This window comes from Jaculus jaculus, chromosome 13 (assembly GCF_020740685.1).
Source record: "Jaculus jaculus isolate mJacJac1 chromosome 13, mJacJac1.mat.Y.cur, whole genome shotgun sequence".
Taxonomy (NCBI): Eukaryota; Metazoa; Chordata; class Mammalia; order Rodentia; family Dipodidae; genus Jaculus; species Jaculus jaculus.
The window spans coordinates 37,750,925-37,895,103 of NC_059114.1; the positions used below are offsets into that span (position 1 = coordinate 37,750,925).

The 144,179-nt window shown below is 40.6% G+C and overlaps 2 protein-coding genes across 3 annotated transcripts; one reads left to right on the forward strand and one right to left on the reverse strand.

The window, feature by feature from the left end:
- Window positions 1-7,532: 7,532 nt before the first annotated feature.
- Gpr151 (G protein-coupled receptor 151) lies at window positions 7,533-8,798 on the forward strand. The gene has a single exon (XM_004664667.2). It carries the CDS (start codon window positions 7,533-7,535, stop codon window positions 8,796-8,798), a length of 1,266 nt encoding a protein of 421 aa, XP_004664724.2.
- Window positions 8,799-12,313: 3,515 nt separating this feature from the next.
- Window positions 12,314-78,390, reverse strand: Tcerg1 (transcription elongation regulator 1). Of its 2 annotated transcripts, XM_004664726.3 has the most exons (23): window positions 78,304-78,390; window positions 71,531-71,756; window positions 66,514-66,666; window positions 64,969-65,076; window positions 64,569-64,914; window positions 59,750-59,992; window positions 54,019-54,081; window positions 52,725-52,925; window positions 52,124-52,236; window positions 49,014-49,102; window positions 39,235-39,395; window positions 37,824-37,880; window positions 36,935-37,001; window positions 34,168-34,303; window positions 33,332-33,421; window positions 29,198-29,316; window positions 28,298-28,448; window positions 22,425-22,589; window positions 21,787-21,969; window positions 17,366-17,545; window positions 16,620-16,703; window positions 14,535-14,635; window positions 12,314-13,371 (listed from the first exon to the last, which is right to left on the reverse strand). In XM_004664726.3, exons 1-23 carry the CDS (start codon window positions 78,360-78,362, stop codon window positions 13,170-13,172), a joined length of 3,297 nt encoding a protein of 1,098 aa, XP_004664783.2. In that variant the 5' UTR covers window positions 78,363-78,390; the 3' UTR covers window positions 12,314-13,169. The 2 variants fall into 2 exon arrangements, with proteins under 2 accessions (XP_004664783.2, XP_004664786.2); XM_004664729.3 differs by lacking the exon at window positions 54,019-54,081 and having other exon boundaries at window positions 78,304-78,368.
- Window positions 78,391-144,179: the final 65,789 nt, after the last annotated feature.

Consider the following 144,179-nt stretch of genomic DNA (forward strand, 5'->3'; position numbering starts at 1 on the left):
ATAAATATAAAATATTTTTTTTAGGGGGCTGGAGAGATGGCTTAGTGGTTAAGCACTTGCCTGTGAAGCCTAAGGACCCCGGTTCGAGGCTCGGTTCCCCAGGTCCCACGTTAGCCAGATGCACAAGGGGGCGCATGCGTCTGGAGTTCGTTTGCAGAGGCTGGAAGCCCTCATGCGCCCATTCTCTCTCTCTCCCTCTATCTGTCTTTCTCTCTGTGTCTGTCCCTCTCAAATAAATAAATAAATAAATAAATTTTTTTTAAAATATTTTTTTTAAAAAAAGATCCTGTGGGCTGGAGAGATAACTTGGCAGTTAAGCACTTGCCTGTGAAGCCTAAGGACCCCGGTTCAAGGCTTGATTCCCCAGGACCCATGTTAGCCAGATGCTCAAAGCACACACATCTGGAGTTCATTTGCAGTGGCTGGAAGCCCTGGCTCACCCATTCTTTCTCTCTCTCTCTCTCTCTCTCTCTCTCTCTATCTCTATCTCTATCTCTCTCCCTACTTCTCTCTGTCTGTTGCTCTCAAATAAATAAATAAAAATAAACAACAACAACAAAAAGATCCTGTGAATGATTCAGTAGATTCTATTGTCCGTGGAATCCCACATTGATGATGTTGGTCTTCCCTGTCTTATGCTGAAATAAAGAAGACTCAGATTGGTCAATCACATTTCCTACCCCTAAAACTGGAGTTAAACTTTCATATCAATTTTTATTTATTTTTTGTTTTGTTTTTTGTTTTTCAAGGTAAGGTTTCACTCTAGCTCAGGCTGACCTGAAATTTACTATGTAATCTCAGGATGGCCTCAAACTCATGGTGATTCTTCTACCTCTGCCTCCCAAGTGCTGGAATTAAAGGCATGTGCCACCACACCTGGCTCTAATATCAATTTTTAAAAGCAAATTGTACTCAAATTTATATATCATATTGGGGCGTTCTTATTCACTTATTTATTTTATTTTGACACAGAGCTCACCATGAATCTCAGACTGGTCTTCAACTCAGAAAGGGTCATTGATATTTTACACCCAATACTCAGGTTAAAACATTTAAGAGTAAGTTCTATAGCTTCTCTCCTCCTCCATGAAAACAGCTGCTCTTGAGCTGGGTGTGGTGGCATACCTTTAATTCCAGCACTTGGGAGGCAGGATCATCATGAGTTCAAGGCCACCCTGAGACTATAATAGTGAATTCTAGGTCAGCCTGGGCTAGAATGAGACCCTAACCTTGAAAAAAAAAAATGCTTTTCTTTTAAAGATTTCTAGTGTGTTTTGAAATGCTAGCAAAACAATGCTATCTGTGCAGCAGATATGCTCAGTACTAAAGAGAGTTTTTCAAAAAAAGAAAGAACTTATCATGAGGTGCCACATGTAGCAATAGCAGAGCTGGTCTCATAGCTGCCTCCTTGATAGTTTGGCTGAGGAATGGATCAAGCTTCATCAACTGATGTCTGCTGACACATGTCACAGGTGACATCTATAGCCACCTAAAAAATAATAACAGGAGCTGAACACTCCTGAAGAGCACATGAATCTAGAGGGTTTATTCAGGATCTCCCCTAGTTTGGTTCATAATAAAACTTGTTTTCCCAAGAGTAGAGAGGAAGGGTAATTCCTATAGATCCCAAGAGTGGCCTCTGGCCTTCAAAAAAAGAAAGAAGAGTCAGAACTCAAGATGTACTTTCCCTTCTCATGCCACCAAGAAATCAAGTCAGTGTTGGCTCTCGTAACACTTCCCCGGATAATCTAAGATGCAGAAAATGTGTGTGAAGATGCCATGAGCCCTGCTGAGTTTGGTAGTCATGGAAACAGCTCTAGTCTGCTGAAGAAACCATCACACAGGCTGGCTACTCCAGGTGGGCAGGATAGGAAATGTAACAGCACAAAAACCTTGAATTGTACAATTTAATAAGTGATTTGTATAATATGCAAAGTCTAACCTAATGAGACATTTAAAATGTGGTGGGAAAAGGGGCTAGAGAGATGTCTTAGTGGTTAAAGTGCTTGCCTGCAAAACCAAAGGACACAGGTTCTATTCTCCTAGGACAGCAAACCTAAAAAGGGATTCATGTTTTCTTCATTATGTATAAATCAGTCCCCAGTGCACTTCCCCCAGGGGCCTTTTGTTGACTACCACCCTTCATTACATTGTAACAAAGTCATGGCTGCAAGTATAATTTGCATTATAACAATATAACAACAAAACAAATTTGAGAAGTAAAAAAAGAAGGGGAGTATATACCTCAACATATCAGCCAAAGTCGTGCTTGAATAGGACTATGAATTATTTTTATTTATTTTATTTGATTTGAGAGAGAAAGAATGAGTGTGCCAGGGCCTCCAGCCACTGCAATCGAACTCCAGACATATGAGCCATCTTGTGCATCTGGCTTATGTGAGTACTGAGGAATCAAACCTGGGTCCTCAGGCTTCATAGGTAAGCACCTTAACCACTAAGCAATCTCCCCAGCCTCTTTTTAAAAATTGTTTTGGGAGAGAAAGGGTGAGCGGGGAGAGAGAGAGAGAGAGAGAATGGGTGGGTCAGGGCCTTTCAGCCACTGCGAAAGAATGCTAGACACAGGTGCCCCCTTGTGGCGCATGTGCAACATTGCGCCCTTGCATCACTGTGTCTGGCGAAATGATACCTGGAGATTCAAACTTGCGTTCTTGGGCTTCACAGGCAAACACCTTAACCACTAAGCCATCTCTCCAGCCCTGATTTTTTTTTTTTTTAAGAGAAGAAAATTTGAAGCACTACCTAGGCTGTCACAAATATTTTCCTGCATAAGGTTCAAAATGGAAGATTATTAACAAAAGTAAACAAGCCTGGAAGGAAAAAAACAAGACCATGGGGAGTGGGGGAGTGTGTCCACACAGCCTTAAGATTCTGGGATGCTAGCTTTGTGCCTTGCCAATGTGGACAGGATAAGTCACTCACCTGTTCAGACCATCGTTCTCCACATCTGAAAAAGCAAGGCTTGATCAATGATCCAGAAAGGTCCCCTTCTGATAATCTCATTTTCAGGTCTCCTAACTTCTAGGCTGTGGTTCTCAAAGATATAGTTATGTGTAACTTGAAATATAGAAAGTCTGGAAGCAGAAATGAACGGACAATGGCTTCTTAGACAATACAATAATCTTCCACACGTGACAGAAAACCACTTATAACTAACAGCACAATTGATTTCCTCTCAAGAGGACTGTGGTGGTTTGATTCAGGTGTCCCCCATAAACTTAGGTGTTCTGAATGCTAGGTTCCCACCTGATGGAGATTTGGGAATTAATGCCTCCTGGAGGGAGTGTATTGTTGGAGGTGGGCTTATGGGTGTTATAGCCAGTTTCCCCATGCCAGTGTTTGGCACACTCTCCTGTTGCTATTGTCCACCTGATATTGGCCAAGGGATGATGTCCTGCCACTGTGGAGCTTCCCCTTAAGCCTGTAAAAATATCTTTTTCCCAGAAGTTGCTCTTGGTTGTGTGATTTCTACCAGCAATACGAACCTCACTGCAACAGTAAAGTGGTACCAAGGAATAGGATTGCTGCTAGACACCTGACTGTGTGGCTTTGGCCTTTTGGAGCTGATTTTCAAGAGGAGTGTAGAAGGATTTGAAACCTTGGCCTAAGAGATGTCTTGCAGTGCTGTAAGTACAGCTTGATGGACTATTCTGGTCAGAGTTGAAAGGCCTGAATGCAATAAGAACTATGGACTGTGAGGTTTGGCTTATGAGGGTGAGAAAGAGCTTTGCTTGTACTGGGCTGGCAGTTTGTGTGAAAAGCTTGCTGTTATGCTCATGTCCTGAGAAGTTGTGCAGGGTTGCTTTGCATAGAAATGAACTGGTGTGAACAGAGGGATATGGCACAGAAAGAAAAATCTTTGGGTGAACTGTTGCCCGTTCAGCTGCAACTGAGAGATTACAACCTTTGAGATTGAGCTAGCTGACCTGTACTGGGACAACAGGAAGAATGTAGACTCTTTTGAAGGGGCCTAAGTGCTCAAGGAGTGAGTGTCCTGTTCTTCAAAGTCTGCTTTATTCCCCTCCCGGATTAACAAATTGGCACTCTGGTATTGTGAAGTATAAGAAATGCAGGAAAGAGAGGGTCATTGAGTTTGCGAACCAGTCTTGTATTTTGGAAATGGCCATGGGTAGGTTTGCTAGATGCCTGCATGGAGACCACATGGGACCATGAGGATGAACCATGGAATGCAGTGGAGACCCAGTGGAGATGCCGGGACCATGAGATGGCTGCTAAGGAAAGCTGCCGACCCCAGGTGAAGGTTTCCAGGACTGTGAGTAGCCTAGCTGGAGGGGTGGAATTGGAATGCCAGATACTTGTTGCTGGTTAGAATTATTGGACTTGGAGATTTGTCACTGACTAGAGTTGTTGGACTTGGAATTTAAGTTTGATGTTTGCCCTGGCTGTTTTAAATCTTGTATTTGTTGAATGTTTCTTTGCTATGCCCAAAGCCGTCTTTTTCAGTGTGAATGTTTATTCTGTGCCATTATAGGTTTGGGGGAGATTTTTTTGGTATTGGGGCTCAGTTACAAGATCTTGGACTATGGGGATGTTTGAACATCATTGAGATTGATAAAGACTTTGGGGACTTTTTTTTTTTTTTTTTTTTTTTTGGTTTTTTAAGGTAGGGTCTCACTCTAGCCCAGGCTGACCTGGAATTCACTATGGAGTCTCAGGGTGGCCTCGAACTCATGGCAATCCTCCTACCGTTGCCTCCCAAGTGCTGGGATTAAAGGCGTGTGCCACCACGCCCGTCTTGATTTTTTTTTTTCCCTTTGGTATTTTTTTTTTTTTTGGTTTTAAAAGTGTGGGTTTTTTTTGTTTTTTTTTTTGTTTTTTTTTTAGAAGAGGGGCTGGCCTTTTAAACATTTATTTATTTGGGTGGGTGGCACAAGAATGGGCACGCCAGGGCCTCTTGTCACTATAAATGAATTACAGATGCATGTGCCACTTTGTGTATCTGGCTTTATGTGGGTACTAGAGAATCAAACTCAGGTTTTTGGCATTGCAGGCAGGTGCCTTAACCATTGAGCCAGCTCCCCCCACTACTATGGGGACTTTTAAAGTTGGACTGAATGCATTGTATTTTACATCATGTATGGATATCAGTTTATGGGGGTCAGGGGCAGAATGTGGTGGTTTGATTCAGGTGTCCTCCATAAACGTAGGTGTTCTGAATGTTAGGTTACCAGTTGATGGAGATTTGGGAATTAACACCTTCTGGAGGCAGTGTATTGTTGGCGGTGGGCTTACGGGTGTTAGAGCCAGTTTCCCCTTGCCAGTGTTTGGCATACTCTCTTGTTGCTATTGTCCACCTGATGTTGGCCAGGGGATGATGTCCACCTTCTTCTCATGCCATCATTTTCCCCTGCCATGGTGGAGCTTCCCCTCAAGCCAGTAAGCCAAAATAAATGTCTTTTTCCCAGAAGTTGTTTTTGGTTGGGTGATTTCTACCAGCAATGTGAACCAGACCGCAACATTCCATAGGACGGGAGACAGCACTATTAAGAACCAATGCGTGTGGTCCCAGCACCTCTGGGGTTAAGAGCCTTCCTCTCACACCGCCCTCACTGCCACGGCAAGTTCCACGAGTGCCCGGCTGATATCAACTGCAGCTTGATAATGAAAATGTTGGAATGAAGTCTTACTAAATCTAATTATGGGTGACAAGTTTAGTCTATTGTGAGTTTTCTATTTTGCAGCTCTGAACTACCGCTGATTTACATGCTAATAAGACCTTAACAAGTAGTGGTAATGAAGGCAAATGTGATGAATTAATTCTTCAGAGAGAATTCCTAATGGATTGACAGAGATGAGATATAAAAGGAAAATCAACAATTAACTATATTGAAGACATTTTGAAGTTTCAAAACAAAGTGGCAAAGTTGGGGAAAGAAAAACAATGCTCAGATAAGATGATTTTAGAACCAGCCTAAAAATTAGATTTTTCACCAGGCAATATATACTGAAGGGGATTAGAAGAGTCAAAATCATTCAGCATGCCCAGCCTCCAGAGAACATGCTGTCCCGTGTGCGATGGAGTGAGCTCCATGAGTGTAGTGAGTGTGCTGGGCCGGGCAGACAGTCCTTAGGAAAGGAGAAGACGGCACCTAGAAGACTTTCACAGCCCCAGAGCTTCGTAAGTTTCCCCAGTACCACTTATTTCTGTCTGGGAGTTGGAACTGTTGTTTCTTAGAAGTGATGGTGAAAAATGGCACACAGGATCCTCATGGAGTGATGAGATGCTCTGAAGTTGGATTGCGAGGATTTCTGAGCAGCTGCAAATTTACTAAGACCTTAAGTGTATACTAAACTGTGTGAATTTACTGATGCATAAATTTATACATCAATAAAGTTACCCCCCCCTCCCAAGAAAAGTTACTTGGGATAGAGAAAAGAGTGGATTTCCTTGTTCTTATAATGTAGACTAGTCCTCAGTAGAAAGCATATTTTCTGCTGGTTTATGGAGAATGTGTGGTCTAGATACCACCAACACAAAGGACATTCTAAAGAGGTAGCAGGGAGAAAGGAGACCCAGAAGGCGGGGAGTGAGGCACCCATGCCTGGTTTGGGGTTGGAAGTGGGCTTCAGCAAACTGTCTGCTTCCATCCACACTCATGCCAAGGTTTCAGCATGAGAGCAGTTGCCCCTCCTAGATAGTCCTCAGCTGCATCCGTGTGACTTCTGTTGAAATCAGCCATTTGGACGCTGCATACTGAGATGCAATGGAACAATGAGGAGAATGTGAGCTGTTGCCATCATTTTTAAAAAAAATTCTACTTTATATTCAAAGTAGAATCTATACTTGCAAGAGATTTTGGACAGTTTGTTCTTCAAATGGACCCAAAGCAAATTTGTAGCCCAGGATTTAACTGGCTTCAGAGAAGTGCGGAGTTCAGTGTGGCCTCTTAGCAATGCTGGGCGAAGTATGTTAACCTGGCATTCAGAACACCTAAGTTTATGGGAGACACATGACTCAAAGCACCACAGGGAACTTGCTAGGTAATCAAATCATCAGGCCATAATCCAGACCAACTAGATGAGATTCTGTGCATGTTTAACTCTAAGGGGCTTGATTTAGATGTAGTGTTTATTAAATTTAGAGACTTTAGAAATCCAGTGAAGATTGTTAAAAAATAATTGCTTTGTCAGTAATCACCCCCCTTCATACCACCCAGGAACACACCCCGGTTACATGTACATTCTATTCATTTATCATTTATGAGGATATTTTTATCTCTCTACAAAGCTGGTCTTTAGTATCAGACTTGCTAATGAGCAGCAACCACACACTCCTGGCCTGTCATTCAGTAGTCACAGGTATACTGCACACAGAACTCAGCAGTCAATCTTCTTCCATTCTGTTCTCAAGGAAACAAGCAAGGGAGGGCCCAGAGGTGTCATTTGACACTGGCGATAGTTGTTCTCCCGCCTCCCTCTCCCATGGAAGAGTCAAGGTACAGACAAGGCTAAGTAAGCTAACTTCCATCAGGAGGTATTGGACAGAAAAAGTGATGCTGGCAGCTGCCTCTGCTGACTCCAACTCCAGCATCATGAACATGTCCTCTGCTCACTTGCATTTTGCAGGAGGGTACCTGCCCTCAGACTCCAAGGACTGGAGGACTATCATCCCAGCTCTATTGGTGGCTGTCTGCCTGGTGGGTTTCATGGGGAACTTGTGTGTGATTGGTGTCCTCCTCCACACTGCTTGGAAAGGAACGTCGTCCACGATCCACTCCCTGATTCTTAACCTCAGTCTGACTGACCTCTCTCTCCTGCTGTTTTCTGCACCTGTCCGAGCCACTGCGTACTCCAAGGGAGTCTGGGACCTAGGCTGGTTTGTCTGCAAGTCTTCTGACTGGTTCACCCACACATGCATGGCAGCCAAGAGCCTGACAATTGTTGCAGTAGCCAAAGTATGCTTCATGTATGCAAGTGATCCAGCCAAGCAAGTAAGCATCCACAACTGCACCATCTGGTCAGTGCTGGTGGCCATCTGGGTTGTGGCAAGCCTGCTGCCCCTTCCGGAATGGTTCTTCAGCTCCACCAGGCATCTTGCAGGGGTGGAAATGTGTCTCATGGATGTACCAGCTGTGGCCGAAGTGTTCACGTCAATGTTTGGTAAGCTCTACCCGCTCCTAGTATTTTGCTTTCCCTCACTTCTGGCCAGCTTTTATCTCTGGAGAGCTTATGACCAATGTAAAAAACGAGGTGCTAAGACTCAGAATCTCAGAAATCAGATGCGCTCAAAGCAACTCACAGTGATGCTGCTGAGCATTGCTGTCACCTCTGCTCTGCTATGGCTCCCCGAGTGGATAGCCTGGCTGTGGATGTGGCACCTGAAGGCTGGAAGCCCAGCTCCACCACACGGTTTCATAGCCCTCTCTCAAGTCCTAATGTTTTCCATCTCTTCAGCAAACCCTCTCATTTTTCTAGTGATGTCTGAAGAGTTCAAGGAAGGCTTAAAAGGCATATGGAAATGGATGATAAACAAAAAACCTCCAAATGTCTCACAGTCTCATGGAACACCAGCTGGCAACTTAGAGGTCCTTCCTGGCAAAGTCTCATCTCCAGAGTCCCCAACATCCATTCCAGAGAACAAACTTGGCTCTTCTAACTGTGGCAAAGAGAAAACTGAGAAGGCATGGGGGATTCCCATCCTCCCTGATGTAGAGCAGTTCTGGCATGACAGGGACACTGTGCCCTCAGCACAGGACAATGACCCTATCCCCTGGGAACATGAGGACCAAGAGACAGGAGATTGTGATAAACATGTTTAATTTCAAAGAAAAAAAACCTGATTATTTATGTGCTTGTACTGCTGCCTTACAATGAAATTCCCGTAAGAATCCCCCTCCTTTCTGCATTTTCAACATGTATAGTCTGGTAAGTAGGAAGCCATATAATAATCATGTTTGAGGATTTTAACTTCTGTCCAAGAACTCATTTCAAGTGTTTTCTAAAGATACAACTGCCTGGGTAACCTCAGCTGTTTTGTCCCTGGTCACCATGGCTTTTTCAGCAGGTGAGCCCTGGGACCAGCCCTCCCCCTGCGCTGTACTGCTGGTAGAGAGCTCGTCTACCAAACACTGAGCCCAGCTATCGTTAGCTTATTCCTGAGCTTTCTGGTCCCAGTAACTCAAAACTTACTCCCCCCCCCCCAAGCTTTTTAACAGTATTAACTTTATTTCAAGTTATCTTCATTTGCTTAATGTTAATTTCCTGTTGAAAGTTCAAATAATTTTCCTGACCAAAGTCTACAAAAAAAGAATTCTACCTTCCTCCGACTTTGAGATAGTTTCAAAACATAGCTATTTTTTAGCCCAAGTTTGATAAATTCAAGCTATTTACTATAGAAGCTGTTTCAATGATTTTTTTTAAAGCTGCTAGAATAAGATTTCAATTTTAGTAGCCTAAGATGACACTCTATACTATAATAGAGAACAAATTTAAAACTACCATTCTTTCTCTTCCAAAGTGGATCATTCCTCTACAAGCTAAAATTTCTTCCCCTCGATCTCTTTTTCTCCCAAGATAAAGTATAAGTTACAGTTAATGACCTAGGAATTAGCTACTGATTAAACACAGCCTCAAATATGAAGGAAGAATGTAGGTGGCAATTCTTCTTGCTCAAAGATGTTAAATTTACCTATAACAAACTGTGGATTAAACCATGGTTCAGCTCTTTAAAATATTGTATGGCTTTTTTGTTGTAGTTGTTGTTCATTTTTATTTGAGAGTGACACAGACAGAAAGAGTGAGAGAGAGAGAGAGAGAGAGAGAGAGAGGGAGAGAGGGAGAGAATGGGTGCGCCAGGGCTTCCAGCACTGCCAACGAACTCCAGACGCATGCACCCCCTTGTGCATCTGGCTAACGTGGGTCCTGGAGAATTGAGCCTCGAACCGGGGTCTTTAAGCTTCACAGGCAAGCGTTTAACCGCTAAGCCATCTCTCCAGCCCTATTGTATGGCTTTTAAGGCATACAGATATCAAGAGAAAGAAAAAAATAATCCACAGTCCTAACCACGGAAAAGCAAAACGGAGGCAAAAACCCAACCAACATGAAGACAGAATTTAGCTTAGAAAATAATAATCATCAGGGTGATGGCGCAAAAAGAAAAAAAAAAAGTTCCTAGAAATAAGGTAAAAATTGAATGACTGGAAATAACTCCATTCTCTATCAAAATAAAGCATATCAATAAAATACATTTCTTCCCCTTTTGAGTTTCTCTTGATTCTAACTACTTTCCTAAAAGAACTGCTGAGTTCCTGAGGAAGAGAACTACCTCTAAAGCAACAGTCAAGCTAGAAGAAAATGCTGTGCAAAGAACTGCTGTCTTTATGTGTAGTCTGGGTGTAGGGTAGGAGTGTCTTCCACAAAAGATCATGGTTTGCTTTAGAATACAAGCTACAGCTGCTTTCTTTACTTGGTTATAAATTTAATTTGAAACTCATATTCAAATGAAGTATAATTTAACTTAAGAATCTAACATAATTGCTGATTTCATAGGTACACAAGAAATTACCATTGAAATTATTTGTGATAAACCATTTCCCTTTGACTTTTATGTGTAAGCCTCTAGTATTAGGAATTGTAACATATAAAGAAATAAAAGCAATACTCTACTTCAGAGATTGAAAGCTACATGTGTCCTGTCATCATTTCAAAATCATTACTTGAAACAGTGGGGCTTGATGGGGTTGTCTGACCTTAACACTGCCACAGATCCTGTGGAAAACTGTAGATATGCAGATTCAGTGTGATTAAGTCCTGATCTGATCCCTACAGAACTCTTTTATGAGTGAGTAAACTCAAATCGTTTTCTGAGACAAAATTAGGAAATAGGAAGTATCAAGCCATTTTCTTTACTGAGAATAAGAGTTCAGTGAGTGGGTAAACACTACTATGAGGAATTTGGAAAAGGTGGCTTGTAGGGTGGCTATATTTTGTGTTAGTTTATTCCTTTTACCAAGAACTTCAACCTTACTCCTTATAAAGTTAACTTGTCCGCAAAGCCTATTGACACGGTTCAGTTCCCCAGTAACCCCATAAAGATAGATGGACAAAGTGACACATGCAACTGCAATTTGTCTGTAATGGCTAGAGGCCCTTGTACACCCATTCTCTCTCTCTCTCCTTGCAAATAAGTAAAAATATCTTTAATTACTTGGTAAGCTTATAAATTTTAAAAATAGAAAAAAAAATATCTTGTTCATCAATTTGACAGGTTTAGACCTCAGTCTCATTCATCAGTACCAGATTTCAACAGTTCATAGAATGTGGCAGCACTTGATAGATTTAAACTGAGTACTAAGTAATATAGATGTAACACACAGGTACAGATCAGAAGGTCTTCATTCCTTCTGGGATTTGTTATGATCATGTCAGTTTTGAGGTGACATAAAACAAACTATCTGGTTAACATTTATAGTGTACTTTTTTCTTTTTTTAAAATCCTACAAACCTGACTGATCTTCACATAGCCACGCTCCATAAGCTGACTCTTTTTTAAAAATTTATTTATATTTTATTTACTTGAGAGAAAGAGGCAGAGAAAGAATGGGCACGCCAGGGCCTCAAGCCACTACACATGAACTCCAGATGCATGAGACCCTTTGTGCATCTGGCTTATGTGGGTCCTGGAGAATCGAATCAAGATCCTTTGGCTTTGCAGGAAAATGCCATAACTGCTAAGCCATCTTTCCAGCCCCTCTCTTAAAAAACAAAACAAAACAAAAAAAAACTTTATTTTTATTTATTTGAGACAGAGAGAAAAAGAGAGAGGATGGAGAGCATGGGCGCACCAGGACCTCTAGCCACTGCAAAGGAACTCCAGACACATGCACCACCATGTGCATCTGGCTTACGTGGGACCTGGAGAGTCAAACTGGGGTCCTTAGGCTTCACAGGCATGCACCTAATTGCTAAGCCATCTCCCCCACCCTATGGTGTATTTTCTTACACATCTTATTTATATGGCACTCTGAAACTTGCAGCCTATGAGACAAAATACAATGTTTTTTGTTTGTGGTGACAAAGACAAATCTTTGACATGACACACTGAAAAGATGCCAAAAGGGCAAAAACCTTTAACATGTTAATATCAAAGAAGCAACTGGTATTACTGAAAACTGATTCTCTAAACTTTATTCCCTCTTATAGTGGAAATGCTGTATTAAAACTATGTGATGCTGAGGATTTAGTTAACTTTCTTTGTATCATGACTCATGTGCTTTCTTCAAAAATAGGTCAAGTTTTTTTTTATAAATGTTGTAACAATCATATACAATTCACATATATAAAAAGGATTGGTTTATTGTAGTTCAAATACATAAACTGACATTCAAACATTTTAAAATTAACCTTTAGAAACAAAATTCCAACATTCAAACAGGAGTAGAATTTATAGGGATCACCCAGAAAAGTAATTTGTTGTCTAATCCAGAATATTGATAAAGATCATTTAATGGAAAATAAAATATGTTTAGCCAGCAGTTCTACTCTGGCCAACATGTTAGTTATGAATGTGGCTCCATACCTGAGAAGAAATTTCTAAATAAATCTTCTCTTAGGCTAAACAACAAGACCTGGCCTATAATTCAAAGGGGATAATCAGAGCACATCAGTGAACAAATACAACTAAGTTGTTCTTTAGAAACAAAGGTAAAAGCACGTCCATTATAATAGTCTTAGTCTCTGGAAGAATTCAATTTTCAGTGTTTTCTCTTTTACCCGCTTTAGGAAACAAAATCAGAACAAAGCAAACCCCAACTTCGGTTTTCTTTAGGAGTCTGTGGTATTTGTGTCTTGCAAGTTCAAACCACAAATATTCCTATGTCTTGCATGTATAACACTGTTAGAAAGAACATCACCATGTCATTGACTTCCACACCTCATAAATGGATGATCTTTAGCTTCAAGATTTTAAATGTACTAGATAGCCTATACTTGAGTATGTATGTCAGTCATGCCACAGAAAGAAAAGCATCAGTATTTTCCAAGTGTCTGTTCAGAGACTGCTCACAAATGCTTCTCCTGCTCCTCGGATGGTTTTGCAATAGGTTGACTAATACGCATATATGTAAAACCTTGAATAGAGGCTCATGCAAGCTCTTCGAATTAACAGATACCCTAGGGAAGAGTACTAAGAATTATTTTGTTGATCGTCTAGTGGGCTCTGATGCTGTGGGAGGTGGAGGTGGACCCCGGCGATCCAAGTCGTCAACATATGCCACAATCAGTTTACGCCTTTCCTCTGGTACACAGTCCAATACTAGATATCGTTTGTCATTTTGCAATATTTTTTCTACATCCTTCAGGTGCTGATCAGATTCTTGGATTAGCTTTTTAGATCTGAAATAAGAAAAAAAAAAAGTACAAGAATTACTGACTGCTGTTCACTGGTCTTTCAGAAATGAGCTGGAAATGTCCATCTAGTTTCCTAATTGTGTTTCCATTTTTTTTTTTTTTTTAGAAAAATTTCACTGCAGCAGTAACCTTTGTAAGTCACCTCAGTAAAGACACCAAGGAGTGAAAGGGCCTCAGAAACTGAATTACCCTCCCACCCCTACTGGTGGTCCCTCCAGATCAGGGCTGAGGGTGGGTGGGTAAATCTTGCCCGTGCTGTACCTGTTCTGTGGATGAACAGAGGACTTCAGTCTGCGGGGCTGCCAATCCCAGCATCTTTCACAAGCTTTCACTTTCACATCTTTCACTAAATTAACTATAAAAATGTAGAAAGAAGTCTTACTTCACATCTAGTTTAAAAGCCCAAGCTGATGCAAAACATTAAGGATCCTGACAAAAAATCCAAATGCAAAATACCTAAAAACCACACCCTCAGCACTAACTATCCTCCCGTGCACAGACCCTTCACTAAGATGTTTCCAATTTGTCTTTTAAAGGAAGAAATGCTGGAGCATAAAACAAAAATGGTTGCCTGCATACTGACTGGTAAGCAGTGCAAAATGGTTTTCCTGATGATAAATTACTGACCGACAGGCAACTTGGGGTATGCTACACCAAAATCTTTTAAGGGCTCTGATTTTATAAAGATATTTTTAATCCAAGTGCACCCAGCAAGCTGCTTTTCTCTGAGAAAAAGTTTCTGCTGCACTTAAGTAGATGATTTTAAGCACTGAAATGAGCTAACCACACTAGTCTTCAGAGGAGGCAAAAATAATGACAATAAGAGATTCTATTAAGTCTCTGTGAAATAAAATTCTTAAAGAGTTGGGGATCCTCAAAAAAAAAAGCAGTGAAATAAAAACCAAAGTGTATTTTAAAAACTAGATGTTGGATCACACAAAGTAAGAACTGACATCTGGGCCCTTTCTTTAAGAAAAAAAATTACTGTAAATATGGGCTATATTTGCCCTTGGATAAAAGTTGGCATCTTCTTATTCCTAAAAATTAATAATGTTAACATGTGTGTGAATGCAAAGTATGCTCTGGCCATCAGAGTACAGGCTAGTGAAGACAGTGACTGTTGACATAAAACATTTCATTGCACACACCTATATGTGATAAATTTTGTCTCTTTCAAAAGCGTCCTGAAGTCAGCTTTGGCTGTGATGTATTTGTCTCTGATGTATTCTTCAAATTCTCTCTGTTTTTTCTGCAAGAAAAAAAAATTAGAATGGAGGTAGGATCCACAAATTCTAAAACATATAATAAATAATATGTTAAACCAGTAATTTGTAAGCCATGTAATAAAATTTAAAATAGGCAGTAAAATATACTGTTCTTTTTAAAAAAATATATATCAAAGTGAATTATCTGCAATGCTTTTTATTTTATTTTATTTTAATTTTTTTTTTTTTGTTTTTGTTTTTGTTTTTGTTTTTGTTTTTCGAGGTAGGGTCTCACTTTAGCTCAGGCTGACCTGGAATTCACTATGTAGTCTCAGGGTGGCCTTGAACTCCTTGTGATTCTCCTACCTCTTTCTCCCGAGTTACCCTCCCGAGCTGGGATTAAAGGCGTGCACCACCACACCTGGCTTGTAATGCATATTTTAAGCCCCCCCCCCCAAATAAATAAAGAACATCAAGAATGAGGGTATGACAACTGAAACTAAGGACAATTGGTGAAACAAGCAAGGGTGATGTTTTCCTGTGAACCGGATACCAGCACAAAGGGGAAGGAGATCAACGCGGAGAAAAATCAACTCCTACCAAATCAGAGAGCCAGAGCCTCAGAGCCCCCAACACCTCAGCACTGAAGCAGACCAAAAATGAACCCAACATGGCTCAGGGAAATTTTGCGGAAGAGGGGGCGGAAAGAATGTCAGAGTCACATGTTGGGTCATGATTTGCAGAGACATTTAGCATACCAATAACTGGGGACTAACTCCACAATGCACGACCCATTTACATCAACAAGGAGGGTCTAATGGGAGGGGGTAGATCATAGATGAGCCTAAACAATGGTACCAAACTGCCTGTATTTGATGAAAAGAAAACTAATAAATCAAATTAAAAAAAAAAAAAAGAAAAAGAATGAGGGTATGATGAACCACCCATAGCTAAAATAAGGTCTCACTCTATGCTCTATACTGCTAAATGTTTTACAAGAAGCATCTCCCTAAAAAAGGAAACTAGGGATTGTTTTCATCCCCTACAGGCTGTATCTTCAAGAACAAAACACTAATGGGGCCTAATTTATATATTACACCAAGTATTCCCTTAATACTCAGAATTTATGTAATATGCTAAGCACTTAGCTTTCTAGTGATAAAATTATTAGTGAGAGGTGTGTTCTTTGGTTTTAAAAAAGACCTTACTAAATAACTAAGTAGTTAGGTAAGTCAGAAATTAACAGTGGGTTTCCCAGCTATCAGTCTATCACTCTTTCTCAGTTATACATAGTTTGTGGCCCACAACCCAGTAATACAATTTTTTTCTTTTTCATTTTTTTTATTACAGCTAAAGGATTTGAGAAATGGGGTCTATGAATCTGTGGGGTTTTAAAGGCCAAACCTAGAGAACGAGTAAAGAAGTAACAAAAGGTCAAGGGACAAAATGGATACTAAGCAACTTTTCTTGGTATCATTCCTGACTTTGGACAGTAATTAAATTCGATTCCTACACGGGAATCAGTCTGTAGGAACAGGCTCAGCTTTTAAAACCCCAGGCATCTGCTATTTCTCTACTATGAAGATTTCATGGTATGTTTCAAGAGTTGGGTCTTTTGATGACTTATTACTAAGTGCCCAGCTTGAATATGTCTGCCTGGGGGAAACTGCAAGATTATTAAATTACAGCTTCATTAAATCTTTAAATCCCCTGAACACAAACTCAATACCAAAAATTAAGCTTTAGATAATGCTTTCATATTAATATATTGAGAACATTTTTTTAAAAAAAGAACTTAAAACTCCAGATTCACATAAATTCATCAGCTACTAAGCATCCAGTTAGTACTTATAATCTGTAAGGGGTAGGAGTTGCACACCTATAATCCCAGCACTCTGGAGGCAGACAGGGTATTACAAGCTGAAGACCAGACTAGACTACAGTGAGTTCCACACCAGCCTGTTCTACAGAAGGAGATCTTATTTGAAAAAGAAAACAGACAGTAAACCTGTCATAAAATTCCCTTACCCTGTCACTGGAGGAGAACTTAATGCACCGAGGATCTTCCTTAATGATTTTTTTTACTTCTTTCCAAGTGGACGTTAAGGTAATCTTTGAAAAGACAAATGAAGAGAAAACATAAATACAATTCCCTTTTATTCAGGGGGTCAAACGACAGCACATATGGTACATAATATTACACACTGACCTGCAATCTCTCGTAATGCCCAAGCGTAACTGGACTAGTTAGGGACAGGGAAGCAGCTTTAATGCAATTTCTTTTTGCTGGCTTGCCACAAGAGTAATTTTCATGGCCATACTTTCAAGGTGGCCTAAGACAATCACCTGCAAACCCTGTATTTACATGGCAAACATCGTAACTTCTGAAGAAACCATCACCAAAAAGAGAGCAGATAAACAGGAACAAAATCTAGATGACAAAGGGTACAAACTGCCAAATAAGGGGCCACAGTACCAAACTAAGAATGGAGAAATGAAGGTATTTACTAACCCTATCATCTGGAGAGATCACTGATCACCCACTGCTAAGGGCATTATCAATTACCAAAGGAGCAGTTATTAATTTGAAAACTGCAAAAAGAACTAATTTCTCAATAAGAAGAATGTTAGAAAGAAGGGAAAGTCAGTAAAGCCCTAGAATTCTATTAATAGGTATAAAGACCATGAGACACTAGAAATCACATCAGTATTGCTTGATGAATTATGAGCACAGCTTCACCCAGGTGAGAAACAGGAAAGGAGGAGGCTCTTACCGCAGAAGTCTCATCCAGAAGCTGCCGAAAGTGTTCCCTTTTCTTTTTGGTAAGTGCTTCAATGTGCTCATTAAAAAGCTTCTCTTTCTCCTCTCTTTCCAGTAAGGACCCAGATTCCCAGCGGTGGTCTTTTCTGAGTGTCCTCCGAGTATCGGACCATGACACATCTGATGAGCGTACCTAAACAAGGAAAACAATATATATCACCAAATATATGTCTTGTATTTAAACAATAAGAAGCTGAGGGCTGGAAGGATGGCTTAGAGGTTAAGGTGTTTGCCTGCAAAGCCTAAGGACCCAGGTTCAATTCCCCAGGACCCACGTTGGCCAGATAGATGCACAAGGGAGCACATGCATCTGGAGTTTGTTTGCAATGGCTGGAGGCCTGGGAGCACTTGTTCTTTCTCTCTCTCCCCCTCCCTCTTTCTCTGTCAAATAAATAAAAATAAAAATATTTTTTAAAAAATAAGAAGCTCAATAATCCAGTTCAGGAATGATGAAATGAATTACTTAGGTAATCACATTAAGAACTAAAAGCGGGGCTGGAGAGATGGCTTAGTGGTTAAGCGCTTGCCTGTGAAGCCTAAGGACCCTGGTTCGAGGCTCGGTTCCCCAGGACCCACGTTAGCCAGATGCACAAGGGGGCGCACGCGTCTGGAGTTCATTTGCAGAGGCTGGAAGCCCTGGCGCGCCCATTCTCTCTCTCTCCCTCTGTCTTTCTCTCTGTGTCTGTCGCTCTCAAATAAATAAATAAAAATAAAAATTAAAAAAAAAGAAAAGAAAAAAAGAACTAAAAGCGGGCTGGAGAGATGGCTTAGCGGTTAAGCGCTTGCCTGTGAAGCCTAAGGACCCCGGTTCGAGGCTCGGTTCCCCAGGTCCCACGTTAGCCAGATGCACAAGGGGGCGCACGCGTCTGGAGTTCGTTAGCAGAGGCTGGAAGCCCTGGCGCGCCCATTCTCTCTCTCTCCCTCTGTCTTTCTCTCTGTGTCTGTCACTCTCAAATTAAAAAAAAAATTAAAAAAAAAAAGAACTAAAAGCACTTCCTAAAAAAGTTATAGCCATCTAACTAGATCATGTTACAAATGAAGTTTATGTTAAAAGGCCTTTTTTTTAAAAAAATTTTATTTATTTATTTGAGAGCAACAGACACAGAGAGAAAGACAGATAGAGGGAGAGGGAGAGAATGGGCGCGCCAGGGCTTCCAGCCTCTGCAAACGAACTCCAGACGCGTGCGCCCCCTTGTGCATCTGGCTAATGTGGGACCTGGGGAACCGAGCCTCGAACCGGGGTCCTTAGGCTTCACAGGCAAGCGCTTAACCGCTAAGCCATCTCTCCAGCCCTTTTTTTTTTTTTTCTGACAGAGAGAAAGAGGCAGAGGATGGAGGAGCCAGAGCCTCCAGCCACTGCAAACAAGCTCCAAAAACATGCACCACCTTGTGCATATAGCTAACATGGGTCCTGGGGAATGGAACCTAGGTCCTTTGCTTTGCAGGCAAATGCCTTAACCGCTAAGCCATCCCTCCAGCCCTAAAAGGCCATTTTAAAAAGAATTTTCAGCAAGTTATATTAGTTCTGGGCACTAATGTAGCATTAACTCAATCAGCAATTAAGCAATGTAAGTTTCCCCTCACCCAGGTAAAAATCCTACTTTAGGGGCTGGAGAGATGACTTAGCAGTAAAGGCACATGCCTGTGAAGCATAAGGATCCAGGTTCAATTCTCCAGGTCCCATGTAAGCAGATGGACATGGTGGCGCATATATCTGGAGTTCGTTTGAGTGGCTAGAGGTCCTAGTGCACCCACTCCCTCTCTCTCTCATAAATAAATAAAAATAAATCTTTAAAAGAAAATAATACTTTATTTTAAACTAGAAACCTCAACTCCCAATGTTCAATGAAGCTATGAAATACATTAGAAAGAATGGTGATTGGAAAAGATGAAGAGAAGGTATCGTCTATCAACCAAACTACCTAATTATGTTAATTAGCTTGATTTAATTATTCCACATTGTGGTGCATACATATTGCATAAGATATATTGGACCCAAAAATACATACATTTATGATTTGTCTTAATTTTTGAACAAAGACAAAGTAACAAAAGATATAACAGAAGCTGGGTGTGGTGGTGCAAGCCTTTAATCCCAACACTAGGGAGACAGAGGTAGGACTGCCATGAGTTCACGGCCACCCTGAGATTAGAGTGAATTCCAAGTCAGCCTGGGCTAGAGTGAGACCCTACCTCAAAAAACCAAAGAATGAAGACATAACAGAGCTGGATGGCTTACCAAGACCATCAATGGTACCAGTACTAACAGTTTGGTCATATTGCTGGCAATGCAAGGAACTATGGGCCAGAAAAGATAAACAGATAGGAAATTAAAACATATATTCACCAAACACTGAAGTATGTGTAAGGTAAATACCATGTTTGGCACTATGTAAAGTAAGATGTTGTCTGTTCTTTCAGAGCACTTTTATTTTCTACAGAACTGACATAATAAGTGATGTAGAAGAGTATGATGAGCCCAAGGGTGATAACAAAGAACAATGAGATTACATCTGCCTACACAAGACAAAGCAGATCAAATAGAATGGCATGCACTCAGTAGCAACAGCTTCAAAGCATTCTAGGTGGAAGGCTGCAATACAGAGATGATGGATGGGACGATTTGAGTCATTCAATATGTGCAATTTCAACAAGACTGGAGCTCAAGAGGAAGTGAGGAAAGTAAAGGTAATAAATAATCAGGTAGAAGAGTCAACAAATAGTTTTTCTGTTATGCTAATGTGTTGAGCTGGGTATGGTAGAACATACTTGTAAGACAATGAGTAGGTTGAAGTCAGCCTGGGCTACACACAGCAAGAGCCTTACTCAGAACAAACAGAGCCAGAGAAATAGTTCAGCCATTTGCTTACTAGGCCAAGGACCACAATATGATCCTCCTTGGTGCACACATAAAGCTAGATGTGAAGTGATGCATACATCTGTAACCTATAACACAACACACCTATGGCAATGGGAGACAGAGCCAGGAGGATTTAGAAGCAAGAGTGGCAAGAGAGATTCTGTCTCAAGGTAGAAAAATACCCCAAGGTTCTCCTCTGACCTCCATGCAAGTGCTGAGTGCACCCATACACACATACATACACACACACGCACAAGTAGATTAAAAAAAGAAATTAAGGGCTGGAGAGATGGCTTAGTGGTTAAGGCACATGCCTACAAAGGCTAAGAACCCAGGTTCACATCTCCAGGTCCCATGTAAGCTAGATGCACATGGTGGTGCATGTGTCTGGAGTTTGTTTGCAGTGGCTAGAGGCCCTGGTGTGCCCATTCTCTCTCTCCCCCTCCCTCTCTGTCTCTAATAAATAAAAACAAATCTTTAAAAAAAAGGAATTAAAAAATAAATATCAAAATAGCCCAAAAGAGTTTATTTTAAAATAAACAAACTTGCCAATAAAGGAGTCGAATTTGTCATATAGGCAATTGGAAAACCTTCTTCACCAAGACAAACACAAAAAACAGGTATTCTTTCAAAGATTTCTATGACTGTAATGAAAGAAGGTTGATTCATTTGGGAGAATATAAGGGGAAAAAATTTCAGTATGACTGGATATTCCTGTGACATTAAAAAAAAAGGAGTATAGGCAAGGGAGAAATCAGAAATGACAGCAGCAGCTGTAAGAGTCCCGTGAAATGAAAAGTGAAGGAAACATGATGGCAGAGAGAGGTTATAACAAATAACAAGAGGCGCAGCACAGCAGCTCCAACTCTGAGGGGTAGAGGATTTTTGAAGAAATTTTCAGGGTATCTCCTGGGGTCCGTACCCAACTAATCTGATATCTCGTACTATCTATACATATAATTGATCGTCACAATGATAACCCTAGATAATCAAGAAAAAAGTGCAATCATGATCAGCATACTTTATTACTATGAAAGGTTAAGTGTGTAGTACTTTAAGATGACTTTCATGGGCTGGAGGAATGGCTAAATGGTTAAGGCATTTGCCTGCAAAGCCAAAGGACCCAGGTTCAGTTCCCTAGGACCCACATTAGCCTGATGCAAAAGGGGGTGCGTGTGTCTGGAGTTTGTTTGCAATGGCTAGAGGCCTTGGCATGCCCATTCTTTCTCTCTCTCTCTCTGCCAAATAAATAAACAAATAAATAAAAATATTTTTTAAATAACTTTCACCAAAAACAATAAAAAATAAAGATTGCATATTAGAATAAATATAAAGAATTTCCCTTCTAAATTTGTTAAGCAAGTACTTTTCCTATTTCAACAATGTTAATATCATGAATGCAAATTAAGGTCTATAAATGACAAGTTATCACACAATTTAAAGAATATTAAAATGTTCATAATAAGGCAGTATTTTGAATACCCAATACTTCAAAAAGAAATGTTGACTTGTACCATGTCAGACAGAAGGGCTTTGAAATTCTGAATAGCTTCTTCTCGTTTGTGTTGCTCTCTTTCTCGATCGATTTCCTTGGTTTGTTCAGATCGAGCTTTTTGGACCTCTCTCTCCCGTTCACGAAGGCTTGCCTCGATGCGAGCTTGCCTTTCAAGCTCTTTTTCTTTTTCTGAGTCTAAATTCTATAAAATTAAAATTACATTACTCTTCCAACCAACTCCTTCAAGATATATTTCCAACTTGACAAATGAAATACTTAAAAGCCTTACTAACAATATAGTGCCTCATCCCAAATCAATTATAAGAGATATTATGTTAAGAATGTCAACAATAGGCTGGGGAGATGGCTCAGTGGTTAAATGTGCTTTTTAGCAAAGCCTGACATACCAGGTTTGATTCTCCAAGTACCTATGTAAAGTCAAATGCACAAAGTGGTGCATAAGGCTGAAGTTTGCAGTGGTAGATGCTCTGGTACACCCATACTCCCACCCAAAAATAAGTAATAAGTAAAAAATAAGTAAATAAGTAAGTATATTTTTAAAAAAGAATGTCAACAAGAAAAATCTCTCCCTGGCCCCCACCAAAGCCACACAGTTAGTTAGGCATCTGAACTTAGAGGTTAAAAGTAACAAGTTACCTTGGCTATCTTCTCTATGTATTGTTTGAAAAGGTCTTCTCTCATTGATGAACTATCCACTGCTTTGTAACGTGGATCACTTTCTACTTTGTCTTTTACTTTACTCCATCGAGACTGACTGTCCAAGTGATGATTAGACAACAGTTCAAAGAAGTCCGATTTAATCTACATTTTAAAACAGGTGGGAGATAGCATACCATGAGAAATTCTTCAAATCTGAATATTTGCATCTAAGCAAATCAGACATTTCTTATCTTAAATACAAGAATAGCAATTCTGAAAAGGCACTTTGAGTAGAAACCCAGTAACTATTCTGTTCACATAGTAAAGCAGTAATTATACCTATGTTAAAAATAAATTCAGTGGATAATAAAGATGTGGTATATCTACACAATGGGATTCTATTCAGGAGCAAAGAAAAATGAAATTTGTAGGGAAATGGATGGATCTGGAATAGATTATATTAAGTGAGGCAACCCAGGCCCAGAAAGCCAAGCATCACATGTTCTCTCTCATAGGTGGATCTTACCTAAAAATGTATAGACTTTTATGTGAGCTAGAACCAAAAGCCAGTAGCAGAGGCCCATAAGCTAGAAAAAGGCTATAAGGGAGGAAGGAGAGGCACAGTTTTATGGGGATGGTATTGTATATATGTAAGTAGAAGAACAGATTACTGAGAGGGGAAAGACCTAAGTGAGGTCAGGGGAAGAGATCGTATAAAAGGAGGACAAGGGGGAGGGTCAATCAAAATTCAAGATATTCTGAATAAGACATATCCAGAAGCTATAGATTGTTACTAAAAAATTTTCTGGGCCAGGGATAGGATACCTTCCAGTGAGTTGTTGGCTAGGGAGAGCCCTGTGGCCTCCAAAACATTATAGGTTATTGCCAAGTACCTTGGTTTCCCACAAGAGATGGAAAGACCCTACTGCATTGCCAAAGACATCACATGCCTGAGCAGCAAAGTCACTGAGAAATCAAGCTGGTGCCGAGCAGAAAACCTTCTCCATGTAGCCCAGCCAACTGAAAGTTTAAAAAAGCTGTACTATATGCAGTCTTATGGGAGACAGAAATCATCAGTGGTGAAAACAGTGGACACTGGAAACCTCAAGTTTGGCCATATAGGCCAAATGACTCAACAAGTGCAATAGTGGCATGTCTGCTCTGGGGAAAACCAACTGCTCTGTAATTGGACTGAAGGCCTACTCTGTGGGAGGGAATACATGCCTGGTAACGAAAACCTAATCAAAAGCTGATTGCAGGGGAGGTCATGAGCCTTAGGGGTATAAAGCCTGCTCTTGTCTGGATAGATACTCATGTTACTCTCACCAAATTGCCTTGAAAGCACTACACTTAGTGTTCATATTCATATGTTAATGCAACTCTCACTTCTGGTTAGAGAAGCTTCTCTTTTCAGATGGCGATGATCACTGGGATGACCTAAAAGGCAATATAGTGCTGAGAAGAAGGGACGGAGAAGTCTCCAGCATTGAAACATCTCACTACCTCCAAGTCTCAGGGTCCATTGAGGGAGAGGTGGTGGAAAGAATATAAGAGCCAAAGGAAGGGTACCACTCCTTCCCTACAACTGTCCAGATAGAATTTAGCCTCGATATCCATGACCTCATAGTGACAAGTAATACCTACACAAGACCCTCATAATAGGAGAAAAAGATGATGACATCAAATGAATAGAGACTAATGGAGAGAGGTAAGAAGTTAAGAAGGGGAAAGTGAGGGAGGGGAGGGGAATACCACAGTTTGTTGTCTGTATGTATAGAAACTGTCAATAATATATATATAAATGAATAAAATAAGATAAATTCAGGCTGGAGAGATGGCTTAATGGTTAAGGCACTTGTCTACAAAGCCTAATAACTCATATTCAAATCTCCAGGTCCCACAGAAGCCAGACACACAGTGATGCAAGTGCACAATGTCACACATAAACACAAGGGGGCGTCCACATCTGGAGTTTGTTTGCAACAGCTAAAAGCCTTGGCACACCCATTCTCTCTCTCAAATACATTTTTTTAAAAAATTCAAGAAGCATATAAGCTCTTCTCTCTGGATTAAATTCTGCCAGATCCAACACTTCTTATTTTAAAGAGAAAACCTATTTTAGGTTGTTATAACTTATCTCAGGACTTCCATGCTTTCATAGGGAATATGAATTTGTACTGAGCTATATTCAATTTCAGCTAAGACTTAGACACATGAATTGACAGTAAACTACTATCAATACAGAGTAACTTATTTTTAAAACTAGATGAGGGCTGGAGAGATGGCTTAGTGGTTAAGGCACTTATCTGTGAAGTTTAAGGACCTGGGTTCAATCCCCCAGTACCCACATAAGACAGATGCAAAAGGTGGCACATACATCTGGAGTTCATTTACAGTGGCTAGAGGCCCTGGCATGCCTATTGTCTCTATCTGCCCCCCCCCCCCACCTCATAAATGTATACTATTTAAAACTAGATGAATAACTTCATTAAAAAGAACTGGGCTGGAGAGATGGCTTAGCAGTTAAGACATTTGCCTGCAAAGCCAAAGGACCCCGGTTCGATTACCCAGGACCCACATAAGCCAGATGCACAAGGGGGCGCATGTGTCTGGAGTTCGTTTGGAATGGCTGGAGGGCCTGGCACACCCATTCTTTCTCTCCCTCTCTTTGCCTCTTTACCTCTTTTCTCTCTCTCAAATAAATAAATAAAATTAAAGTTTAAAAAATCAAATGAATTTAGGGCTGGAGAGATAATTTAGCAGTTAAGGCTCTTGCCTGCAAAGCCTAACAACCCATATTCAACTCTTCAGGTCCTATGTAGGCCAGACACACAAGGTGACACAAATGCACAAGGCTGCACATGTGCACAAGGTGGCACACACATGTGGAGTTTAATTTCAGTGGCTGGAGGCCTTGGTATGTCAATTCTCTCTCTATCATAAAAAAATTTACAAAAAAATAAAGAACTTAGAAATCATTTAATGCAAATTGCAATCCTTATAATATGCTACCAAATATCTAAAATCAAAATAAGGTAAAAACTCTATTCTACTTTAAAAAGACAATGTTTACACCTACACTCATATATAAGAAAAATACATAATTTCTGATGGTTATAATCATTGCTAAAAAAAAAATAAAATTCAAAGACAGACATGATGATGCACACCTTCAGTCCTAGGACTCCAGAGGCTGAGGTAGGAGGATCACTGTGAGTTCTAGGTCAATGTAGGCTACTATGTTAGTACCAGGTCAGCCAGGGCTGGAGTGAGACCCTCTCTCAAAAGAAATAAACAAACAACAACAAAAAAATCAAATTGTATACATTTGTAATCATTAAACATGAATGCCTTCACTGGTATTGAACTTGAAATGTTTGTGAAATACATCAACATATTAAGTACCAAAGATATTCAAGAACACTAATCCTTAGAACTCCACTGCAATTCTTTTTTAGCTAGAGGAAAAAAAGGTACAGTACAGCACTTGTTTTAATGATCTCTACAAACCTGCTTACAATTAAATGCCATTTAAATGACTGCAGTGTAATTACCACAGAAGGTACCCAGGGTAGCCAAAGTCACCACAACGAAGGATTCCACCCACGCCAAGAAACCTCCCCCTCCACTGAGACTAAACACTGCTTTCTTGCTTGTCCAAAGGAACAAAAAATTATGAATGGAATTAGAATTAAGATGTGAGGGCACAATAGAAAATCCTTTTGCCTCTTCACACCCTATAAGTTCCCCTCATTTCTTCCATGAGAGGATTAAAACTCAAGTTGATATTCTTTCTGGAAAGCATAAAGCTTTATGAAATAGAATCTCTGCACCAGAAGAATTTTTTAAAATCCAGGAGCTATTTATGTGTGAAAATTCTCCACTATTAAACTTTGGGTTAATAAGAAAGGACTCATAAAAGCAATATTGGGAAGAAATCACTTGATGTAACAGCATTTTTCTGTTCATCCTGTCAACTTTGTAATTAACATGAACCTCAATTTCCTAGATGTGTTCATAACTAGCAGAAAAAAATTACATTAAATAAAACATCTAATTTGTATCAAATACTAATTTTTCTAAGACATGGGGAATTTATATTGGCTTAAACAATCAAATATTAGACATAAAACCTATAAAAGGTTACAGTTACTGTATGAGACATAAATAAATCAGATATGAATAAAATTAAATTTTAGCTTCTTTCTACTGTGGGTATAAGCTGTAAGCTTTACTAAAGCCAAAAATTACTGTTGTCTGAATAAATGTCAATAAATGTCATTTACCATTAATTTAAACCAACACCAAATTCTCTTGCTTTCTTCCTTTACCATACCAAAAAAAAAAAAAAAAAAGAAAGAAAGAAAAATACTTGTTCCGCAAAAAAACCCAAAACAGTTTAAAAAGAGAAAATTAGTAACAAATACAAAGAGGAAAATGCATTCAATTTGAGTAAGAGCAATCTTATCTTAACAAATGTTTTGGTATTCTTTAATCCAACAAGTTATTCTCAAAGTCAATGGTAACAAATCATTAACATGATTCCAACTGAACATCTGAAACATTTATGAGTTTATACATTTCCCCTAAGAAACATAACCATTTTAAGTTATTAGTAATAAAAAAGAAAATTCAGAAAGCCAGGCGTGGTGGCACATGCCCTTAATCCCAACACCCAATAGGCAGAGGTAGGAGGATTGCTGTGAGTTCAAGGCCAGCCTGGGACTAGAGTAAATTCCAAGTCATCCAGAGCTGGAGTGAGACCCTACCTCAAAAAAAAAAAAAAAAAAACAGCCGGGTGTGGTGGCGCACACCTTTAATCCCAGCACTCAGGAGGCAGAGGTAGGAGGATCACCGTGAGTTCGAGGCCACCCTGAGACTCCATAGTGAATTCCAGGTCAGCCTGGGCTAGAGTGAGACCCTACCTTGAAAAACCACCAAAATATATATACATATACATATATATAGATAGATAGATATATAGATATATATCTAGGAAGTTTTTTTCTTTTGTTCCTGACTTATAAAACAAACTTTTTATCAACACTCTCCATACATAAACAACATGCCATGATCATAACCCCTCCCACCAGTCTCCTAGAAAGTTACTTGTAAGCCCCGTCTGTAAGAAAACCATGGAGGTTCAGTATTTCTGCCAAAAGTTGTTTCACCCAATACTATTTTAAATCAAGAGGCTTCTTAACAGTAAGATAAGCATTACTTCCCTAACATCTAATAGAATTTCTAACACTGTAACTTTCCAGAATAAGTAGCAATTTTAAATGTCAAGAATGATTAAGCTCCAGGTCTTCCCCCTATTCATAAAGCACCCTTGGGACCCTATTGAGAGTGGCTGCATGTTTAGTTCACATCACTGATGCACCTCCCTATCAGTCTGCCTCCACAGTGGTAAGCTCCTTTCTACTATCAAATGACATTTGGAATTCATTAATATTTAACAGCTAACCTTTAATTCTGCGAAGGCAATAATTTATATGTGAGATGTTTACTGAAAGATTAGAAAGTCACTAAAATCCTATTTTAGAGGGTAAAAAAAAGATAAAGAATCTCTTTGAAATTCAAATACTACTTATGAAGAATCTTGACAGATACTTCACAGTTACTACTGAGTATGTAGTCTTAAAACCCAGTTCTAGGTTAACCAAGTATCTTAATTAATAGAATTTAAAGCAATCCTGTATTTAGTGAAGCTATAATGAACACTATGGAAAAGTGATAGAGTACATATGTAAACAACTGTATAGTAAATACAGATTCAATTACTTATGCTTAAGAATAAGGCTAGAACAACACATCAGTCCTTTGCAGTCATACTTCAACCAACCACAACACTAGAATTTCCATCTTACCTTCTCACCTCTGGTCTTCGAATCTTCTTTCTCTTTCTTCCTTGCAGCTGCCACAAATTCATTAAACAATGCTTCTCGGTCTTTCATCTTTTCAATGGCTTTGAATCTCGAATCTTTAGCATGCTTGGCAGCAAATTCACTAAAAGTAGCTCTGCAAGAAAACAGTAAGAGTGCTAAGTCTGGTTGTGCTACATCTAGTTGTAAAAGTAGAAAAGATAGAGCCAGGTATGGTGGCACACTCCTTTAATCCCAGCACTCAGAAGGCTGAGGTAAGACCAAGTTTCAGGTCAGCCATTCCTTAGTTTCTGGAGAAGAAATTAGTCCCATGAGGAAGCATTCAGGTCAAAGGTACTCAGGGCACCTGAGGGGTTCCTCTAAAAGGAAACAGTTAGGACTAGAGAGATGGCTTAGCAGTTAAGGTGCTTGCCTGCAAAGCCTAAGGATCCAGGTTCAATACCCAGCACCCACACTGAGTTTGTTTGCAGTGGCTAGAGGCCCTGGCGTGCCCCCATTCTCTACCTGCCAAATTCTCTATTAAATAAATAAACAAATTTAAAAAAATAATTTAATAACAATGACCAGAAGAAAAGGGGTCTGGAAAAGTGGCTCAGCAATTATAGGCACTTGCTTGCAAAGCTCGCTGGCCCAGGTTCAATTCCCCAGTCATTCACATATAAAGTCACTAACACATAACGCCACTCGTTGGCAGCAACAAGAGACCTTGGCATGCCCATATACACATGTATACACACACAACTAAATAGGCAGAAACCAATAATTAAGTAATTAGCTTTTGATGTCCAAATATTCACAAGACAAACACAACTACCCCCCCCACACACACCTTGATCCCAAGGGTAAGATGCATACTTTCATACTTGCCTATTAAAAAACACATACCTTGGATTAAATTTTGCTTCTTCCATCATTTTCTTGAAATCTTCCTTGGCTTGCATTATTTTGTTTTTCTTTTCCCTGCGTTCTTCCTCTGCTCTGGTCTTGACATACTGATCAAACACCTAACCCAAAAAAATATATATACCAATATGGCAATTCAGTCTTTCATATGGGAATTTTACCTCCACCGCACAAAAAAGTCTTTGTCCAAATTGTAATAGAAAACATACAGGTCATTAAAAGCAGTTTATTGGCTAGTTAAAGGTGCTTACTTGCAAAGACTGTTGGCCCAGGTTCAATTCCCCAGTTCCCACAAAAAGCCAGATGCACAAATTGCCACATGCAACTGGAGCTCATGTGCAGTAAGAGGTCTGTGCCCATTCTCATCCTCTCTCTCCTCACAAATAAATAAAAATATTTTAAAAATAAATAAAAGCAATTATCTATAGCAAGTGTCCTTCAAAGTTTCCCTGAAGTATTAGGCAAACATGGCTTGTCACTCAGCCCTCCAGAACAACAAAAGTAAAAGCCTTTACTTTGCAATTTTCCCAATTATAAAATCCATGATAATTATTTCAAATAATTCAGATACATGTAAGCTAAATCATAATCCCCTCAAATCCATACTAGAAAAAAGATCAAATATATAGAATCTAGTTTATTTTTACTTCAATGCTTAAGACATATTTTTACCAATGTACAATTATCCTTTCCATCTACATTATGCTATTTTCCCTTACTACTGTACAATCAGACAATGAACAACAAAAGCATATAATTCCTACCCTTCTTCAAACCTTAATAAAATAGCAGTAGAACTTTTCTTTTTTAAGACATAAACCAGGACTGGATAGATGAGTCAGCGGTTAAGGCGCTTGCCTACAAAGCCAGAGGACCTCTTTGATTCCCCAGTATCCACGTAAGCCAGATGCACAAGGTGGCACAAGCATCTGGATTTCGTTTGCAGTGGTAGGAAGCCCTGGTGTGCCCATTCCCCCACCCCCGCTTCTTTCCCTCTCACAAATAAATAAATAAATAAATAAATAAAAATAAAATATTGCTAAAAAAGAAAAAGACATAAACCACCAAGGGAAGGTTAATGAGAAAAAATCATGTGGGAAGCTGCAAAGGAGCTGGGCAAGCAGTAAATGATGTAACAGACATGAAACATCATCAAGAAAACAAATTAGCAACTTGCTTATTTGTTTTTAACCACTGAATCTTCAAATCACAGCACCAGACACCAAAGCTCAGGTGTGGCACAGTAATAAGTGATAAACACTACTTAAGCAGCTAAAGTCAATGTTCTGCCACTGTTAACAATAAAAGGCAAATAGCTGTTTTCCAGAGGAGAGTTTTCAACAATAGCCTATAAACTAGTTTAGTACAATTCAAGAATAATTTTTACATCTTTTTAATTAGTTAATTCATATATCTGAGTACAGGTGATAGAGCACAAGTATCATGGTATATTATCATAGGCTACACGTGTAATTCAGAGGACAACTCTAGGCTATCTGTGCTCTACCTTGTTTTTAATATATTTCTATTTATTGGGGGGGCCAGAAACCAGGGTGTCCTACTGCTACAAATGAACTCCAGACACATGTACTACTTCATACATCTGACTTAACATGGGTGCTGGAAAATCAAGCCTGGGCTAGCTGGTTTTGCAAGTTACCTTTAACTGCTTTGCCATAGTTCCAGTTTTTTCGTGATAGGGTCTCACTCACCACGCCTGGCTTTTCCAGGCTTTTTAAAAATTAAAAACTGGGAATATGGGCCAGACATGGTGACACACGCCTTTAATCTCAGCACTTGAGAAGGTAGGAGGATCACCGTGAGTTTGAGGCCACCCTGAAACTACATACTGAATTCCAGGTCAGCCTGGGCTAGAGTGAGACCCTACCTCAAAAAAACAAAATAAAAATAAAAAGCCTGGAAAAAATGGCAAATTTTATGAAACATAAATTCCAAATTTCAGGGTCCATAAATAAAGCTTTATTTGAGCAACAGATATACTCATTCCTTTACATATGGTATAATAGCAGGTACACAGTTGCAAATGACAGCATATGGACCACAAAGCCCAAAGTATCAGTTATATGACCCTTAGAAATTTGTTAATCCCTGGTCTAGAAGGCAACAAAATACCTTTTATATTAGAAGAACACTAGGAATGAAGCTGACCAGAGGACGGATACTATTCTCAGAACTGAGATACAGGGTTTCCTCCGAGAACCAATTCAGCAAGACACGTGTCCTTCTACCAGGTGATTAGAAGTCCTTATCAGAATCTGACCAGCCAAGTCACATACACAGTTTCTCAACATTCTGGGTTGAATGTGAAGTAATGAAGACTCTATCCACTGTAAGTCAGCAACATCCCTTCAGTTGTAACAATCAAAAATGTCTCCCTGCTGGGAGGGTTGGTGCATGCCTGTAATACAAGCACTTGGGAGGCAGAAGTAGGAGGATCATCATGAGTTTGAGGCCAGTCTACTGTTGCAAAACTGTTGTGGGTTGTGAACTAGCATCTTGTAGTAAAGGCCCACTGGGACAATAGAGTGAGCTATAGGTCAGCCTAGGTTAGAGCAAGACCTTATCTAAAAAGAAAAAGGGGGGGGGGGTGAAAGCTTGACTGAATGTTTCCTATTTTAGGTAAGTATTTTCTTAAGACAGTGAATAGGTTTTATATATACTTTCTAACTCCTTTTATAATAAGCAAAAATATATATTAAAGGCTATACTCTAGGTCTTCAAGGTATCTTCTTGGGTGCTGGTAATAAATTTCTTGATCTATAACTTACACAGTATATTCATTTTATAAAATTTCATCTATTTGCAGATTTTTCAGAAGATATATTTATCTTCAAGAATTATTTTCCTAAAGTATAATTCCATTATTTAATTATTGTAAGAATTTTCGTTTACAATCTGACAATTATTTAGCAGACACAGACCCATAATTAAGTACTCAGATACAAAACTGATTTTTGAAGTGCTGTGTTAAGAGAAAAGGTTAAAGATAAATTCTTGCCAAGTGCAGTGTACATGCTTATAATTCCACTACTGGGAGGCAAAAGCTGGAGTTCAAAGCCAGCCTGCCCCATTCCTTTTTCAAAAAATAAAAACTTGTACTTGAGAGGCCCCTAAAATCTCATGTATGGCTACTGCTAAAACACTTATGGCTCCTCTTAAGAAGCCTACACTCAGGCTGGAGAGATGGCTTAGCGGTTAAGCGCTTGCCTGTGAAGCCTAAGAACCCTGGTTCGAGGCCCAATTCCCCAGGACCCACGTTAGCCAGATGCACAAGGGGGCGCACGCGTCTGGAGTTCATTTGCAGTGGCTAGAGGCCCTGGCGCGCCCATCCTCTCTCTCTCTGTCGCTCTCAAATAAATAAATAAAAATTTTAAAAAGGCCTACACTCACATTTTAGCATGTGTCTTACACTTTCCCACAGCACTCCTCTTTCTCTAGTAAACCCCCATGTTTAAATTTAAAGAAAATAAAAATAAAAAATAAAATAAAAACATGGGCTGGGGAGGAGGCTCAGTCATTAAAGGCACTTGCCTGCAAAGCCTACCAGTCTAAATTTGATTCCCAGTACCACATAATGCCAGATGTCATAAGGTGGCACATGTCTGGAGTACATTTTAAGAGGCTAGAAGCACTGGTGCAACCATTCTTTCAAAAGAAAGAAGGAAGGGAGGAAGGGAGGGAGGAAGGAAGGCAGGGAGAGAGAGAAAAGAAAAAGAAGCCGGGCATAATCCCAACACTCGGGAGGCAAAGGTAGTAGGAATACCATAAGTTTGAGGTCATGCTGAGACTACATAGTGAATTACAGGTCAGCCTGGACTGGAGTAAAACCCTACCTCGAAGGGAAAAAAAAAAAAGGCTGGACATATGGCTTAGCAGTAGCAGTTAAGCATTTAAGACACTTACTTGCCTATGAAGCCCAGGGACCCAAATTAACTTACCAGTACCCACACAAGCCAAATGCACAAGGTGGCACATACACCTGGAATTCATTTACAGTGGCTAAAGTCCTGATTCTCTTTCTCTCTCATAAATAAAAATTAAAAAAAAAAAAAATACTGTCAAGAGACAGACAATTCAGTGTTATTTTCCTTTTACCTGTTTTCTTTCTTTAGGATTAAGAAGTAAGTACCGAGGATCAAAAACTATCTTGTGCAACTCCTTCTCCCATGTTGAAAAAGCAGACACCTTTAAGATAAAAAAAAAAAAAGTATTGCCTCATAATTAAGTTTATTCTAAAAACATAAAGGTCACAATTTTGCTTGAAATCTACAGGCCATCTGTTTACAAAAGAGACACTGAAACCATACTGGGGTCTCCATCACTAATAAATGAAAAGCAGTGGGAAGTAGGAGGGGAGCAATAGCAAATTTCCACACTAATTGGCTCTGACCATGTCTACGTTACATAGGATAATACACACTTAATCACTCATTAAAATAACCACCACTGTGTGACATTTTTAAAATTAGTACATCAGAAAAAGCCTTGAAGATTTACATTCTGATTTCTCACACCAGGTCCAACTTTGTGAACAATGTTATGATTTAAAATTGAACAGTTTTATTTATTCAAATAAACTTCTGAATACTACCCCATAGTTAATTTCCTCAATTAAGCTTGTAACAATTAAATTATCAGTTATCTTTAGCCAAAATCCTCTCTGAAGATATTAAAGAACCTTACCTATCTGAAGTAGTCTGCAATTCTGTAATGCTAATGTTATTTGTACTTTAACGGACAGTAAAGTGGCATCAAGTTAAACATGATAAGCCAAGAAAAAGGCCATTTCAAAAACCATACAGTAATCTAATAGGGTTCCCTTATCCTCCCCCCACAACATGAGCACTAACCTTAGATTTGACCTTTTAGCAAGACACATTTATATTACTTATACAAAACAGAAATATCTCCCCCAAAGATTGTTTTCTGACCCCTCTTTCTAGCAGCATGTCCTTGAACTGCTTCATTCGGGCCTCCAGAGGGACAATAGCCCTTTCTCGGGCAGCTTTAATTTCAGCTTCCATGGCAGCTTCTTTCTCTGAATCAATGTCTTTATTATCATCTCTCCTATAAAAAAAAAAAAGACATCAACTGACAATATTAATAACAAACCTCACTAAAATAGGAATCAATGGAATCTTCAAGGCTCACTAGTAAGCAGCTATTTTTGGCAAAAACAAATTATGCTGATGGCTTCAAATAAATTCTAAGGGAAAAACAGTCTTCATTCTAACAATAAAATTACAGTGTGTTTCTAGTGATGTTAGAATGGCTACAATGTTAAGTACATATTGCATTAATGTGCTTTCTCTCCCAGACACTAGTTGATATTAAAAAGAAAGAAAGCTTATTTATTTTTAGCATTGCCTGTAAAATTGTTAGACTGGAAGAGCAAAGAATATTTTTTATTCTTGAAATGATATACCAAATTTACTTATAAATTCATAAATTTTCAAAATCTAATAGAAATTATTAAGTCTTAGTGCCTTTCAAGCAATCATGTTGAAAATAAAATTGCAGTATCTTTTAATCTGGCCAAATGAGTATGTGAAATATATGCCTTACGTACCTGACAATTTTATTACTCACTTTCTGGATGCTAAGTTGAAATTTAAGTTTGAAGGACTGGTCCCAGAGACAATATGGGTACAGCAGTAGTTAGGTAGTGGTAGGAATATCAAATATTCAGGAATAACTAACCTACATTCTCATTTTTCCAAAACTATACCCCAGGGCTAGGGACATGCTTATTAATTGTATGTATGAAAGTGAGATTATAAAAATGAAATCAAGTTGCCTCTCAAAACATAAACACTGTGTGTGTGGGGGGGGGGCTGGAAGGATGGCTTAGCAATTAAGACATTTGCCTGCAAAGCCAAAGGGCCCAGGTTCGATTCCCCAGGACCCATGTTAGCCAGATGCACAAGGGGGCACATGTGTCTGGAGTTTGTTTGCGGTGGCTGGAAACCCTGGCACGCCCATCCCCCCCCCGCCCGTCTCTGTCAAATAAATAAAATAAAATAAATATATATATAAAAACACTGTGAAAACCTGTTCATGTAAATAACCCCAAAACTAAATCAATTAATCTTCTAATGTATTTGAACAAATCTACCTTCTTAAATATGATCTTAAATGAGTTTTAATTCCTTACGCAAACAGGAAACTCAGAAGCATGGTATGTAAGGAAGTGTAGGTAGCACAAGAGATCTAAATGAAACTAAGGTTAACCCGTAGGGTGAGAAGTCATTAGCAACTTAGGGAATGACTCAAAAGAAATAGAAGACACAGTCCATGACCTGCAGGAACTTAGCCAGATAGTCAGTGACCTAAGATATGCACAAAACAAACAGGTAAAAGCAAAAATTTGCCAAACAATATACCTCTTAAAATAATTTACTTAATTTGTTTAAATAGTTAAGATATGAAGAAATATAATTACCAATGAGTTATACTAAATGCAACATCACAATATAAACTAGCACTAGCTATCTTTATAAAGTAAATATAAGAAAAACTAAGCCAAAAAAATAATAGGCTTTTAGCTTTGTACCTAAATAGAGAAGCTCTGGCAATCCACATAAGGGACTTCTTTGACATTCTCCTGATAAAAGCAGTTAAAAAACCTTACATAAACAGAATGAATAGTCATTTATAATAATTAAGAAAACTAATGTTTGATTCTACAAATTTTAAAAACAACACAAAATTGGCTAATCATATCTAATAAAAATGCATACAAGAGCTAAAGGGCCAACTATAAGGATGAGCATGGTAGTGCCAAGAGCATAGTGACTCTAATATTGAGTTACCACTGTTGTCAATAAAGTTTAAAACACACTTCTTAAAATAGGGATTGTCATAGTAATTTCCTTGTCATAATTTGGTTACATTGACTCTATACCTTCCAATTAAGACTATTATAAACCAGTCCCCAATTCCTTCCTCAACCCTCCCCCTTTTTTTCCCCATGGTAGGGTCTCACTCTAGCTCAGGCTGACCTGGAATTCACTATGTAATCTCAGGTTGGCCTCAAACTCATGGCAATCCTCCTACCTCTGCCTCCCAAGTGCTGGGATTAAAGGCATGCACCACTACACCCAGCTCTCAAACTTCCTGTTTTGCTGAGAAAGAATTGTCTCATTCCCACACCCACCATCTACCTTTGCCACCCATCTTAAGTAACATTTACATTTTATCCAATTCTAGACTACTGGCCACACTAATGCTTCTAATCCTCACAGTATCTTCCTCTCCTAGTACTTTCTAAGCTAATAGATCTATTCCTCACTGAATAATAATGATCAGACTATACAGACTTAGGTTAAGCAAAGCACATACATAGACAGGTTTTTATGAAATCTCTCGAACAGTGTCTAGGGGAAGGGGAGAGTCTATATTAGGGAGAAAACTTGTTGTTTAGTAATACTTAGACCTACTGAAGTCTGTAAAGAATCAATGAATTCCTAAAATGTCACGTGCTTTCCTAATAATAGAAATTAACGAATTAAGTCTCATAAGAGAAAGGAAGGACATCTACATTATAAAACAAAGCTAATTAATACTGGATCAAGAAAGCAATTCTGATTTCTGATTCCTAATTACATACATACTATGTGTCCCTTCCAATCACATATTGATATTCTATCAACTCTACATGGTAAGTCTACCAGGAAGCAGACAAACTCTACATCTTACTTTCGTTTTTTTGCTTTAACAGGCTCATCTTCATTCATTTCTTCCATTAACTCTTGTTCTTCTTTAACTATAAGGCAAAATTTAAAACTGGGTGAATAACAATAAGCAGGTAACCAACAAACTTTTTAGATATCAATTCTGCCAATCACTACTAGACTTCCTTGCTTTTATTTTTATGTATGTATGTATGTATGTATGTATGTATGTATGTATGTATGTACATATGTACGTACGTATGTATGTGAGGAAGAGTGGGAGGGAGGCAGGCAGGGAGGGAGAATGAATGAGAATGGGCGTGCCAGGGCTCCTAGCCACTGCAAACAAATTCCAGACACATGTACCACCTTGTGCATCCGGCAAACATGGGTATTGGGGAAGTGAGCCTGGGTCATTAGGCTTTGCAGGCAAGTACCTTAAGCACTAAGCCATCTATCCAGCCCAAGAACACTTGCTTTAACAGTATAAAATAGCTTGCAGTTGCTGGGCAAGGTCAGGCATGTTATAACCCAGAAGGAGGGGGTGCAGGCTAGAGAATCACTGGGACTCAGTGACTGGTAGCTCCACATTGAAGCAGAGACCAGGTCTAAGAAAGTGTGCAGTACAGTAATAGAAAAAACCACCCAGCTGGGTGTGGTGGCACATGCCTTTAATCCCAGCACTCAGGAGGATCACTGTCACTTTGAGGCCAGCCTGAGACTACATACTGAATTCCAGGGCAGCCTGGGCTAAAGTGAGATCCTATCTCAAAAAAAAGAAGAAAAAGACAAGACCACCCAAAGTTCTCCTCAGGTTGCTACACACACATGTATATACACCAGCATGTATGCTCTATACACATACTTGCCAAAAGAGTAGGGAGGGTTCTGCCATTTATAGTTATTTCACTCACTTGCACTCATAGAGAATTGCCATTTTTGGATGGACAGCATTGTTGGGGTCGGGTGTCCTGGCAAAGACAATGCAAACATTGTTATCATAGATACGCACATATTTCAGTTATACATGCTATAAATAAACCTCTGAATTACCAATTTTATAAAACATTGAACAAGACATTACCATTCTACACTTTACTCATCAGCACTTTACATTAAGTTTTCAAATTTCTTGGCACTATTCACTACCACAGCTATAAACTAGTATCAACAACCCCAAAAAATAAATATTGCAGAAAGGAAAAAACATATAAGTAGTGTGAATGTATGGACCCATAGACTCAGGTGTTTTATTAAAACTGAAGTTTGCAGCTTCAGCCACTAGCAAGCAGACTACTGCTAGAAGACGTTAGGGTGAATCTGTATTCCAGCCCAAAGGTATGCAGAGAGAACGGGGCTCAGGCAGGGTCCCTGTTTGCTGCTGTTTTGGTTTGCTGGCTGGTAGTGGTTTCTCTCTCTCTGCTGATTTATAAATGGGAGCCCACTTCTTCCACCCTTCATGAAACTTAACCTGGGTCTGTAAGCTTGAATAAATCCCTTCCTCCATAAAAACAGCATCTGCAGTACTAGAAAGGCTAAGTTGAACTGACCTGGATTACTTACAGGGAGAAAATGCCAGTGTCTCACATAAATTTCATGTAAAAGTTTCCATCACTTTAAATGACATATAATAAGTTGTTACACTGGAAGTATTAACGATTTATCATGTTTCTACATTACAGAAGTAGAGATTCTATAAAAACAAAATAATATCAAGAGCCGGGCATGGTAGCACATGCCTTTAACCCCAGCACTTGGGAGGCAGAAATAGGATTGTGTGAGTTCCAGGCCAGTCTGAGAGTTCCAGGTCAGCCTGGGCTACAGTGAGCCCCTACCTCAAAATAAAAAATAAATAATTCTAGGAAGGGAGGAGGGTACTTATAGGTTGATATTGTATATATGTAAGTACAATGATTGAGATGGGGAGGTAATATGATGGAGAATGGAATTTCAAAGGGGAAAGTGTCGGGGGGGGGGAAGGAATTACCATGGGATTTTTTTTATAATCATGGAAAATGTTAATAAAATTTTTAAAAAAATAAATAAAATAAAAATAAAAAGTAAATAAATAAGTAAGTAATTCTAAGGCTGGGTGTGGTGGCACACGCCTTTAATCCCAGCACTCAGGAGGCAGAGGTAGGAGGATTACGTGAGTTCAAAGCTACCTTAGAGGCTACATAGTGACTTCTAGGTCAGCCTGGGCTAGAGTGAGATCCTACCTTAAAAAACCAAAATAAAAATAAATAAATAAATCCTAAATGGCTTTCCATAAAACAGTAAAATAATATTAAAATTAAAAAAATAAATTCCTAATTTAAAACTTACTTAATTTCTTCATGTCTTCCAATCCTTTCTTGTGAGGAGGCTCCTGAATAATTTTGTCAACATCTGCCCTTCCAATCAAATCATCAGGTCGGTCCCACATAGAAAGACGAGTGGTAGGATTGTAAAAGAAGACTCGTTCATCACCAGTCCAAACAACACACCTAAAAATTGGTACAAAATATTACGTTGCCATGTTACAGGACATCCTGTTATAGAAAGGATTTCTTGATTGTGTATGAGGACAGCAAGCGAGAGACCAAGAAAGAGAGAGGAGAATGTGTATGCTAGGGCCACTGAAAACCAACAGATGCATGTACCACTTTGTACATCTAGCTGGACATGGATACTAGGGGGTCAAACAGACCAGCAGGCTCTGCAAACAAGCACCTTTGACCAATAAGGTATCTTCCCCACCCTATAACATTTTTACTTTCAATATTAAATTGTTAACAAAGGTAAGGAGAGTCAGAAGGGAACTTTTCTATTAGCAATAGTTACTTATAGAGAACAGAAGAAAGCTGAGGCTAAGGTAAAAAGAACAGTTCAATATGTTGAGTAAACCAGCAAATATAAAGCAATTTGTGATCAGAGCTAAAGGTGTTTAGGAACTTAATTCAACACAGTCAATTTCACAGTATTAAACTTTACTTTTTAAAAAAATGAATCTATTTATTTGAAAGGAGGGAGAATATGAACAAGAATGGTTGGAACAGGGCCTAGTGCCACTGCAAACAAACTCCAGACACATGTGCCACTTTGTACATCTGCCTTTTTGTGGTACTGAGGAATCAAACCTGGGCTTTCAGTTTTGGCAAGCCTTTGACCACTGAGCCATCTCCCCACCCCAATAATACTAAATTTTAAACTATCACAACAAATGGGTTTAAAGGCAAAAAATCCCATTAAGTAGTTCTCAAGCTCTCAAGCTTAAAGAATGAATAGCCCTTCACCTATCACATAATAGTTCTCACTATTTTCAGTTTGGTTTGATTGCTTTTTTAGAAAGTCTCACTCTAGTCCAGGCTAGCCTCGAATTCATGGTAATCCTTCTACCTTAGCCTCCAAAGTGCTGGGATTAAAGGCATGGGCCAACGCCCTGGACTCTAGTACTTAGAAGTCACTTTTGAAAAAAGATGTATTTATTTACTTATTTATTTATTTGCAAACAGAGAGAGACAGACCAAGAGGGGAGAGGGAAGGAAGGAGGGAGGGAGGAAAAGAGGAAGGGAAGGAGCATGAATGGACATGCCAAGGCCTCTATCCACTGCAAATGAACTCCAGATGCATGCACCACTTTGTGCATCTGGCTTTACGTGGGTACTGGGGAATCAAACCTGGGTACTTAAGCTTTAAAGTAAGCATCTTAATTAAGAGTAATACCAGCTGTACTAGTACACCAGACCACTAGATCTTGTGTTTTTCACAACTAGAAAACTCAAGAGAATACTAAAGAACAGAGAACTCAGTGTTTAAAGGCACTTGCTTGTGGGCTGGAGAGATGGCTTAGCGGTTAAGTGCTTGCCTATGAAGCCTAAGGACCCCGGTTCGAGGCTCGGTTCCCCAGGTCCCACGTTAGCCAGATGCACAAGGGGGCGCACGCGTCTGGAGTTCGTTTGCAGAGGCTGGAAGCCCTGGCACGCCCATTCTCTCTCCCCCTCTATCTGTCTTTCTCTCTGTGTCTGTCGCCCTCAAATAAATAAATAAATAAATAATTTAAAAGCACTTGCTTGTAAAAACCTGCTGGCCCAGGTTTGGCCTAGGTTCAAATCCCAATATCCATGTAAAGGGAGATGCACAAAACAACACACGCATCTGGAGTGGCATGCATCAACAAGAGGCCCTGGTGTGCCCATTCTTTCAGTCTCTTTCTCTCACCCTGCCTCTCTCCTTGCAAATACAATAATCAAAAAAAAAAAAAAAAAAAAAAAAACCAACAACAACAACAAAAAAAACGGCCAGGCATGGTGGTGCAAGCCTTTAATCCCAGCACTCAGGAGACAACAGTACAAAAACTAAACAAGAACTAAGTGGACAAAAACATGACACTACTATTAGCTATCTAAAAGAAGCATACTTTTTTCTTTTTGGTTTTTCAAGGTAGGGTCTCACTCTAGCCCAGGCTGACCTGGAATTCACTCTATAGTCTCAGGGTGGCCTTGAACTCATAGCAATTCACCTACCTCTACCTCCCGAGTGCTGGGATTAAAGGTGTACATCACCATGCCCGGCAAAGCACACTTTCAATATAAAGCCTTGGTAAGGTTAAACATAAAGGAATAGAAAAATACACACCATGCAAACACATCATACAGGACAAGACTGGCTGTTTATAAGATTTAAGACAAAAAAATATAATGAAGAGGTTCATTTCATAAAAGATAAATGAAACAAGATGTAAAAGCCCATTAATAGAGCCTCAAAAGAGGTCAAGAAAGAATGAATCAGAGCTGGAGAGATGGCTTAGCGGTTAATGTGCATGCCTGCGAAGCCCAAGGACCCAGGTTCGATTTTCCAGGTCCCACATAAGCCAGGTACACATGGTGGCACATGCATCTGAAGTTCATTTGCAATGGCTAGAGGCCCTAGCATGCCCATTTGTGTGTGCGATCTCTCTCTCTTTAATAAATAAATAAATTATTTTTTTTAAAAAAGAATGAATCAAAGTAAAGCTGTGTGTGGTGGTACACACTGGTAACGTAACACATGGGAAGCTGAAGCAGGATGGCAAACCCAGGTTACACAGGGATAATTGTGATCTGAATGGAAAATGCCTCTATCCATTGGCTCATATGTGCGAACATTTGTTCCCCAGCTGGTGGCCCTATTTGAGGAAGTTAATAAACCGTATAGGAGGAAAAAGTAAGTCACTGGCGGATGGGCCTTGAGGCTTTATAGCCAATGACAGATGCCCAATGCAATGCAGGCTTCTCACTCCTGCATCCATGCCTTTCTTACCATGGACCTTCCCTTTGAAACTATAAACCAAAAAGTAACCTCTACTTCCTTAATTCTCTGACCAGGAATTCATTCACAGCAAGGAGAAAGTAACTGATACAGAGACCCTGTCTCAAAGGAGGAGGGGGACAGGGAAGGAGAAATGAACCAAATTAAAGAGAACCAACAATTCTACAACTACAGCAGACAAATACCACAATCAGCAACTGGCAAACCAGACCCAAAACAAAGAATACTAAAACAAAATTAACACTAAGGAAAAAATACAATTCTACATGAATTTAAAAGAATCAAAATTAGGCCATGCATGGTGGCACACACCTTTAATCCCAGCACTTGGGAGACAGAGGTAGCAAGAGCGCCCTGAGTTCAAGACCATCCTGAGACTACATAGTGAATTCCAGGTCAGCCTGAGCTAGAGTGAAACCCTACCTCAAACAATTTAAAAAAATAAAAATAAAAATCAGAAAATGCATTCTCTAATTGCAAGGTAATTAAATAAATGAAAATATAAGAGAAAAACCCTTAATACCTAGAAATAAAACAATAGACTTAGGCTGGAGAGATGGTTCTGTGGTTAAGACTCTTGCCTGCAAGGCCTATGAACCTGAATTTGATTATTCCCCAGTACCCACAAAAGCTATATGCACAGGGCCGGAGTTCATCTGCCCTGAGTAGCTACAGGCCTTGGCACACCCATTCTCTTCCCACCCCCAGATACATCCGCCTTTTTCTCTCTCTCAAATAAATATTTTTAAAAATAGACTTCTAAATATTTCAAAAGTCAGATACAAAGCAAAAAATAAAAATTTAAATATGAGCTGAATGATAAAATATAAAATATCAAAATTTGCAGAATGCCACCAGAGCAGTGTTGCAAAGGAAGCTTAGCTTTAAATGCTTCCATTAGAAGAGAACTTTACTAATAACCTAAGAACTCAACATAGGAAAACACAAAAAGCAGCAAACCCAAAAGTTCACTACATTAAAAGGTTACCATACCAAGAAAAAGAACATTAATACTAGAACTGCAAAGCTAAGCTAGCATGCAAACTTCCATGCAATTCACCATATTAAAAGAACAAGGTGGCACATCTGTCATGGTAGAAACTAACTGCCCTCTAACTAGACTAGAGGCCCACTCCATGGGAGGGAATACATCCCTGATACTGAAAACTTAAAACGGGTAGTCATAAGCCCCAGGGATGTAACGTCTGCTGCTGTCTGGCTAAATGTATATACTATGCTCATCAAACTGTTTAGTAAGCACTTCTCTTAATGTTCATGCCCTCATATTAATGCTACTCTCACTTTTGGTAGAGAATCTTCTCTTTTCAGATGGAAGTGACTTTGGGATGACTCAGAAGGCATCATGGTCCTGGCAAGAAGTGGCAGGAGTGCTCAGTACTGCAATATCTCTAACACACCTTCCAAGACTCAGGGTCTATTACAGAAGAGGTGGCAGAAAGAATGTAAGAGCCAAAGGAAGAGTAGGACTCCTTACAACATGCTCCCCCCCAATACAAAATGGCCTGGATATCCATGACTTCACAGTCCCAGGCACTGCCTACACAAGACCATCATAATAGGAGGAAAACATCATGACATCAAAATAAGAGAGAATGATTGAGAGGGGGAGAGAATATGATGGAGAATGGAGATTCAAAGTGGGAAAGTGGGGGGAGGGAGGGTATTACCATGGGATTTTTTTTTATAGTCATGTAAGTTGTTAATTGGAAAAAAAAAAAAAAGAACAAGGAAGGACTGCAGAGTAGAGCTGGCTCAGTGGGGAAAGTGCTCACTGAACAAGCATGAGAAACCAAGTTCAAATCCATAGCACCCATGGTGGTGTGTGCCTATAATCCCCACACTGGGGACATGGACACAGGAACATCTTCCTCAGGGCTTGCTAGCTAACTTGTCTAGCTGAGTCAGTGAGACCAGGTTTGTTGAAAGATCCTGTCTCTAAATAAATAAATAAGGGGCTGGAGAGATGGCTTAGCGATTGAGGCGTTTGCCTGCAAAGCCAAAGGATCTCAGTTTTGATTCCCCAGGACCCACGTAAGCAGATGCACAAGGGGGCACATGGGTCTGGAGTTCATTTGCAGTGGCTAGAGGCCCTAATGCACCCATTCTCTCTCCCTCCCTCCCTCTCCCTCTCTCTCAAATAAAGTTAAAAAATCATAATAGAAGGAAAAGATCATGACATCAAAATAAAAGAGAGACTGATTGAGAGGGGGAGGGGATATGATGGAGAATAGAGTTTCAAGGGGGAAAATGATAAGAGGGAGGGCATTACCATGGGATACTGTTTACAATCATGGAACTTGTTAATAGAAATAAATTAGAAAATGTAGCTGTAATTCAGCTATAAGAGATAGCATTAAAACTAAATAAATAGGGCTGGAGAGATGGCTCAGTAGTTAAAGGCACTTGTATGCAAGCCTGCCCATTTGGGTTCAATTCGCCAGTACCCATGGTAAAGCCAAATACACAAAGTGGCACATGTGTCTGGAATTCATTTGCAGTGGCAGGAGGCCCTAGCATGCAAATGCTGTGTGTGTGTGTGTGTGTGTGTGTGTGTGTGTGTGTGTGTGTGTGTGTTTGCCTCTTAGATAAATTTTTAAATAAATACTAATAATGTAGAGAATCATAAAGGAAGATGGCTGACATCAATCTCTGTCCCCCACATTGGTGTCCAACACATTCCTATATACATACCAAGATACATAGACATGAAAAAGAAAATATGAAAGAAAAAACATTGTTAGATTCTGACTTTAAAAAAAACAACACACTAGTAAAAAATGGAATAGCCAGTAACTTAACAAGGCTAAAGGGATCTACAACACACCCACAGCTAATATTATATTGACAGTAAATGGCTCAACTGCTTACTAGTAATATCAGAACAAATTCCTACTTAGCACTGTACTGGTCAATAAAAGAAAAAAAATGAAGTACGTAAAAGCTCAGAAAAAAGATATAAAGGAGGCTGAGCAGAAGGATCATGTTAAAGGCCAGCCTAGATTACAGACCTTGTCTCAAAAAAGTGTATATAAGCCAGGCATGGTGGCACACACCTTTAATCCCAGCACTTGGGAGGCAGAGGTAGGAGGATCACTGTGAGTTCAAGACCACCCTGAGATTACATAGTGAATTCCAGGTCAGCTTGGGCTAGAATGAAATCCTACCTAGAAAAACTGGAAAAAAAAGTGTGTGTGTACCTACATACATACACACACATATATAAGCTTTTATCATGCTACCAAAGATTTAAAATAAGTATTAGTTACAACACTGGTATGAGGGACAACTAATAAATTCAGACTGCTACTGGTAAAAGCAACTGGCAGAGTTCTCCAACTGCCACAAAAGCCTTTTAGCTCTGTTTACCAATAGCCACCAAAATTTTAAATAGGTATTACCACTTGATTATGCAAATTCATTTCTAAGAATCAAGCCAAGCTGGGTGTGGTGGCACATGCCTTTAATCCCAGCACTTGGGAGGCAGAGGTAGGAAGATCACCGTGAGTTCAAGGCCACCCTGAGACTACATAGTGAATTCCAGGTCAGCCTGAGCTAGAGTGAGACCCTACCTCAAAAAACAAACAAACAAACAAAAAAAAAAAAGAATCAAGCCAACCGGAACCGTCAAATATATTCACAAATATCCATAAGCACAGCCCAAAATACAACTTTTATAATGCCACTGGAAACAAATGGAAAGACAACAAAAAGGGAACTCCACCTCCACCATCCAACACTCTTCCTATGCATTTTCATACAACAAATCTATTACACGAACTCCATAAGACTTCTGAGACATATAACAGAAAATAAAGGAATCTACATTTGAGATATTATATCATATTACACACCCATAAACATGTACATAAAACACAGGAAAAGTCTAGAAGTCATGTCAAGCAATGAAGAGGTTTAATGAAAGTTCTGTAATTTTTAAGTTCACATACACTTTTTCATATCATATGCTCTTTTTAAATTCAGCTATCCTTTGCTAACAGTATTATAGGCTACTATATCTAATTATGAAACATACCAATCTTGCCCCATCACTCTCCATTTTACATTAACTGCCTCCTCCAAGCCAAACAGCTACTAAAATCTAGTAATAACTAACTCTAACCTGGGGCACTACATGGATTCCAATACAGAAAATAGATGCAGAATATCTCTCTGAGCTGGGCAAGCAATGACAGAGAACAGATCTCATGAAAATAATTTAACATACAAGGATAAATAGATGCTGTCTCCCCAACCCCACAATTATTCTTTATTCTTAATTTTTAATTATATGAGAGACAGGGGAAGACAGAATGGGCAAACCAGAGCCTCTAGCCATTGCACACAAATTCCAGGTGCATGTGCCATTTTGTGCATCTGGCTTCTGTGGGTCCTGAGGAATTAAACCTGGGTCTTTTGGCTTGGCAGGTAAACACCTTAACTGCTAAGCCATCTATCCAACCTTTATTTCAGTTTTTTTAAGGTCAGGTCTCACTCTGGCCCAGGCTGACCTGCAGTTCACTATGTAGTCTCAGGGTGGCCTTGAACTCACAGTGATCCTCCTACTTCTGCTTCCTGAGTTGCTGGGGTTAAAGGCATGTGCCATCACACCTGGCTTTAAGGTCATTTTGGTAGAGATAGGTGAAATATATACATATTTAAAGATACAACCTAAACTGGTGTGGTACACACCTTTATTTATTTTTGTTTTGTTTTGTTTTTAGAGATAATGAAACTTTATTTAAAAACCAAACCACTAGGAAAATAGACTACAGCTTTGACATAGCAAATCCACTGGCTGTATCGCCATTTCAAGTAAGAAGTTGGTTAAGGAAAAAAAAAAAAAAAAGACAACATGGTGCTCATTCAAAAGATAACGTGCCATGCTGGGGGCAGGAACACTGCATGTTGCAATGACCCCAGGCAAAAATGGCACTTGGCAGGGGGATTTGTGTGCCTCCTTTTGGTTTTATAGCAGTCCCAGCTTTTCGTAGCTTAAGGTGGTACACACCTTTAATACCAGCACTTAGGAGGCAGGAATAGCAGGATGACTGAATTTGAGGCCAGCCTAGGACTGTAGAATGAGTTCCAGGTCAGCTTGGGCCAGAGTGAGACCCTACCTCAAAACAAAACAAAACAAAACAAAACAAAACAAAAAAATAAAAACAGGGATGGAGAAACTGCTTAGTGGTTAAGGCTCTTGCCTACAAAGCCAAGGGACCCAGGTTCAATTCCCCAGGACTCACATAAACCAGATAGATGCACAAGGGGGTGCATACATCTCAAGTTCATTTGCAGTGACTGGAGGCTACCTAGCATGCCCATTTTCTCTCCCTCTCGCCCTCCTTACCTATTTCTCTCTCTCAAATAAAGAAAAAACATTTAATTTAATTTAATTTAAATTTCAAAAACAAACAAAAAAAATAAGAATTCAATAGTAGCACTGTCCCTAAATCCTATACTATGGGACCTATAAATGTCACTTCTAATGAAAAGAACTAAGGATCCTTGGAGAAATAATTTTACTGAGTTTAGGCCTAAAACAGGAAACACAAAAGACAAGGCTCAACATCTTCTCATGAGATAAAAGAAAATATAATCAACTTCAAATGAGAGAGATGAAAGCGAACAATAATAAAGATAATAATTATAACGCATGGGAAAAAAGTATCCAAATTTGAATACTTAAGTCAACTCTGAATTCTGAACACTGGTTAATTCCTCTCTTTTTTTCAAAGTAAGGTCTCGCTCTAGCCCAGGCTACCTGGAACTCACTTATGTAGTCTCTGGGTGGTTTCAAACTCTCCTACCTCTGCCTCCCAAGGGCTGGGATTAAAGGCATGCAACATTATGCCAGGCTACTTTCTTTCTAATACAACCTACATCTTTTTGCTTGCCTGCCTGCCTGCCTGCCTTCCTTCCTTTTCTTTCTTTCTCTCTTTCTTGGAGAGAGCGAAAAAGAGGCAGAGAGAGAATGGGTGTGCCAGGGCCTCCAGCCACTGCAAACAAAACTCCAGACACATGCTCTACCTTGTACATCTGGCTTCCGTGGGCTCTGGGGAATCGAACAGAAGTCCTTTGGCTTTGCAGGCAAACATCTTAACCACTAAGCCATCTCCCCAGCCTGCAATACAACCTGTATCTTTAAGTGAACAATACTGCTGAAAGTCATCCGTCTACACATATTTTAGTTAATAAATTTAAAAATAATAATACACTATTACTTACTTCTTTGACCTAGTCCAGGGATTTTTCAACCTGACACTATTGACATTTGAGCCACATAGTTCTGTGTATGTGAGGATGTTCAGAATCACCCTAGTAAGTATTTACTGCGATTAACACCTTCCATGTTCAAACAAACAACAATGTCTCTAGATATTGCAATACCCAACGGGGAACAAAATTACTAGATAACAATCATTATCAATGGCTGTTCATATCACAAAAAAAAAGATAGTAAGATCAGATCTACATCTGATCATACATTTGCTGGGTAATTTGTGGGGAAAATCACGAATACTACTGAACAGTATCCCAAAGACATAGTTTAAAAAGTCCAGGCTTGGTGGAGGCTCATACCTTTAATCCCAGCTCTCAGGAGGCCAATGTAGGAGGACTGTTGTGAGTTTGAAGCCAACCTAAGACTACATAGTGAATTCCAGGTCAGCCAGGGCTAAAGCAAGACCCTAACTCAACCCCCCAAAATTAGATAAACAGATAAGAACATCTGATATTCACTTTACACATCAAGTATGACTGATAAACAGAAGCTAGTAGTTAAGCTAAGTACGTACCACGGAGTACCAGGAATAGGAGTAGTAGCTACTGGCTTTGCCTTCTGGGCAGCCTTTTCTTCTTCAGTCATCTCCTCTTCTTTGGGCTCCTGAGAGAAATAGTACTATTTAATTAGCAGCAAAACAAAGTTATACTTAAAAATATCTCAAAGTGAATTCAATACAAGATCTGTTATTAAAAATGAGAAGGTAGGGGCTGAAGGGATGGCTTAGAGGTTAAGGTGTTTGCCTGCAAAGCCAAAGGACCCAGGTTCGATTTCCCCAGGACCCACGTAGCCAGATGCGTAAGGGGTGCACACATCTGGAGTTCGTTTGCTGTGGCTAGAGGCCCTGGTTTGCCCATTCTCTGTTTCCCTCTCTTTCAAATAAAAAATATTTGTTTTTAAATGAGAAGGTAGATTCTAAGTAACAATTACTAAGAAAGTTCCAAATCCCACAGTAGCATATCACGTAGCAGCACCTGACCCTACCACATAAATTTACCAGCCATGTACCTAGAAACAAAATGGAGAGCTACAACACAGAAAAATGGAGGAAACTATGGGGTTTATTTCTGCTAACTTTTGTATTACTCAAACACAACTATCATTGTGCCCTACAAAAACCGGAACTCTTAATGTTTCTATTCTATGGTGTATTCCATACCAGGACACAACTGGGAAGACGAATAAAGTATATTCAAACATACTCCAAATAGTAAGTCATACTTGTAATTTTAACATGAGCCAGTCTCCAAGTCAGAAGGTTAGAGATCAGGCCTGTGGTAGTTTAAATGGATGCCCCCACCCCCCGAATAGATACACTTTTATTCAACCTTGTACCTTGGACAACAAAATAAGAGACTGATTGAGGGGGGAGGGACTACAATAGAGACTGGAGTTGTGAAGGGGAAGGTGGGAGGGGATTATCATGGTTGTCTATAATTATGTAAGTTGTCAATAATTTTTTTTTAAAAAGCTTGTGTGGTTGTGAATCAATTAAAGAGTATAACTGAGGTTAGTTTAAATATATGCAATGTTTACCTGAATTTTAATTATTTTAGAAAGAAAATTTTGACTATGTTTATAAGAGTGTTTAAGGTGGAGAGCTCATTTCGAAAGGAAATCTATGGAAGGGCTTAGTGTTAGTACTGAGCACACAGTAACTTAAAATATACTCCACTTAACATTTTGTTCTATAAATCAGTACATCATCAATGGAGAAATTTTTTAATCGGTTACTTAAAACAGCAATCATATTTTTGCATTTCAGTCAAACTAAAGGGCATCTCTAAAATCTCTTCAATACAGATATGTCAATCTGAAATCACATTTTGTATGTTCTAAATGTGTTCATATGTATTTTTAAATTTGATTACAATATAGATCCACGAAGGCCCATATTTTTCTAATCGCTTTATTTATTTATTTTTTGGTTACATACAGAAGCAAGAAATAGTTTGTATAAGGGAGTAAAAAAAGCTGTTTATTATATTTATACATGATTACATGTGTCTACCAATTCAAAAGAAAAAGGGTACTTTTAAAGTGATATTTAATATGCTTTCCTATAAATAATTTGAAAATACTATCTTGGTTGTTATTACTCATCATGTAGCATAGCCTAGTATTTGTTTCTTCTTTGTGTGGTGCTGGACCATGACTGGTTGTTGACTCTTTGCTATATCTTTTTGGATGGCCTAACCTACATTAACATGTGCACATTTCACATTTTTCAAAAATCACAATTTCATTATTAATAAGTGTAAAGATACAAAAAAAATGCTTCTAACTTGGTGTCACTGTTGGTGGAACCTAACCTAGGATGCAACCCTATCGTGTGCGGGTAAACCCGGCATTCCAACCTAAGATATGCAAAGTACCTGAGTTCTGCCTGGGTTCTCTGAGGCCTGTCCCCCCTCCACACTCCTTTGGTTTTGGTGATGGGTTTTCTCTTTTTCCATCATTACGGAATTTCCTTTGGATCTGTAAACTTCAAATAAATGCTATTCCTCCCATAAATTGTGCCTGGTTTGGAGGTTTATCCCAGCAACATGAGGCTATTGCAAGGCCTAAGCTCTGGTCTAGACCCTTTCTTTCTATGGTCCTCAGCATTTAGACAGTATTAATTTTCCTCTCCTAATTATACAATCAATGTTTTATGACTATTATAAAAGAAGGCAAAAGCACTCCATCCTAGTTCTTTTGAGATTTTAGAAGATAAACCTGGGTTAGCGAGATGGTTTAGCAGTTAAGGCACTTGCCTATGTGTCTAAGGACCCACGTTTGATTCTCTAATACCCATGTAAGCCTCATACGTCTGGAGTTCCTTTGCAGTGGCTAGAAAGCCTCTTTCCCTCTCACCCCTCAAAATAAAATAATCGGCATTTGTTGACATTTTATAAACAAAGACATGCACCATCCCAACGCTCAATATCTCTCTTTTTTTGTTTGTTTGTTTGATGTTTTTTAAATGGGTTCTTTTTTTTTTTTTTTTTTTTTTGAGGTAGAGTCTCACTCTAGCCCAGGCTGACCTGGAATTCACTATGCTATGGAGTCTCAAGGTGGCCTCGAACTCACAGCAATCCTCCTACCTCTGCCTCCGGAATGCTGGGATTAAAGTTGTGCGCCACCACGCCCAACATTGTTTGATGTTTTTTGAGGTAGGGTTTCACCCAGGCTGACCTGGAATTCACTCTGTACTCTCAGGGTGGCCTCGAACTTAAAACAATGCTACCTATGCCTCCTGAGTGCTGGGATTAAAGGCATGCATCACCACGCCCAGCTCCAATGCTCTCTTCTTATCATGATGGCTTATATGACTCTGTAACTGTTGTCTTCTCAGGATGACCTTCTACTTATGATATAAGGGACTCTTGACTTGTAGAATTTTTTTTTTTTTTCATTTTTCGAGATAGGGTCTCATTCTAGCCCAGGCTGACCTGGAATTCACTATGTAGTCTCAGGGTGGCCTTGTACTCACGGTGATCCTCCCCAGTGCTGGGAGTAAAGCCATGTGCCATCATGCCCGGAGACTTGCTGAATTATTTTTGGTGTGTGTGTGTGTGTGTGTGCGCGCGCGCACATATATAATATCCACAGGCTCCTGAGTTAGACGCCATGGCTCTTTACCTCCTTTATCTCCTTCAGAGGCTCTTCCTTAGCATCTTCTTCCTCCGTTTCCATTGGCAAAGGCTCTTCTGAGGGCTCTTTAATTGCTTCTTTAATCTTCTCATCTAATTTTTCTGTTAAAAAAACTAAGATAATGTCACTTAAAGGTTTTGATGTAATTTTTAACAAACTTACAGAGAATGTATAGGCTGATATTCTATATCTAGTTGTTAACTATGTAAAGGACAATTGCCACTGATTTGAAGCAAACTAACTAGGAAATTGCAACCTATGGACATCAAAGGAACATCAAGCTTTGCAGGTCAGGAAGAAGTAGGGACTTACGAGAAAGAAAAGTTATGACTCTTCTATATCCAACACTCCAACGGCCTAAATTCTCCATTTATAGCACATACTATACATATAAGTCCCGCTTATTGGTCATTGCCAACCATAATAAGGACAATAATTATACAATGTCTCCCAAATTTAAAAGATGTGTGTAATATACATATAATCATAATTTTTAAAATTATTTTGGTTAGCATACAAAGTAGAATTTCAAATAGTACTCTACTTATTATAGTCCACACCATGTTCCAAAGTTACCAAACAACTATACCTTTTTCCTTTAGTTCTTGGGGTTTCTCCCACGTTGATTCTAATGTTCTATTATTATAATAATAGATCTTCCCATCTGCTGTTTTATATTCAGTCCACTCAGAAACTGCTGTTGCTCCAGCTAAGGTAGCAGGTGAAGCTGCAATAGCAACCTGAGGATGTATCATGGGGACGATAGGAGGGGCCATTCCTGGTAATACACCTAAAAAAAGAATAATTAGAAAATCAGATCCAAGTATTAAGTTGTAATAGAAAATAAATCTCTAAGCGATGAGCTAAATCATTCTATTAAACATTAATAAATGGCTGGAACAAAATGAGTATATATAGTGACTGAGATACTACTTAAAATTTTATTTCCTTGGACCTTAAATCCTAATGACAAAAATTCAGTAAATGTAGAAATTCAACTCTAGTACCTTAAGAGTACTAAATTCAGAAATTTGGGTATTCTCTAGGATAATATCTAAATGTAAATTATAAAATTCATATATTCTCTAAGAACAGAAATATTTTTGTGATTTCTTAAAGTCTAATGATAAAATTTTATCATTCACTAAGCAAAATTCCTAAGGGAAAATCATTTCTTTCTTCTAAAATAGTTGTCTGAATAAGAATTCTTTTAATGTAAAAATAACTGAATTTATCAAATCTAAATGATAAAATCAGTTAACCCTGAAGACTGTCAGTTTGTTCTTTTCCTTAAAAAGGCGAAGAGGCTTCTAGTTTTAAAAGATAAGCCAAGATTTATATTTTTATAATACTCTTAAGCTGACACTACATAAAATACCATTAGCATAAAGACACATGAACCAAAATTGAAAACAAAACCCTGAATCTAAATTCCAGGTAGTTGTATTATTTTAACAGTAACTTTGAAATGTAAACAAATACTATACACACAAATATTCACACACATATACTCACTAGCATGCAAGCATAATCACATCATTTTACACATGGAAATGATTTAATATTTAACTTAAAAACATACATCAAAAATAAAGTTAAATGTTATGAGTATGAGAATGAAGTTGTTTACACTTATTACATAAATTAAGATATAAAGTGAGCTGACCTTATTTGCTTTTGTGAACCAAAGAAGCTAATACTACAGGCAATTGGGAAAATTAAGTGTTGGCCAAATATGACAACTGGATTTAAACTGCTCATTAAAAAGAAAAATTAAAAAAACCCACTTACTAGGGCAAAAAGATAAATAAAAGGATAAACAACAACATTCACTACCATGCCAACTTACAGACAATACAAACTAAGATGGTTTTAAAAATTACCGGTCTTGGTGGTAGCGACTGTCTTTACATACGGGCAGCTGACTATTTGCATCATTGCTACACCTGTAAAATGGATAAGCAAGCATTGGTTGGAAAGCTGCCATTGTATGTCGGCTACCACTGGGATTTGGGGACTAATTTACCACTACAATTTAGAATGCTATTTCCAATGGAATAAAGTTTGTCATTTTGTGGGAAGTGGTGTCAAATCCAATGATATTAATTCTAAGCTATAACAACAATTATCTACCAACCCTGATATTTGAAGGAGTCTCAAAAGTTTAAATTCAACAAAAGAAAGCCCCTTCATTTATATACATAGCAAATTCTCATGTGAGACATTTTCCCACAGGACATGGAAGCCATGCTGCTGTTTCTAAGCGGCCAGTGAGAGGCAGATACAGCAGGCCACTGACAGACACTTCCAAGGTTGTTCCTAAGGGGAGGCTGCGAGCTCGAGCCAAGAATTAGGCTCAACTATGCAAAAGTAGACCAAGGAAAGGACAGCACAAGAGGGAGATAGGAACAGGAGAAGGTATGAAATGAATGCAAATATTCCACTGCAAGTAATACTTAAAAAGAATAGCAAAAATGGAGAAAGTATCATCCTACTAGTGCTAAAATATCCATTACTGCCTAGTCTACAAACTTGGAATACTGGAGACAGAATGAAACTAAGAAACATCTTGCCATCTTTAATACTGTTAATCAGTATATACACTGACAACTGGAAAAAACATCTATCATTTTAGGTTTGTTAAAAAAAGCACATGTATTAAAGAATGAATACTACATGCAATTATGAGAAGAATGAAGACTAATCATGATGCATTACAACAGTAGTAAATTGAAAAAAAAGTTAGAAAACAAAGGAAATCCAAAATTGAATGTTAATTTTAACAAGTTTTAAGGAAAAGGTTAAAGAATATAGGGAAAATAATTTTTACTATTTTACAGTTGAAAAACAAACTAACCTTAGTTTGGAAGCCATAAAAATTAAAAATATGGGCCAGGAATGGTGACACATGCCTTTAATCCCAGCACTCAGGAGGCAGAGATCGGCAGATCACCCTGAGTTTAAGGCCACCCTGAGACTACATGGTGAATTCCAGGTCAGCCTGAGCTAGAGTGAGACCCTACCTTGAGGGGAAAAAAAATTAAAAATATGGAGCTGGGCATGGTGGTACACACCTTTAATCCCAGCACTTGGGAGGCAGAGGTAGGAGGATTGCCAAGTTTGAGGCTACCCTGAGACTTCATAGTAAAATCCAGGTCAGCCTGGGATAGAGTGAGACCCTGCCTTGAAAAACAAAAAAAAAAAAACAAAAAAAAAAATTTTAAATAAAAATATGAACAATAAACTTTCTCCCCATTAAAGGACAGTAAAAGAAATCTCTTCCAATCATTAGACTAAAGTTAAACCCTAGGCTTGTTAACAATGTAACTATGTTCACACACACACACACACAAAAACTGCCAATTTTTGAAATGTCTTAATTTCTTAATAAATTTTTGATATAAAGAACATTGAGCCCCTCGTGGTAGTACACGCCTTTAATCCCAGGACTGATTAGGAGGACCGCCATGAGTTTGAGGCCACCCTAGACTACACAGTCAATTCCAGATCAGCCTGAGCTACAGTGAAACCCTACCTCAAAATGCATATATATATTTATATATATATGTATATATATAACTTCCTATTAACTTTCTTTTTAAACAAGATTAAAACCCTGGAGCATGAAAGCACTGTGTGTAAAATAAAGTAGTATCATTATTTTTTCCCTAATGTTGGAATAAATAGAAACAATTTACTTGATTAAGAAAATGTAGCATGTATTAAGTTAGTATAAACACCGCCATCTGCAGGATCACCAAGCCTATTATTAAGCCACCACTAGAAACTCATCCTTAGTATAAATGAACCTTATTTCTCAAAGACTATTCTCTAAAACCATCCTCCAGAAAATAATTTTCACTACATAGCTTAGAACAAAATCAAATATACTCATAGTTCAACATAAGTGCCACTGTTATAAAAAAAAAAAAAATCAATGGAGCCAACACAGGTCTCTTGCATTTGACTATCCATTGACTATTTGACTATGCCAAAAGGTCATGTGTATTTCTTCTCATGCTAAATAAACGAGTCTTTCTCTCAAGATATTACATTTATATCATGAATACTCACAAAACAATCACATATCTAAATTACTAACCTTTTTAAAAAGGGGAGCTTTTGCCCAATTTTCCTATAAATTATGCTGTCCTCAAATTATGCACTATTAGGAAATTAGAAAATTCCATGTAGCATTTTGGGTAATTCTAATGTCAATGACAGTTAGGTTTCTTAAAATTACAGTAAGATTTTAGTTTTTAAAATAAGATATCCTAGTCCAATTTGCTACCCTCAAATCCTACCCCTTATTCCTTTATTTCTTCTAATTCTTCCACTGCTTTCCCTTCAACTTATCATTCTCATTAGAGATACATAACACTAATCATCCTCATTAGAGATAGGTAACACTATTTCAAATAGCCTGCTATTTCAAATAGAATAAATAACATAAAGTAAATTCTTTCCTACTAACCTTAATGCCGGGTTAGAATAAAAGGAAAAATTGAGAGATCTCATAAGATTAGATTTGGGGAGGAGAAATACAAAGCACTTTGGTCCTTTCACTAAAACACCTTGTAAAACGAAATTAAACGGGAAAGTAAGAAGAAAAATGAATACCAAGTCAGAAATAACCTAATATCAACAAATATTACATCACTTTCTATAAGAACCCTCCAACAATCTTGGTGTTTTATAACACATCTTAAAAGCATATAAGTGAAGTTTTCTTGAGGAGGCCATATAGCTATGTGGTAGAACTCTTACCTACCATGCACAAAAGCCTGGATTCAATTTCTAGAACAACCAAAAAAGGAAATTTAAAAAAAAGTGTTCTTCTAATTAACTTGTCATAAGTGACTGCCACTTATTTATTAAACGTTTTGCTGTCAAATTTCACAAATGTGCCGGGCATGATGGCGCATGCCTTTAATCCCAGCACTCGGGAGGCAGAGGTAGAGGCTGTGAGTTGGAGGCCACCATGAGACTCCATAGTGAATTCCAGGTCAGCCTGGGCTAGAGTGAGACCCTACCTCAAAAAACAAACAAACAAACAAAAAAAAAAATCACAAATGCCACCTTGATTTGATTATTAACACCTGTCCTACATTTTTAAAATATGGGGAAATGGTCAGAGAAGAAATGTTAGATGGGAATACACTGCAACTGGAGATATTTTGACAAAGTTCACTTCCCACAGAAAGGAATTTTGCTAATATGTACCTTTCCCCTCTCTCTGTGGTTCTACTGAGAAGGTACAGAACAAAACAAAGTCCTTTGAGATGATTGCCTTTCAAAATCTATCAACATCTTTACCAGCTCTTAGTCTGTTCACAGAATTAACAACTCCTGCTTAAGATCACTCAAAACTAAGTGGTCTTGACATCATCCTCAACTCTAAAGAAGAGCAAGATTTTCATTTCTTTTTTTGGCATATGTGTGGTACATACACATGTATGTATATGTGTGGGTGCACTTGTGTGCCTGTGAAGGCCAGGTTTGATGTCACGTGTCTACCTCAATCCCTCCACTTCATTTTCTTGAGACAGTCTCTCATTGAATCCTGAGTTCAAGGATTCAAGTAGACTGACTAGCCATCAAGTCCTGGGGCTCCTTCAGTCTCCCCCTTCCCAGTGCTGGGATCACAGGTACAACCACCACATCTTGCATTTCACATGAGTACTGGAGCTCCTTATGCTTACAAAAGAAGTACTTCACCCACTGAGCCATCTCTCCAACCCTCAAGACCAAGATTTAAAGAAGTTATATTCAAGGCTAGCCTGGGCTACAAGACTATTCCATCCACACCATCCTGGACTACACAGCAAGACAGACCCAAAGTCAGAATGAAGAGGCAGGATAGCTGGCTCAGCAGTTTTTTTTGTTTTTTTTTTTTTGCTTGCAAAGCCTAAAGGCCCAGGTTCAATTTCCCAATACCCATATAAAGCCAAATGTATACTGGTGCATGCACCTGGAGTTCTACTGCAGTGGCAGGAGGCCCTGGTGCACACCCCTTCTCTTCTATTCACTCTCATTGCAAATAAATAAAAACAATTTAAAAAAGAAAAAAGGCTTACTAACTATCAATTCAAGTTATTCTTCATTACTTCTTTACTTTCCTATGAAAATGATATCCACAGGTAAACATGCAACTTGTTTCACATTTAACTTAGGAAAAAGGTAATCCCTACTATTAGAGAAAAGTAAACGATATGGGCATCTTAAACTTCACATAGAATATAGGTCAATTACTTATCCAAGACTATATCAATGTGGAAGAGGTCTTTCTATCAAATTAGGAACAGAAACACAACCAGGCATTATGGCTCACACCTATAATCCCAACATTTGAGGGCTGAGGTAGAAGAATCATTGTCAGTTCAAAGCCAGCATTAGCTATAGAATGAAATCTAGGTCAGCAAGAGCTAAGACCCTGCTTCAAATAAGTAAATAAATAAATACAAATATACTAAAGGTTTAATATTTAGAAGTAGCTATATCATGCAGAATCTAGTTTTGTTGTTGTTATTTTGTTTTGTTTTGGGTTTGTATAGGTAGGGTCAAACTCCAGCTCAGGCTGACCTGGAATTCATTATGTAGCTTCACGGTGGCTTCAAACTCACAGTGATCCTCCTACCTTCCCATTGCTGGATTTAAGGTGTGTGCCATCATGCCCGGCTCTAGTATACTATTTTTATTTTTGCACATAACCTAGGTACAATGAACTAGCAATAATAGTAAGAGAAATTTGAAATCAGGACAGAGTCCAAGGTACTTTGCTATTAAGTAAGCTTTGCAAGCCTATCCTGGGTAAATTACCAGTATTTTCAACTATAATACAAGTAGAATGAATCATGGACCAAGGATTAAATAAATCCGTCTGCAACAGCAAGAGCACTCAGGTTAGAATATCTAACACTATTACTATATAATCCCTAATCACAAGAATCTACTCTTCAATCTTTCAATTACTTCTCTTTTCTTTATAATTTCCTACAGGATGATAAAATTCAAATTTGCCATTAACAATTAAACTGCGAAATATTACTTTCTGGTTTCTGTTTTACATGAACCTTTTAAATGGCTACATTTTCCTCCCAGAAGAACACAAGTAAGAGCTCAGTATCTGGAACTGCAGTGAACGGGGTCAAATCCCAACACCAACACTTTGCCACATGACCTTTAACCTGTCTATGTACCTACCTCATAAGACGGTGGTAAATACTGAAGGAGTGCATGCATGTGAAGTGTACTGTATATAAATTCTTCAGGTTGTATTAGCTATTACAGCTTTTAGTTTATCAACTTCACAGGCTTAATCCCTTCAAGTTTCATTTAGAACATATACAAAAAGAATCATTTTTATTCACTGAGGGTATTATCCAAAGTAAGTGTAGTTTTAAATGTGACTCTTAATTTTAAGACATGTAAACAACAACAAAAAAGGACATTTACCAAAACTTAAAGAGAAAATATTGCAGTTAGCCATGAATCTTTCAAAAACATTTCAAACAAGTGAGATTCAAGGCAAATTTCAAATGCAACAGACACATGAGAACAAACTGACAAAATGAAAACAAAGCTAGAAAGACTTATTATCATCTGTTAGTTTACCTGGAAGTGGAATTGGCATGCCAGGAAGGGGAACACGAAATGGAGGTACCATTACTGGTGGAAAAGCAGGGATTGCTGCTGCTGGCTGAGGTACTGAGTGCGGAACAGCAGGAGGTAGCGTCTGGGGGTGCGGCTGGGGAACAGTTTGCACAGGTGTGGCTGTAGGAGCAGGAGTTGAAACACTAACTGTAGGCGAGGCAACTGAAACAGCAGAACTTGGGGTCTGATCTTGTGTTGTGGGTGCTGATAAAAGATAAAACAAATACATGTATCATTTCTTCATAAATCATTTTATTACATTCACTCATCAGTCATTCATTACCTAATGGCCCATTCCATGCACTGTAAGAAATTTGTCAAAAGGTCTTTCTTCAAGAAGATTGAAAACAGCGAAATAAAATATAGAAAAACAATGAAAACACAAAGTGAAATGGGATATATGTGTAGGGGTTTAAAATTAAGATCCAAAGACCACATCTAGCTGTGGAAGGGTACAGACATTTTATAGTGGAACAATGAGCCTCAAAAGAATCAAGCTTTCAACAAGGAAAAAGGGAAATTAAGAGAAACTAAGGAAGTGGTGGAACAAACCTGAGTAAAGGCAAAGGGTAGAGAGAGCAGTAAGCATTTAGAAAACTGAAGGCAAGCAGTCACCTGTGAAACATCAGGTATACCAACAAAACGAGTGAGTTATGTCTAGAAAGGCAGGCCAAAGGCAGAATGTGGAGAGCCTTGAGCAGAAGGCTAGAATGTCTGCACTTGATATGCTAGGTAGGAAAAGGAGAATGCTTATGTAGGGAAAAAAAATGATATTGAAAAATATGCACCAACGTATCCTAATAGTAGTTATTTCTGTGTATGGCTTTCCTTTTTTACCACACATGCTTTGTTACAATTTGAAATTTTTACAAGAGTACATTCATGCTACTTGCATGGATTCAATAATGTAAATGAAGAAGGCAGACTAAAGTACTGTATATGGAAAACTAGTATTAGTGTCCACTTGATGAATTGACAAGGCAGATGCATAGGAAGAAGTGATGGGAAAACCAATCACAACATTACTGGAATTACCCAGGGAAGAAGAGAGGGAAAGGAACTAATGCCCAGGTATGAGTGAATGGAGTCAAAACATCTCTCTAATTATTTCAGAATTTAAGAAATAACTTTAAGTGCAAGTTTTCACTGTGGGACCAGGTGAATGTAAAATTCAGGCTAAGTTAGGTTCTAGTAACACATTTTTAGGCACCAAAACTAAAATACGTCATCCCTCATAAATCACATTTAAAATAAGATTATGGAAATAAAATCATCATTCATACTACCTAGAAGGTTTTTAATAGTTCTCACATCTACAACACATTTGTATTTATTCATAATTGATCTAGTTCCAAAAAATTTCATTTTGATAATTCATTGGTAATAAATAATTTGGATCTTCATTAATATAAAGGAAAAGTAACAAATTTTACCTGTATTACACTATGAGTAAATTTACCAAATTAATAGTAGTGCTCTCCTAGTCTTTAAGTGACTTCAATGCAAAGTGAAAGCACAGTTTAATACAAACCACCCAACTGTGCCGTCCACATGCTAACACAACGTGTCAGCACCGTCTTCCAGCTTCTAAAATGAAAACCTCACTTGGGCTGGGAAGATGTGAGCAATTTCATACTTGTTAATGAGAAACTCACCTTGGCTAAATAGACAGCAGGGCCAAACAAGTATCTTCAGGGGCCCAGGAATGAATTGTTGGTCTAGCATAGACCTAGCCTTAGGGTACAGTATCATATTAATATAGTTTTATAACAGTGTGAAAAATACAAATTACATGCAACATTTGCCCAGTCCCATACATACACCATTTAGCATTTGTAATCTACTATAATGGCTGAAAATATATTTTATTTTTCCCAACTTCCTTGAGAATTAGACTTTGTGGTAATTTTTCATAAACTTGCACAAAATGAGTTTAGACTCAACTGGGAATAAAAATATATTTTTAATTTTCAATTCCACACACCCATATCTATGCTGTATGTCACAGAATTAAATGTGAAAATATTACAATAGCATTCAGATAATTGCTAAAATAATGAACCAAAGCACTACTGCCAGGAAAATAAAATGAGCTCTTAAGGAAATCAAATTTCAATTGGTAAGAATCACCAATAAATATAGCAAAAACTATTCATTCAACTCATTCCTGACTTTCCACAACAGAATATTCTGAGTTTGATTAGTGGTAATGAGTCATGAGAGAAAAGAATAAAAAGCATCAAAGAATTAAACAGGAAACTGGGAGAGTGATGTCTAAGACTAGAGGGTAATTGTCTACCAGCTCCATTTGCTAAAGTAATTACTAAAGCTTTAGACCTCAACATGTACCATTTAACCCAGTCTCAGATCTTAACAGAAAGACTAGTTAACTGACCAGATCAGAAGAAAAAAACATTAAGACTAGAATAGCACTTTATGATATTAGATCAAGTGAAATAAGATAACCAAAAATACTCAGTTACAGAAAATCAATATTCAAAAGCAGTAAAGAGAACATGACTTTGCTAATTTGCTTTTAGAAAAAGGCTTCCCAATAAGAGAATGGTAATGTTAAAAAATAATAGAGCAAATGGCATTTTTAATAGAGTAAGTAATTTCAAGATAGCTATGACTTTACTCATGGAGGACTTTGACAGAGAAACAGATTATCCATAGGATGAATATCTATATAAACAAAATGAAATACTCTCTCTCCCACCTCAGCTGTCAGGAAGAAAATCTAAGCAAGAGGCTCCACATGGTATTCCATTGCTTTTAATAGGCTGTTTCCATTACCACCACAGGTACTTCTTAAATCACTGGTAGTTTTCTATCTTGACACACAGGTTTTGGAAGCATGAAAACTGAAGAACAGCTAGTTAATATAACTAAGTGTCTAAAAACTGTCTCCAGGCTGGTGATACAGCTCAGTGGTACAATGCTTGTGTAGCATGCACAAGATCCTGGATTCATTCCTCAATATTGTAAAGAAATATATATGTATCTTGTGTCCATATTTTATGCACATTACTTTTTCAGCGCTTCTTGTAAGATAAATTAAATTTGAATTCACGGGGATTGGAGAGATGGTTTGGTGGTTAAAGGCACTTGTTTGCAAAACCTTCAAGCTGGAGGACCTGGGTTTTATTCCCCAATTACCCACATAAAGCCAGATGCACAAAATAGCACACGCATCTGGAATTCATTTGCAGGGGCAAGAGGCCATAGCATACCCATACTCACTCTCTGTCTCTCTCTCCTCAAATAAATAAAAGTTTAATAAAACCTGGATTCACTAAGATTAAATTTTCCTTTTATGTATTTCTTAAAACTATCAATTCCCAAGATCCTGAGGCTATCAGGGATAATACATATACTTCCTCATCTATTATCTAGATAATACCTATAATATGATTATGATAAAATCTCATAAGGAAATCTATGTCTTCAGTCAGTCCAATAGCATGGCAAATAATGCAATCAGTGAAATCATCATCTCTGTGTTTCTGGGCTTAGTCTCACCTTGTACAAGTAACAACATCCATACACAAAATAAATAAATCCGTATTTTCTTCATCCCTCAAATCTCCTATTTACAGATTCTCACTTTCCTCTGAAGACCTAACCTTGGGCCTTTATTTCTCACCTAACTCATTACTCTTAAAAGATACTACGAAAGAGTTCCTAAGAAAATCTAACTTCAGACTAAATCAAAACCTAACACCTAAAATTCTTCTAGAATACTGCACTTACATAGACCCTAAGAACCATTTGCCTAGTTCTTAAGACCATTCATAACCTGGTTCCATCCTTTTTTTATTCTTTCTTTTTATGTTATTTTATTTATTAGAAAGACAGAGAAAGAGGCAGAGAATGGGCATACCAGGACCTTCAGTCATGCAAACAAACTCCAGATGCATGAGCCATTTTGTGCATCTGCCTTAACGTGGGTTCTGGGGAATTGAACCTGGGTCCTTTGGCTTTGCAGGCAAGCGTCTTTACCTCTAAGCCATTTTCTCCAGTACCATTTTAGGTTTTGTTTTTTGAGGTAGGGTCTCGCTCTAGCCCAGGCTGACCTGGAATTCACTATGTAATCTCAGGCTAGCCTCAAATTCACAATGATCCTCCTACCTCTGCCTTCTGAGTGCTGGGATTAAAGGAATGCGCCACCACACCCAGCTCTGGTCTCATTCATAAGCAATCTATTAACCAATATAAATCATCTTGCCTCAGAAGTTTCACAATCCCATTATTTATTTCACAACCCTACATTGTTCCTCATTTCCTGACTTCTGCTTATGCTGTTCCTACCTGAAAATCCTTTCCTTGTGAATCTAGTTCAATCTTCTCCTACACTCTTCAGAACCCTCAATATGCATGCAGTTTACTGGCTCATCTCCACTTCTTCCACTCTTTCTTCTGTTGTCACTATAGTTTTGTACATTGTACTTAACATGTATTGTTGATCCAATGAAAGAAGCTTGGACTATAAAGTAGGGGCTTATATTTACGCTTATTTTTGCAAATCATACAGCATGTCTACCATTAGTGTTAGCCAAGTTAAACATCTAATTCTGCTCTTATAGTTATTTTCATGAACCACCAATGGGCAAATAATTTCTACTTGTACATTTCGGGTTTTCTCCAAACCGGAAGTTTTAACGTTAAAAAAAATATTTTAAATATCATCAGAATACAAGAAATATTAGGTTCATTTGAGAATGCAGTCCCTGTTTATTTCACTAGCCCTTGCATAAACACATGCTAGGCTGGTACTCACTTGAAACTGTCTGCGCAACCGAAGTGGCAGTTGTCGTGGTAGAGGTGGTAGAGGATGGGGTAGATGATGATGTTGAAGTGGATACTGCAGGTGCTGGGCTACTGGTTGTAGGAGTGGGAGCTCCTACTGCTTGTGCTTGCACTTGCGCTTGGGCCTGGGCCTGGGCCTGAGCTTGCGCCTGGGCCTGAGCCTGTGCCTGGGCCTGTGCCTGAGCCTGGGCCTGAGCTTGTGCCTGAGCCTGGGCCTGGGCCTGGGCCTGGGCCTGAGCCTGAGCCTGGGCCTGGGCCTGAGCTTGTGCCTGGGCCTGGGCCTGGGCCTGAGCCTGGGCCTGAGCCTGGGCCTGGGCCTGGGCCTGGGCCTGAGCTTGTGCCTGGGCCTGAGCCTGGGCCTGGGCCTGAACCTGTGCTTGAGCTGCAAGCATAGGTGTCAGTTCTGATTGCTGAATAACCTTAACTCCATCTGGCTTGGTCCATGCAGATTCGCGTGTCCGAGCATTATAATAATAAACCTGCAGAGCAAACAAAACTTAATGGTATCACAGAATATGACAACAAATATTTAAAATAATAATGCAACCATATTGTCTTAAGATATTTTAAAACAACAAAAACAAGGTATTAAATATTCATATATTGTAGGACTATAATCCCCTGAAAAGGAAAACCAGTATTATGTTTTGTACACAAAGTTAACATAGAAAGATAAAGATATACTTTGAAGCTGGGCATGGTGACACACGCCTTTAGTCCCAGCACTAGGGATGCAGAGGTGGGAAGATTGCTGAGAGTTCAAGGCCACTCTGAGACTACATAGTGAATTCCAGGTCAGCTTGGGCAGAGCAAGACCCTACCTCGAAACCCTCCCCCCCCCAAAAAAAAAGTTAACACAAGCCGGGTGTGGTGGTGCACACCTTTAATCCCAAGAATGGGAAGGCAGAGATAGGAGGATTGCCAGGTTGCCATGAGTTCAAGGCCACCCTGAAACTACATAGTGCATTCCAGGTCAGCCTGGGCTACTGTGAAACCCTACCTCAGGAAACCAAAAAGTTAATGTAATAAGCCTAAGACTACTATTCTTAAAAAGCCCCACTTACTGACCGTCAGCTAGAGTTCAGTAACTTGGACCTCAGAAAGGTTACCACCATTCCCTCAATGGCCTAGGGCTGGAGAGAGGACTGAGCAGTTAAGGTGCTTGCCACCAAAGCCAAAGGATCCAGGTTCAATTCCCCAGTACCAACATAAAGCCAGATGCACAAGGTGGCACATGCATCTGGAGCTCATTTGCAGTGGCTAGAGGCCCTGGTGTGTCCATTCTCTGTCTCTTTTCCCTCTCTCTTTCAGTCTAATAATAAAATATTTAAAAATAAAATATTTTTTTAAAAAATGTCCTAAATCATTCTCACTGTGCTTGAACTATGTATGCAAAGGATACAGTTTATGCCAAGTCTGGAATTCTGGCCAGTGGTAAGATAGATGGTCCCTATATGAATAACCTCTAATGGAAACCCCACTAGAAAGACTCAGGCTCAGGTGAACATAGGAACATTTCCTGTGTGTTATCATTCCATTCTAAGCCTGTCCGTTTGCCCTTTGTTATGCTTTGTGTTCTTTCTTTGCTATAAATTTTAACTATAAGCTGAGTTCTGCCAGTCAGTCCCCAAACCCAGGGATGGACTTGAGAACCTGTGACATATCATTTAAAAGAAAAGCTTTCAGAACTATAGGTAAATTCATGTTAGCAGATCAGGCAACATCACAACTGCAGAGAATTACAATCTAGCCAGCTTTTCCTAGGGTCCTACTCCAAACCATCCCCTACTTAAGTGAGGCTCATCAGTAATTGACAGGGATACTATAATCTCCAACTGCCACAGCCCCTTTAAGTTTTACTGCTTCATCATCCACAAAAATTAACAAGCTAAATATATTTCTGTCTTATACTTTACCTTCCCATCTGGAGTCTTATTTTCAACCCATATCTCCTCAGTAGGAGGCAGTGCTGGAGTGCCAGGTGCAGTAACAGGAGGCATTCCTGGGGGAAACATCATACCAGGCGGAGGAGGCATGGTTCCCATGGGTGGAGGCATGAAAGGTGGTCTCTGGTAATTCACAAGAACAATGATTGTCACTAACTTATTAAAGTCATTTATTTCCATCAAGTTACTACTAACTTCTACTTTTACACTGAAGTAAGCAATTATAAAAAACAGGCTTTCTCTATTTAAAAATATTCAGCTATTACATAAGCAAAATAATTACTCTATAACATAAATATTTACTAAACTAACAGAAAAATCAAAACATTAACAGTAGCCAACTCTGGATTACAGCATTAAAGGTGAAATTTTGTGCTTCTCTTTGTACCTTTTTTTGCATTTCTCACATACTAATTACTAGGTTACATTTAAGAGAAAAAAAATCATTTTAATATTGTACTTTTCTGTTTTGTTTTTTGGGGTAGAAATGAAACCCAGGGCCTTGTCAATGTCAGGCAAGTAAGCCACACCTCCACTCCCTATACTGTTTTTATACCAGGCATATTAATGCCTTACAACTTATCTATAGTAGGTATCAACAACAGGGAGACATTATTTCACAAAATAATACAGAAATAACTAAGAAAGAAAAATTACAGACAACCAATCCTCCATTCCTCTTCTTATGAAGAAACAAATTACCTAAGAAAATATCTGGACCAGGGAGATAGCTCATTGGGTAAAGTGTTTGATGGACAAGCATAAAAACCTGAGTTCAAACTGAGCTGATAACTTCTCCATGTAGACCAGCTGACAGAAAGCTGGAAGAAGCCATTCTGCATGCAGTTCAATGGGAGAAAGAGAAATCACCAGTCAAGAAACTCAACAGTGGACACTGCAAGCCTTATATTATGCCAGCTAGGCCAAATAGTGGCATGTCTGTCATGGTGGAAACCAACTGCCCTCTAATTGGACTGGATGCCCGCTCCATGGGAAGGAATACATCCCTGATAGTGAAAACTTAAAACAGGGGTAGTCATGAGCCCTAGGGGGTATAACGTCTGCTGCTGTCTGGCTAAATTTATATACTATGCTTATCAAACTGCCCAGTAAGCACTTCTCTTAATGTTCATACCTATATATTAATGCTACTCTCACTTTTGGTAAAGAACCTTCTCTTTTCAGATGGCAGTGACCTTGGGATGACACAGAAGGCATCATGGGAAGAAGTGACAGGAATGATCAGCACTGCAATATCTCTATCATACCATCCAAGGTTCAGGGTCCATTGCAGAAGAGGTAACGGAAAGAATGTAAAAGCCAAAGGAAGGGTAGGACTCCTTACAACATGCTCCTCCAGACACAAGGTGGCCTGGATATCCATGACCTCACAGTGCCTGACACTACCTACACAAGACAATCAGAATAGGGGGAAAAGATGACATTAAAATAAAAGAGACTGATTGAGAGGAGAAGAAAATGATAGAGAATGGAGTTTCAAAGGGGAAAGTGGGGAGAGGGAGGGCATTACCATGTGATATTGTTTATAGTCATGGAAGTTGACAATAAAAAAATAATTAAAATTTTAAAAAACTGAGTTCAAATCTCCAAAACCCACACAAAAACCGGGAATGGTGGCAAGGCCTGCAATCCCAGCATGGAGACAAAAAGGAGGATCCTGCAGAGTTACTGTCTAGCCAGTCTAGCCTTATTAGTGAGCTGCTAAGTTCAGTGAGAGACACTGTCTCAAAAAAGTAAGGCAGAGACCTGGCAAGGTGGCACATGCCTTTAATCCCAACACTCAGGAGGGAGAAGTAGGAGGATCACCGTGAACTGAGACCAGCCTAGGGAAGAGTGAGATCCTAGCTTGAACAACAAAGGGCTGAAGGGATGGATGGCTTAGCGGTTAAGGCACTTGCCTGCAGAGCCTAAGGACCCAGATTTGATTCCCTAAGACCCATGTATGCCAGATGCACAAGGGGATGCATGTGTCTGCAGTTTGTCTGCAGTGGCTGGGAGCCCTGGCATGCCCATTTTCTCTACCTTTTTTCTCTCTCTCTTAAAATTAATATTTTACAATATAAAAGAAAAAAAAAGAACCCAATTGAGGGAGACACTTGACAATGAACAACAGTCTTCCACAAGCACATGCATGTATGTACACCCACACACATACAAAAATGTATAGACATACACATCCATATGCAAAATACATATTTGCCATATCCTATTTTTCATATAACACAGTCCATCACAAATGTGAACAGTATATTTTAAAAATATAGAAATTATTCATCCTATCTTCAAGCTTTCTTGTTTTGATCTGGTTCGGTTTTTGCACTGGGCCCCTGAATACACACACATTTTTCTACTTTCACCCCTAGCCTCCTATGCTACGTTTCAGTGGAAAAATTAGAAGTTAGCTCAAAATAGGGCCAGGCGTGGTGGCCTATGCCTTTAATCCCAGCACTCAAGAGGCAGAGGAGGCCACTGGAGGCCAGCCTGAACTAGGACAACATAGTGAATTCCAGGTTAGCCTGGGCTAGAGCAAGACACTACCTAGAAAAACTAAAAAACTAAAAAAACAAATCAAGATATAGTACACTATTTTTTAAATCCATTTATTTATTTGAAAGAAAGAGTATGGATATGGCAGGACCTCCTGCCACTAGCAAATGGGCTCCAAACACATGTTCCATTTTGTGCATCTGGCTTTACAGAAGTACTGGGAAATTGAACATGGGCAGTCAGGGTTTGGAAGTAAGCACGTTTAACTGCTGAACTATCACTCCAGCACTGAGTACACTATATTTTAATTTCCCAGCCATTACTGATTCAAGGGCATATGTAAAATTCCCTTAATGTCATTTCTTCAATGACTACTGTCACAAAATCTCAAAGCAAGCAAGTGAGCTGCAATTGCTGTGTCTTGAACAGAAAAGTGACTTCTTTTTTTACTATCTATACCTAATCTCTTTAACACAAGATTCTTTAATTAAGTTTGCATTGGGTATAAAAATGAGCTTCAGGGGCTGGAGAGATGGCTTAGCTCTTGAGCACTTGCCTGTGAAGCCTAAGGACCCCGGTTCGAGGCTCGGTTCCCCAGGTCCCACATTAGCCAGATGCACAAGGGGGCACACGCGTCTGGAGTTCGTTTGCAGTGGCTGGAAGCCCTGGCGCGCCCACTCTCCTCTCTCTCTCTCTGCCTCTTTCTCTCTCTGTCTGTCACTCTCAAATAAATAAATAAAAATTAAAAAAAAAAAATGAGCTTCAGGCCAGGCACTATGGAGCATGTGCATCCCCCCCCCCTTTCTGTGCCTCTTTGTCTCTCTCTCTCTCAAATAAGTTAAAAAAAAAATTAAAAGGAAAAGGGCAGGGTGTAGTGGCACAAGCCTTTAATCCCAGCACTAGGGAGGCAGAGGTACGAGGCCCACCATGAGTTCTAGGCCACCCTGAGATTGAATTCCAGGTCAATGTGGGCTACAGTGAGACCCTACCTTGGGAAAAATGTGTACATATATCCCAAGTTTTTTATTTATTGATTGATTGATTGATTTGAGAGACAGAAAGGGGCAGAGAAAGAGGAAGAGAATGGGCACATCAGGGTCCTTAGCCACTGCAAACAATCACCAGATGATGGCACCACCTTGTGCATCTGGCTTAAGAGGGTGCTGGGACAATTGAACTTGGGACCTTAGGTTTCACAGGCAAGTACCTTAACCATTAAGCCATCTCTCCAGCCCTGTATCACAAGTGCTTTTTTGTTATTGTTTGTTTGGTTTTTTCGAGGTAGAGTCTCCCTCTAGTCCAGGCTAACCTGGAATTCACTATGTAGCCTCAGGGTGGCCTCAAACTCACAGTGATCCTCTTACCTCTGCCTCCGGAGTGCTGGGATTAAAGGCATGCACCACCACGCCCAGCTACAAGTTTTAACACAGGAAAAAAAAATGCCCAACATTAAATTTTTTCTTCAAGAGAAAGAAAAACTGAAATACTGCAATTACAAATCTATCGTCATTTTGCAGTCTATCTAGACATCACTTCTGGGGAGGATAATTAGACTGGCAATATAAACTACTGAAAATAAATATCCTCCACTCAATAGTACATTGAGATTTCCAACTCTTTTTCCCAAATAAAAGACTAATTACTAAATATTCAGTGTTACTAGTCGTAGGGAAGAATTATCTTATTCAATCAGTTTTATATGCACAGTTTTCTAGCACCACTGAAATTCTTTTTCTAAAGTTCTGTATTAACTACTTTACTATGCCCCCTTAGCTGTCATTTTTCTATAAACTCAAAACTATTTAAAAATTCTTGCTGGACATGCAGGCTCATGCCCGTAATCCCAGTATTCAGGAGACGCAGGCAAGAAGATCAGGTCGCCTGAGCTACAGGGTCAGACCACGTCTAAAAAACAAAACAAAGGCTGAAGATGGCTCAATAGTTAAGGTGCTTGCCTGCTAAGCCTAAGGACCCCAGTTCAATTCCCCAGTACCAAACATAAGTCAGATGCACAAGTTGACACATGCAACTAGAGTTTGTTTGCAGTGGCTAGAGGTTCTGGTGCACCCATATTCTCTCTCTCTCTCTCTCAAAAAATAAATAAGAAGGGTGGGAGAGAGGGGCTGGCAAGATGACTAATTGGGCAGGAACACTTGCTATGCAAGTGTAGGGACCCGAGTTTGATCCCCAGCACCCATGTACAATGCAGAAAATAATCATACATGCCCGTAACTCCAGAGCTGAGCCAGCCTAAATCAAAGAACAGCAAGCTCCAGGCTCAGGAGATTTTGTTGCAAGGAAATAAGGCAGAAAAGCAATATAGGAAGACATTCAATGAAATGACCTGGCCTCTGTATACATATACATAGGGCACATACATCTGTACACATACCACGCATAGTACATATAACCCCCTAAAAAAGTTTTTAAAGCAAAACCTGTATATAATACTGATCTGGATGCAACCTGTATAACTTACCTGGAGATGTGGAGGGCCCATAGGTGGGGGTATTCCTCCTGGAGGAGGCATTGGTGGCATGTTTGGATCAAACGGAGGACGTCCAAAGGGGGGCCGAGGTGGTGGAGGAGGGCCTCTCATCATACCGAAAGGTGGAGGAGGTCTCATGAGAGGTGGTGGGCCTCGCATCACTGCATTTGGTGGGGGAGCTGGGCCTCGGAACCTCAAGGCCTGCTGTTGAGCCATCCTGTGTGGAAAAATAAATTTTTCATTCTCTACATTATAAAAAGTAGCAGCTACTCAACCATCAAGTTAAAAATACTCAAATAGGGGCTAGATGTGGTGTCACACACCTTTAATCCCAGCACTCGGAAGGCAGAAATAGGAGAAACACCTTTAATTCAAGGCCAGCCTGAGACTACAAAGTAAAGTCCAGGTCAGCCTGGGCTAGAGTGAGATCCTAACCTTAAAAACCCCCCACCAAAAAACAAAACAGCAACAAGAAAAACCCAACTCAAATGAGGTTGAAGAGATGGCCTGGCAGTTATGGTGCTTGCCTACAAAACATAAGGACTCAGGTTCGATTCCCCAGTAACCACATAAGCCAGATGTATAAGTGGTGCATGCATCTGGAGTTCCTTTGCAGTAGTTAGAGGCCCTGGTGCACCCATTCTCTCTCTCTCTCTCTCTCTCTCTCTCTCTCTCTCTCTCTCTCCCTCCCTCCCTCCCTCCCTCCCTCCCTCTCTCAAGTAAATAAATGAGTAAGATCTTTTTAAAAAACTAATAAAAAAAGACTCAAGGGCCAGGTGTGGTGGCGCATGCCTTTAATCCCAGCACTGTGGAGCAGAGGTAGTAGATTGCCTTGAGTTCAAGGCCACCCTGAGACTACACAGAGAATTTCAGGTCAGCCTGGGCTAGAGGGAGAAAAAAAAAGACTCAAATACAAACTGAATTGAAAAACTGTAATTTCAGATTTCAGGCTCAGTGGTTATAAGGCGTTTGCCTGCAAAGCCTAACAACCTGGGATTGATTTCCCAGTACTCACATAAAGCCAGATGCAGAAAATAGCACATGCATGTGGAGTTCACTTGGAGTGGCTCTAGATTCTGGCACATCCATTTACATTCTTTCTTTCTGTCTCTATGTGTTATGCTAAGTTAAAAAACCATCATTTCCAGCCGGGCATTGTGGCACATGCTTTTAATCCCAGCACTCAGGAGGCAGAGGTGGGAGGATCGCCATGAGTTCAAGGCCACCCTGGGACTACAAAACGAATTCCAGGTCAGCCTGAGCTACACTGAAACCCTACCTCAAAAAACAAAAACAAACTGAACAAACAAACAAGCCATTTCCTAACAACTGTGGTAAAAACAAGATCAGTGGGAATAATCAAGAGATGATCTTAAACTGCCTCCCCACAAACTGCTTATGGTCACTAGGAAGCGTGGGGGGGGGGGGAATCCTAAGAAAAAATTGGGTCAATTCCTTAACCAAATGATAGAAATTAGTATCATCTAAGAGGAAAGGATAATCTGACTGAAAGGAACTCCTCACACTCCATCCATGGGTATACAACTTCAATCTAGTAATGAGAAAATATTTTAAAGACCATGAAGACTGGGGAGGGGATGTAGTGTTCAGAACCATCCTTGTTATACAGAAAAGGCAAAGGATGTCTGTGGAAATGTTCCAGATTAGAAGGCTAAAAAGCCATGATGACATAATACTAACGCTAGGCTAGATGCAATACTAGAGGGAAGAAGTATTATAACCATGTGCTGTTAAAGAACAGGATTGTAAATAAATTCAAAAGTACTATACCTAGTATATTTAACCAAGAGGTCCTATTCCAAAGGAGTAAGAAATGTGACTGCAAAAGAGAATATGAATTGTGTAAGAATAACCAGAAGATCTTTTGTAAACTATATGTGCTTCCAATAGGCAGATAGCCAGTGTTAAAGAATACCTTAAGCTTTAAGGCACAAAGTTAACCAAGAAAAGATACTTTGTTTTAGCCTGAATTGGTAATAGTGTACCTTAATCTTCTATTTTCTAGCTGCCTCTTTTTCAGAAACTCTACAATATTTCTTTGGAATTCATACTTCCTGCTTGTAACTTAAAGGTCTCTAGAACCAAGAAAAGTCTTATCAGAGCTCTCTAGATTTTTGTTTTTTAAAAATATTTTATTTATGAAAGAGATAGGAGGAAGAGGGAAGAGAGCCCACATGAAAGCAAGTGCATGGGTACTCCAGGGACTCTTGTTGCAGCAAATGAACTCCAGGAGCATGTGCTACTTCCTCCCCATCCCTGGCTTTTTTGTTAAATCAGATAGTTACATAATTTTCTGACATGTAAATGGAGATTTGAAGTTAAAAAGCTACCACATATTTCTGTTCAACAGGATAATCCCTTTCAAGCAGTTCTAAACGATACCAGCACATAAGTTAACTTTGTCATTTTCAATTCACCACAAAACCCCAGATATAAGATAGTGCTTTACCTGTAGAAGGCGCTTAATTTGAGTAGTTGGCCACAGAAAGAGTAACAAAACTTCAATACCTCAAGTTGGTATTTTCTGATGTCAGTTATGTATAGAACACGTGCTAAGGTCTTTATATACACTGCTTCATCACAACCACTTTCCCAAAATTGTAGTGAGAACTAAATGAGCTAATTAATAAAATCCTTGAAACAGCAACTAACACAAAAATGTTATGAGTATTAGCTGCTGGTAATGATGCTATAGCATGTATATTGGCATGCATTAAATGGAACTAACATTAGTAATGGCTCTTAATATATGAATTTAGTTAGTATCTAGCTATTTAATGGCCTCACATAACCTGTCCTTGTGGACCTTCCCACAGACTAACTTTCTGATCACCAAATATGTGAACTTCATTATTTTGAAACCTCTGCTTACAGTTCCCTCTACTCAGCATGTTCTTCCCAATTCTCTATAGGACTGGCTCCTTCCCAGGACTCAGCCTCAATTCAAATGCCACCTCAAACTGTTCCCTACATCTGGCCTCCTACAGCCCCTTTCCGACTTACCCAATAAAGTTTTCAATTATGCCAAATGTTATTACTTACTTGGTAACTTTTGTTCTCAACAACAGTTCCCTTTAGTATACTGATGCACATTTTTGTTTACTAATAACTGTAAACCCTGTATACTACATGTTTACCACAAGTTATATGGGCATTTTCTGTACTAAAGAAAGAAGTTGGCACCATTTTCACAGAGAAAAAATAGATTAAACCTCAGGCCAGGGCATGGTGGCACACACCTTTAATCCCAGCAGAGGTAGGAGAATCTTGTGTCTTTTGAGGCCAGCCTGGGACTATAGAGTTCCAGGTCAGCCTGGGCTAGAGTGAGACACTACCTGGGGGTGGGGGGACAGAAACAAAGAGCTAGTTAATATTAGCACCAGAGTATTCTCATTCCTATTTTCATAGAGGAGTAAATTTAGATTTAAGTATCTCATCATGAGTATGAATAGGTATACAGAGGCCATAGGACAAATGACTAAGAGTTACTGTAGTGTCCTTCAATCACAAGGGATTGACTATTTGGATCTCTGAATGTTCCATCTTTTCTAGGTGACTTGCACTCCCACCAGTTACAAAATTTTTGAAAAACAAATCTATCTAAAAAATCACAAGAGGACTGGAGAGATGGCTTAGCCGTTAAGTGCTTGCCTGTGAAGCCTAAGTTCCCTGGTTCAAGGCTCGATTCCCCAGGACCCACGTTAGCCAGATGCACAAGGGGGAGTACACATCTGGAGTTGGTATGCAGCGGCTGGAGGCTCTGGCGCACCCATTCTCTCTGTATCTGCCTTTCTGTCTGTTGCTCTCAAACACAAAAATAAACAAAAATATAAAAATCACAAGAACATCATAGAATCGGAAGTATATTTTTCTAGAAGTATTCTACCTGTATCGGTAAACAGCCCCATGGTTAAGACTACAAACATTTTAACTGCTGGGGCCAGATCATAAAGGTATTACTTGCATAAGGCAGGCTAATTATGGAAACTGAGCCTGAAAAGAAATCCTTCTTCACACTTGCAGGCCAACCTTAACTAGAGTTTAAGTTCTTTGAGAACAAAAGCCTTTCTTTCTGGTCTGGTTCTGTAACAAATGCAAGCTAACAAGAGAACCATCTCTCAATTTCCCATCTCCATTTATTTACAATACAGATAGGATATACTCAACAACTTTCTTCTCAGGCACTGTAACAGATTCATAAAAGCATAATCAGCATACAAATACAAAACTGAGCCAACTTCTGTCATCAACAGCTAACATGTCCTAAGCCTGACAAATGCTAAGATGTCAACAATATGCCCAACAAGCAATTTTTATTTTGGAGAGGAGTGAGAGAGAGGTTCTAAGTAGCCCAGGCTGGCCTCAAACTGACTGTTCTCCTGTGCCTGCCTCCCGAGACCTAGGATTACAGGTGTGCACCACCATGTCCAGCTTTGCGACCTGTTTGTTGTTTAAAGTAATGTCTCACTCTAGCCCAGGCAGATCTGGAATTTACTATATAGTCTCAGGCTAGCCTCGAACTCACAATGATCCACTTACCTTTGCCTCCTGAATGCTGGGATTAAAAGGCGTGCCCAGCCCAGCTTTGCAACTTCTAACCCAACTGGCTAAGGTACAAAATCTTTGCGACACGGCTGGAGAGATGGTTTAGCAGTTAAAGCACTTGCCTGGAAAGCCAATGGACCTTGGTTTAATTCCCCAGGACCCATGTACGCCAGATGCACAAGGTGGTGCAAGAGTTTGGCGTTTGTATGCAGTGGCTGGTGGCCCTGATGCATTTATTCCCTCTCTCTCTAAAATAAATGAATAAAAATTTATACATATAATGTATAGGTGTGTGTGTGTACATATATACATATGTATATATGTATATATTTACATCCCAGCATTCTGGAGGCAGAAGTAAGAGGATCACCATGAATTTGAGGCCACTGAGAATACAGAGTGAATTCCACGTCAGCCTTGGCTAGAGACCCTACCTCGAGAAACCAAATGTGTATGTGTGTGTGTGTATGTATGTATGTATATACACACACACACACACACACACATATACATATATATACACACACATACACACACCATATATACATATATATATACACAATATACACTATAAATAAATAAATACATATATTTATATATATTATATTATATATGTGTATATATATATATATATAAGTATATATATATAATATGTATATATAGTTGTAACAGCCCATCTAATTAAAGCCCTATTTATATCAGCTTTAAAACAGTAACTTGACAATTAGGAAAAACTCTACAAGACTACATACTGTAAAGGTGAAGATATTCTCCAAAAACCAGAATGTTAAAAAAATAAAAATAAAAAGTCCATCTGAGATTACCTAAAGTAATGAGAAACAAACCGGGCGTGGTGGCCCACTACTTTAATCCCAGCACTGGGAAGCAGTGGTAGGAGGATCTCCCTGAGTTCGAGACTATCCTGAGACTACATAGTAAATTCCAGATCAGCCTGAGCTAGAGTGAGATCGTACCTGGTGCGTGGAGGGATGGGGGGGGGAGGTTCGACCTAAAATGAGAAATGAGAATAAAACTTCCCATCGCTCATACTGAAAGAGCCTAAAATTGTGTTTCTTTCTATCATTACATATACGTACACATGGGGTTTAAGGAACCTGAGATTCACCTCGGAAATAAGACAAAATTTCATTCTTTCCTAAATGGGGATTCAGTAAGGATAAAACTCAAAGTTATTATGACAATAAACTCCATTTCCGCATACAATTAATTTCCCATTCAACTCTGAACCTATGAGAGACGCTTCATGTGCTACATACTGTTTTTTAAAAACTTTCAAATGTTGACAATAGCACAATTCAGAATAGGAACTGAATAGCTAAAATGGCATGTTTCTCTTACAGGGGAAAACAAATAAATATCAAACATGCATGCCAATAGTAACGTTTTCTTCCATGTACAAAGAAGGCATTTCCTGTTCATTCTTATCAAACTTTAATTACAAAGTGAGGCACTGAAGTGCTGGTCCTGCCCTGCGCGGGGCCGAGGGGCGAGCAGATCCCCACGCAGGTGGCAGGTTCGGGCCCCGGTCTGCCGGACTTGAAGCCACTTCCTGGAACCATCCCCGGGCCAGCTCGAGCGAACGGGGCCTCGACCCCGAGGGCGGCGGGCTCCCCGCACGGGAGGCGAGTCGCCGCAGGGACGCGGCCCGGGGCCTGCAAGGCGAGAACGGCACTGCTGCCAACGGGGCCGGGCGGCCTCCGCGAGGCTGCCCTGTGGGTCCGGGGCTCCGTGGCCACCGAGGGCGCCCCGCGAGCCGTTACCGCCGCGATGGTGCACAGCGGAGGGGAAAGGGGGTCGGAGGGGCAAAGCCACGCAACGACGCTACGACGAGCGCAGGCGAGACGCGGAGGGCCAACGTGGAGGCCGGGTGTGGACGCGGCCGAAGCGGCGCTCAAGCGGGGAGGGCCGAGACGCGACCCCGAGGCGGGAGCGCCGGGCCCGGCCTGCGGACCCCAGGAAAGCCCCGGGATGCGGCCGATACACGCGGAGGGAGGCCGCGGCCCGGGCTGCCGCTCTCATTCAAGCCACCTTCCCCTTCCCCCTTCCCCAGCCTCGTGCGGCCCCGGCCCGAGCCACCGCGGCTCCTGCCCGCCGGCCCGCGGATGTCCGCAGCGCAGACGCACCCAGCCCCAGGGGCACCGGTGCGCCAAGATGTGGGGAAAGGGAGCGCCCCTTACCTGAGCTCCCCCGGGTTGAATCGCTCGCCGTCCCCCCCGTCCCCGCCGCGCTCCGCCATTACAGACAGCCGCGTTCATCCACCCGCCGACCAGGCGTTCCCTATTGGTCGGAAGGATCGTCAATCCCAACAGCGAGAGGCGGGGATAACAGAAATCTATGCTATAGTTGGTGAAACTTTCCATCAATCTTAGCATTAAGGGCGGTGTCTATGTCCCTATTGGGCAAAGGGCCCGCCGACTTTGAAAGCGGTATAGAGACAGCTAACTGATTGGTCGCTCGAAGGCTTTATGGGAAATGAGACTTGGCAATAAGGTAACAACGGGCACCCTCTGGCGGAAAGAAAAACTAGGTCCTCCCACGTTCGCCCCAGTCTGACGTAGCCACGTGTCTGCCGGCTTCCAGGAGCCAGTTATGGAGCCATATTGGTCACTAGTAGCTCAGACTGATAGCTTGTGCATTGTAAGAGCCAATCAAAATCGACCTGGGTCGCGCCTAAACCAATTACTAGGCTCCTTTGGAAAGAGGTTATTTCCCAGCTTTACAGTTAAGCAGGAAGCTTAAGGCACAACTTGGCTGTATATATAAATTATTATCGTTAATATGAGTTGCAAGCATGTCTTCCATTTATCAAAATCAGTTAGTTGCAGGGTGGTGGATGTTATATAACTTATATTAACAAAAGTCATTCTCATCTGCCTCTTTTTCTTTCTTTAAAAAAAAATAGCTATAGATAGATAGATAGATAGATAGATAGATAGATAGATAGATAGATAGATAGATAGATAGATAGATACATACATACATACATACATACATACATACATACATATTTTCAAAGATGGGGTGCTGGAGACATGGCTTAGCCATTAAGGCACTTGCCATCAAAGACAAAGGACCCCGGTTTGATTCCCCAATACCCACATAAGGTCAAATACACTAGTTGGCACAAGTGTCTGGAGTTCATTTGCAGTAGCTGGAGGCCCTGGTACACCAATATATTCTCTCTCTGTCTCTGTGTGTGTGACTTCTTCCCTCCCTCCCTCTCTCTCTCATTTGCTTTCTCAAACAAAATATAAAAAGAAAAATAAGCTAGATGTGGTGGTGCATACCTTTAATCCCAGCACTCTGGAGACAGAGGTAGGAGGATTGCCATGAATTCGAGGCTACCCTGAGACTACATATTGAATTCCAGGTCATCCTAGGGTCCTACCTCAAAGAAATAAAACAAAACAAAACAACATTAAAAAACAACAGCAACAAGAACAAAAAGAAAAAAGGAGGGCTGGAGGGAATGGCTTAGTGGTTAAGCGCTTGCCTGTGAAGCCTAAGGACCCCAGTTCGAGGCTCTTCCCCAGGACCCACATTAGCCAGGTGCACAAGGGAGCACATGCGTCTGGAGTTCGTTTGCAGTGGCTGGAGGCCCTGGCGCACCCATTCTCTCTTCTCTCTCTCTATCAGCCTCATTCTCTCTCTGTCTGTCCCTCTCAACTAAATAAATAAGAACAGAAAAATATTTAAAAAAAAAGAAAAAGAAAAAAGGAAACAACATGCAAGAGTGATAGAGTAGGAAATTGAAGAAGAAACACCTCTTTTTTACAACTTTAGCATTTCTCCTCAAAATAACCTGTGTCTACAAAGTTAGCACACCCTGATGCCAGAAGGAATTGTGAATATACCGTTTTTTTAATTAAAAATAAAATTTAGACTCAGGTTTCAATGGCACAGTGAAGATAACCACTGTGAACTAAAATTCCCAGAAAAAAAAAAATGCTGCATCTGCTGTACCTACTTCCAACAAGGCTGAATAAACTGATAAAATTCCTGTGATCACAGCGAGCTGGAATGTTTGCAAGATCACAGCCAAATTACCTTGGGCTAACTTTATTCCATAGATAGCCATTTATTGCCCACCTCTGTGCCGGACATAACATCCATGTGACTATTAGTTGATCAATTGCAACCTTTTTGGAATGTACTATCAGACCACCAGCTTTCACCAGCCCAATGTCATCACATAGCATCTGAAGCCTATGGTGGAGAAACACACACAGAGAGAGAAAGAAAATAGATCAAGATATTCTTGTGTATAATGTGTGTGCGTGCGTGCTTGTGTGTGTGTGTGTGTGTGTGTGTGTGTGTGTGTGTGTGTGTGTGTGTTGCGCCCAGGCTAGCCTGGGACTTTCTAGTTAACCAAAGATGACTTTGAATTTCTGATCCTCCTGCCTTCACCTCCTGAGTGCTGGGATTACACACACACACACACAAAACAATTTTTGAAAAGAGCCAGGCGTGGTGGTGCACATCTTTAAACCCAGCACTCAGTAGGAGAATCACAGTGAGTTCAACGCCTCCCTGAGACTACATAGTGAATTCCAAGTCAGTCTGAGCTAGAACTAGACCCTTTTGGTTTTTCAAGGTAGGGCCACCATACCAGGCACTAATCAAGTTTTAATTCCTGCTACAAAACCATTTTTCAAGCCAGGCCTGGTGGTGCATATTTTTAATCCCAGCACTAGGTGGAGGCAGAGGTAGGAGGATCACTATGACTTTGAGGCCGATATGAGCCTACAAGAATGAATTCCAGGAGAGATGGCTTAGTGGTTAAGCGCTTGCCTGTGAAGCCTAAGGACCCCGGTTCAAGGCTCAGTTCCCCAGGTCCCACGTTAGCCAGATGCACACGTCTGGAGTTTGTTAGCAGAGGCTGGAAGCCCTGGCGCGCCTATTCTCTCTCTCTCTCCCTCTATCTTTCTCTCTGTGTCTGTCGCTCTCAAATAAATAAATAAAAAATTAAAAAAAAAAAAGAATGAATTCCAGTCAGCCTGGGCTAGAGTGAGACCAAAAAAAAACAAAGGGGAGAGGGGTTTCAGAAATACTTCTGGAAAAGTGATTTCAATGAATAACTAGATTAAAAACAATACCACTTGGAAGTCTTGAAAACTGTAGTAAGTACTTGTATATAATATTTACAATCGCCACAATAGCTCTGCCAACCCTGTATTTCACCTCAAATTAGGACAGCGTATGGCAAATGTGGCATTTCTCCCTCTTTCCTCCAGTCTATAAAATACATTAAAAGGACTGTTTTTCATGTTGAATCCCCAGTTCCAAATAATGTATTTATTTGTCCAGAAGGCCAGGACTGTCTGCTCTACCAAGCAACTATGTTATATCAGCTTGTTTATTTGGAAAACAGAACTGTTGTAAGGTTTCATAAGTAACCTGCTAACCATGGAATAAGCAGCAACAAAAAAATCATTGAGGCTGGGCATGGTGGCACATGCCCTTAATCCCAGCACTTGAGAGGCAGAGGTAGGAGGATTGCTGTGAACTAGAGGCCAGCCTGAAACTACATAGTAAATTCCAGGTCAGCCTAGCCTAGAGTGAGAACCTACCACAATAAATAAATAAATAAAGGCTGGATGTGGTGGCACATGCCTTCAATCCCAGCACTCGGAGGAGGATCACCATGAGTTCGAGGCTGAAGGGACCAAACTGATGCCATGACAGGCTTCAGTAAGGTGCCACCCTAACTAGGCCTAAGTTCCAGTTTCCCAGAGAGGCAGACAAGACTTTTGGGAAGGGGTGGGCTATTAATCAACAGTGATCCTGACATGTGGCCAAAAAAGATAACCACCCAGGGGCTGAGTCAGTTTCTGGAGATATGTCCCTTTTGTACCTTTTTGCAACCCTTCTGCCCCAACCAATCAGAAATACACAGCTGTAATTACTACTTGCCTAGCCAATCATTTAAAAAATTATCTAAGGGCTGGAGAGATGGCTTAGCGGTTAAGCACTTGCCTGTGAAGCCTAAGGACCCCGGTTCGAGGCTCAGTTCCCCAGGTCCCACGTTAGCCAGATGCACAAGGGGGCACACACATCTGGAGTTCGTTTGCAGAGGCTGGAAGCCCTGGCACGCCCATTCCCTCTCTCTCCCTCTATCTGTCTTTCTCTCTGTGTCTGTCGCTCTCAAATAAATAAATAAATAAATAAATAAATAAATAAATAAATAAATAAAATTTAAAAAATTACCTAAGCCCACCAAAATTCCTCTAGTTGTGCTTAACGGGAGCCTGTGAGCTCCTCTCAGGGTCGTCATTTTGCATGAATGGTTGACATCCACATGCTGGCTAACTCTGTAGAATGAATGCTCTTTGCTTTTACATACTATTTGAGTCTGGGATCTTTCTTCAGCAATTCTCGGACACTTACATTTGGGGGCTCATCTGGGAGCGCTGGGGACATCCAGATTCAGTAGTGGAGCATTTCAGAGAGCCTTTGGTTCTCCACCAATCAGTGAGTCAGGGCACCCCTCTGTACTGTGTGTCTTTAGTCTGCTCTGTTCTTTGTTTCATTTTCGGTAAATCTGGCATCCAGGTGCAATCTGGAGGCCCACAGAGGTAAGGCTGATGAGCCAGTAATTACCTCAGGGCTCCAGATCCCCTTCTGGTGGAGCTGAAGAGTTCCAATTTGGCAGAGCCTGTTCACGGGATAGGCTGCCATCTGGTGGGACTGGAAAGCTCCGATCTGGCAGAGCCTGAGAGCTCCAGTCTGATTCTAGTTTTGGTAAACTCTGATGGGTTGCATCCATCTGGTGGACCCTGTTTATGGGATAGGCTGCTATCTTCAGCATTTTAGTTTCTTTTTCGCTTCCCAGGAAATTTGTTTTTGTGTCTGTGTCTTGTTTGTCCTTTTCTGATTTCTTGAAAGTTTTATTGAAAGGTACTATGGGACAGGCAACCAGTTCCACACCATTGGACCTAGTCCAGTCACATTTCAAGGATTTTAGATGCCTGGCAGACAATCTAGATTTAACAGTACAATCAGGGAAACTAACCATCCTTTGCAAGAATGAATGGCTAACTTACAATGTGGGATGGCCAGAAGGAGGCACCTTCCACCTCCCCACCATTTATAAAGTTAAAGGTATCATTTATAGGAGTCCTGGGTATCCTGACCAGGTCCCACACATCACAGCCTGGCAATACCTGGTAGAAAGCTGCCCTTTTTGGTTGAGCCCCTTTTTGCCACCAGCCCCAGCCATCCTGCCTGTTAAGGAATCTAAACTACTGGAGGATCATAAGCCAGCGGTCCTACCCTCCTCTGCTCCCAAAGTGGATCTCTAACCCACCCACCCTATGTACCTGCCCTTGCGCCAGAACCTGTACCACAAGGGGTAACTGCTGATCAGGGCCCCGGGGAAGAGGGAGGGAACATGACCAGTCTTCCCCATATGTGAGCCCAGACAGCGAGACAGGCAGACCCCACCATGGTTGCACTGCCCTTGCGAGCAACAGGCCTCCTTGATCAGGACAGCCAACAGTTCATGGCCCATATCCCCTTCTCCACTAGTGACATAATTGGAAGATGCAGAATCCAAAGTTTTCAGAAAAACCCTTGGCCCTCCTAGAGTTGTTAGATTCTATAATGATAACTCACCAGCCCACTTGGATGACTATCAGCAGCTTTTGCAGGTTTTCTTTGCAACAGAGGAAAGGGAATGGATTCTAGCTGCTGCCTGTAAGCTAGCTCCTGGACCTAATGGCCAACCCACGATTGTACAGGTTGTGGTGGATGCAGCCTTCCTCTTAGCCTGCCTTGACCCCAACAGCCCTGAAGGTAAGGAGAGACTCAAAGCCTACTGCCAGCTTCTGATGGGGTGGGAGGTCTCCAAGGGGCTGCAAGGAAGCCTACAAATTTATCTAAGGTAGGACAGGTTATACAAGGTAAGGAAGAAATCCCAGGTGCCTTTTCAGAGAGGCTACTAGAAGCCTACTAGACCTACATGCCTCTGGACCCAGGAGAAAGAGAAAACCAGTCTGCCATGAACATCGTTTTTGCCAACCAGACAGTGCCACACATCCACAGAAAACTCCAACAACTGGATGGTTTCATGAGTAAGCAGATGTCAGAACTTGTAGCAATAGCAGAAAAAGTTTATAATAATAGAGAGACTCCAGAAGATGAACAAATTAGAGGCCTGGCCAAAATACTACTGGCTGCCGTGGGAAAATCTGACCCAAGGGGATTAAAAAACATGGCTTATGAGAGAAACAGGCAAACCAGTCCCACAATTGAGAGGGGAAGGGTAACACCGACCCCATCTCCAACAAGACCAATGTGCTTATTGCAAAGATATGGGACACTGGAAAAACAAATATCTACAAAGACAAAGGGACAAAAATCCTAAAATCCTGGAGATAGGAGAACTCAGTGACTGAGGGCATCAGGGCTCAAGTCCCCTAATGAGCTCTGGGTAACCTTGAAGGTGGAAGGGAAACCAGTAGAATTTCTAGTCAACACTGGGGCTCAGCTCTCAATCCTGAAGCAGCCCATGGGACCCCTGTCCACCAAAAGGACATGGGTCCAAGGAGCCACTGTGACAAATCAATATTCATGGACTATCCAAAGAGAAGTGGACTTAGGAATAGGATGGGTAACCCATCCATTCATGGTCATCCCTGGATGCTCATATCCACTCCTGAGGCAAGACCTTTTGACTAAAATGAGGGCACAAATCCATTTCATCCCCGAGGGAGTACAGGCTCACAATCAGAATGGTCCTGTACACATGTTAACTGTGTCACAGGAGGAAGAATATAAACTCTATACCTCTCCCTCCCAAGCCACCACCTCTGAAAGCCCATATCTAAGGGAACTATGGGAAAGGATTCCAGGTGTATTGGCAGAAAGAAATCAGACTGGGCTGGCCAAGCATCAGGCCCCAATCATGGTCCAACTGAGGACTAATGCCAGCCCAATCCAAGTCCGCCAATACCCTATGCCCCAAGAGGCCAAACTGGGAATAACACCTCACATAAACTGACATTGGGAACAAGGGCTATTAGTCCACCTGGAATACTCCTCTTCTGCCAGTAAAGAAGCCCCACTTCAATGACTACAGGCCTATGCATGATCTGAGGGAAATTAATAAATGGGTGGAGGACATCCACCCCACAGTGCCGAACCTGTACACTCTGCTAAGCACTCTGTCACCTGAATACAATGTGTACATGGTGCTGGACCTCAAGGGTGCATTCTTCAGTCTTCCACTGGCCCCAGGCCAGTCAACCTCTGTTTGCCTTTGAATGGAACGATCCAGAACATGGATTCAACAGACAGTTGACTTGGACCAGACTGCCACAAGGATTTAAAAATTGACCCATCATCTTTGATGAGGCACACCTTGAGGATCTGGGTGATACCACCAGACCCATCCCCAGATAACCCTCTTGCAGTATGTAGATGACCTTCTCATAGCAGCCTCAGATGAAGAAGCCTGCTGCTCAGCCATAGAGGCCTTGCTGAGAGAATTGGACCACATGGGATACCAAATTTCAGCCAGAAAGGTGCAGCCCTGCCAGAGGGAACTAACTTACCTTGGGTACATACTCAAGGGGGGACAACGCCTGTTGTCTCAAGTCTGAAAGGAGACAATCCTTAACATTCTACACCCCAGAACCTGGCGACAGGTAAGTGAGTTCCTGGGGTCGGCAGAGTTTTGTAGACTCTGGATACCCAGAGTCACAGAGATTGCCAAGCCTCTCTATGAGGCCATGAGGGAACAGGAAATTTCCCTTGAATGGACCTCAGAAAGGGAAAAGGTCTTTCTCCATTTGGAAAAGGCCCTCCTTGAAGCCCTGGCATTAGCTTTTCCAGACATCCACAAACTTTTTCATCTTTACATTGATGAAAACAAATGCTATCTAAAGGGGTATTGACTCAAACTCTTGGCCCTTGGAAGAGGCCAGTTGCTTATCTATCAAAGAAATTAGACCCAGTGGCAATGGGATGGCCCCCATGCCTCCAAATAATAGCAGCCACTGTCTTATTGGTCAAAGACTCAGATAAACTGACTTTGGGCCAAACCCTGAGAGTGACTACTCCTCACGCTATTGAAGGAATGCTAAAGCAGCCCCCTGACAGGTGGATAACCAATGCCAGACTGACTCATTATCAGGCTCTTCTTCTCAGCCCCCCTGTGATAGTTAAGGTGTTGTCAACTTAATCTGTTTAGTAATCCACAGGTTGTTTCTAGGAAGGATCAACTAAAGGAGGAGATCTTTCTCCCAGGATGAGCCCTTCCCCCAGAGTGGGCGGCCCCGCTCAGAGAGGGACTTGATATAAGGAAGCTCTGGGTAGAAGAGTTCCCTTTTCTTTCCTTCCTTCCGCTTGGCTGCTGGAGCTGCTCCCTACCTTCTAGCGTGGATTGAAGACCAGTGCGGACTAAAGACCAACATCAACTGAAGACCCTCGTGGATCAAAACCCAGCGACTTCTCAGGAAACCTCCAGGTTTTCCGGCACCATCTGCAGTGCCGGGTCGGGACTGCTGAGGCATCTGGCCACGTGGACTGAGCAGCTACCAGGTTTGGTGATTCTCGGGCCTGCAACTGCTATTGGACTACTGTAAGCTAATCCAATAAATTCCCTTTTTAAAATAATTCATTCTAGCAATTATGTTCCTCTAGAGAGAACCCTGACTAATACACCCCCACTCGTTCAATTTGCCACCAGTCAGGTCCTCAATCCCACCACGCTGCTACCTGATCCAGATCTGGACAGTCCCCTACATGACTGCTTGGAGATCTTGAGCAGTTTACACGGGACCCAACCAGATCTCAAGGACGTTCCCCTTAAAGGGGCAGAGGTGACCTGGTATACAGATACAATGATACAGATAAAATGGAAGAAACAACTGTATGGTCAGAAGCCCTCCCTCCAGGTACATCTGCCAGAAAGCTGAATTGATAGCCCTGACGAAGGCCTTGCAACTAGGCTAAGGAAAGAGACTTAATATCTATACTGATAGCCGTTATGCTTTTGCAAGGGTACATGTTCATGGGGCCATTTATAAAGAAAGGGGACTATTGCCAGCAGAAGGAAAAACCATTAAAAATAAATAGAAGTGGGCTGGAGAGATGGCTTAGCGGTTAAGTGCTTGCCTGTGAAGCCTAAGGACCCCGGTTCAAGGCTCGGTTCCCCAGGTCCCACGTTTAGCCAGATGCACAAGGGGGCACATGCGTCTGGAGTTCGTTTGCAGGGGCTGGAAGCCCTGGTGCGCCCATTCTCTCCCTCTCCCTCTGTCTTTCTCTCTGTGTCTGTCCCTCTCAAATAAATAAATACAAAATGAACAAAAAAATATTAAAAAAAAATAAACAGAAGATTTTGGACCTCCTGCAGGCTATATGGCTCCCCAAAGAGATAGAAATCTTGCACTGCCCTGGTCACCAGAAAGGGGAGGATCCTACTTCTAACGGGAACAACAGGGCTGACAAGGCAGCACGAGAGGCAGCCCTCCAGGTCTCTACTACACTGGTGGCAAAATTGTCTCCAATGGTGGTGCCAACCTTGCCAGAGACACCAAACTACGCTGTTTCAGAACTATGGAGGATTAAGACCTGCACAGCAGCCTATAAAGAACAAGGATGGTATAAGACTCCTGATTGAAGGATCATCCTCCAAAGGACTTTGCTAGCCAACTCATCAGACAAATGCACCAGAGTACTCATCTAGGACAACAGAAGATTGGGGACTTACTTAGATGGGCCCACCTTAAAGTTTCTGATGTGAGACAAAAGGCAGCAGAAGCCATAGCCCAATGCCATGCCTGCCGCCTGGTAAATGCAAAAAGCAGAGTTTCTTGGTCAGGAATTGGGGAAAGAGGAAGCTGACCTGGAGTAAATTGGAAAATTGACTTTACAGAGATAAAACCTGGTTTATATGGATACAGGTATTTATTAGTATTTATAGACACCTTTTCAGGATGGACCAAGTCTTTTCCAACTAAGAATGAGACTACAACAACCGTGGCGAAGAAACTGTTAGATGCCATCATTCCAAGATACAGTTTTCTTCTTTTGGGGTCAGACAACAGACCAGCCTTCATCTCATGGGTAACCCAGGCTATAGTTAAAATTTTGGGGACAAGCCAGCCGTGGTGGTGCATGCCTTTAATCCCAGTACTCGGGAGGCAGAGGTAAGAGGGTCGCCGTGAGTTCAAGGCCACCCAAAGATTATGTAGTGAATGCCAGGTAAGCCTGGGCTAGAGCAAGACCCTACCTCAAAAAACCAAAAAAAAAAATATATATATATATATGTATATATATATATATATATATATATATATATATATATATATATATGGGGACAAATTGGAAATTTCATTGTGTGTATCATCCCCAGATTTCAGGACAGGTAGAAAGAATGAATCACACCCTAAAGGAGACCCTAACTAAATTAACCCTTGAAACTGGCGGTGACTGGATGTCTCTCCTTCCCTTTGTCCTCTTCCAAGTTCAAAACTCCCTGTATACCATGGGGCTGACCCCTTTTGAAATCATGTATGCAAGGCTCCACCCTTGTTGCCCAATATAAAAGCAGAAATGTTAACTGAATTTGATGGTGAAAGATTCCTCTCCTTCGTACAAGCTTTATTTCAGGTGCAAGAACATCTCTGGCCTCAGCTGCAGGCAATCTATGAGAAGGCACCTCCACCTACACCCCACAAGTTCAGGCCAGGAGATCTAGTGCTCATCAAAAGACTCCAAAAAGAGACTCCTGAACCCAGTTGGAAGGGACCCTTCACTGTGATCCTGACCACCCCAACTGCTGTTAAGGAGGATGGCATCCCCATTTAGATACATCACTCCCACGTGAAGCCTGTTGACCCACACATGGATCCAGATGACTATGCACCTAAAGAAAAACCAGGACTTTGGCAAGCCATTGTATACCTGCAGGATCCACTCAAACTGAGGATTCATAAGCTAGAGACTCAACAATGATGCTAAAGATGTTCATGGTTAGGTTTCTTACTATGCTTGCTTGCTGTTCAGAACTTTGGACATCCCCCATGAACCTCGCACCTCCCCACCCCCGCATCACTGCAATCCACATACGCCTTATAATCTCACCTGGATAATCTCTAAACCCACCACTGGGACTATTCTTAACTCCATCTCCCGGCTGGTCCCACTGTATACATGGTGGCCAGAACTAATGGTAGACTTATGTGATATTTTTTTTAATTTTTTTAAATTTATTTGAGAGCGACAGACACAGAGAGAAAGACAGATAGAGGGAGAGAGAGAGAATGGGCGCGCCAGGGCTTCCAGCCTCTGCAAACAAACTCCAGACGCGTGCGCCCCCTTGTGCATCTGGCTAACGTGGGACCTGGGGAACTGAGCCTCGAACTGGGGTCCTTAGGCTTCACAGGCAAGCACTTAACCGCTAAGCCATCTCTCCAGCCCTTATGTGATATTTTTGAAGCAGAATGGGAACCCAGTGACCAACAACTCTTTCCCCCTTTTGGGTGCACTTACCCGGCTAGGAGGCAATAAAATTGAGCCTTAACTATCTATGTTTGTCCTGGGCATAGCTTGATAAGGGAACAAAAGCCAATATGCGGGGGCCCAAGGCAGTACTAATGTGCCTCCTGGGGATGTGAAACAACTGGCACCTTTACATGGGCATCTGCCAACAAAGACACAGATTTAATTACACTAGAGACAGCTACATGGGGGAAGGATACAGGAAAACACCTTATAAATAGGGCCTGTAAGAAAAAACAATGCAACCCCTAACCATCAGATTTACAGAGAATGGAAAAAAGACTCGAAATTGGACCTATGGTAGGACATGGGGACTCAAACTATAAGTAACGGGCATAGATCCTGGTGCTCTATTCAGTATTAGACTGGCAGTTGATCCAATGCCCCCCTCCCCCCCCGCCACCGACCTCTAGGGCCCAACAAAGTGTTGGCTGTCTCAAAGGCCATCTCAAAGAACCACAGCCCCCACCCTAATCCTTCAAACTTCTAGAGCCACATCCCCATTCCCCAATACTGAACCAGCGACTCATGTCATCCCTCCTCTCAACATTGGGCCACTGGAACTATTGGAGACAACTTATAAAGTCCTCAACTCCTCTAGGCCTGAACTTACTAAGACCTGCTGGTTGTGTCTCAACCCACAACCCCCTTTTCATGAAGGCGTAGCAGTACAAGAAAATTATTCCATCGCTAAAGAGGCAATAGCTGCCATTGGCAACAATCAGGAAAAGGAAAAATAACCCTTTGGTTGGTGACAGGAAAGGGACTCTGCATTGGAGATCAGATTCCCCAAGCCTACTCCCATCTATGCAACCAAACCCAATGTCCCACTGCCTCCGGGTACTTAATTCCCCCAGAAGATAGATGGTGAGCTTGTGCTACAGGATTAACCCTCTGTGTCCATGCCCAGGTCCTCAACAACACAAACGGCTTCTGTGCGTTAGTACAGCTGATCCTCAGGATAGTCTATTACCCCAACCAAGATGTTCCTTCACAAATAGAGCCAATGGAACAGGAAAAACAAGAAATCATTACTGCTGTTTTATTGTCTTCTCTTCTAGGCCTTGGCTTAGCTGGGGCAATAGGCACTGGCACCTTCGCTCTGGTGCTTCAAAACAAAAGCTATAAATACCTAAGGTCAACAATCTATGCAGATTTAGAACAATCAGAAAAATTAATCACCCACTTACAGGACTCTCTCTCCTCCTTAGCTGAGATAGTACTACAGAATAGAAGGAGACTAGACCCACTATTCTTCCAACAAGGTGGTCTTTGCATTGTCTTAAAGGAAGAATATTGTTTCTGTGTTAATCAGTCTCGTGTTATAAAAGAATCCATGGCCAAACTTAGAAAAAGACTTCATGAAAGAAAATTAGAAAAAGAACAATCTCAAGGGTGGTATTTGTCCATATTCAATTGGTCCCCCTGGTTAATGACTTTAATTTCTGCCCTAACCATGCCCCTTATCTTTTTACTGCTTGCCCTCACCTGTGGACCTTGTATCATTAATGCTTTGGTCAAATTTGTTAAGGATTGCATAGCCATGGTACAACTAGTGGTTCTAAGACAACAATACGAACCTTTAGATACATCTCAAGGATTTGAGATGGGACCATACTTAACGGGGGAATGAAGGGGACCAAACTGATGCCATGACAGGCTTCAGTAAGGTGCCACCCTAACTAGGCCCAAGTTCCACTTTCCCGGAGAGGGAGACAAGACTTCTGAGAAAGTACGGGCTGTTAATCAACAGTGATCCTGACATAAGATAACCGCCCAGGGGCTGAGTCAGTTCCCGGAGACATGTCCCTTTCATGCCTTTTTGTAATCCTTTTGCCCCCAACCAATCAGAAATACACAGCTGTAATTACTGCTTGCCTAGCCAATCATCTTAAAAAATTACCTAAGCCTGCCAAAATTTCTCTAGCTGTGCTTAAAGGGAGCCCGGGAGCTCCTCTCAGGGTCGCCATTTTGTATGAGTGGTTGACCCCCACATGCTGGCTGACTCTGCAGAATAAATGGTCTTTGCTTTTACATACTATTTGAGTCTGGAGTCTTTCTTCAGCAATTCTCGAACCCTTACAGAGACCACCCTGAGACTACATAATGAATTCCAGGTCAGCCTGGACTAGAGTGAAACTCTACCTTTAAAAAGAAGGGGGGCTGGAGAGATGGCTTAGTGGTCAAGATGTTTATCTGCAAAGCCTAAGGACTCAGGTTTGATCTCCTAGTAACCCACATAAGCCAGATGCACAAGGTGGCACATTTACCTGGAGTTCTTTTGCAGTGGCTAGAGGCCTTGGCGTGCCCATTCTCTCTCTGTGTCTCTCTCTGCCTCTTTCTCTCTCATAAATAAACAAATAAATAAAATATTTAAAAAATCATTACTAAGTCATATTTGTTTCCTGAGTTGACTTGGGACTAGTATCTCTGAGTGTTTATGTTACCCAAAATGTATGTGTTCAGCCAGGCATGGTGGTGCACACCTTTAACCCCAGTACTTAGGAGGCAGAGGTAGGAGGATCACTATGGCTTAGAGGGCACCCTGAGACTATAGATCATAGTGAAGTCCAAGGCAGCTGTGGCTATAACAAGACCCTACCTCAAAAAACAAAACAAACTTGAAATCCTTACTCCCACCATGAGGAGGTATTAGGCAATAACTAGGTCATGAGGTATGAGCTCATGAATAGGATTAATATCCTTATAATGGTGATCCCCTTCTATCTAGGCTGAGTAAGTTGTCTGTGAGAAGGCCAGCTCTCACTAGAAACCAACCCTTCTGGCACTGATCTTGAACTTCCTGGCACAGAGAACTGTAGAAAAGGTCAGGCATGGTGGTTCATACTTATAATACTAGCATGTGGGAGGCAGAGGCAGGAGGAACTTTTCTTTTCTTTTTTTTTTTTTTTGTTTTTTCGAGGTAGGGTCTCACTCTAGTCCAGGCTGACCTGGAATTCAGGATGGAGTTTCAGGGTGGCCTCGAACTCATGGCAATCCTCCTACCTCTGCCTCCTGAGTGCTGGGATTAAAGGCATGCGCCACCATGCTGGGCCACGAGGAACTTTTCTCAAAAAATTACAACAAAAACCCAAGAGGGGGGAAATGCTATTATTGTTCTAAAACCAGCAGTCCATGCTATTTGGTTATCACAATCTGAAGGACCAAGGCAAGGTTGTTGTAGCAGATTGTTTTACAAAAACGGTCAAAATCAAGATAGTTTTCATCCTCTTGTTTACGTATATTTGAAGACATAGACCTCACCAAAGACAAAAAAAACAAACAAACAAACAAACCAAAAACCCACTCTACTAGCAAGAAATATACTGTTCAACATACAGAATTAGAAAATAAACCATGGTTTACTGAGAAGGTGGCTGAGCTCTAATAGGTGCTGGCTTATAACAGCCTGGGATTTGATTCCTCAGCCACCCATATAAGGTGGATACAAAAATTGGCACAAAGGTGTCTGTTTGCAGAGGCAAGAGGCCCTGGCTTGCACACATGCACACACGATTAAAAAACAAACAACAACAACAACAACCCACCGGAATTTCAGCTGAGGACACGAGGCTGCAGAGCCCGTGTTCAAGGCCACCGTGCTCTGCTACCAGTCAACAGAGCGCGTCTTCCTGTGCTGCCACCTTCTGGACGTGTGTGAAGGCAGTTGCAACTCTTGTCGGAACAGCCTAACAATTGTGCCTCCCTTTTACAGTGATTTTGTTGCAGAATATTTTTGGCAGTATTTCATGGCCTTGGGACCTACCTAGGTAGGGAATTTAGAACACCTCCAACCCCATAGTCACCATTGAATCTAAGAGTACGAGAGAACTCAACTATGATGTAGCATCATACATGGGCTGCCTGATTTTGTTTTTGTTAGCATTGTTTGCTGTTTGTTGATGTTGAAACAGGGTATTGCTCTGTAGCCCAGCCTCCCAGGTGTTAGAATTACAGGTGTGTACCACCATGCCCAGATAATAAGCCTCTTTATGAGTATATGGAGTCTAAAGACATGCCTCCAGTAATATGCTAGTGTTAGGAAGAACATAAAATAGTTGCATTATATCTCCCCACTGCTTTAGTCCTTGCAGATCAAATTATTCCATCACAATGCTTAAATCTATGCTAGGCAAGACTTTCTTTTCAGTTTCACAGAAAGGAATCTCAAATAAGTGCAAGAGAGATGAGTAATGATTGAAGAAACAGTAGATGGACAGGAAGATTTAGTTGGCCTGATCTTTACAAGTACTGGAAATCTTTGAGGACTGTCAATTTCCCTCTCCTCCTTCCTTTCCCTCTCAGGTCTCATTGCTTCTCTTCTCCTACTCTCTTCGAACATTTGTTGGAACCTTATTTTTTTCAAACCCATTCCTTCCTCTCACTACCTAGTGTTCATACAGCCCTGCTTAATCTCTGCTTACCTGTGGGTACAAGTTCCTCAGACAGCAAAATCTGGTCATTTGGTAACCAGTATATTAACTGCTTTTGATTCAGATGTCATCCACCCATGCTCAGGTTTAAAAAAAATTTTTTTTTTTTTTTTGGTTTTTCAATGTTGGGTCTCACTCTAGCTTAGGCTGACCTGGAATTCACTATCACTATGTAGTCTCAGGGTAGTCTTGAACTCATGGCGATCCTCCTACCTCTGCCTCCCAAGTACTGGGATTAAAGGCGTGCACCACCATGCCTGGCTTAAAAATATTTTTATTCATTTATTTATTTATTTACTTATTTCTTTATTTTCAAGCACAGAAAGAGAGAGAGAGAGAGAGAGAGAGAGAGAGAGAGAGAGAGAGAGAGAGAGAGAGAGAGAGAGAGAGAGAGAGAGAATGGGCATGCCAGGGCTTTTGCCCTGCAAATGAACTCCAGACACATGGATTCTTTTGTGTATCTGTCTCTACATGGGTACTGGGGAATTGAACCCAGGCTGTCATGTGTTCAAGCAATCTGAGCCATTTCTCCAGCTCCTGCTCCAGTTTTGCGTAACTACAGCAAGGACCTTTTAAGAGTCTGAACTGTGAAGGGCACTCCCACAGTATGCTGTAACCATGTTGGATGACTAGGCCTTCCTCCAATTTAGCTCTCCTCAGTGCCCCATGCCGTGTGAAGCCACCAGTTGTGCTTCCAAAAGGACCCTTTCTTTTCTTTTCTTTCTTTCTTTTCTTCTTTTCTTTTCTTTTCTTTTTTTTTTTTTTTGGTTTTCTGAGGTACAGTTTCATTGTAGCTCAGGCTGACCTGAGCTATGTAGTCTCAGCGTGGCCTTGAACTCACAGCTATCCTCCTACCTCCATCTCCCTAGTCCTGGGATTAAAGGCGTGTGCCACCACGCCCAACAAGGACCCTTTCTTAAATCTTTTTAGTGGTTTCTCATTGCCCATGGGAGTAGAGAACAAATATTTTCTCTGTGTGTGGTTTGTTTGTTTGTTTTGGTTTTTCAAAGTAGCATCTAGCTCTAGCCCAGGCTGACCTGGAGGTTGCTATGTAGTCTCAGGGTGGCCTCAAACTCATGGCAATCCACCTACCCTGCCTCCTAAGTGCTGGGATTAAAGGTGTGCTCCACCATGCCAGGCTGTGTATGGTTTTTTGAAGGGTCTCACTCTAGCTTAGGCTGACCTGGAATTCACTATCTAGTCCCAGGGTGGTCTTGAACTCATGATGATCCTCCTACCTCTGCCTCCCGAGTGCTGGGTGTGTGCCATCACAGTTGACAAGGTCTGTCATCAGTCCACACCACATTCTTTTCTATGGCCCGTCTTTCCTCACTGCCATGTGAGTTCTAATTATGTGTGGCTTCTTCCACTTCCTTGAAGACTCCCATTCTTCTCACCTCTGCTGCTTATGTCATGTGTTTCCCCTAAGCTTCAGATACTTTTCTTGCCCTTTCCACCCAAGTAACTGTCTCCTAGCTGAATTACCTACCTATTGCTTCCTTATATGCCCACCCCTCAGATTCTAGGATTAAAGGCATGGCCCTATTCTCTATTATTTGAAATTTACCTTCAATAAATAAAATTTCCTGGGCCCTACAGCCATTAAAATGTACAGATCTTCATAAAATAAGCTAATATTATTTATATTATTTATTTTTTCAAGGTAGAGGGACCCTCCTACTTCTGTTGCCCAAGCGCTGGGATTAGAGACATGCAGCGCCACACCTGGCTTTAAATTAGAAAATTTTAAGACAGGATATTCTGGAGACAATGGCATCCCATTGAAACCATCAAAACTGAAGACCAAGCCAGGTGTGGCAGCAAACGCCTTTAATCCCAGTGCTCAGGAGGCAGAGGTAGGAAGATTGCCATGAGTTCAAGGTCACCCGAGACTACATAATGAATTCCAGGTCAGCCTGGACTAGAGTGAGACCCTAACTGGGGGGAAAAAAGGAAAAAAAAAAACCCCTGGAAGATCTCCTGTGAAGTTCACTGGCCATCCTTTGATGTGGAATGGCCGCCTGAGGGCACCCCAGGCCTGGCTTCCATCTGTGGAGTGAGAGCAGTCTGCACCTCAATCCAGCCATCCACACTAGTTCCCATGCATAGATTCCTGGTCTGTACTGGCTTTGGGCCAACTGACTGCCTCCACTTCTATGCACCAAGGAAACCAGCTGTCATGCTGGCTGCACAAACAACCAAACCAAAAGGGACCCCCCCCCATCCATCAGGCCCCTGAACAGCATGCTGGGGACCCCATACCTCCCACCCATGAACCTGCTGCCCCTGCAGCTGATCAGAAACTAGAGGTGGCACCACCTACCACTTATCTGGCTCTGTCATGGGAAGACAGCCAAGGCCTTCCCCTGCCGTCACCACCCCTTCCAGCTGAGAAATAGGAAAGATCCTTGAGCTCAGGCTGCCTGACAACTAGGGTAGAACCTGTACCCCTCTGTTCATTGCAACAAATTCCAGGGCAGATAGAACTTACGGAAGGATGGCCCAATGCAGTATATATACCATCCTGAAAACCACTGACTTACTGAGCTGGCGCCACCATACTTCACCATACTCAAAGCAACAATGATAGATCTCCTGACCACTATCATGCACAGCCATCATCCAACTTGGAATGATTGCTGTCACCTGCTCACCTACTATCCACCTTCTTCACCTCTGATGAGAGGTGGTGCATTTACTAAGCCTCCTGAGCCTGGCTGATTACACAGCTCACTCCACCCCACCCCATAGATGCTGTCAGTCCTGAGCAATTTGCAGACACTGACCTTCCACATAAGCCCACCAACTGGGACCCCAACACCCAAGAAAGGATGGAGTACCTCGTCTGGATGAGACAATGTTAGAAGGAGCCTGAGCAGGTGCACAGGGAACCACCAACCTGACCAAAGTGAGCAAGATGACTCAGAAGCCAGACGAGTCACCCAGTCAATTCTATGAGAGACTCTGATGCATACCAATGCATCACTCCATTTGACCCTGAGACCCAGTAGCACAGATCTATGGTGAACACAGCCTTTGTCCAGCAGTCAGGATGTGTGCAAAAATTACAAAAGCTAGAAGGTTTCACTGGAATGAGTATCAATCAACTCATTGATATTGCAGCCAAGGTGGTGGCTAACCAAGAGGAAACAGCATGCAGAGAAAATGAAAAATACCTGGAGAAAAAGGCCAAAATCATGGCAGTGGACCTCAGAGATGAAAGGGCTGCTCAGAGACCAAGATTGCCACCTGCCTGTCAGGGAAGCCATGGTATCCTATTAGAAAAGGACCAATGTGACCACTATAAGGAGTGAGGTCATTGGAGGAATGAATACCCTAAGAAAACAGAAGATAAAAGAACCTAAGATTGTGAAGGGGTAAGGCCTGCCATGATTGCAAACTCCAAACAGGCCTGTACCTCAAGGTGTGGCATACACATAAGGAGATCAACCTTGCTAAAGGCCACCACCTGTGGTGGTGACTTTCAAACCTGGTGCCACTCCCATAATACAGAGGCATTACCCAACCTCTTTGGAAGCCCAATTCAGGATATCCTCCACATGAACAGACTCAAAGTAAAAGAAATTCTACAAGAGATTCAGTCTTTATTGAACACCCCCCTGCTCCAAGTAAAGCTGGGGACAATTATCAACAATTGTAACAGTAATTATCAGCCTGTGCAGGATTCCCACCGAGTCAGTGTTGTCACTGAGCCTCTACACCCTATGTTCCCCAATCCATACACCCTACTGAGCTTGATAACCCCCACAGCAGCAGTCTTTATTGCCTGGATCTGAAGGATGCCTTCTGTTTGCAGTTAGCAGAAGATAGCCAACCCTTGTTTGCCTTTGAGTGGGAAGATCCAGATACAGGAACAAAAAGCCAACTGATATGGACATGACTGCTCTGAGGGTTCAAAAACCATCCACCATCTTTGGGGAAGCACTGGCAAAAGACTTAGAGAATTGGCAAATAGCAGAGTGCACTATATTGCAGCATGTATAACCAGAGACTGGGTGTCTGGTTATCAGGCCATGATGGGAGAAAATCCCCATTTGCAGATCAAGGCAGTTCGAACCCTGAATCCTGCCACTTATTTACCAGAAGAGGAGGGACTGTGAGGAAGTGGTAGAGGAAGTATTCTTTTCCCAACCTGAGTTGAAGGATGAACCACTCCCTGACCTACTCTTAGAACTCTTCACTGATGGGAGCCAGAGTTTACAGCAAGGAGAATACTGCACTGGCTCTGCAATAACTACTGCCAATGAGGTCTTGGAGGATGGGAGACTTCCCAATAATTGGTCAGTGAAGGACTCTCCTCTGGTCCAAACAAGAAAAATAGGGTCTTCTTGAATTCATTACCCATGAACAAACATTGACTTAAGCCATCCATAAATCACAGAGAAACAATCAATCCACATCCTGACCCACAAACAACATGTAAGCACATTGAAATTTCTGGGGTGTTACACCTCAGAAATCATACTCCCCAGGTAACTTCTCAGAAGAAACCTTCAATAGCTCCCTACACTCCTACCTACACTGGCTCTTTTTTTTTTTTTTAAATTATTTATTTATTTATTTGAGAGCGACAGACACAGAGAGAAAGACAGATAGAGGGAGAGAGAGAGAATGGACACGCCAGGGCTTCCAGCCACTGCAAACGAACTCCAGACACGTGCGCCCCCTTCTGCATCTGGCTAACGTGGGACCTGGGGAATCGAGCCTCGAACCGGGGTCCTTAGGCTTCACAGGCAAGCGCTTAACCGCTAAGCCATCTCTCCAGCCCTACACTGGCTCTTTTGATCTGTACATTTACAAGTTTCACTTCAGCTCTGGTTGGACACAGAGAGCCTCTAGTCCATACATAGGTCTCTGTCACTCATCGTTTATTATAACTGCAATAAACAATTTTCTTCTGTCACAGTTCAAGTTGCTATCTTTCTCTTCAACTTTTCTTACAGTCAGCCTAAAAGGCTGAACCTCATGCACTCACCAGAGCCTTCCTCTTTGCAGAAGAGAAGCAAGCCACAATTTATACAAACTACAGGTACACCTTTGCCACCCTACACGACCACAGGGTTGTCTATAGAGAGGACTGCTAATACCAGGAGAGAAAGAAATAAAAAACAGCAACCAGATCCTTCAGTTTCTGGAAGTGATCTGACACCCACAGGCCATCACAGTAGCTCACTACCAAGTTCACATTCGAAACAGAGATTAAGTGAGCCAAGGAAACCAGCTGGTGGACCAGACAGTCAGACAGGCAGCCCTCCTCTCCTGAGACCCCAGAAGATATGTGTTGCCTTCCCAGTCCTCCCTGAGAAGCCCAAATACCACCCCAAGGAAAAGGAGGAAACATTAAAGGAAGGAACAACTGAAAACTCAGAGGGGTGGCTGATCACCCAGGTTGGCAGAATAATCATCTCAGAATGGGGAAGCATCTGGCCTCCTCAAGCAGGCCCATGAGGTGACCTGTCTGGAGAAGACAGCATTGCAAGTCTTGTTACAGTGGTACCTGGTGGTCTTGAGTCTAGCAATGCTGGCTCAAGAAGTTGGTAGAGTATGTCTGAAATGTGCACAGCACAATCCCAAATACTGCTGCCTCAGAAGCGGGGATCCTATCCACTTAAACATCTAGAAGTGGATATCATACACATCCAGCCTGGTAAGAGCTACCAATACCTGCTAGTCATAGTCTGTATTTTCTCAGGTTGGGTAGAAGCCTTTTCCCCACCCACACGGAGAAGGCCCAAGAGGTGTCTTGCATTCTGGCCAGAGAACCCACTTCACACTTTAGGGTTCCGGTGAGCATTGGATCAGATAATGGCCCCACTTTTGTCAGCAAAGTTGTCTACCAGATGTCTAAAGTGGTGGGACTAGCTTGGGACCTGTACGTACAGTGCCACCCCCAGTCCTCAGGGAGAGTTGAAGCAATGAACAGAACTCTGAAAACTGCTGTGGCCAAACATTGCCTGTCCAAACATCTTGCTGCTGTGTTGTTCAGAGAGCATGGCACACCCTGCAAGTGCAGGTTTCCCCCTTTTGAAATCCTGTTTCGATGTCCTCCTTTGCTGCTCCCAAGGGCCTCTGGTGGCTTCTGGGAATACAGACAGATTCACCTCCAGCAATTTCTAAAGGACTTGGTCAACACTGCAAAGGAGATAATGGACACTTAAGTGCCCTCCCTCCGTCATGGTTCAAGGTCTCCTGCATCCCTGGAACCCAGGAGACTGGGTCTGCATCAGGGTCTCCTTGAGGGGAAGCCTAGATCTAAGATGGGAAGGACCATATAATGTTATACTAACCACTCCCTCAGCTCTGAAAGTTGCAGGTGTCAAAGCTATGGGTACAACACACCCATGGCAAAGCTACCATGAATTCAGAGCTGGATAGGAGAACCGAACTACACTCAGACCAGCCCCTGAAGCTGACCTTGTCCAGGAGAGCTGGAGATGACCTTCAGGAATATAGTTCAGCTGTGGATGGCCCTGCTGCTCCTGAATATGAACTGGCTGAATGACCTCCACTCAGCACGATTGCTGGTGCCCCAAACCCACAAGCTAGTCTGGGAGGCATCCCTATACAATGGACTATCAAGACTAACTGCCCCTTCCAGGGCCCTTGTTTCATCTCTTTCAGGTGGTATTTCTCAGGAGGATTTGACAATTTGATAATCCTCCCTACCACTGCCCAAAAATGTTACAGGGTTGATCCCTGCCCAAATTACCAGTATGGAGGCACAGGAGATGAATACAGCAATGTGCCCTATGGGCATATACCAAGAAGCACTGATGACTATGGGAGAATGTACTGGTCAGACCTTACATATTGATCTTGTGTGGACTTTGCCACTCCAGGAGCTTGGAAAGGAGCCCCTGAAAAGGGGCAAGAGGTCTTAGTGGCTGGTAAAAATGCCCGTCCTGAGCTAGGGAGAGGCCATGGAGTGAACTGGGAACTGACTATAGAGAGACGCCCAACAGTGGAGCTCTTGAAGCTTTGGGATGAGTTGGTATACCAAAAACCGTTGGCAGGGAGCTAACCCACCGGCCACACTCAGACTAATCATTAAGCCTGCCAATGTGTAGCTACCTGTGAGCAGGGTCAACACTCTGGATCCCTGGGCTTCCTGGCCCAACTGAAACCCTGTAAGGAAAGTACAAAAGAAAAGCAAAAGGGAACACCAGATTTGATCTCTACAGACAGATGGTTTATTGAGAGAAACAGCAAGGGGCAGCAACCTTCCTGCAGGATGAAGGCTGAGGCACCGGGCCAGGCTGGGGTGCAAGCTTATAAGGAGGATCCTGAGAAAAACAGACTGTATCAGTTGCAGGTCCATGGGAAGTAGATAAGGGACTGTAGTTATTTATGTCCTTGCTCAGAATAAGCTTTTTAAATTTTTATTTATTTATTTGAGAGTGATAGACAGGGACAGAAAGAGGCAGAGAGAGAATGGGCACATCATGGTCTCCAGCCACTGCAAACAAACTCCAGATGCATGTGCCCCCCTATATATCTGGCTAACATGGGTCTTGGGGAACCGAGCCTCAAACAAGGTCCTTAGGCTTCCCAGGCAAGTGCTTAACCACTAAGCCATCTCTCCAGCCCAATAAGATTTTTTTAGCCAAATTGTCTAGAGAGGATATCCCACCATACAGTTTCTGTTCCCTCAAGGTTTTCTGAGCTAAGGGAAGTTATCAATCAGGAGTAGGCTGTCAAGGCTACATGTCTATGTGACTTCTTTATTGCCTGATAGTTTTAGAGAGAGTTATTAACTCTAGTTTTCTCTAAGTTTTTTTTTTTTTTTTTTCAAGGTAGGGTTTCACTCTAGCCCAGGCTGACCTGGAATTCACTATGTAGTCTCAGGGTGGCCTCCTATCTCTGCCTCCTAAATGCTAGGATTAAAGGTGTGTGCCACCACACCAGGCTTAGTTCCCTCTGGTTTTAAGGGAAGGTTATTAACCCTTCAGTCCAGACTCTGGAAAGATAAAAAAGATTGGGAAGAATTGGGGATGTGTGGGGCATTTAAGAGAGGAGTACATGAGCCAGAATGGGGGCAATAATTTGTTTCCAACTACTTCAAGCTGAGGAGGTCAGTAGATCTTTTGGGGTGTCACACGCAGTCCTGTGGAAGTTAGATGTTTAGGGGCTGATATTCAGTGGCCATGAAGAATTCAGTGACTTGCTGTGCAGTGAAGGCATATATTCTGTCCAGGAGGAATTCAGTGAGGCATCTGAGTATGTAAGGACCAAAAGAGAGGGTGAACATTATTATCATCAGGGGAATAAAGTACATGTCATAGACAGGATAGATTTAACTTGAAGGGAGTAAAGCTGTGAGATTTCTTAACTTATAGGAACTTATATCTTATGTCTTAGTTGGTCACAGAGAGATGTCAGGTCACATGTACAGAAATATATTACTGGCCATCAAAAAGGTTAATACAGCCCAAAATATTATTTACCCTAGATTGGTAACATTTACCTCTCCACAATCATTGAAGTCTTAGTCACACAGGTGTGGCTTTTGGGAGTTTCAGCTTTTAGTTTCCCATTTGCCAAATTTCATTTGTTGTTGTTGTTGTTTTGAGGTAGGTTCTTGCTCTAGCCCAGGCTGACCTGCAATTCACTATGTAGTCTCAGGGTGGCCTCAAACTCACAGTGATCCTCCTACCTCTGCCTCCCAAGTGCTGGGATTAAAGGCATGCACCACCACACCCACCAAACTTCATTTTGTAGTTTGTGTACATAGTTGACTATTATTCCATGTTGATCTTATGAACAGGCAAGGAGGCAGCTCTTCAGGAAAGTGATAGTTACCAGAGCCATTAGGAAAGAAACACATAGATCATGTCAAATCTATTAGCCATTATGATCTGGTTATTATCCATATATGAGTTTTCTTGCATGTGACATGACATTTACAGGTGACATTAATATTATATTTAAGGTTGAAAATTAATAATAATATAGGTAATAAGTAATTGTTAACTTGGATGGGAAGTTAATTGGAATTTGTGGAAATATAAAGATTTGGTTTAGGTAATGTAGCAAGTATAAGAATTAGTATTGAAGCAACATTTTAAATTTAAATATGATAGAAATTAAGAAGCTAACTAATTATGAAGCTTAGGCTTACAGGTTTCTTTTTGTGTAAATCTTTAGTATAGAGGGTTCGTGGTCTTTACTTACTTGGTCCAAAGATCAAAAAGTCTTATCTTCACCTTTTTTTTTTTTTCTTCATTTTTTGAGGTGGGAGTCTTACTCTAGCCCAGGCTGACCTGGCATTCACTATGTAGTCTCAAGGTGGCCTCAAACTCATCGTGATTCTCATACCTCTGCCTTCTGAGTGCTGGGATTAAAGGCGTGTGCCACCATGCCCGGCAAGTCTTATCTTTAGAAGAAATAATGAAAGTATGTTAGGCTGAAAGGCTAAAACTTTGATTAGTCTTGATAATTTGTTATTACCAATTGTTAATGAAATTATTAATAATAATGAAATTATGTTTTATATAATTATATTGGTTAAATAATACAATTAATTATATTTTGCATAATTAGGCCCAGTTTTATTTATTAGAATAAGTTTATAGCAAATAAATAAAAGTCTTACCCAACAGGAAAACATAAAAGAGTAGAACACCTAAGAAACCTATTGTTGTAAACAGGTGTCCTAGGTAATAAGATAAAGGCTTAGTTTTTTGTTGTTGTTGTTGTTTTGTTTTGTTTTTTTGAGGTAGGGTCTCTAGCCCAGGCTGACCTGGAATTCACTATGGAGTTTCAGGGTGGCCTTGAACTTACGGCAATCCTCCTACCTCTGCCTCCCGAGTGCTGGGATTAAAGGCGTGCGCCACCACCCCGGCCAAGGCTTAGTTTTAAATGTCACATTCAGATAGCATTTAAATAAATAGGGGCTAGAGAGATGGATTAGTAGTTAAGGCACTTACATACAAAGCTAAAAGACCCAGGTTTAATTCCCCAGTACCCACATAAGCCAGATGCACAAGGTGGTGCATACATCTGAAATTCTTTTGAAGTGGCTAGAGGCCCTTGCATGCCCATTTTCTCTATCTACCTCTTTCTCAAATAAAATAAACAAAAATAAATATACAAAACTCATTAAAATACCTTGATCTTGTTAACCTTGATATTGATATGGGAAATTAAGGCTTACAGAACAGGCACCAGAGACGGAGTGGAGAATTGGTCTATTTTTACATCAGCGTGAGTCCAGAGGAATCTCTTCCAAAGCCTGAAAAAATGGTTAATTAGTAGAGATATCTGTAGCTGGGTTATGGAGTTAAGTAGAAATATAAGACAATTTTAGTACTGGCCAGAAGCTATATATGTACATATATACAAACTATGGCATTAAAATAGTACAAAATACTATGTAGTATGGGACATATGTAGCATGAAAGTTTATTACAGTTACAAGACATAACTTTGGGCCAGAGGCCTTTAACTTTTCTTTTATAAAATATATTTTATTTATTTATTTTAGAGAGAAAGATGGAGAGAGAGAGAAAGAGAATGGGTGTGCCAGGTCCTCCAGTCACTGAAAATGAACTCCGGATGCGTGTGACACTTTGTGCATCGGCCTTATGTGGGTCCTGGAGAATCTAACCAGGATCCTTTGGCTTTGTAGGCAAACACCTTAACTTCTAAGCCCCTAACTTTTCTTTTATCATAATATGAGGTAAGACGTTATAAATAAATTTATCACCTTATTATAGAGAATTGTTTGAACTATGTAAACAAGGCAAGAGAAATAGCTTTTTAGAAGGAAGACACATCTTATTCTTTAAATATTTAATAGTTATAAGTATAGGCAGAACATGTCAAGTAAGACAACATAAAGTTTTGGCATTTGTATTTGGTAATATCTTTGATTAGTTTAGATACCTATGTGGATACCAATTACCCATAAACTGGAAGCAAAACAGCAGTGTTTAAGATCATTTTTCTAGAGCAGGCAACATGTCTTAAGTACCAATATATCTATAAGCAATGAACTTAAGATACAAGAAATGAGACAATTACTTAAGTAAAACCTTGACTGAGAGTGAGTATACATCGCTTAAGAATAAAGCCAAACCTTGGAAAGAATATAAGAGCCAAAGGAAGGGTATCACGCCTTACATACAACTGTGTGGACAGAATTTGGCCTCGATATCCAAGACCTCGCAGTGGCTAGCAATACCTAAACAAGACCCTCATAATAGGAGAAAAAGATGGCATCAAATTAAGAGAGACTAATGGAGAGAGGGAGGGGATATGATGGAGAGCAGAGTTATGAAGGGGGAGTGGGGGAGGGGAGGGAAATACCATGGTTTGTTGTTTCTAAGTATAGAAGTTGTGTGTATGTATGTACGTGTGTGTGTGTGTGTGTGTGTGTGTGTGTGTGTGTGTGTGTGTATATACACACACATATACATACATACATACATACATATATTTTAAAATAATAAAGCCAAACCTGATCATTGTTGAGCTAAGTTACTTTTGTTTTTTGGTTTTTCAAGGTAGGGTCTTATTAGCTCAGGCTGACCTGGATTCACTATGTAGTCTTAGGGTGGCCTTGAACTCACTGAGATCCTCTACCTCTGCCTCCCTAGTGCTGGGATTAAAGGCATGTGCCATCATACCTGGCTAAATAAGTCTTATTTTTAACATATGGTAGAGAAATTATGATAGATATTAAAGTGATTTCTTCATTACCTACATTTAATCATCGAACCATTTTTAAGTTTAACACAAGGCAATATTTATGACTGGTAGAATATATGAAGCCTAGACAAACTATATTAACATTGATTGTATATTCTATGTTTTCCTAAGAAAGGAGTAGTTTCCTCAGTTTCCCTAAGAACAAAGTCACGATGACTAAATCAGCTTTTATAAGACTTAGACAATAATCTCAGTGATAATTACCCAGTAAAAAAGCATGAACAAGACAGAAACAATCTTAAGGTTACAGTGTTTTTTTGTTTGTTTGTCTTTTTTTTTCTTTTTCTTTTTAATTTTTATTAACATTTTCCATGATTATAAAATATATCCCATGGTAATTCCCTCCCTTCCCACCCCCACACTTTCCCATTTGAAATTCCATTCACCATCATATTACCTCCCCATTACAATCATTGTAATTACATATATACAATATCAACCTATTAAGTACCCTCCTCCCTTCCTTTCTCTACCCTTTATGTCTCCTTTTTAACTTACTGGCCTCTGCTACTAAGTATTTTCATTCTCATGCAGAAGCCCAGTCATCTGTAGCTAGGATCCACATATGAGAGAGAACATGTGGCGCTTGGCTTTCTGGGCCTGGGTTACCTCACTTAGTATAATACTTTCCAGGTCCATCCATTTTTCTGCAAATTTCATAACTTCATTTTTCTTTACCGCTGAGTAGAACTCCATTGTATAAATGTGCCACATCTTCATTATCCACTCATCTGTTGAGGGACATCTAGGCTGGTTCCACTTCCCAGCTATTATAAATTGAGCAGCAATAAACATGGTTGAGCACGTACTTCTAAGGAAATGAGATGAGTCCTTTGGATATATGCCTAGGAGTGCTATAGCTGGGTCATATGGTAGATCAATCTCTAGCTGTTTTAGGAACCTCCACACTGATTTCCACAATGGCTGGACCAGATTGCATTCCCACCAGCAGTGCAGAAGGGTTCCTTTTTTTCCACATCCCCGCCAACATTTATGATCATTTGTTTTCATGATGGTGGCCAATCTGACAGGAGTGAGATGGAATCTCAATGTAGTTTTAATCTGCATTTCCCTGATGACTAGTGACGTAGAACATTTTTTTAGATGCTTATATGCCATTCGTATTTCTTCCTTTGAGAATGCTCTATTTAGCTCCATAGCCCATTTTTTGATTGGCTTGTTTGATTCCTTATTATTTAACTTTTTGAGTTCTTTGTATATCCTAGATATTAATCCTCTATCAGATATATAGCTGGCGAAGATTTTTTCCCATTCTGTAGGTTGCCTCTTTGCTTTTTTCACTGTGTCCTTTGCGGTGCAAAATCTTTGTAATTTCATGAGGTCCCAGTGGTTACTCTGTGGTTTTATTGCCTGAGCAATTGGGGTTGTATTCAGAAAGTCTTTGCCAAGGCCAATATGTTGAAGGGTTTCCCCTACATTTTCCTCTAGCAGTTTCAGAGTTTCTGGTCTGATGTTAAGGTCTTTAATCCATTTGGACTTAATTCTTGTGCATGGCGAGAGAGAAGAATCTATTTTCATCCTTCTGCAGATATATATCCAGTTATCAAAACACCATTTGCTGAAGAGGCTGTCTCTTCTCCAATGAGTATTTTTGGCATTTTTATCGAATATCAGGTGGCTATAGCTACTTGGGCTTACATCTGGGTCCTCTATTCTGTTCCACTGATCTACATGTCTGTTTTTGTGCCAGTACCATGCTGTTTTTGTTACTATGGCTCTGTAGCTATAGGTTAAAATCAGGTATGGTGATACCACCAGCCTCTTTTTTGTTGCTCAGTATTATTTTAGATATTCGAGGTTTTTTGTGATTCCAAATGAATTCTTGGATTATTTTTTCTATTTCCATGAAGAAAGCCTTTGGAATTTTGATAGGGATTGCATTAAATGTGTAGATTGCTTTAGGTAAGATTGCCATTTTCACAATATTGATTCTTCCAATCCAGGAACAAGGGATGTTTCTCCACTTTCTAGTGTCTTCTGCAATTTCTCGCTTGACTGTTTTAAAGTTCTCATTGTAGAGATTCTTTACTTCCTTGGTTAGGTTTATTCCAAGGTACTTTATTTTTTTTTTGATGCAATTGTGAATGGGAGTGATTCTCTGATTTCATCCTCTGTGTATTTGTTGTTAGCATATATGAAGGTTACTGATTTCTGTGTATTTATTTTGTATCCTGCTACATTGCTGTAGGTTTTGATCAGCTTTAACAGCTTGCTAGTAGAGTCTTTAGGGTCCTTTATGTATAGAATCATGTCATCTGCAAATAATGATAACTTGATTTCTTCCTTTCCAATTTGTATCCCTTTTGTGTGTCTCTTGCCTTATTGCTATGGCTAAGACTTCCAAAACTATATTAAATAAAAGTGGGGACAGTGGACACCCTTGTCTTGTTCCTGATTATAGTGGAAAAGCTTCCAGTTTTTCCCCATTTAGTAATATGTTGGCTGTAGGCTTGTCATAAATAGCCTTTATTATATTGAGATATGTTCCTTCTATTCCCAGTCTCTGTAGGACTTTTGTCATGAAGGGATGTTGGACTTTGTCAAATGCTTTCTCTGTGTCTAATGAGATGATCATGTGATTTTTGTCCTTCAACCCGTTTATGTAATGTATTACATTTATAGATTTGCGTATGTTGAACCATCCCTGCATCTCTGGGATAAAGCCTACTTGGTCAAGGTGAATGATCTTTTTGATATACTCTTGTATTCTGTTTGCCAATATTTTGTTGAGAATTTTTGCATCTATGTTCATGAGGGAGATTGGTCTGTAATTTTCTTTTTTTGTTCTATCTTTGCCTGGTTTTGGTATCAGGGTGATGCTGGCCTCATGGAAGGAGTTTGGTAGAATTCCTTCTTTTTCTATTTCCTGGAAAAGCTTAAGAAGCAATGGTGTTAGCTCTTCCTTAAAAGTCTGGTAAAATTCAGCAGTGAATCCATCCGGGCCTGGGCTTTTTTTAGTTGAGAGATTATTGATAACTGTTCGGATCTCCATGTTTGTTATAGGTCTATTTAAGTGCTTAATCTCATTTTGATTTAATTTACGTAGGTCATATAGGTCAAGGATATCATCCATTTCTTTCAGATTTTCATACTTTGTGGAGTATATGCTTTTATAGTATGTCCCTATGATTTTTTGAATTTCTCTGGAATCTGTTGTGATGTTACCTTGTTCATCTCTGATTTTATTAATTTGTGTCTCTTCTCTCTTTCTTTTGGTCAGATTTGCTAAGGGTTTATCAATCTTGTTTATCCTTTCAAAGAACCAACTCTTTGTTTCATTAATTCTTTGGATTGTTCTTTTTGTTTCTATTTCATTAATTTCTGCCCTAATCTTTATTATTTCTTCCCATCTACTGATTTTTGGTTTGCCTTGTTCTTCTTTTTCCAAGGCTTTAAGGTGAAGCATTAGGTCGTTTACTTGCGACCTTTCTAATTTCTTAATATAGGCACTTAAGGCTATAAATTTACCTCTTAGAACTGCCTTCATTGTGTCCCAGAGATTTTGGTATGTTGTGTTCTCATTATCATTTGACTCTATAAATTTTTTGATTTCCTTTTTGATTTCTTCATTGACCCATTCATCATTTAGTAGTGTATTGTTTAGTTTCCATGATTTTGTGTATGCTCTATAGCCTTTCTTGCTACTGATTTGTAGTTTAATTCCATTGTGGTCAGGTAGAATGCAAGGAATTCTTTCAATTTTCCTGAATTTGTTAAGATTTGCATTGTGTCCTAATATGTGGTCTATTTTAGAGAATGTTCCATGTGCTGCTGAAAAGAATGTATATTCTGCAGTCTTTGGATGAAATGTCCTGTATATATCTGTTAGGTCCATTCCTTCTATGACCTCATTTATTCCAGATGCCTCTCTGTTTATTCTTTCCTGGGATGACCTGTCAGTTGATGAGAGTGGGGTGTTAAAGTCACCCACCACCACTGTGTTTGGTGTTATCTGTGACCTTAGTTCTAATAGTGTTTGTTTGACAAATTTGGGAGCCCCCATGTTAGGTGCATATATGTTTAGGATTGTAATGTCCTCCTGTTGGAGTGTGCCCTTAATCAATATAAAGTGACCTTCCTTATCTTTCTTGACTAACGTTGGACTAAAGTCTACCCTGTCTGATATTAGGATAGCAACCGCTGCTTGTTTTCTAGGCCCATTTGCTTGAAACACCGTTTTCCAACCTTTCACCCTAAGATAATGTCTATCCTTTGTAGAAAGGTGAGTTTCTTGGAGACAACAAATTGTAGGATCCCGCTTTTTAACCCAGTCTGCAAATCTATGTCTTTTCGTTGGGGCATTGAGGCCGTTGATATTAAGAGATATTATTGAAAGGTGTGTATTTGTGTTTGCCATTTTTGTGTGTGTGTGTGTGTGTTTCTGGTTCTACCTGCGCTCTCTTGTGTTAACTAGTATTTGAGTATTGCTTGTTTTTTCCAGGTTCCTTATATGTGTGCTTTTCCTTTTCTTCAGCATGGAGGATTCTATCAAGTATTTTCTGTAGAGCTGGTTTTGTCTTCAAATACTCCTTTAACCTGCTTTTGTCATGGAATGTCTTTATTTCTCCATCTATTTGAATGGATAACTTTGCAGGATAAAGTAACCTTGGTTGACAGTTGTTATCTTTCAGAACTTGGAATATATCACTCCAAGCCCTTCTGGCTTTAAAAGTTTGTGTTGAATAATCTGCTGTAATCCTGATGGGCTTGCTTTTGTAGGTAACTTGATTTTTCTCCCTAACTGCTTTCAATATTTTTTCTTTGGTGTGTGTGTTTGGGAGTTTGATTATAATATGGCGAGGAGAGGTTCTTTCTGGGTTTTGTCTGGCTGGGGTTCTAAAGGCTTCCTGTATCTGCATTGGCACCTCTTTCCCAATTTTGGGGAAATTTTCTTCTATGATTTTGTTGAAGATGCCTACTATGCCTCTGGAGTGGAGTTCTTCTCCTTCTACTATGCCCTGAATTCTTATATTGGATCTTTTCATAGTGTCCCGAATATCTTGAAATTCCCACTCATACTGTTCTATAAGTTTGTCTTTCTCTTTGTTGGACTTCATTAGGTCTGCCACCTGGTCTTCTAGCTTAGATATTCTGTCCTCTCCCTCATCCATCCTACTGGTGAGATTTTCTACAGAGTTTTTTATTTCATTAACTGTGTTCTTCATTGCTAGTAATTCTGACTGGTTTTTCTTTATTATTTCTATTTCCTTATTTATATCTTGTATTGCCTTCTTTATTTCATTAAATAGGTGTCCTGCATCTTCTTTGATTCCTTTGATTTCCTCTTTGATTTCTTCTTTGATTGTTTTGATGTGTTCTTTGACCTCTTTGAACATATTTATAATCATTCTTTTGAACTCTTTCTCAGGCATTTCCTCTAACTCTTTCTCACTGGAGGACATTTCTGATGCATTAATACTTTTAGGTGAATTTATATCGTCTTGCTTTTTAGTGTTTCTTGTGTTATAATGTATATATTTTTGCATCTTGGATTAAGTTAATGCTTGGATTTTCTAGCTAGGTGTGTATTCGTAGCTGTATCAATCGATTTGACGTAATATATTTTCAGGGTAGGACCTTAACGTGTTAGGTGTGGCTCTTAAGACTCTCAGAGTATCTACAAAGATGTTCTTAGGGGTTGAGTTTCCCTGCTATAGGAGTATTCAAGCAGGCTGAGTGGAATAAAATACAGGTAGATTCTAACATTTAATTAAACACTGTACACATTCAATCAAAAACAGCCCTGAGTATGTATGCAAGAGTAGTTATTATAATGACCAGATTCTCTATCAACAAAGAGGTTAAGATTTCTGGTCTGTTGAGGGATCCAAGTCAGCTTGCGACCAAGTGAGACCCTTCCCTGATGCAATTCCAGTTACCTTGGATGATTTTGGTCTCAATCAATTTGCTGCCTGGGTCGTCGGGCTGCTGTTCTGATTTCTGGAGCTGGGCTCTTGCTTTTCCTGCTGGGCAAACCGAGCCGCTGCTGCTGCCTCTGCTGCTGCTGTAGCTGCCACTGCTGGAGCCACCACTGCTGCTGAAGCTGCTGCTGCTGTGTCCACTGCCGCTGCTCCCCCTGAAGCTGCTACTGCCGCTGCTGCCACTCCTGGGTCTGCTGCTACTGGGGCCGCTGTTACCAGTGCTGGAGCTGCTGATGTTGCTGCCGAACTCTGCTCCTGCTTGGGTCCCGCTGTCAGCCCAAGTTGGCGTGGCCGGGTCCCGGGCCGCTGCTCTGTTCGCCGGAGCTGGGCTCAGGCGGTGGGGGAGGGGAGGGAGCCACAGCTGCTCTGGTTCTCTCGCTGCTCCACGTGTTCTTCTACCTCATGGTCTGCTCCTCCGCTGCTCGCTGCCGCTCTCCCTTCACGTGTCCTGAGCTGTGGAGAGCGCGGTGTGAGGGGAATCTCCGGCACCTGGCTTTTCCTGCGGCTCGAGCCAAGTCTGGCTTCTTTCTGGTGCCCCGCTGCCGCGGCGGTTGGCCGAGCTGCCGGAGCCGCTTTTCCCGCCTGTGCAGGCTCTGGATGCTGTGGAACTCTTCTACTTCTCCGCTGCCACTTCAATTTCCTATACACCTCACTTTTTAGTAAAAGTGTGTATTTTGCTGAGTTTTTTTTGTCTTTTTCCCCCCTAGGCTGCTTTGGCGTGGTACCTATGCCGCCATCTTAACCAGAAGTCTGTCTTTTTAAGATATAATAATCTTATTAAATAGTAAAAGGTTGACAAATAGAGAAACATAGCAAGCTTGGTTAAGAACGTTAAATCCAGTCTTTCATAACCATTATCATGACCAGATTAATATCAGTGAGTTGTTTAAGTTTACAACCTGAATAACATAGCATCCTGTTACCAGCTAGGGCCATCCTTAGTTAGTCTGATATAAGCTGTAGGCTAATAGTCATCCTATATATCTCAAGGAGTCTGTAATCTAATCAAGTCCACAGACTGTGAAGTGAGAAACTCCCAGAGTTTCTATGGTCAGGATGGAGTGCCTCCACCACCGAATGAGAATGAATACCTTGTCCTGAAGTTGTAATTTGATGAGTGTATGGATGCAGCAGATTACATGGTGAAAGGACTCTAGTCTGGAGTTCAAAAGTCCAGTGGGAGAGGGTGAAAAGAAGAAGAAAAGGAAGCCCCCAGGTATCAAGCAGGAAAGACAAGAGGTTTCAGATCGCAGGTGGCTGTTTAGTTCAGAGTAGTGAGCCCAGTGAGTTTTTGTGCCTCTGAGGGAGTGAAACATTGGCAGGGAAGCAGAGAGGAGAGAGAAAGGGAGGGCACAACCTGAAAGCCTGGAAGGGCTCTGATCTGAGACATGACACCAAAATGTAAGGAAAATGCAAGAGAAAAGCAAAAGAGAACACTGGATTTAATCTCCACAGACAATTGAGAGAAACAGCAAGGGGCAGCAACCTTCTCATGGGATGAAGGCTGAAGCACCAGGCTGGGGTTCAAGCTTATAAGGAGAATTCTAAGAAAAACAGATTGTATCAACTGTAGATCCAAGGGAAGTAGATAAGGAACTGTAGTTATTTGTGTCCTTGCTCAGAATAAGCTTTGTTAGACTAGTTGTCTAGGGAGGATATCCCACCAGATAATTCCTGTTCCCTTAAGGTTTTCTGAGCTAAGGGAAGTTTATCAATTAGGAGTAGCCTGTTAAGGTTGCATGTCTCTGTGACTTCTTTATTGCATGCTAGTTTTAGAGAGAGTTATTAACTCTTTAGTTCCTTCTAGTTTTCAGGAAAGGCTATTAACCCTTCAGAACCTCTGAGGGCAACACTAATCCCCCCAAGTTCAACCCAGTTGTTCCCCTGATAAAAATGCTTCACTTGGCAAACACTAATCATAAGTTAATAAGTCAAGGAGACCTAGAGCTTAGGAAAGATGGCTAGATCTGTTTGAGAGCTAGCCAGAAGACCTACACTAGAGTAGGAATTACTAACCTACCCTGTCCAAAATGACCTAAGACAATCTAGCCACCAAAAATGGCACCAGTGTGATAGGACCCTAAGTATAGACTCTGAGGGAAGCAAATTGTATAGGAGAAAAGGACAGCTGGACCAGGCTGGCTCCAAAGACTAGGGCCCCAGATGGTGCCTATTTTGCCTGTCAAGATGGTACCTACACTTGCTATCCTTGGGATGGGGTGACTTTACCCTAGTCTTCTTGACCCCCAATTTAGATATACTCCCAGGAGGTGAGGTCTCCCAATACCTGTCTAGCCACTGTAGGCATAAAAGGATCTCAGTACAACTCCCAATTCTCCTGGGTATGGCCTTAATGGGGAGAGTGGCTACTGAGGTAACTGCCATAGATCTCCAACAGGTACAGCACAGCAACTATCAAATCAAGTTAAAGAGAATCTCAGCTTAGTTCAGCAAAAAAATAGTTATCCTACAAAACCAGGTAAATTCCTTGGCCTCAGTTGTGTTGGAGAACTGCAGGGAGCTAGACCTAATGACTGCAGAAAAGGATTATCTGTGTTTTCTTGGGAGAGGAATGTTGGCTTTATGCAAATCAGACATGGTTAGTAAGAGAAAATGTCAGAAAACTCATAGAAAGGAATAAGATGAAGGTGAGAGCTAGAATGTCTTACTGGCAGAACACCTGGTGATTGTGGTGCCCTTGGCTGGAACCTCTAGCCAAGACCTTGGTAATGGTCCTCTTGGCCCTACTGTTTGGCCACTGTCTGATTAACATCCTGACGTAGTTCATCAGGAATCAAGTCAAAACAGTAAAATTCAAGTCATCCATTAGAAGAGTCATAACAGATCATGAAGATGAAGAGGAGGGAATCTAATAAAAATTGCTATATTAAAAGAGACTTACACCATATTGTAAAAGTCTCCAGCAGGCCAGGATGACCCACGGGGAGTAAATAGGAAACAGAGATAAAGCCCCACCCACCTGCAAATTACTGATAAACTTGAGTTTATTGGAATAAAAGTTATAAGAAATTCATGACCCTTTATGTTAAAACTGTGCAGCTGCTTTCTTAATGCCATGTATGCGTCTGTAGTTTGTGCTTGCTTGCTTCTGCTATAGATAGAAGTATAAAAGACTCCACATGCCTAAGCCCAGGGCTGGTGCCATTACAGAGTGATCTAGGTGTCAGCCCACTGGTGTGAATAAATCTTCCTCTGTCAAAATGGCTCTGAGTCTCAATTTGTCCAGGAATTCCTGCAACACCAGCATTTGGTAGGCAGAGAGAGGAGGCTCACTGTGAGTTTGAAGACATCCTGTGAGTACATAGTGAATTCCAGGTAAGCCTAGGCTAAAGTGGTACCCTACTTTGAAACAAAACTTTCAGGACAAATGGGATATTCCACATTGCCTTAAAATATCTCCATTGGGGCTGGAGAGATGGCTTAGGGGTTAAGGTATTCACTTGCAAAGCCAAAGGACCTCAGTTCAATTCCCCAGGACCCATATAAGCCAGATGCAAAAGGTGGTGTATGCATCTAGAGTTTGTTTGCAGTGTCTGGAGGCCCTAGTATGCCCACTCTCTCTCTCTTGATTGCCTGCTCACTCACTCTCTGCTGCTTTCTCTCTTGCTCTTTCAAATAAATAAAATAAAATTAAAAAAAATATATTCCCATTGAAGTTTATAAAATACTATAGTGATTTTACCGAGTCCACCAACTCTTTGATATCAGTTTCTCTATATGATCAAGTTTAATCCCCTCTCCTTGAGTTTTGGTTGAGGGTTTTTTTTTTTTTTTTTGGTTAGTTTATTTGTTTTGTTTTGTTTTTGTGACTGCCTTTGTTTTGGGAATTTCCTGAGTGAAACTCAGAGCCATTCAGAGGAGAGGAAGATTTATTCACATTAGCAGACTTACACCCAGATCACTCTATAATAATGTCAGTCCCAAGCTTAGGCAAGAAGGGCTTTTTATATCTTTATTCCTATAAGCAAGCAAGGTTATTGATAGAAAAGAAGCTAAAGGTCAGCCTAGTGGTGCACGCCTTTAATCCCAGCACTTGGGAGGCAGAGGTGGGAGGGTCGCCATGAGTTTGAGACCACCCTGAAACTACATAGTGAATTCCAGGTCAGCCTGGGGTAGAGTGAGACCCTACCTCAAAAAAAGAAAGAAAGAAAGAAAAGAAAAGAAGCTAAAAGTTGAATTGATTCACTGAGTAAAACTTATCTTTGTCAGCAGATGGAAAAATCCCAAAGAAGGAACTGTCCAGAAAGGGTCCAAAGAGATGATAAGAAGGAAAGACAGATTAGGCTAAAACAAAGTATAAATGGAATTCATTGTTAGGATGGCATAACTACAGAAATGTTTGATATGCAAATTGCCACATAATGTTTGTTCACTTACCCCTCCCCTTGGCTATGAAAACTATAAAATCAAAATAAAATCTCAGCTTGGGGCCAAAGCTTCTTTGGTGGACTACGTCATGCTCCTTGGCTGCTGGGTAATACTTTCACTCATATTGGTGTTGGAATGATCTTTCCAGAGAATTTATACAACATCTCCAGAGGTGTACAATGGTGTGAGCAGGCAGCTACATAGTTTAAATTTCTTGTAATTCTGTTCTAGTCAGCCCAAAACTATCAGTAACTCGCAGCGACAGTGGGAACTTATCTTGATACCTTGGTTGTTCCTTATGGGCAAGGAACTTCTCTCTCTGTTCTTTGATCTTCCCCCCTCCGCCCCCACCCTATGAAGGCTTGTGGGCAAGCAGAAGCTTATCTCTCTCCGTTGTCTGGTCTTTCCCTGTAGGTGGCTCAAGGGCAACCAGGACTTATATGCTCTTTTTGGGTAACTTCTGGCATGTTGAGCTCTGAAACCCAGCAGAAGTTTTCCTTTTATTGCTATTTTCTGCTAGAGCTTCCAACCATTAGAGTTAAACATACAATGGAGAACCTGGAAGACACCATCTTAAACAAGTGACCAAAGTTAGTATGATAGCATGTGTCTGACATGACAAATAAGGACACTTCACCTGTCTTATTCCTCCCTGTCTCAGGAGGAAACATTTTCCCCCTGAGGTGTCATAAACACGTCTTCTTTGCAAATCACAGGACAATTAAACCAAAATCAGTTTTGGTGAACCAATGTGTTTATTGGGGTTACATACAGAGCAGGGTGAGGAACTGATTAGAGAAGTAATAGATGACTCAAAGGCAGCCACATTTTGAGAAGTCTCATCCCAGTAGGTGTGTCTCTGGAGCACATTGAGCCTGTTTTAGAGTCTTAAGCACACTGTACCACTATGTCAGACACAGGCAGAGCCCTTGGTTAAAGCAAACCTAAGCTGTCTGACATGACTAAGGGCCCCAGGCCACAGAGAAGTTGCAACAGCATGAACTGCCAGGCATATCTCTGGGACCAGACCAGCAAGAAAGCTCCTTCACCCATTTTCAGGGGTCACAGTGAGCCTGGACCCCGAGACAAAATCTCAGGCCCAAGATCTGCAGGAAATAGGGCCACTTCCTCACCTTAGATACCTGAACATTCAGCTAAGACTTAGACTTCATTCATAGCCCTGTGACCTTTGGCCAGTTGCCTAGAAAACTCCTTATATGGTATCAGCCAGCAGCCTTCACACAGCCTGTCCCCCTGTGACCCTCTTCCCTCCACTATGTAGATCACCTGACTCTTTCCCTACATGCTGGAATGAACATTCCCAGGCATCAGCAAGCAACCTTTGAATCCATCAATCCCCTTCGGACCCACTTCCGACTCGCTCTCTCTCAACTGCTTATAAAACCTCAGTCCCTTGACAAATAAAGGAGCTGTTCTCTGAAGCTGTCTCCTGGGTGTACTTCCTGTCACACTCACTTGTTGCTCAAGACCCTGCTCTGAAAGTTGCCTGATTGTCTCCATGGAACCATGGACCCAAGGATCCAGGGACCCACAACATTAGTGTACGGCTTCAGAATAAGGAGAGTCTCCCCACCTAAGCTATTGTTTTTCCTTTATATAGCCTTAGGGCAGGGTGTCTTGTAGCCCATTCCCAGACCTGTTGACTTCCTGAGTCTCTAGAACATCCTTTTGCCCCACCCTAGGGAAGAAATGTTTCACTTTCTGATTAACGTGAGGAACCCAACAGGGCTCAGGGAAATTTTGTGGAAGAGGGGGCAAAAAGAATGTCAGAGCCACATGTTGGGTCATGATACGCAGAGACATTTATCCTGTAGGAAAAAACCCCCACAGGGGGTCCCCACGCTCTGCCCGGATAAGGCGACACCCCAAATCACTCACTCACGAGAAGCGGTCTTGATGCAAACTGCAAGAGGATTTTATTCCAAGCGCGCTGGGGCCCACAGTCGTACACCGCACAGGGGTAGAGGACTGCAGAGCCCTGAATGCAGGAACAGGACAGTTTTTATAGGGTTTCTAACAAAGCCTGTGCCTTAGACCAATCATTTTCTAATATTAGGAGCCCCGCAGGGTGTTAGCCAGTCAGTTGGTGCCACCCCATAGTTTCTAAGCCAATTAGTTTATGACCTTGGTGGTCAGCGTTTGCGCAGGTCCTTGGGTGGGAGTAGCAGAGTGTGGTATCAGTCTCCTGTGACCTTGGAGGTCAGCACTTGTGCAATTCCTTAGGTGGGGGTAACAGAGTATGGTATCAGCCTCCTATGACCTTGGTGGTCTGAGGCAGGCTGCTACAGCCTATGGTGCGAGTTACTAAGGCTTACAGTGTAGGCTACTAAGGCTTACAGTGTGGGCTATTAAGGCTTATGGTGCAGGCTATTTACAGAAACCAAATAAGTGGTTCACTTCATTACTCATTTCCCATCCTTGAGGGCTATCTCATGCCCTTTTACCTAGTTTTATATTAGGAGTGGGCTCTGATACAATGAGAAGAGGGATTCTTTACTTGCTTCTGACAGAGAGTAAAACCTGGAGTTTGAGGTATGCAGGTGGCCCGCTTAAGCTCCCTTTGGAGCGTGATAGTATTTCTGAGCTTCTGAATTCTTGGGCCTTTCAATCCTACCCATAACTGTGGGCTAACTCCAGAATGCATGACCCATATACCTCAACAAGGAGGAGTCAAGGGGAGGGGATAGGTCACAGATGAGCCTAAAAATGGTACCAAACTGACTATATTTACTAAGTACAAAACTAATTAATTAAAAAAAAATTTTAAAAATGGCATAGTTCTCAAAGATACTAGATACTGATACTTAGCTATTACTCAATGTATGCCTTTACTTGCCCAGCTACAAAAATGAGAGGATTGGATAAGATCCCTGCTCAATGGCTTACTAAGTGCAAGCAGTATACAAGGATGCAACAAAGGTGTCCCAGAAAAGTCTTGGTTACACAGTGCCAAGAAAGCTCCTAATATACCCTTGGCCTTGAAAAATACATATGGCTAAAGATTGTGCATCCCTAACTTTCAGTTCCCCGGACAAGTTCTATTGACAAAATGAGAACCAAAGGCAAGAATACTCCCATTAAAATGAACACACGAAGACCCATCTTCAGAAGCCAGAATCCTAATTTGTTAAGAGAATTACAGCTATCAGGAATACCAGGTGTTTCTGTCTTCCCTGTAGGCAAACTTACATAGCAAGCAAAATCATGAGTGAACAGCTCAATGAGATTGAAAACAGAAAAAGGATAGTAAGTCATTTATTTGATTTGAATTTTTAATGGCTTTGGGCCATGGCAACTTGGTAAATCACTATTCCAAGAAAAGATACCTTCCATTTGTGGCTGCCACTGGACTGGGGAAATCTATGCCCTATGAAACAACCTCTTCCTTACATAAATAGCTAAGCCTACTTCTCCAACCAGAAGGGATAAAAAGAGATATCGTCTCTTCTGTTGTGCTAGATAGAAAACAAATAGATAGGAGTGACTTTTTTGTTATTAACATCATTGGCTAAGGGTAGTTTACATGCAAAATGACCCTTAGGAGTTTAAATACTTAATCCCTGGCTTGTGTCACTGTTCTGGAAGGCTATGGAACCTTTAGGTGGTGGTGCTTTGCTGAAGGAGTATGCCACTGGAAGGTGGGCCTTGAGGTGTTACATTCTGGCCTCATATTCTATTATTTCTATTCTTCCCTGCTAATGTGAAGGGACCCTGACTTACACCTCCTGCCATGTTCTCTCTGATGGACTTGACTCTTTGGAAACTGAATTAAACCCCTTTCTTTCCATAGGTTGCTTCTGGTTGGGTATTCTGTCCCAGCATCAAGAAAGTAAGTGATATACTAGTGCAAACAATGCAAAATGGCTCTTGAACTCATGAAGTTGTAAGTGAAGGGTTAATAACCTTCCCTGAAAACTAAAGGGAACTAAAGAGTTAATAACTATCCCTAAAGCTCATGGAAAATAAAGAAGGCAAAAGAGGCACTTAGCTTCATTAAGTTTGGCACCTTTCCCTGATTGATTCCCCTTAGCCTAGATGGCCTTGAAGGACCAGAGACCATCTGCATATCCTCCCTTAGACATTACTGTCTGAGGAAGCCTATTTGGAATAAGGACACAAACAGCTACAATTTTCTTATCAACTGCACCTAGTACAGTCTGTTTTTCTTAGGATCCTCTTTATAAACTTGCACCCTGGCCTGGTTCAGTGCTTCAGCCTTCATCCCACAAGAAAGCTATTGCACCTTGCTGTTCTCCTAACAAAAAACTGCCTGTGGAGATTAAGTCCAGGTGTTCTCTTTTCCTTTTCTCTTACACTTTCCTTGTATTTCTGGTGCCACGACTCGGATACCCCTCTGGGGCTTTTGGGCCGCATGCTCACCCCCTTCCTCTCTCCTCACCTCCTTGCCAGTCTATTATTCCCTTGGAAGCACAGGCACCCACTGAGCTCACTATTTGGATTAAATGGTCACCAGTCTGACCTGAGACCTCTGGTCTTTTGTGGCTTTTGTCCACATGAGCTTTGCAAGCTCTGTTTGGCCTCATGGCTAAGGGAGCTTTATTGGTGTTCTGTGTAAACCCAGCTTGACACCTGGGACTTTCTCCTCTTCTCCCTCTCACTCTGACCCTCAGGTTGCATGAGCTCAGCAGTTCATTTGTGGAGACTGAGGAATTCTGGCCAGAGATACTCCCTGATGGATGTCCAAAATCTGTTTCTGAGCTCAGCCAAGTCTCCAACAGTCCTTTGGGTAATCCACTGGGTCATATTTCTCTCTCTCTCTCCCAATTTTTCATCCCATCAGGGATACAAAAACTCACTGTGCTCACTACTCTGAACTAAAATAGCCACCTGTTAATATGATGGAGAATGGAATTTCAAAGGGGAAAGTGCGGAGGGGGGAGGGAGGGTATTACCATAGGATTTTTAAAATTTATTTATTTTTTTATTTTTTTGGTTTTTCAAGGTAGGGTCTCACTGTAGCTCAGGCTGACCTGGAATTCACTATGGAGTCTCAGGGTGGCCTCGAACTCATGGTGATCCTCCTACCTCTGCCTCCCAAGTGCTGAGATTAAAGGCGTGCGCCACCACACCCAACTACCATAGGATATTTCTTATAATCATGGAAATTTTTTTTTAAATATTTTATTTATTTACTTATTTACTGAGAGAGGGAGAGAGACAGAAAAAATGGGCACAGGGTCTCTAGCCACTACAAACAAACTACAGATCAATCATGGAAAATGTTAATAAAAATTGTGAAAAGAAAAATAAATAAATAAATAAATAAAATAGCCACCTGTGACCAAAACCTCCAGTCTTTCCAGCTAGGTACCTGAGGGCTTCTTCCTTTTCTTTTTCTTTTTTAATATTATTTTTATTGACAACTTCCATGATTGTAAACAATATCCCATGGTAAATCCCTTCCTCCCCCCACTTTCCCCTTTGAAACTACACTGTCCATCATATCCCCCCACTCTCAATTAGTCTCTCTTTTTTTTTTTAAATATTTTATTTATTTATTTGAGAGTGACAGACACAGAGAGAAAGACAGATAGAGGGAGAGAGAGAGAATGGGCACGCCAGGGCTTCCAGCCTCTGCAAACGAACTCCAGGCGCGTGCGCCCCCTTGTGCATCTGGCTAACGTGGGACCTGGGGAACCGAGCCTCGAACCGGGGTCCTTAGGCTTCACAGGCAAGCGCCTAACTGCTAAGCCATCTCTCCAGCCCTCTCTCTTTTATTTTGATGTCATGATTTTTTCTTCCTATTGTGATGGTTTTGTGTAGGTAGTGCCAGGCACTGTGAGGTCATGGATATACAAGCCATTTTGTGTCTGGAGGAGCACATTGTAAGGAGTCCTACCCTTCCTTTGGCTCTTACATTCTTTTTTTCACCTCTTCCACAATTGACTCTGGGCCATGGAAGGTGTGGTTGAGATATTTCAGTGCTGAGCACTTCTCTGTAACTTCTCAGCACCATGCCTTTTGAGTCATCCTAAGGTTACTGCCATCTGAAAAGAGAAGTTTCTCTAACCAAAAGTGAGAATAGCATTAATATCTGGGTATGAACACTAAGAGAAGTGCCTACTGGGCAGTTTGGTGAGCATAGTATATACATTAAGCCAGATAGCAGCAGACATTACACCCCTAGAGCTCACGATTACTCTTGTTGTGACTTTTCAATGTCAGGGATGTATTCCCTCAAGACATCCTATGTACAGCACCAACAGGTCTGCCAGATCCAGAAGAAGATGATGAAAATCATGACCTGAGAGGAGCAGACAAATGACTTGAAAGAAGTGGTCAATAATTTGATTCCAAAAAGCATTGGCCCTCTTCATGATGTCTTCCTTAGAAAAGTAAAAATACTGAGGAAGCCCAAATTTGAATTGGGAAAACTCATGGAGCTTCATGGCAAAGGCAGTAGTGCTGGAAAGGCCACCAATGATGAGACAGGCGCTAAAGCCAAGCAAGCTGATGGATATGAGCTGCTGGTGCAAGAGTCTGTTTAAAATTATGATTTTAATAGTGACAAATAAAACGTTCTATTTGAAAAAGAAAAGTTTTCATTCTTCATATTTTTTCTTACCTTAATTGTTCACATAGTCCAAGCTTTACACTTTATAATAAGTTGATAAATTTATTTATATTGTCATGTTATAAATCAAAGTTAAATTGACCTATATCTATATTTCCTACTGTTAAAACTATGACTACTGAAAAAAACCATACAAGCAGAAGTTTAAAAAACTAAACTTAAATGCTCATATTAAAAGCCTTATTGTAAAAAAGTTTTTGTTGGTTGTTATGAGATGAACTGACTAAAAGAGATAAACTAGAGAGGAAACTTTAAATGTTGGTAAATGTTTGATGAAAGGTTGTTACAGAGTGGTTACATAGATTTTAAGGTAAAAGCATGTAGATGAAGGTATGAGTAAGCTTAAACAAAAGGTTAAAGACAAAGTTAATTAAGTACTAAAGTACTTGATCAGACTACAGACTCCTTGAGATATATAAGATGGGTATTAACCTAGGGCTTATATCAGACTAACAAAGGATGGCCCTGGCTGGTAGCAGGATGCTATGGTATTCAGGTTGTAAACTTAAAAACTTTAATTCATTGATATTAATCTGGTCATGATAATGGTTGTAAAAGACTGACTTTAAAGTTATCGACTGGGCTGGAGAGATGGCTCAGTGGTTAGGCGCTTGCCTGTGAAGCCTAAGGACGCCGGTTCAAGGCTTGATTCCCCAGGACCCACGTTAGCCAGATGCACAAGGGGGCGCATGCATCTGGAGTTTGTTTGCAGTGGCTGGAGGCCCTAGCACGTCCATTCTATCTCTCTCTTTCTCTCTCTCTCTCTGTCACTCTCAAATAAATAAAAATGAACAAAAATAAATAAATAAATAAAGTTCTTGACCAAGTTTGCTATGTTCCTCTATTTGTCAACCTTTTACTATTTAATAAGATTATTATATATTAAAAAATAAACAAGCAAAAAACACTGTAAACTTAAGATGGTTCCTGTCTTGTTCATGCTGTTTTACTGAACTTATTGTCTAAGTCTTATAAAAGGAGATTTAGTACTGTAACTTTGTTCTTTGGAAAACTGAAGAAACTCCTTCTGCAATATACAAACAATGTTAATATAGTTTGTCTAGGCTTCATATATTCTACCAGTCATAAATATTGCCTTATGTTAAACTTTAAAAAATGGTGCAATGATTAAAGGTAATTGATGAAAAATCACTTTATGTCTATCATTATCTCTCTAACATATATTAAAATCAGACTAATTTAACTCAACTATGACCTGCTTTGGCTTTATTCTTAAGCAATGTGTTCTCAGTCTCAATCAAGGTTTTACTTAAGTAATTGTCTCATTTCTTGTATCTTAAGTTCATTGCTTATAGATATTTTGATATTTAAGACATGTTCCCTGCTCTAGGAAAATGAACTTTTTATTTATTCTTTTCTCTTCAAAGTAGGGTCTCTCTCTAGCTCAGGCTGACCTGGAATTCACTATGTAATCTTAGGTGGCCTCAAACTCACAGCAATCCTCCTACCTCTGCCTCCTGAGTGCTGGGATTAAAGGTATGCACCACTATGCCCAGCTTAGAAAAATGATCTTAAATGCTGCTGTTCTGACTACGGTTTATGGGTAATTGGTACACACAGGTATCTAAATTAATCAAATATGTTATCAAATACAAATGCCAAAACTTTATGCTGTCTTACTTGACATGTTCTGCCTGTACTTATAATTATTATGTATTTTTTAAAAAAATGTGCCTACCTTCTAAAAAGCTGGTTCTCTGTATTTCTCTTGCCTTAATTGCTTACATAGTTCAAACAATTCTCTATAATAAGGTGATAAATTTATTTATAATGTCTACCTCCTATTATGATAAAAGAAAAGTTGAAGTTCTCTGACCCAAAGTTATGTCTTGTACTATAATAAACTTTCATGCTAATTATGTCTCATACTACATAGTGTTTTGTACTAACACTGTAGTGTTTGTACTGTTTCAAGGGCATAGTTAGTTGTACTACAGCTTCTGGCCAGTACTAAAATTAACTTGTGTTTCTTTTTTTTTTGGTTTTCGAGGTAGGGTCTCACTCTAGCCCAGGCTGACCTGGAATTCACTATGGAGTCTCAGGGTGGCCTCGAACTCATGGCAATCCTCCTACCTCTGCCTCCCGAGTGCTGGGATTAAAGGCGTGCACCATCACGCCCGGCTTTGTGTTTCTTCTTAACTCCATAAGACAGCTATTGGTAGCTCTCTACTTATTAGCCATTTTTTCAGGCTTTGGAAGAGATTCCCCTGGACTCATGCTGAAGTAAAAATAGAACAATTGTCAGCCAGGCATGGTGGCACATACCTTTAATCCCAGCACTAGGGTGGCAGAGGTAGGAGGATCGTCATGTGTTCGAGGCCACCCTGAGACTCCATAGTGAATTCCAGGTCAGCCTGGGCTAGAGTGAGACCCTACCTCGAAAAACCAAAAAAAAAGACCAATTCTCCACTCAGTCTCTGGTACTGGTTCTATAAGCCTTAGTTTCCCATATCAACATCAAGATTAACAAGATCAAGGTATTTTAATGAGTTTTGTCTACTTATTTAAACTCTATCTAAATATAATATAAAAATCAAAACTAAGTCTTTATTTTATTAAAATATATTTCATTGTATTATACAACCATCATAGTTCTATGAAACACAATTTCATTGTGTTTATAAAATAAACCACTGATAATAACAAATTATCAAGACTAATCAAAGTGTCAGCCTTTCAGCCTAACATACTTTTATTAGTTTTCCTAAAGATAGGACTTTTTGATCTTGGGACCAAGTAAGTAAAGACCATCAACTTTCTATATTAAAGACCTACACAAAAAGAAACCTATAAACCTGAACCTCATAATTAGTTAACTTCTTAATTTCTATCATATTTAAATTTTAAATAATTTAAGATATTTAAAATATTGCTTCAATACTAATCTCTTGTACTTCCTATCTTACATAAACTAACTCTTTATATTTCCACAAATTCCAATTAACTTCCCATCCAAGTTAACATTCCCTTCTTCCTTACTTATCACCTATATTATTATTATTATTTTCAACCTTAAATATAATGTTCATGTCACCTGTAAATGTCACGTCACATGCAGGAAAACTGACACATGGATAATAACCAAATCTTTTTTTTTTTTTTTTTTTTGTGGTTTTTTGAGGTAGGGTCTCACTCTGGTCCAGGCTGACCTGGAATTAACTCTGTCATCTCAGGGTGGCCTTGAACTCATGGCGACCCTCCTACCTCTGCCTCCCGAGTGCTGGGATTAAAGGCGTGCGCCACCACGCCCGGCAATAACCAAATCTTAATGGCTAGTAGATTTGACATGATATAGGTGTTTCTTTCCGAATGGTTCTAATAACTATCACTCTCCTGAAGAGTTTCCTCCTTGCCTGTTCATAAGATCAATGTGGGATAATAGCCTAATATGAACATAATCTGCAAAATTAAGTTTGACAAATACAAAAGTAAGAGCTAAAATGACTTCAATGATGGACTACAATGATTGTGGAGAAGAAAATGTTACCAATCCAGAGCCAAATATTTTGAGATGTATTGGCCTTTTAAACATATCTTATTTATTTATTTATTTATTTATTTGAAGCCAGGCGTGGTGGCACACGCCTTTAATCTCAGCACTCGGGAGGTAGAGGTAGGAGGATCGCCATGGGTTCAAGGCCACCCTGAGACTACATAGTGAATTCCAGGTCAGCCTGAGCCAGAGTGAGACCCTACCTCGAAAAAACAAAATAAATAAATAAATATATATATATATATATTTATTTGAGAGAGAAATTGAGAGAGAGAATGGGCTGCCAGGGTCTTCAGCCACTGCAAACAAACTCCAGATGCATATGCCCCCTTGTGCATCTGGCTTACGTGGGTACTGGGGAATCAAACCTGGGTCCTTAGGTCTCATAGGCAAATGCCTTAACTGCTAAGTCATCTCTCCAGGCTCTGTATTAGTCTTTGTGTGTGTGTGTGTGTGTGTGTGTGTGTGTGTGTGTGTGTGTGCGTGTGTGTGTGTGTATGTGTGTGTGTGAGGTAGGTCACAGTCTAGCTCAGGCTGACCTGGAATTCACTATGTAGTCTCAGGGAGGCCTCAAACTCACAATGATCCTCCTACCTCTGCCTCCCAGAGTGCTGGGATTAAAGGCATGCATCACCATGCCTGGCTGCATTAGCCTTTTTCATGACTAATAATATTATTTCTCTATATATGACGTGACATCTCTCTGTGACCAACTAAGATATCTATTGCTGTAAGTTAAGAAACCTCACAGCTGCACTCCCTTCAAGTTAAATCTATCCTGTCTCTGACATGTACTTTATTCCCCTGATTATGATGTTCACCCTCTCTTTTGATCCTTGCATACTCAGATGCCTCACTAAATTCCTCCTGGACAGAAAACATGACTTCACTTTACAGCAAGTCACCGAATTCTTCATGGCCACTAAATATTGGCCCCCAAACATCTAATTTCCATAGGCCTGCATGGGACACCCCAAGAGATCTACTGCTCCCTGTCACCTTGAAGTTGTTGGAGATGAATCATTGACCCCGGTTCTGGCCCATGTAGTCCTACCCAAAATGTCCCACTCACCCCCAGTTCTCTCCAATTTATTTTATCCTTTCAGAGTCCAGACTGAAGGGCTAACAGCTTTTCCTGAAAACTAAAGTTACTAACTCTTTAGTAAGAGTTAATAACTATCTCTAAAAAAAGAAAGCAACAAAAAAAAAAAAAAAGAGAGAGAGAAAGAAATCAACAGAGGCATTTAACCTCATTAAATTTGGCATCTTTTTCTGATTGATGTATTCCCCTTAGCCAAGATAGCCTTGAAAGACCAGAGACCATCTGAGTATCCTCCCTTTGACATTCCTAACTGAAGAAGCCTATTCAGAACAAGGACACAAACAGCTACAATTTTCTTATTAACTGCACCTGGTATAGTCTGTTTTTCTTAGGACCCTCTTTATAAACTTGCACCTTAACCTGGCTCAGAGCTTCAGCCTTCATTCTGCAGGAAAGCTGTTGTCCCTCCCTGTTTTTTCTAATAAAAAACAGTCTGCCTGCCAGGCATGGTGGCACACACCTTTAATCCCAGAATTCAGGAGGCAGAGGCAGAGGTAGGAGGATCACTGTGAGTTTGAGGCCACCCTGAGACTCCATAGTGAATTCCAGGTCAGCCTGGGCTACAGTGAGACCCTACACCTACCTCGAAAAAAAAAAAGTCTGTCTGAGAGATCAAGTCTGGTGTTTCCTTTTATTTTTCTCTTTTAAACTTTCCTTATAGTAGGTCCTTAAGGTAATTTTCATGGGTGTCAGTTCTGTGAGCCACAGATAATACTGCTGTAAAGTGACTATTTATGTTTATTTGCATAAATTTCCTCATAGGATATCATATGATTATTTAGGTTTCCATTAAACAGTAATCCCATTCTCTAAGAGTTGTGTTTGTCCTGGAAGAACTAACCCTGCATTTGCAGTCTCTTCATTTATTAACATACATGACCATATTAAGCCCATTATATATGTATTTTACTAGTCCAACTGTCAGAATTTTTGATTTTTTCCCAGAATAACTAATGACACATTTATTTTTTGTTTTTATTTATTTATTTTGGTTTTTCAGGGTAGGGTCTCACTCTAGCCAAGGCTGACCTGGAATTCACTTTGTAGTCTCAGGCTGGCCTCAAACTCAGAGTCATTCTCCTACATCTGCCTCCTAAGTGCTGGGATTAAAGGAGTGTGCCACCACACATGCCTTAATGACACATTTAAAATATCTTAATTTATTAATATAAACAGTTAATTAAATCTATTGTGTAAAGTCAGTGAAATTTCTTTCACTAAATATGAAGGAAAAGGAGTTTGGTGGAGAGCCTCTTTTTACTTTTGTTATTGACAACTTCCATAATTATAGACAACCCATGGTAATTCCCTCCCTCCCCCCACTTTCTCCTTTGAAACTCCACTCTTTATCATATCCCTTCTCCCTCTCAATCAGTCTCTCTTTTATTTTGATGTTGTCATCTTTTCCTCCTGTTATGATGATCTTATGTAGGTAGTGTCAGGTACTGTGAGGTCATGGATATCCAGGCTATTTTGTGTCTGGAGGAGTGCTTTGTAAGGAGTTCTACCCTGCCTTTGGCTCTTATGTTCTTTCTGCTAACTCTTCCACAATGGACCCTGAGCCTTGGAAGGTATGATAGAGATATTTCAATGCTGAGTACTCCTCTGTCATTTCTTCTCAGCACCATGGTGCCTTCTGAGTCATCCCAAGGTCACTGCCATCTGAAAATAGAAGCTTCTCTAGCCAAAACTGAGAATAGAGAATATATGAGTGTGAACATTAAGAGAAGTGATTACCTGGCTGGCCAAATGTAAGGCTTGCAGTGTTCACTGTCCACTGGTGATTTCTCTTTCTCCCCTTGATCTGCATGCAACATAGCTTTTCCCAGCTTTCTGTCAATTGGCCTACACAGAGGAGGTTTTCAGCTCAGCTCCAGCAGGATTTCTCAGTGACCTTGCAGTCCAAGTATGTGGAGTGTTCATCAATAGGTTGTTACCATATATTCCTGGTGGGAAACAAAGAGCTCCAGTAATGGCCTGTAAAGTTTCAGGGTCATCAGGAACCTCCCTGGCCAACAACTCACTGGAAGGTATCTCATCCCTGGCTCTGAAATTTTTCTCATAACAATCTATGGCTTCTGGGTGTTCCATTGTCCAAAAACATATGTTTTCATATCACTTTTTTCATACCCTCTTAGGTTCTATTTAGCCCTCCCCCCACTTTTCCTTTATTCAATCTCTTCCCCTGACCTCACTTGGGCCTTTCCACCCCCATTAATCTGTTTTTCTACTTACATATGTACAATATTATCCTATTAAGTACCCCCTCCCTTTATATTTTCTTTATATTCCATTTCTAGCTTACTGGACTCTGTCACTGCGTTTTATTCCCACTCACATAGAAGTCCAATCATTTGTAACTAGGATCCACATATGAGAGAGAACACATGATGTTTGACTTCCTGGGCCTGGGTTACCTCAGTTAGTATAATCCTTTCTAGATCTACCCATTTTCCTGCAAATTTCATTTTCCTTTACCTCTGAGTATAACTCCATTATATAAATGTGCCACATCTTCATTATCCACTCTTCAGTTGAGGGACATCTAGGCTGGTTCCATTTCCTAGCTATTGTGAATAGAGAAGCAATAAACATGATTGAGCAAGTGTCTCTAAGGTAGTAAGATGAGTCCTTAAGATACATGCCTAGGAGTGGTATAGCTGGGTCATATGGTAAATCTATTTTTAGCTATCTCAGGAACCTGCACACTGATTTCCACAATGGCTGTATCAGATTGCATTCCCACCAAGAGTGTAGAAGGGTTCCTCTTTTTCCACATCCTTGCCAGGATTTATTGTCATTTGTTTTTTTGATGGTTGCCATTCTGACAGGAGTGAGATGGAATCTCAAAGTAGTTTTAATTTGCATTTCCCTGATGGATATGAATGTAGAACTTTTTTTACATGTTTATAAGCATTCTGTATTTCTTCTTTTGAGAACTCTCTATTTAGTTCCATAGCCCATTTCTTTTCTTTTCTTTTCTTTTTTAGGTTAAACATGAAGTATTTTATTATGTGACACCATGTAACAGAAGCCTGGCCATACAAGGTAGATTACAGATGGCTAAGAAACAGTAGTACTAACGATTCAAGTATTGATCTTTACATAAAGGAAAGTGGGTTTCACTGATTTTGTTGCCATAGCCCATTTCTTAATTGGGTTGTTTGATTTCTTATTATTTAATTTTTTGATTTCTTTGTATAACCTGGATATTAATCCTCTGCCAGATGTATATCTGGTAACAATTTTCTTCCATTCTGTAGGTTGCCTCTTTGTTCCATTCACAGTGTCCTTTGCTGTACAAAAGCTTTGCTATTTCATGAGGTCCCAATAGTTGATCAGTGACTTTATTTCCTGAGTAACTGGGGTTATACTCAGAAAGTCTTTGCCAGTACCACTATGTTGAAGGGTTTTCCATACTTTTTCCTCTAGCAGTTTCAGAGTTTCAGGTCTTATATTAAGGTATTTGATCCATCTGGACTTAATTCTTGTACGTGGAGGGAGATAAAGATATATTTTCATCCTTCTACAGATATATATCCAGTTTTCCCAGCACCATTTGTTGAAGAGGCTGTCTTTACTTCAATCAGTATTTTGGACATTTTTGTTGAAGATCATGTGGTTGTAGCTACCTGGACTTAAATCTGGTTCCTCTATTCTGTTCCATTGATCTACATGTCTGTTTTTGTGCCAGTACTATTCTGTTTTTGTTACTATGGCTCTGCAATATAGGTCAAAATCTGGTATGGTGATACCACCAGCCTTATTTTTGTTGCTCACAGTTGTTTTAGATATTCAAGGTCTTTTGTGCTTCCAAATGAATTTTGGGATTTTTTTTCTATTTCTGTGAAGAATGCCATTGAAATTTTGGTAGGGATTGTATTAAATGTGTGGATTGCTTTTGGTAAGATTGGCATTTTCACAATATTGATTCTTCCAATCCAAGAACAGGGGATGTCTTTCCATTTCATATTTGCCTTCTGCAATTTCTGTCTTGAGTTTTCACTGTAAAGGTCCTTCACTTCCTTGCTTAGGTTTATTCCAAGGCACTTTATTTATTTATTTATTTATTTTTTTGCAGTTGTGAATGGAGTTATTCTCTGATTTCATCCTGTGTGTTTATTGTTAGCTTATAGGAAGGCTACTGATTTCTGTGTGTTTATTTTGTGTCCTGCTACATTGCTATAAGTGTTTACCAGCTCTAACAGTTTGCTGGTAGAGTCTTTAGGGTCCCTTATGTATAGAACCATATCATCTGCAAATAATAATAACTTGACCTCTTCCTTTCCAAATTGAATCCATTTTATGTCTGTCTCTTCACTTATTGCTGTGGCTAAGACTTCCAGTACTATATTAAATATAAGGTGGAGGATCACTTGAGACTACACAGTAAATTCCAGGTCAGCCTGGGCTAGAGTGAAACTCTACCTCAAAGAAAAAAAAAAGTGGGGATAGTGGTCACCCTTGTCTTGTTCCTGATTTTAGTGTAAAAGCTTCAAGTTTTTCTCCATTTAGTATTATATAGGCTGTAGGTTTGTCATAAGTAGCCTTTATTATGTTGATATATGTTCCTTCTAGTCCCACTTTATGTAGGACTTTTATCATTAAGGGATGTTAGAGTTTGTCAAATGCTTTTTCTGCATCTATTTACATGACCATGTCATTTTTAAAAAAGCATTATTTATTTATTTACTTGAGGGAGAGAGAGAGAATGAGAGAGAGAGGGAGAGGGAGAGGGAGAGGGAGAGGGAGAGGGAGAGGGAGAGGGAGAGGGAGAGGGAGAGGGAGAGGGAGAGGGAGAGGGAGAGGGAGAGGGAGAGGGAGAGGGAGAGGGAGAGGGAGAGGGAGAGAGGGAGGGAGATAGAGAAATAGGCAGGTACACACAGAGAAAGAATGAGCACTCCAGGGCTTCAGCCACTGCAAAGGAACTCCATATGCATGCACCCCCTTGTGTATCTGGCTTACATGGGTCCTGGGCAATTGAACCTGGGTCCTTTGGCTTTGCAGGCAAGTGCCTTAACCTCTAAGCCATCTCTCCAGCCCAACCATGTCATTTTTGAATGTCCTTATTTCTCCATCTGTTTGAATTGATAACTTTGCAGGATAAAGTAATATTCATTGACAGTTGTTATCTTTCAGAAATTGGAATACATCATTCCAAGCCCTTCTGGTTTTTAAGGTTTGTGTTGAGTAATCTTCTGTTATCCTAATGGGCTTGCGTTTGTATGTGACTTGATTTTTCTCTCTAACTGCTTTCAATATTGTTTCTTAGCTTTGTGTGTTTTGTAGTTTAATTATAATATGACTGTGAAAGGTTCTTTCCTGATTTCGTCTGTTTGGTACTCTGTAGGCTTCCTGTATTGGCATCACTTTCCCTACTTGGGGGAAGTTTTCATCTGATTTTGTTGAAAATACCTGTTATGCCTTTGGAGTAAATTTCTACTTCTACTATGCCCTGAATTATATTTGATCTTCATAATGTTGCAAATGTTTTGAAATTTTCATTCATGCCTTCCTATCAGCTTGTCTTTCTTTTTGTTGGACTGTATTAGATCTGCCACCTGGTCTTCTAGTTTAGATATTCTGTCCTCTCCTTGATCAATTCTACTGGTGAGACTTTCCACAGAGTTTTCTGCTTGACTTACTGTGTTTTTCATTTCTAGTGTTTTTGATTGGTATTTTTTCATTATTTCTATTTATTTACTCATGTTTTATACTGACCTACTTATTTAATTAAGTTGATTTCCTGTGTTCTCTTGGGATTCCTTTGGGAGTTGGTTTTCTTCTTTGATTTCTTTGCATATACAAGCAATCATTTTGCGGGGCTGGAGAGTTTGCTTAGTGGTTAAGACACTTGCCTGTGAAGTGTAAGGACCCAGGTTTGATCCTCCAGGTCCCACATAAGACAGATGCACATGGTGGCACATGTGTCTAGAGGCCCTGGTGTGCCATTTTCTTTCCCTTTCTCTGTCTCTAATAAATAGATAAATAAATAAAAAATAGAAATAATAATTTTTTGAAATCTTTGTCAGGCATTTTATCTAAAGCAATCACACAGGAGGTCATTTCTGATGGATTTGTAATTTTTTGTGGGATTATATTGTCTTGATTTTTTTGTGTTTCTTGTATTATATTGTAAAGATTTTTGCATCTTGAGTTAATTTGATTCTCGTGTTTTCTAATTATTTGCAATGTTCTTAGCCATATCAATATGACTTTATATATCTTCACTGTAGGAGTTTAAGGTTTCAGTTGTAGTTTTTATACTCCAAGAGAAACAGCAGAAGTGACTCTAGATGTTGAGTTTGCCTGCTATTCAAGTGTTATAGTGGACTGGGTGAAGTAAATTACTGGAAAATTCTGAAATTCAACTTAGAAGTATAGACAGTCAATCAAAACCAGCACAGAGTATACAAGTGTGGGGATTAAACTAAGATAATCTAGTAAAGCCAAAGTCACCAAGGGTGTGTGTTGTCCCATCCCCTAATCCTGTCAATTTGGAGATTGAGATTTCTAGTCTGAAACTAGTTCCAGGTCAGCCTGGGCCCAGTCATTCCCTGACCCCAATAGTGACTTAAGTAAAAGATTGAGGCCCTAAAAATCAGGAAACATCAAAGGCAACAATATTCAACACCAAAATACAGCTTATTTGAGAAGAGTAAAGGCAACCAAGAATATATCAGTCAAAAGTAATATATAACCTTTCCTGACATGGAAAGAGAGATTAGCACTTCCAGTGCAGGCCTAAGTATCTGGCTTTGTATAAGTAGGCCCTGTTACCTTTTTGAATGGTTTCCAATCTCACAAATATGAGTGCCTATCTTAGTCCCTGCCAGTGCTGGGCAGTGGGGTGGGGGGAGGTGAATGAGTTCTCTGGAGGGTCTTAGTCCTGATGGTTAGGGGATGGGAAATTTTGCAGGGTTCCTGGAGGCATATTGTAGCCACTCAACTGGTTCCATTTGTATCTCCTTTAGCAGCTCCTCAGTTTGTCTCTGGTATCTTCCCTTTTGGGTTTCTTGCCTTTTCAAAGAGGCTGATGAGAGTGGAAAATCCCCCTCATCTTGTTTCTGCTCCTGCTGCTTTGTACCACTGGCCTGGTGGGCTCACAGATTGGGGGCTGCTGGCGCCTGGGTGGGGTACTGGCTGGTTTCCTCCTTTCTGGAAGATCTTGGTCTCTCCTGTTTCCCTTCTGTAGTTGATAATAACTTATACCCCGTACTTTTCAGGAGAAGAGTGTATTTTTCTGTATTTCTGTTTATTTCTCTCCCTAGGCTGCTTTGGTGTGGCTAGTATGCCACCATCTTATCTTATCTGGAAGTCCTGAGAGCCTCTTTCTTATCTTTTTTTTTTTTTAATCATAAATGGCCTAAACTATAGTTCATTTCAATTCTGACATCATGCTACTAAAATTTTCTTGCTTTACAAAATAAAAATAGCAGTTATAATAACAAAATCTGGGAAAGTTACTTAAAGATAATATATAAGAATATTATAATGCGGGCTGGAGAGATGGCTTAGCGGTTAAGCGCTTGCCTGTGAAGCCTAAGGACCCCGGTTCGAGGCTTGGTTCCCCAGGTCCCACATTAGCCAGATGCACAAGGGGGCGCACGTGTCTGGAGTTCGTTTGCAGTGGCTGGAAGCCCTGGCGCGCCCATTCTCCCTCTCTCCCTCTATCTTTCTTTCTCTCTGTGTCTGTTGCTCTCAAATAAATAAATAAATAATTTAAAAAAAATTAAAAAAAAAGAATATTATAATGCAATTGTTTAATTTACTTCTTTTTCTGTATAATTTCCTTAAATTACCACCTTGAGAAATTACAAAAGTAGTTGATTGAAGGACTCAAAGGAATCCACAAGATTATATTCTCTACTATAGTTTGCCAACAAATGAGAAAATAGAGATTATGAGAGTTCAAGATTTCAATGGTTGTATATCCAGCTAGTGGTAAGAAAAAGAGAAGAATCCAGGTTTTTATGCTCCTTGATTAAATTTGACTGAAGGTTTATTACATTTATATATTAAAATTTACAATATTTAGTACCTATACTATGTTATTAAGCACTATACCTGTCTCAGGACATGGAAGGGATGACAACTTTTTATTGTTATACTAGCAACTTACCATTTTATAAATTGTTTAAACTCTTTCCCATCAAACATGTTAGATCAAGTGTTCCAAATCTATGGTCAAAAGATAATCCTCTGTCCACTCATGTGTCAGTAACTGTTACAGTTTCTAATCGCACAAGAGTCTGTGGAGCACAGTCTGGCAAGAGACAAATCAAATGTTAGTCAACACAAAAGATTATTCACTAAGTAAGTAGCATATGGAAGAAGTTTACATTGAACTTTTAATTTAGGGCCTTGGGAGATGATTAAGCAGGTAAGAGAGCATTCTGTGTAAGCATGAGGACCTGGGTTTGATCCCCAGTACCCACTTAAGAAGCCAGACATGGCCACACATGCCTGTAACCCTAGTACTGGGGGATTGGATGAGGCAGAGACAGAAGGATCACTGGGCCTTCCTGGGCAGTCAGTTTAACCAAAAACCAACAAGCACCAGGTTTAGTGAGAGACTCTGTCTCAGGGAGATAAGGCAGAAAAGCAATAGAGGAGGACACCACATGTCTTCCTCAGGCCACCATGTGCTTCTATAGGGGGTGCTTCTATACACACTTGTACACACCACACAGACACACATATACATACACATACCAAAAAAGTCAGTAATAAAATAGAAATGAAATTTCTCATTTAATTCCTTTGGCAATTATATACCATAAGAACTTATTCTCATTTCACATGTAAGGTAACTGAAGCTTAGAAAGATGAAGCAAATTAATCCCACACAACTCAGTTGATGTAGTTAAGCAATCCAATCAGCCAATTCGTTCTGAATGCTTATGTGGTTCTGCTTAGAATTCAAGCTGACACAAAGACACAGGGACTGTCTGAAGGGAACTTATAGTATGGAATTAGCAACTGGGGGAGACATACAAAGATTGGGAAAGGATGATTAGTGACAGCATTTTGGAAGCAATTTTAGGAACAAAAGAGATGCCAACAAGACTAAAGTACTAATATACAGGGAGGTGGCAGGCTTCGGAGTGCAGTGATAATGATGCAGTAGAACACAGAGAGTTTGCAGGAGACCACGGAGAGCTGCTGAGATTAATCATGAACTAAGATAATGACAGTGGAGATAGGAAACAGAGACAGATTTAAAAGCTATTTAAGTTAAAAATAAATAAAGCTAAGTGATTGGATTTGAATGTAGGACTAATAGGTAGTACTGAGCAACAATAAGATTTCTGATTTGGGGGCTGGTTAAGGCACTTGTCTGCAAAGCCTAACAACTGGTGTTCAATTCCCCAGTACCCACATATATCCACATGCACAAAGTGGTGCATGCATCTGGAGATCTTTTTCGGTGGCAGGAGGCCCCAGAGTGCCCATATACTCCCTGATCATAAATAAATGAATTGATAAAAAATGCAAATATCTAAAAGAAAAAGGGTTTCAGTGAGAAAAGAATGCAGGTAGGGACAAAGAAGTAAGGGAGGAGGTTATGAACAGAATATATTATATACATGTATGAATGTTGCTAAGAAAAGTGTTATAGAAATTCTCTGGAAAGATCACTCCAATGCTAGAATGAGTAAAAGTAGGAGTTTATTACCCAGGGGCCAAAAAGCTTGAGGTAGCCCTGCAAATAAGCTTTGGCTCTGAGTGGAGATTTTATTTCCATTTTATAGTTTTCATAGCCAAGGGGAGGGGTAAGTGAACAAATAAGATGTGACAATTTGCATATCAATCGTTTCTGTATCAGGCCATTGTAACAATGAACTCCATTTTACTCTGTTTTAACCTAAACTGTCTTTCCTTCTTATCATCCCTTTGGGCCTTTTCTGGACAGTTCCTTCTTTGCGATTTTTTCATCTGACAAAAATAAGTTTTCACCCCTCAGCAATTTACTCTTAAAGTAACATTTCAACTTTTAGCTTCTTTTCTACCACATTCCCTCTTCTTTATCATCATAACACCTTGTGTAATGGCTGGTATACCTGGAGTATCATCTGTATTTTAATTATTTCCATTCTAGTCATTCTAGTTTGGATGAACCTGGACAGAACATTAAGAACATATTTTTTTTTAAAAATTATTTATTTGAGACTAACAGACAGAGAAATAGGGAGAGAGAGAGAATGAGAATGTGTGAGCCAGGGCCTCCAGCCACTGCAAACAAACTCCAGACACAAGTTCCCCCTTGTGCATCTGGCTAACATGGTTCCTGGGGAATTGAGCCTTGAACTGGGGTCCTTAGGCTTCACAGGCAAGTGCTTAACCACTAAGCCATCTCTCCAGCCCTAGAACATATGTTTTTAACATGAGTTCCAGCATAATTATTATGAGAGGCTCCATTAAGGGAGCTAGCCAGTGTTCCCACGCAGTCCACATGGGGGCAGGCTCTGTCCATCAGCTGAAAGACCTCTAGAGTCTTGAGCAACCATAACGTTGAGGGCCAGGTGTGTGTCAGTTGTCATTGGGAATGTTGATACTGTTACCATCAAATCTTGAATTTAATTTTCAGCAGCAGGAAGTAATTCATGATTATTGTCCTTGAAAATATGGATGGTAACACAAAAGAATTATAATAAAAGACAGAGTCTGAGCTGGGCGTGGTGGCGCGCACCTTTAATCCCAGCACTTGGGAGGCAGAGGTAGGAGGATTGCCATGAGTTCGAGACCACCCTGAGAATACAGAGTGAATTCCAGGTCAGCCTGGGCTAGAGTGAGACCCTACCATGAAAAAAACAAAACAAAATTTAAAAAAAAAGACAAAGTCTGTACAAGAGTAGTCAAAAGGGGTGACTGTGACTAATCCTAGTGTGAGGAGGAGAGCACAGGACATTGCTGCAGTTGCGGGGGGGTGGTTATGCCACATTCTTCAAAAACAAACAAAAAAAAACCCAGATATTCTTGTGGAAGGAAAAGTAAGTAATATGAAGCAATAGTAAAGAACTGTATTTGTTCAGCGGCAAAAGACATAAAATTCTCTTGGAACCAAAGTTTCTCTATGGATCCCACGAGGTTATCAAATGAGCAGATTTGTCCAGCAAATGTAAGGGCTTAGGATCCTACCATGTGCCTGAATTTTTGGCATCTTATGTTGAAGTCCTCAGGCTTCTGTCATGTGTGGAACAGGGCCACAGTCTTCTTGGCAGGAGTAGATGTTCTCCAGAGTTTGACTTCGAGGAGACCCTCTGGGTCCCTAGTGACCTGTTAACTGTTACAACTGGCTGAGGATACTGTCTTTTTGATTCCAGTGTGTTGAGTTTATATCACTTGGCCAATGGATGTGGTCAAATTTCACAAGGGTGGGCTGGAGAGATGGCGTAGCGGTTAAGCGCTTGCCTGTGATGCCTAAGGACCCTGGTTTGAGGCTCGGTTCCCCAGGTCCCACGTTAGCCAGATGCACAAGGGGGCGCACGCGTCTGGAGTTCGTTTGCAGAGGCTGGAAGCCCTGGTGCACCCATTCTCTCTCTCTCCCTCTATCTGTCTTTCTCTCTGTGTCTGTCGCTCTTAAATAAATAAATAAAAAATTTAAAAAAAAATTTCACAAGGGTATGTGGATCCCCTTGTGTTACAAATTTTAAGGAATTAGCAGCAGCAGCATGAGAATCTGGCTTACCTCTATAAACCTAAGCAAAGAGATACCATCAAACAACCAGCACCACCAACATTAGCAAGTACAAACAGAACTGTAAGTTGATTTTATATCTTAGGTCTAGGCTATAGATTTGCCCTAAATGTATTATAGGGCTTGTATCTGAGATCTGTTCTTAGTGATATACATTCTTTTAATAAGACATGTTAAGGAGAAACTGGACTAATACAAATCAATAACTATCAGGTAAACATAATCAGTGAGGACAATTTTGGATCTTTGATTTAAAGGCAAACAGTGGCTGACTAATCAGGACCAGGCAGAAGCAGAAGGCATGAGTTAATAGTTTAGTGCTGTAAGCCAGCATCAGGCAAGTCAGTCTATTTGTCTGAATCTCGGTTTATATTGTAAAATCTTGTAGTTATATTCTCTTACTAGGTGTTTAAGACCATGTAGGCAGCAAAATTTAACTATGCATTATGCTTAAGCAGTCATTCATGGCTCTGTAAGAGAGACTTTAGGGACCTGTGAGGAGTTTCATGACTCTCAGCATTGTCATCTGCTAAGATAAGTCAAGACAATGCTGACCAAGTGGTCATCCCTCTTTTTGGTTAGCCTGGAGGACTAATTTTCCTCTGATGTGACTCTCCTGTTTCAGATACATTGATTTGGAGTCCATCTCTGGGTCTCCAGATCTTCCCTGATCAAGAAAACAGGCAACTTACTACAGGCTAGAAGTTGGCAAGTGTTCCATCATCTCCTGTGGCTTTCTGACATGGGAGCAAGAATCAAAATTTGGGTTGTCCTTTTAACTCTAATGTTTCCAATTGACCTTGGCTTCTACATATGGTTATTAATCACTCAGAGATACTATACATATCTGATTAGCAAAACAGATTTAATTAAAAAGATGCAGAATATATCTGGCTAGCAAAACATATCTGGTCAGAAAATGACACAATAGTTTAAAATCATTCTGCTTAGCACTTAAGTTTAGTCTTCAGGTGATAGTGTGAGCTATATCTGGAACATAGAAAATATACACATTTTATCTTTTAAATATCTGTGAGTTATAAGTATAGGCAGAACATGTTAGCAGCCCTGGAAACAATATTTTATCCACAATTTTACATCAATTGATTTGATCTAGAAACAGTATGTCAGGAAAAGACAAGGCAGTATAAAAACTTGGCAACTGTGTTTGAAAACAACTTTGGCTAGTCTGAATACTTATGTAGGTACCAACTACTCCACAAACTGGAAGTAAAAGAACAGCATTTAAGATCATTTTTCTAGAACAGTCTTAAGTATCAATGTATCTATAAGCAATGAATTTAAGATACAAAAATGAGACAATTACTTAAGTAAAATCTGGAGTGAGACTGATTATACACAGCTTAAGAATAAAGCCAAACCTGGTCATTGTTGAGCTAAATTAGCCAGATTTTAATATATGTTAGAGATATTATGATAGACACAAAGTGATATCTTCATCAAGTACCTTTAATCTTTGAGCCATTTTAAGTTTAACATAAGGTAACATTTATGACTGACAGAATATATGAAACTTAGACAAACTCTATTAACATTGTATATTGTAGTCTGTAATCTGTTTAAGTACTTTAATATTTATTCAACTTTGTCTTTAAGCCTTCTGTTTAAGTTTACTCTTACCTTCATCTACAGACTTTTACCTTACAATCTGTGTAAACATTCTTTAACAATCTTCTTTATTAAACATTTAATATGCAACATTTAAAGTTTCTTTTTCAGTTTATCCTCCCCCCACCCCCCGAGGTAGGGTTTCACTGTAGCCCAGGCTGATCTAGAATTCACTATGTAGTCTCAGGGTGGCCTTGAACTCATGGTGATCCTCCTACCTCTGCCTCCCAAGTGCTGGGATTAAAGGCATGTGCCACTACACATGGCATCAGTTTATCCTTTTATGTAGTTTATCTCATCATAGCTTCCAGAAAAAACTTTTATTGTCCTTATCACAAGACCGTTAACTTTATCAATTGACAATATTATAAATACCATCATCTATACTCTTATTGTTATTGTTATTGACCTGGAATTCACTAGGTAGTCTCAGGATGGACTCCAACTCACAGCGATCCTCCTACCTCTGCCTCCTGAGTACTGGGATGAAAGATGTCCACCACCACACCTGGCCTCTACTTCTTTTTAAACATTTTTCATTTATTAGACAGACAGAGAGAGAGAGAGAGAGAGAGAGAATGGGCATGCCAGGGCCTCTAACCATTGTAAACGAACTCCAGATGCATGTACCATATGTACATCTGGACATCTAGATTACATGGGATCTGGGGAATCAAACCTGGGTCCTTTGGCTTTGCAGTCAAGTGCTTTAACCACTAAGCAATCTTTCTAGTGCCTCTTGTGCTACTTCTTTTGCTGTGTTTATTGTCTGTCTGTTTATTTATTTATAGACAAGGTCTCATTATAGGCCAAGACTGGGCTCAAATTTGTGTTCCTCTTGTCACAGCCTCTTGTAAACTGGGATTATGGATATGGACCACCATGCCTGGCATCCTCCTGCATTGTCTCTCGATGCCTGAGTTTTGTCTGTGTTTTACCTAGCCCTATCTGTAGCATAAAATGCTCTAAATTTTCAATTTTTTCATTGGTTAGCTAAAAAAAGAATGGACTGTTTGTCTGTGGTCCAATTCATAATGGATACTTTTGGCAAAAAGAAGCAACACAAATTAACACTAAAAATGGTGAGCTGCATGTGGTGAAATGTGATATTGACTAAGAAATTGACTTAAGATCAAATCTTAAATGTATGTCTGTAAAATCTGACCCCGGGAAGTTTCATCTGGTAGAGATACAAGTCACAGAAGGAGTCGCATGCCAACAGTAACTAAGATTGATATTAGATAAAAACAGAACTGCTGAGGGATTAAATATACACTCTAAAATTTAAACAAAGAGGGGATGGGAAGGTGAAGACCCTAAGTTTGATTCCCAGCAGCATTAAAAAATTAAATAAAGAACTATTTCTGTCAGAAATAACTTTAGTAGCCAAAAGTGCATTGTGGCACCCAGCACCTGAGAGGCAAGAGTGTAGTGGGAATTTCTCTAGAATGATTATTCCAACACCAATGACAGTGGAAAAGAGTTTATTTACCCAAGGACTGAAGCTGGGATCACTCCCAAAGAAACTCCAGCCATGAGCTCAGCCTGCACATTTATTTTATACTCTAGCAGCAAGGTGGATTCATAGCAGCAGGGGAGATAACATAGCAGAAAGGTGGGGGAGCAAGCATGCAGGGGCTTTACAAAAACATATGTGGCAGTTACCTATGTGGTAAGGTTGTCAAGATTATTGGCAAGGGCAACCTCTATTTGGTCTTAGACATTTCCTCCTTCTGACTGCTCTAGAGGGGCCTTGCCTGGGACTTGTAGATCCACTGAGTAAGAAGAGGTTGGGTTTGGCAACAATCAGCACCTACTATAACTCAGCACTTAGCAAGTGGTCTTTTCTACCTCACTCCCTCCTCTTCACCTTCATAATACCTTATGATCTTAAATCTTGTATAAATTGCTTGGTACTTCTGTTGTATCACCTGTAGATTTATTGCTTCCATTCTAGTTTGAATGAACCTGGATAGAGTGTTTAGAACACACTGTCCTCATAGGAGCCCCAACATTTTCATTATAAGGGTCCCCAAAAAAGAAGCCAGGCAGGGTCCTTATGTAGTCCATAGTACACGCCACAGTATGGCCTTCATTTGTATTTCTCGCTTTAATTCTTTCTGGTCACCTATTAGCATTTTCTCTAACTACCCCTGATTGGTTAGCATAAAAGCAGCATTTCTCATTTAGAAATAAACATATGACCTCCTTTTCAACAGAAATCAAGTCTAACCCCCTACGGTTTTGGAGAATGATTGCTGCCAATGAGTCCATCTGATTCTGAAGAATGACTATGCTCTTGAACAATAGTTAAGTCTTCCTTGATGTGGCTAGATCTTCCTTGGTGTGGCTATTCTGAACTTGTTGGATGCTTATTGCAGTAGCACCAGGGGCCACAGTTCCTGTCAGGGCTACTCTGAGCAGGACTGGTAACAGCACAGGAGTTCTCTTTTTCCATGACCTTGTAGGGTACAAGAATTATTGGACCTCATCTCCCAGGAGTACATCCAAATCAGAGGCTAGGAACACTAGTCTGCAATTTCCCCCTGGATAGCAAGTGTAAATATCTTTAGGACAGGTGAAGCATCTACTATCAGGTGCCACAGACTTTTTAAGTACCTTAGCACAGACCTTTCAATTTCCCACACATGGTCTTCTCCTATGACTTGAACAAGTGCTCCAGTTACACCAGTCACTTTTGTACTGTTAGTTAGACTTTGGTTAGTAACTGCCATTCAGGTGACCTGACTCTTATGCAAGCATATCCAGAAATCTTTGCACAGGAATGGGTCTGCTAGATTAAGAAGCTCATGGCTACCATTTGCCAAAAAGTCAGCCTTTTGAGAAGAGGAGTATTGGGATTAAACTGCTTGGCTTTGTCTTGTTCAGGGGCTGGTTTAGGGGCCCAGGGCTTGTCCAAGGAGTTAACTTTGCTCACTGGAAGGGAAACCTCCTGTTTGGTGACTGATACCTGAAGTGTCATGGTTGAGGATTGTGCTATCCAGCTGAAATACAGTACCAACCCAAGAATGGGAGTGCCCCATATGCTGGGATCACTCAGGGTCAGGCATATCCAGAGCCCTCCTTTGCTATCTAAAGGGAAGCTTTCTACCTATTTTACCCTTTGCCCAGCAGAAGGTCCCAAGGTGGATTTGCTGACATTAACGTTAACGTTAACATTAACATTAACACAGGACCAGCACTTTATATGGTCCCTATCATCCCCTCCACAATTATCTTCTTCTTGGTGGGCCAAATGCTCATAAATGCTAAACAACCATTGCCCATAAACATCCTGAGTAGTGCCTATAAGCATCCTTCCAGGAACCACTTTCCCTTTTGCACCACTGGTCCGAGCCCATCACAATGAAGGTATCTGTGCCTCTTTCCACATACCATCTAAAAGTGACAGTGCACCATTCATCTTCTAGGCCTTCAGCAAAAGTTGAGTGGGGGGTAATGTGACTGATCCTGAGTGCCTCTCCCCTAGG

Bases quoted from the DNA above. Each gene is read 5' to 3' on its own strand.
- Gpr151 (XM_004664667.2), top strand. From the start codon at position 7,533: ATGCTGGCAGCTGCCTCTGCTGACTCCAACTCCAGCATCATGAACATG.
- Tcerg1 (XM_004664726.3), bottom strand. From the start codon at position 78,362: ATGGCGGAGCGCGGCGGGGACGGGGGGGACGGCGAGCGATTCAACCCG. The intron at 37,002-37,823 runs GTGAGTGAAATA...TTTGCCTTATAG, and splicing joins GCAATTCTCTATGAGTGCAA to TTAAAGAAGAACAAGAGTTA. The intron at 21,970-22,424 runs GTAACTTGTTAC...TTAATTTTATAG, and splicing joins ACATAGAGAAGATAGCCAAG to AATTTAGACTCAGAAAAAGA.